The sequence below is a fragment of the Myodes glareolus genome, chromosome 15, assembly GCF_982192425.1.
Source record: "Myodes glareolus chromosome 15, mMyoGla1.1, whole genome shotgun sequence".
NCBI classification, from domain to species: domain Eukaryota; kingdom Metazoa; phylum Chordata; class Mammalia; order Rodentia; family Cricetidae; genus Myodes; species Myodes glareolus.
This window is the reverse complement of record NC_142040.1, coordinates 10,715,657-10,859,835: the sequence shown is the minus strand read 5'-3', so window position 1 is coordinate 10,859,835 and position 144,179 is coordinate 10,715,657.

The window sequence follows — 144,179 nt, the reverse complement described above, 5'->3', positions numbered from 1 at the left end:
TCAATGCTAGGGTTTATGATGACATCAACTTTTCCTAGACACTAAAGTAAGGCATTGCTCCTCGTTCTACCATCTGCTGCAGATATTTTAAATTTCTAAAGCACTAACAATGATGCAATTTGCTACATTTTGAGCTGCATTTTACAACTCTCTCTTTGCTGAATTACTATTGATGACATTAAAACCCTTTACAAATCAAGACAACACATTTGCTTGCTGTTCCCACCCAAGAGCCGCTGACAAGTCCTGCTGTGCTGGCGTGTACCTGCGCTTCAGTCTTGGTCAGTGAGGCTCAGATGCTTTGAGGAAATAAGGATTAGAACACAGTCTCACTGTCCATGTTAGTCATTGTTTACACACAAAAAGTCCAGGGAGAAACTGACCACTGACTATAGAGAAAGAAATCAGGGGCACAGTGAGCAAGGATTACAATTATTTTCCATGATAAAACCATACTTTCCAGGTTGTTGGAAACAAAATATTAAGACTAATTAGTGTGATTTATACAAAAGACCAGGATTGGGAACTTAAAACTATGTACTATTAAGTACAAGTGCAAAAATCGAGATAATTGTCCTGAATGTCACCTCTCTGAAGGATTTGCAATAATCAAGATAAACTAATAGCAGCAATTAAAAAATTTATTTTTCCTTAAATTTGAGGAAGTAGTACTTTTACTAATGGGTAATTTCAAGTGGCTTTTTGGATGTATTTTTAGTGAGTGGCAGTGGTTCTGAAATAGTGCTTGCATCAATGGAGAGAGCATGAACACCTCCAACAGTTGTAATGTGTTAGCTTAGCTCAACACCTGTGGGATTGCGAGCAATAGTTTTAAATTTCAGAAGCTCTTAGTATCTGGTACTTTCTAAACTTGACGACATCTTGAAACGTTTGCCTTTGAAATTGCTACCTGTCCAAAAAAAATTAGTAAAATTAAAAAAAAATTACTGTGTGTGTAATAAAAAATTTTTCTGCAAAGGAAAGCTAATCACTTAGGACCCTTTTAGCTCTTTCTTTCTTTAAATAGTTCTTTTAAAATAGATTTTTTTCTTATGCTCATATTCTCATATTAACTTGTATTATGCTTATTCATTGCTGAAATACATCTGTTGCTGTATGTGCTGGGAAATGTATACCTAAAATTGTCTTTGATTCAAAGACTTTTTCCTTATTCACTGGACACAAAATATATTTCAATTTTCATATTAAAATAATTTGCATATACATAGATATACTTGCTTCTCTTGAGTTTTAATACTAGGACAAAAGAAACGGTGTGTTACATAATGCTTTTATTCCCCAATCTGCTGTACAAAACTAGAGAAGACTAAGTGACTTCATAAACAGTAGCGAGGCTGAGTCACCATGCCTGGAAGTGGCACTGTTTGCCATGTTATTTTTATTACTGCGCAGTTAGCTAAAGTGAAAGGGTAGCGAGGTTAGAAGCAGGTGGCCAGGCAAGATGGGAATGAATCACTGGGAGGAAAATCACTGACATTGCTTGTCATAGAAGAAGATAATTGAAAAAGGCCACCCACAACATGATCCCCTCTGTTATCACCAAGGAAAGGATCCACCTTTGGAGACCTTTTGTCCCACCTCATAACCATAGAAATAATACTAGCCATGCCAAACCTAGGTATCTACTTTATCTTCATCTGTAAGGTAGGAACTAAAGATAATATGATGTCGCCCTGTTGACTCACTCGGAAAAAAATGGGTATCCAAAATTTTACTTCTAACTAAAGGGGATAAAGTTGACAGAAGTTTGTGCCTAGATCTCGGTTATTTGTCTTACCTGTGCTTGCCAAGACCAGCACCAACCCCACATAATGACATTTCATTGCTACATGTTACTGTGATTGCATACAAAGTTATTTCTGGGGAGAATCTGAAGTACCAGAACTGAAACTTAAATGAACTTATTTCATTGTTTTGGAGCATAGTTTAGTCTGTCAATTTCTTGCATACAAGCATGAAGACCTGAGTTCAATCTCCAGAACCCAGGTAGCAAAACTAGATGCACTGGCTGAACATTCAGTCACACTGCTACGAAAGTAGAAACAAGACTTGTCGGACTTGGTGGTAAACTAACCTAACTGACTCTATGAGGTCTTGGTAAATGACAGACTCTATCTCAAAAACAAGATGGGTTGTTTCTGAAGCTTTATATCCAAGGTTGTATATAAAGGCTGTACAAACATGTGCATGCACAACTCTCTCTATATATAAACATGCACAACAAGAAAATAAAAATAAACTATTATTTTGTCATCTCAGAAAAGTTGAGGACAAGCATAAGGATGTATAAAATATAAATCTTCAAAAATATTTTTGAAATTAAAATATAATTATATAGTTTGTTTCTCATTTAACGCCTTTTTCCATAGATAGCAATTTTTCTCCACTTCTCAAATTAATGACTTCTGGGCTTCCAAAAAATCTGATGCACACATTTATACATATATACATACATATGTGTATACACCCATAATAAATATATGGACATATACATATATATGTATAGAAACATGCACACATATATACATATATACATGCATGCATATACGTGTGTTCGTACATATATACACAAATATTCACACATATACGAATTATTACTTTGACATATATGTATATAGGTGTATGTTTATATATACATGCAAACATCTTCTCAGTTCATAAACGTATAAAATAGCTATGAGATTGGATTACACAATGTGTTGACAAGCATGTAAAAAAATAAAAATTCTTACACAGTGGTGAGAACATAAAATAAGGCAACCTTTGGAAACGATTTGTCAGCCTTGGGCATGCTGCATGCTAGGTAAGCATTCTACTACTTTGCTATATCTATCAGCAATGTTTATTTAAATGATAGGCTAAATTGCTCTCAGCAATTCTGCCACTGAAGATACTAGATGGTCTCTGAAGATGTTAGATGGTCTCTATGAAACAGACGGACACTGCTCTTCCCCATCATGTTCTTTCTTTCTTCGCTTTGTAAATGTTCAATCATACATGGGTTTTCTTATTCTTGTTGTTTGATTGGTGCTGTGTTTAGGTATGAAACACAAACTCCAGAGAGCGAAAGCAAAGTCTGTTAACAGGATGGTGTAACACAGAGCAGATCTTTCCATCTTTTGAAAAACTTGTCACTAGATTTACCTTTCTTGCAATTTCCTGGCCAAAGAGGAGACACCTGGGGCCCCACTTCTTTAATTCAGTTACTCAAAAGGAAATATTTTTAGTTTCTCTATCTCAAGTTATGTGGGATGTATTATTAATAGTAACACTCACAACTGGGTGGTGGTGCACACCTTTAATCCCAACACTGGAAAGGCAGAGGCAGGCAAAATATCTCTGAGTACAAAACCAGCCTGGTCTATAGATCAAGTTCCAGCACAACCAGGGACACAAAGAAACCGTGTCTCAAAGAACCAAAACTAAACAAAAAAATAAAAACGATAAAAACAAAAATAACACTCACGCAATTACTATTCATTTAAAATATGATCACAGAAAATTTTATCACTATGTAACCATCAATTTTACTGATTCTGAATTTTTTAAAAAATAAAGTTTCTAGTTTATGATCAAACATGAATTTGGTCTTCAAAGATATTCCAATTGCATGAAAATTCATGAGCTCCCTAGAAATATTTCCATAGGGTGACAATCTGAAGAAATACCCTAAGGCTTAATGCACTAAAGAGTCCAAAATTATAAACAGAAAGACCCCCTGTAAGTTATATATGCTGAATTAGAGAAAGACCACTTACTCTAAAAATTAATGTCAAAAATTCAAGAAAGGAATTCTTTAAGTAGGACAATGTTTTGCTTTTTGTCTTTCTTGACTTGACTTTATTTTTTTTGTAATTGTGCTGTAAATAGTTCATCAAGAAAATTTGTTAATGTGATGCAGATGGTGCAAGGTTTGCATAATGTCTTATTGCTCAACTTCTTGTTCACTCAACTCGTGCTAAAGTGGGTCTCAACATTATGTATAGAAAGAGGTATTTTTTCTATCTAATTATTGTTCACAAAAGAAAACAAAATGTTTCAAATAAGCCAGACACCAGTCTTAGCTTGACATCGTATTGGCCTACATTAATGCTAAGTGCATTTTCAATATTTAAAAAGGAAGAAAAGGCACAGGGACCTCTTAATTTGCAAAATATTCTAAAATTCTTCAAGTCTATAGCACTTCTTATTACCATTGCTTCAAAATCTACTTTTTAATTAGATATAGTGAAAATTAATGTCCCCCGGCCCATAAGTAAAAAGATAGAAAGAGGAAAAATTGAGAAAAAAAAAATCTGAGTTACAGAAAAAAAAAGCTAAGTAACAGAATTCAGCTTTGTGAGTAAAGCAGTTTTCTTTGCCTTGCCAATATCTTTGTAGGTCTCCTTGTTAATCATTTTACTTTATTATTTATTCCATATATATTTCCATGAAGAGTTCTTAACTTGATGAAAATCTGATTTCTTGATCCACAATCAAATCTCACTATGGCCAGCTGCTATGTCTTCATAACTGTGAAAATATTACATTTCTTTGCAAGTTGGCTTTAATACAAGAAAGGTTACTAAACTAACCCAATTAAATTGAGCATATCTGCAAGTTTAGATGATTATTGCTGTTGTCTGTGAGGGCTGAGATCTAACGTGATGGATTGCTGGCTACCCTAGTGAATTCTAAAGGGGAAAAATATCTCATTGCAGATTAGCTTGAATTGGCTTACAAAAAGTTTTTATAATGCAAATTGGAGATATTGAACTCAGGAACAACCTACACTATCTGTTATGTCCTCCTGTCTCACAGACACAGGATGCTTCCTGGAGTATGACGCTCCATCCTCATTAATAAGCTCTGTGTTGTACATGTTTGTCTGATATGAAGCTGCCATACCTTGTCACCAATTACAGAGTCTGAGAAGACCTGCCTCATTATAATACTTAAATTGCTTATTCTTAAAGGCAGTGCTTGGTGTGTCTCTTCTTGCCAACAGGAAAATTACCCTTGAAGTGAATAGATGTCAGTCAAAACCTACAAAGGAAAAGCGAAAAAGTTAATAACAATTCCTAGATAAAATATTTATCAGTTTATTGCCCATAAAAGAATACAGATCAGACAAATAAATTGTAAGGATAAGGGGGCTATTTTGGACATTTTAATCACACAAAATATATCTGTTCATGATATTGTGACCCCCATTCTCAACATGGATCACATGTGGGAGGCAAAGTGAGTTAGTTACCATCCTGTCATGATAACACTAAGTGAGGAGTGCAGCATTTGAAAACACATCTGTCTCTCTTCCCATCACTTCTATTCGTGAAAGAAACTAAACATCATGGGTGTTATAACTCTGTATTATAAGACTAGATCATGTATATGTTTTGATAAATTATAATTTATCAGTAAAATATAGATAATAGTAAATCACTAAATCAACAAGACACGTAACAATCAAGGGAAAGGCAGGCATGCCAAAGGGCACCTCAGTGGCATATAAGGGAAGATTTAAAGTATATACAATATTTGAAATTTATTCAAAGACAAATCACTCAGGACTGGTGAAGAAGCACTATTTATTCTCTTTCATTACAAAAGAGAAAAATTCTTCATATGTCACTGAAGAATAAGTCAGAATAAACACATATAAGGGGGATATTTGCCTTTTCCTTATTGCCTCTTTGTTTCTGAGATGTATGATTTTATTCACAGGCTAAATCAATAGATGCCATTTTAATGATGAAAACTTTTCAAATCATTGTGGTTAAATATCTCCCCCCTCCACATTTGAGTCAGTCAAGGGCATGAAGAGGGTGAACAGAATTCCTCAGAAATTAACACAAGTGTAGCCCAGCCCTTTATATCAGGCTAATCAATAATAAAAAGTTTAACACAAAGCTTTTTCTTTTAATAGTTCATACTATCCAGTTAGCTAAATCTTTACTTTTCATGAAAATTCTTAATGTTATATACTAGTCATCAGTTTGTATAATCAAGCGATCCAAAAACATAATACATAAATAACTGTTAGTCAAAAATTGCATATGGTAGGAAATATATGTATAAAATACTTGCACAAGTTGCAGCACAAAATTCTAGTGTAAATGTTGTTACTACTATCACCATGATATCCATGGCTATTTGTTGACTGTAGTGACATGTTCTGATTCTGGCGAAGAGAGAAAAAAGTTCTTACTTCTATTGTGACCAAAGCAGTAATAACATTGTGGTATTCCCATTTGATTGGAAGAGAAATCCATTGATTGTTTTGGACTGAGAACAATATTATTATTATCACTATATTGATGCTGTCACTATAACACTACACAGGTCCAAGGAAGTGATAAAGAACCAAACACATACACATAAATAACCTTGATCCACAAAGACATGTTAATATGCCTATAATACATTTGTCATTTAATTAAACACCTGATATTATTATGATATTTATGTATATGCATATGTATATGTATATATATGTGTGTGTATGTATGTATTTGTAAAATATATGTGTGTGTACATGCAGTTTTATCTAGTTTGTATATGTACATGTCGTGTGTGGGGGTTGATGTTATATGCACTTAGCTGTGAGATATCCAAGTTGAGGCTAGAAAACAAATTCTGATCTTCCTGAAGAGAAGTAAGTTCTCTTAACTGCTAAGTCAACTCTCCAGACCATGCTTACGAAAATTTGTAAATATAATTAAATATTATATCTATAATGGAAAATATAACATATTATCATGAAAATAAAATTTAAAAAGTTTATATTGTTATTATCTGATTTTTTAACTTAAATAATATGTTTTATCTATTTTTTTGAGTTTCTATAGTCAACAATTATATTAAATTACTCAGGGCCATAACCAGTTAAAGACATTTCAATCAAATTTATAATGAGATATCATACCACTACAGTAATAATGTCAGTTGTTTAAAAAGAAAAAATGTTGGTAGAAATCAAAAAAAAATGATCTCTCATAGTTGAATTGTTTTTACCATGTCCATTATGAAAATTACTATGGAAACTACTCAAAAGTTAAAAGTACATTGAACATGTGGTCAGATCAAGTGTTCTGCTTCTATGTGTATATGAAAAGAAATGAAATCAGCAAAGAGAAACTGGCATGCCATTATATAGTGTTGCTACCCAGAGCAACCAAGACGTGAAATAAGCCTAGGAGCCAATCAACAGTGAATGGAAAATAAAACCCAGATGTATTCATCAATAAAGATGAATGGGATAAGTTTATTTGCACCAAAAAAGGATAGAGATGAGAGATGGTTGATAAATTTTGTTAATGGAAATTATATAGCTGCAGAAATACAAACTTTACAATAGTGATCACTTAGTGCGAAGAAGGATATCAAATATGGAGACTGGTAAAGGGCAATTGGATTTGATCTTGAATATGTGTATGAAAATACCAAATTGAACAATTTGTTCTAGTTTTAAGACTATTCAGTTACTTATTTTTTCGAAAATTTTAATAATTATATTTGTGAGTATTATCATCTAGGTTTTATAATCCCTGACATGACATAATCATATCATTAGGGACAATTACAAAGTAGCTGGTTGGACGGAATTGATCAGCATTTTCAAGGAAAAATTCCACCTACAAATGGTACCCAACATGAGGCATCTTTATCTACATAAGACCTGAGAAAGCATTAAAAAGTTTCTAAATGCATAAAAATGAAGTCAAATGTGTTTTCTTATTCTTGTGTCTCTTATGGTGGCTGCAGTACATTGAGGCATCTCTCAGCATCTGCCTGCAGGATGGAACAAGCCACCAGCTGCCATACTCTAACACCATTCCCTAAGATGAACAGTGCCAGAAACTGACATAACAATTTAAAATTCATCTCCTATGATCAAAAAACAATTCAGATGTTTAGTAAAGACAGATCCAGATGGAAAAATCTCTAAATGGGTTACAGTGTGTTTAAAAATATACATAGACATTGGAGAGAAAGAAAAAGATATATACAATCATAGATTTAAAAAATAGTTTAAAATAATCGTCAAACCCTTAAAAAATGAAGTGAAGTTAAAAAAAATCCATCAGCCACATAAACAATGGAAATATGCAGAGAGTCAGGATTCCTCTGTTGTTATTTTGTCTTTGAATTTTTTGAATGATGATGAAAGAGTAATTATTCCTTAGAATAATTACTGATGGAATTAGGTAAACTGCTAGATTAAACTGACCTATATATTTTAAAATTTAAAAATATCTTGACTTCAAAATGATAGTTAAAATGTATTTTGCTTTGGGGGAAAGGTGATGCTTTTATTTCCACAGGAAATGAGAGGCTTTGGATTTGTTCTGGGTTTGTATGAATCAGGTTTGATCAGGGTCGACTAGTTTAAAACCCTGTATAAAAACATAAAGACATCTAGAAAAACTACAAAATATGTAATGTATGCTTTTCCTGCTCAAACATAAAGCAAAAAAAAAATCTTTGCCTAACTTGTGTACAACTTATAGTCTATATTTGCATGTCACCTTTAAACGTTTTTGCAATTTCAGAGCAATGGAACCTGACACCAATGAAAATGGATGGCCAAGGGAATCCAGCATCTCAAAAGCCTCTGTTACAGTTTCCTCAGTATTCTGCATCCAAACAAAACTCTAAGGCTGCTACTAAGACAATCCAGCCTCACAAAATATTTCAGCCAAGACTTAACCATTACACTAAATATTTGAGACTCCCTCAATGGAACCTGACACCAATGGTAACTGTTTTTGTTATATATAATTGTACTATATTAAAGTTAAAATCTTTCATTTTAATTAGACAAAAAGGGGAAATGCTGTGGAACAATCTTTGTACACTGTCAATATGTATCAGTCTCATTGGTTTATTAAGAGCTGATTGGTTTATATGTTTTGGGGCTTTCTGAAAATTCGTGTTGCTATTAAATTCTAACTTTAAGCCATAGTGACCCAATAAGATACATGGGGTTATTCGATTTTTTTTAATCTGTTGAAATTTGTTTTCTTACCAAGTAAGTGCTTAGTTTTTGAGAAGGTCCCTTGAGGTACTGAGAAGAAAGTATATTCTTTTAGGTTTGGATGGAATAGTCTATAGATGGCTGTTAAGGCCATTTCAGTCATGACATTCATTAATGGCCTTATTTTTTGTTAAATTTCTGTCTGGTTTACCTGTCCAGTGGTAAGTGTGGGGTACTGAAGTCTTTCACTATTAGTGTATGGGGTTTAATGTGCGATTTAAGCTTTAGGAATGTTTGTTTTACATATGAGGGTGCCCTTGTATTTTGGGTATAGATGTTCAGTATTGAAATTTCCTTTTAACAGAATTTCTGTGACAAATATGAAATGTCCTTTTTTATTTCTTTTGAAGTCTATTTTGTTAGATATTAGGATAGCTACACCAGCTTGTGTTTTAGGTTCATTTTATTGGAAACGTTTTTCCTCAACTTTTACTCTGAGGTGATGTCTGTCTTTGTGTAGCAGCAAAGCCACTTGTTCATCTCGGCTGCACAGCCCTGAAATAATCACACAGAAACTATATTATTCAAATCACTGCTTGTCCCATTAGCTCTAGCTTATTATTGGCTAACTCTTATATCTCAATCTAACTCATTTCTATTAATCGATGTATCCATGTGACTGTGGCTTACTGGCTAAATTTCTGGCATCTGTCTCCAGTAAGGCTACATGGCTTCTCTTTGACTCTGTCTCCTTTCTCCCAGCATTCTGTCTAGTTTTCCCTGCCTAGCTAAGTTCTGCCCTGATACAGGTCCAAAGCAGTTTCTTTATTCATTAATGGTAATCACAGCACACAGAGGGAAATCCAACATTACCTCCCCTTTTCTGTTTAAATAAAAGAGGAAGGTTTTAACTTTAACATAGTAAAATTACATGTAACAAAGCAAGTATCAAGCAAGAATTAAAATTGCAATATTTATATCTACTATATTGTTTATCATAACTAAAGAAAACTGTATGATTGGTATCTATTATTTAATTCTATCAAAGATTCCAGAAGGATATAATATTACCTAAGTAAACAGGAAGTGCATTGTAAGCAACTTCTAAAACTCTAGAAATGACAGAGACATCTTGCTGCCTGGATGCAGACGGTAGGAAATCCCACATCATCTTTGAGAATGAGGTATGTTTCATGTATGCAGCAGAAGGATGGACTCTGGTATTGTATGTGTCTTTTTATAGGTGAGTTGAATCCATTTATATTAAGGGATATTAATGACCAGTGATTGATATTTATGGTTATTTTAGTTTTTGTTTTTGGTGATGTTATTGTGTGTGCTGTTTCCTTCTTTGGGATTTGCTGCTGTGAGATCACCAATTGTCTGTGTTTTTGTGAGTATGGCTGATGTCCTTGGGTTGGAATTTTCCTTCTAGTACATTGAGTAGGGCTTAATTTGTGACTAGGTACTACTTAAATCTTGTTTTGAAATGGAATATCTTGTTTTCTCTGTCTACAGTAATTGAAAGTTTTGCTGTGTATAGAAGTCTGGGCTGGCATCTATGGTCTCTTAATGTCTGCATAGTGCTTGATGAGGACCTTCTGGCATTCACTGTTTCTACTGAGAAGTGAGGTACATCGCTAGATAGACACAAAGATATTGGGTGGGGAAGCCAGACTAGGATCCTTGGAAGAAGGGCAGGGAGAGTGTCAGGAGTTACCAGGCAGAGGCAGAAGAAGCAGCATGGCAGTACATATATTAGAGAAATGAGCCTCCGGGAAGCAAATAGGTTAAAAAGACATGGGTTAATTTAAATTGTAAGAGTTTGTAAAAACAAGTATAAGCTATTGCCAATTTTTATATTTAATAAGAAGTCTCACCATGTTCATTTGGGCATGAGTTGCTGGAGAGAGATGACTGGTGGTACTGATGAAAAACTCTGCTTACATTTCTTCATGTAAATAACATGGGAATATTGATTTATGTGTTTGTTTATTTTTCTAGAAATTGAACCTAGGTTCTAGCATGTGTTATACAAGGATGCTCCTACTAAACTGTATTTGGAGTCACTTTGCAAATACCAGTCATTTTTTAATTACTGGGATTTTTTGTCGTAGTCTTGCTTGTTGTACAATGGACAATCATAGAAACTATGATTTCCTACAGTGTGTGTTAGTATGGGTGATAGTCAGGATATAACATGTCAAAATTTAATATGAAGACACTCTTAATAGCATGTATTATTTGAGTAATAAAATTTGATCTTATCATTGTCTGGATGACTATAATTTAATATCTACAAGAACTATAAACATGAGCATATAAGAATTACCCCAAAGGTTAAACTTTCTTGCAGGCTCCAGGAGCACCCCTCCCCCATCTAGATAGTCTTAATCTTTTTTAGGCATTAGATTTTAGGCATTAAAGAAAACTAGGAAGAGCTATCTAGCCTGGTCCCATTTGAAGATGTTTACCACTTTGTTCACCCCCCAAGGTCTACAATATGATCACAGTTTTAGCTTCTGGGTTGTTGAGAACTGGCATTGACAAAAACACTTCTTACCAGGGTACTGGTGTGCTAATTGAAGAAATATAAGTAAAAATATGAATACACATAAAATATTAAAACAGAAGGTCCCATTTATTAATTGTTTCTCTAAGTGTCTGTGCTAGGACGGACTCAAAATATACAAAGAACTCAAGAAATTGATCATCAAAAGAAGAAATAATCCAATAAAAATCTGGAGTGCAGACCTAAGCAAAGAACTCTCAACAGAGGAATCTAAAATTGCTGAAGACACTTAAGGAAATGCTCAAAATCCTTAACTATCAGAGAAATGCAAATCAAAACAACTCTGACATTCTACCTTGTACCTTTAAGAATGGCCAAGATCAAAAACACTGATGACAACTTACATTGGGGATGTTGTGGGGTAAAGGGAATACTCCTGCATTGCTAGTGGGAGTGCAAGTTGGTACAGCCCCTTTGGATATCAGTATGGCAATTTCTTCGAAAATTAGGAAACAACCTTCCTCAAGACCAGTAATACCACTTTTGGGTATATATCCAAAAGATGCTCAATCATACCACGAGGACATGCACTCAATTATGTTCATAGCAACATTGTTTGTCCTAGCCAGAACCTGGAAATGACATAAATGCCCCTCTATTGAAGATGAATAAGGAAAATGTGATACATTTACACAATGGAGTACTACATAGCAGAAAAAAATAATGACACGTTGAAATTTGCAGGAAATGGATGGATCTAGAAAACATCATATTGAGTGAAGTAATTCAGACCCAGAAAGGCAATTATCATATGTATTCACTTATAAGCGGCTTTTTCAAGACATAAAACAAAGAAATCCAGCCTACAATTCACAATCCCAAAAAACCTAGACAAACAAAGGGGACCCTAAGAGAGACATAGATGGATGTAATCTACATGGGAAGTAAAAAAAAAAAAAAGACAAGATATCTTGAGTAAATTGAGAGACTTGGGACCATGGGAGAGGATTAAAGGGGAGGGGAGAGGAAGAGAGGGGAGCAGAGAAAAATGTATAACTGAATCCATATTCAGTTTCTTTTTTAATCGATACAATGACTCCTCACCAGGAATTTAAAGACATCTTGTTTTTTTTTAAAGGGAGAAAAACCTTTTTTAAAGAGAGAGGTCCTTCTGTGGGCTTTCATGATGCTGTGTAAACTTCTTTTCATTTGTTTCAAGTTTTCTTACACAACAATCAATAGAAACAAATTGCTTACTTTTATTACCTGAAAAAATATACAGGAAAAAAAAAGTTGACTGCAACATACAATGTAACCTTTATTAAGCCAAGATCTTCTGAGTACTGTGGAGTAGTCTAGAGATTGTATTTGTCTATATCCTTTCTTGATAAGCAGATATTATTTCAAAGTCATTTTCTAGTCACAGAGCATTCAGCTAAATACTTGTGGACTAATTAAAATTATTTAGTTGATGAGGTAAATACTGTGCAGAAAAGTATTAACATGAGGAAAATGAAAAGGCAACAACTCAGGTAAGAATGAAGTTCTCATTTTTTGATTTTACAGAAACAATAGCCTCTGGTTTTTCTTTTTAAAATCCTTTATAAAACGTGCTTTGTCCTTCTTTGTATTTATCTGCGTCTCTTGTTCTTCACCAAAATAAGTAGGAAAACACTAACAATTTTCTTTAAAGAATGACAATTCATTTAGCAACTTAATTACGTCCAGACTCTGAGTACAGCCAATAAGTAAATACGACTCTTAAATAACAACAACAACAAAAAGTTATTGTAAAACTCAGGATGAGCTGATCGGTGGTGGTGCACGTCTTTAATCCCAGCACTCAGGAGGCAGAGGCAGGTGGATCTCAGTGAGTTTGAGGCCAGCCTGGTTTATAAGAGCTAGTTCCAGGACAGGCTCCAAGGCTACAAAGAAACTCTGGTAATTTTTGTAAAGAAACCCCTATGGTAGTGAGAAACTTAACTACATAGTTTCTCTCAACACCTCAATTTCATGTCCAGTGATAGAGCCATTTGATCAGATGGACTGGAAAAAGTGTCATAGTTGACCTGCTATAGGATGACCGTTATTGTGGAAATAAGCATACTTTACTTGTAGACATTGCATTTAAAAGCAAATTTGGCTCCAGTTCCAGGAATGGGTTACATTTGACTGAGTTCCTGACCAAAGGTGCCCCATGGGAATCCTCAAATAATCCAGGTTGTTGTCAAAGTTATCAGTTGCTCTCCATAAACTGATAAGACCCTGCTGCTGAAGACAACACCCAAACAAACAGCTAGTGCTCATGGTTCTGGAAGGTATTCTGCACACAGCAGAGAAGAAAAGTGAATACCAACCCGGCAAAAAAATCCTTGCATGTTAATGGTTAGCTGACAGTAAGATTCGTTATTGTAATAGTTGCACAAAGCTCGTGGGAACAGCCAATCCCTGTCTGATTAGGGTTAAAGTTCACTGCCTGAGTTGGAAGCCATGGGTAACAGTGCTCCTAGTGATCAAGAACCGAGGATAAAACCAAACACTACTGTTCTGTTAATGGAATGTAGCAATAAAGTGTCTCCTATAACCTTCTGCTATATTTAAAGATCAGTGCCTTGCTCAGTTATCATCAGAGAGCCTATAGCAAAACCAGCAGAGAGTTAGAGACCTAGGAACAATCAATCATAAAAGGTATGTCTTCATTAAATACCTCTCCAAAGAGCTCAAGAAACCCTATGATCCAGAAACTTGGAAGACACCAAGGAAACATGACCTTCTAAACACAGTGTGACTGATACACATATGAACTCATCAAAACTGTGGGAACATGCACAGGGCCTACATGTCTGGAAGAATTAAACACAGGCTCCCATGCCTAATTCAGACACTCTCTCCAACATATAACTTCCGGAAAGAAAAACAAAACAAGTTTTCTCCAACAAAGTCTCTCTGGGTATACAAACCGCCAAGGCCATTATGCTCAAAATTAGATGGCCAACATAAAATGAACTTATTAGCATATTTTTGAAGATTTTTGTCTCATAATGCTTTGTCAGGGTTATTTAAAATTTTTATTTATTTATTTATTTAATTTGCTGGTTTGGTTGATATTTTTGTTTGTTTGTTTTTTGCATTTTTCCCAGCCACTTTGTGTATATATTATGGTTTCTGCTTTTGTGATTTTATGGAATTTCTGTGTGTGAGAATGTGTGTGCCCTGCATCTATGTCTGTTTCTTGAGGTTTTTCTCATGGACTTCTCTTCTTCTGTTTGTTTGTCTGTTTTGTCCTATTCAGGTTTGTTTTTAGTCTGTCATTTTTCCCCATTTTAAAAAATTTATTAGATTTTTTTAAAAAAAATACCAATCCAAATTTCCACTTCTTCCCCTTCTCCCATTCCCTCCACAACCCTCCCAATCCACCCTCTTTAATCCTAAGACTATTTTTAATTATTTTAATTATTATTTTTAGTTATTATTTTAACTGTTTGTTCTCAGAAGAAATAAAAAAGGGGTGTGGATTTAAGTGTGTAAGGAATTGAGGAAGATATGGGAGAAGTTAGGGAGAGTAAACCATAATCATAATATATTGTATGAGAAATATCTATTTTCAATTAAAAATAAAAATGTTAATGTGACCCTTAGAGCCTTCACAGTATTGGTAATACTGGACTTAGGTAAAACCAATGATTAATTGAATCTAACATGTCAATAAATTAATCATTCCTAATCTACTTGACAAGGCAAAGGTCATTTATTTCTATGAGAAAAATAAAGAATTTGAAAATTTAACCATAAATGTCTATTTTAGGGGTTAGAAATGCTATTTTATTAATCTATAATCTTCTTCAGATTCTAGGTACAGTTTATTGTGAACAAAAGCATTGAATGAAGCTAATTATACCACAGTGAAGTCATGAATAAGATAGTCATTTTTTACTTTTGATTTTAAAATTAGCTACTAGTATTTTGAATACCTCAGGCAACAAAGCTTTGTCTGAAAGAATATGTATGTATGTATTTGCTGTCTATTGGCAGATGATATCAGTGCATAAAATATATTTCTCCTTTTTTGCATTAAATTTAATCATGAAATAATGCCTTAAGTACAGTTCCTAAGCCCAATGTTCTTTTCTAGATCTGTGAGTAGTTGATCTCTCGATGACACTCCATAAGGTAATGTATGTGTTTGAGGAAAGGCTGCCTGTTTGTTTCCCAGTCACTCAGACTTCTGAAATAATCACACAGAAACTGTGTTATTTAAACCACTGCTTGGCCCATTGGTTCTAGCTTCTTATTGGCTAACTCTTACATATTAATTTAACCCATTTCTTTTAATCTGTGTATCAGCACATGGCTGTGGCTGTGGCTTACCAGCTAAAGTTCCAGCGTCAGTCTCTGGCAAGGCTACATGGCATCTCTGACTCTGCCCTTCTTTCTCCCAGCATTTAGTTCCATCTTCCCCATCTACCTAAGTTCTTCCCTGCTATAGGTCCAAAGGTAGGCCCCGTATCCTGATAGTCGGTAGATCTCTCCACTCGTGTACACCTATATTCTCCTTGCAAAATACAATGCAGCAGCTTTGAGCCATGTGTGACTATGGAACATTTGCAACATGGCTAATGAGGCTGAAAAATTGACTTTAAATATTAACTGCCTTAAATTATGCAAATTTAAATAACCTTATGTGTGTACCAAGTCCCATGTTGCACAGGATACTTATTTTATTGTTAGAAGAGATGGCTAATTTAATGTGACTTCAGGATCTTTAAAATTCATTATAGAATAAGTTAAATAAAAGACACATGTACTTACACATGAAATTTATATATATTAAAAATATATATTAAAAATCATATATTTATATATGATATATATATTATAATTGAAATTATTTAAAGTGATTCATAGTCAGTCTTAATAGTTGTAGCCTTCCCAAACTCTTCTTGAACTGCTGATATTCTTGTCTCCCCTTTCATGCAGAGGATTGTGATCTGTAAGTCTACCCCTAAATAAATAACTCTTTATTATACTCAAAAAAAATTGGTATAATTTTGTCAGACTTATCACCACACACCATTACATCAAGCTTTACAAAGGAAGTATCAGCATAACATATCAAATTATTTTGAAGTACATCCCTGATACTTACTTTTATAAACCAAATTTTTATCTTCTACACTTTGCTGAAGGAAAAAAAAAGAATTATTAAGTATTCAAACTTAGTTTTTTTTAAAAAAGAATATGGTTCTTCAAGGGTGACAAAAAAAATTGGAACAAAACTAAGAGTTTTCATTGTCTCAGAGTAAACAAATACATAGATTCTGAATCAGAGGTAGATTGCATAGTTTTGTGCCATATAAGTAAATAAGTTTTTTATAAACAAGAAATTATTCTCTTGAAAAACCTAGCAAAATGTCACAAATATTGGAGATTGCATTGTGAAAACATGAAGACAATTGAAGTCTGTTTCTGAGCTCACGTTCCCTTCAGCTTTTGTCAGCTGAAGCCTCTCCAGAATCAGGGCTGTTTCCCTGAATAGAATGCCTGCTTCCCTTTTGAACACTAGCAGGGACTCTCTGACATTGAATGCAGGCTGGAGGAGGATGTCTGGGAAGGAGTTTGTCAAGGTCTTTGACACCTTACTGTCTTCAGCAGCCTTCCTCAATGTCCTCAACAACCTTATTTTCAAAGATTTACTTCATAGCACATCTTTTTCTCTCAACCCTTGACTATCTACTTGTGTATTAATTTAACTTTGTGAATTTCTTTAGGTGACATTTAAAGTCCTGAATTTCTCTTTCTTTGTTTTTCTCTGTCTCACCAGTTAGATTTCTTAACAAAGTAAAATATAGTAAGATAAGATAAAACCAACCACATTAGAGTTGGACAAGGCAAACTAAAAGACAGGAAGGAACCCAAGAGAAGGCACAAGAAACAGAGACTCATTTGCTCATAAACTTGAGAGACCCCCCAACAAAACCCCAATAACCTGAAAGCCCATCTTCCTCATTTTGTTAAACTATTTTGAAATCAGAAGCACATGTGATCAATAAATTTATTTATTATGACTCTATCCCAAACTTTAGGATGAAACAAAAAGTCCACAAAAGCAAAGTATGTCTTTTGTAACATGAAAAGGCCTACTTGTTTGTGTTTTCTGTGCCTCCCAGTACCCCACAGCTGTTTAGTCCCAGAGAAAATCAACCACAGAGGACTCAGTAAGTTATAATGCTGATTGGCCCATTAGGTCCAGCCTCTTATTAGCTAACGCTTACATCTTGATTAACCCATTTTTCTTATCTATGTTAGCCATGTGGCTCAGTACCTTTTTCAGTGGGGCAGCTCACATCCTGCTGCTTTGGTGATCTGAGCAGGAGTGGGAGGAATCAACTTCCTCCTCCCCAGAAGTCTCCTTCTCTCCTTGCATCGTTTCCACTTCCTGTCTGGTTTTCCCACCTACACCTCTTGCCTGACCAATCAGCGTTTATTTAAAACATGATTGACAGAATACAGACAATTCTCCCGCACCACTTCCCCCTCTTTTTTTAAAAAACAAAGGAAAATATACATAGTCCATTTTTTGGGAATATGGGCATAGTATTCCAAGCTACTTCCAGCTGGTTGGGGGTGCTGATAATCTTATGGGGGCCTAAAGAAAATTTAGAGTTATGATCAAGTCCTGACTGAAGTATCCTATGAGTCTTGATCATCTCAGGCAGCAGTCTTGAACCTATTCTGGATGAAGAACTCAGACATCTGGGCCATCTGTTCCTACCGGAAATTGCTCAGGTGGTCTCCCTTGGTCAAAGATGATTTTTCTTAACTCTGAATAAATCCAGAGCCTCTCATTTTCTGAAGAAACAAAAGCAAAATCTCTTCTCCAAAGTAACATACCTTTTGACTTCAATTTTGAAGCCAAGGTATTTTCAAAATACCTTTCTTGGATTGATTCTGCAACATTTATAAGCAAGTACCTTTTAGCAGCTGTTGCTCCTTCCTCAGCAAACAATTTAAAGAGAGCATAATAGCATGCAGTATCAAGATTCTCTGTATATTTTCCATCTTTATGTAGCTTTATTTTACCCTCTATTTCTTTTATTTTTATTTTTAACTTTTGGCTTTTTGAGACAGGTTCTCTGCATATCTTTGTCCTGGAACTCCCTCTGTAGACCAGGCTATCCTTGAACTCCCAGAGATCTGTCTGTCTCTGCCTCCACAGTGCTGGGATTAAAGGTGTGTACCACCACACCCAACTACTCTCTTTCTTTCTTTTTTTATTTTAAGGCTTTAAATCTTTTTTTTTTCAAGCCTGCATATATTTTTAACACATTGAAAACCATTTAGAGGTTTTTTTTTTTTTACTCTTTGAGTCTCTCTTTACTGTATATCTCTCTTTTTCTGACCACATGGGTCCTTAATTAGCTAAGGAATATGGAGAAGACAACACTTAAAAACTCTTAAGGCGTTTCAAGGTCCTTCCCAGGAAGCAAGCTGCAACAGTGTTTCCATAGTCTGGACTGCCTGCTTGAAAGAGTCAGAGTTTTCCCTGGCAGGACAGCCCAGAAAGCCAGCATTTTAAAAACAGCGCAGCTTTTTTCTGCTACAACTGAAAACTGAAATGCTTGATTCTAGTCTTTCCCAAGCTTTCTCAGGCTTTCTGTGGATGAAGTTATCCACGTGGGCGCCATTCTGTAACATGAGGGGCCTGCTTGTTGGGTTTTCTGTCCTGTCCGGTCCCCCACAGCTAGCTGTTTAGTCCCAGAGAAAAATCACACTGAAATCTCTGTAAGTTATAATGCTGATTGGCCCATTAGGTCAGGCTTCTTACTGGCTAACTCTCACATCTTGATTAACCCATTTTTCTTATCTATGTTAGCCATGTGGCTCAGTACCTTTTTCAGTGGGGCAGCTCACATCCTGCTGCTTTCATGATCTGGGCAGGAGTGGGAGGAATCAACTTCCTCCTCCCCAGAATTCTCCTGCTCTCCTTGCATCATTTCTACTTCCTGTCTGGTTTTCCCACCTATACCTCCTGCCTGGCCAATCAGCGTTTATTTAAAACATGATTGACAGAATACAGACAATTCTCCCGCACCAGTCTTTAAAGTTACTAAAGACATTTCTGGGTTTCTGTTATTGCTACATACTAGTGTTTTAGGTCCTGTAGGTTTGGAATGATGTTTGCCTGAAAATACTTAACAACAAACTTTCTAACAACTGTTATGAATGAAACAGTAGCCAGTGTATCCAAAGAGATCTATTTTTCTCTTAAATCCATTTATCTGTGTGTCATAATACAAAAAGAGAAAGACATAATGGTTGATTCATGACATATTCATGCAATCATCTTTTGCAATGAATCAAATGGAGGACTGGATGGGGTTTTGTTCGGAAGATCTGTCAGCATCCAGAACATCCAAATACCCAAGGAAAATAATACAGCATTTATTATGCCACATATGCATATATATAAAGTAAAAATTCACAAAATGCTATATATATGTTATAGACATAATGTCACATATAATACAAGTACATATATGTTACATATAAAACCATGAATCAATTAATAGCAAGAATATGTTCAGAGACTTAATAATTGTGAAAACCTCATAGTGAACTTTCTTATGTAATTGGAGTATAGCCACTATGTCCCTGGTATATCAGACTATATTAAATAGTCTACTACTTCTAGGATACAAACATGTACAATACGGTATTTATAAGACATTATATGACAATGTAAAATAATAGTAAATTTTTGTATTTGAAAATCTATACATAGAATGGATACATTTACAATACTAGGCAATGAAAGGGTTCTTAGTTTCAAATGAACTACTGTGGTATATGCAGTCTGTATGCAGTAATTTATCTGTATTTTCCTATGTAGTATGTGACTGTATAAATAATTTGTGTATATATATATGTGTGTGTGTTCATAATATGTACATATCTGACATGCATACTTCATACTTCATACATACCCATAATGTTTTAAGATATACAAAATAAATGGGACAAATACTTTCAAATTTTGTATCTGATATATGACTGATATTTAGAAATCATAAGGCACATTTATAATTCAGTATTGAAAAATAGCAGTTTTAAAGTAGAGGTAATAGATTTGAATAAACATATATACTAATGTGAAAGAGCCAAGAATGTCTTCTCAGCAGCATTAGTCACTAGAAAATGCAAATGAGAGGACAATGAAGTAGCTCTTCATACCCAAAAAGATGCTGAGAAATTTAAAGACTCAGACCTTCTTGATCTGACTAAAAAATGATACACTATTTCATTTCCATTCTAATATCACCTGTTGCCCACTCTTCCTCTACCAATACTATCCCATCTGTGATCCTGGTTATACTTTCCTGGTTTCTATGGATACTTCACGTTATACACTTAAATTTGACGATTTTGAAGCTAGAAACCACATATGAGAAGAAATATAGAGTGCTTGTCTTTCTGGGCTACCACACACAGATAATCTTTATTAGGCCATTCATTTATCTGAAAACTTTATGATCCTATTATTCATTATAGCTGAATAATATTTTGTTGAGTATTCATACCACATTTTCATTATCCATGTCTGGTACTGGTAACATAGCCAACTTCCTGGTTCTAGTGAGATCTGGATCTTACAAAACAATGTACTACCTTTACTCTACTACCTTTACTTTGCTAGTCCAGCATAATTACTTACTACATTCTAAAATGTATCCTTATACACAGAGATAAACACACCTACAAGCCCTCACCACAGAAGCCTCTCTTTCTGTTTCTTGCGAGCTAATCTGTAAGGCTTTGTTACACCCATGTGTTCTCTTTGGGAAGCCACTGAGACACCTTCAGTAATCACCTGAAGCAGAATAGTATTCCACTACTATTCTGTGTTTGTGTGTGTCTGTGGGTGTCTGTGTGTACTATGTCTGTTTTTATCATATATGTATATACATACACACATATATGTATGTATGCTAGTTCATTTAGTGTTGCTTCTGTATACATGTGTTTATGGTTTACCTCTTGGGATAGGATAATTTTTCAAAGACTTGTCCTTGTAGAAGACTCATTCTTTCTTCTCAGATGACATTAAATATTATTTTTGTAGCCATTTTACTAGTATTAGGACCTTAAGAAATTTCACTCATCCATGCTGGCATGTCAGTTGGTATTGTCATTGTTCAGGTCTTGTTTAGGCACCATATTGTTGAGATTTAATGGCATAGCTCAATGTCACATAGAGAAGAGACAGTATCTCAGCAGATGTCCCAGTGTAGTTCTGTAGATGTTTCCATCACTCTGCCTCTCTTCCACCATGCTCTTTGAGCCTTACATGAAAAAGTTGTGCTGTAGATTCATCAAATGAATATGCCTCACTCCCAGTCTGTTTTTCTCTGAATTTTAAGCATTTGCTACTTTCTGTAATGTTCTTCTATCTACTGTAAAGAGGAGCTTCGTCAAAGAACAGTGAGAGCTATGCTTACATAAGAATATATGGATTTAGAATGCAATTAATGCTGGAGAGGATGCAGAGTAAGGGGAACACCCCTCCATTGCTGATGGAAATGCAAATTTGTACAACCACTTCGGCAATTAGTATGGCAGTTTCTCAAAAAACTGGGAATCAACCTATCACAACACCCAGCAATGGGGATGGGAGAGAGGAGAGGGCTGGGGGAGGGAGTAAAACAAGTGGGAACAGGATGGTAGTGATGAGGGAAGGACAGAGATGGAGAACAAGAAAAAATCTGTCTTGATTGATACAGCCATTATGGGGCTAACAAGAAATCTAGCACTAGAGAAATTCCCAGGAATCCACAGGGATGACCCGAGCTAAGACCCTAAGCAATAATGGAGAGGGTACCTGAACAGGCCTTGCCCTGTAGTCATATTGATGACTATCTTAAACGTCACCATAGAACCCACATCCAGCAACTGATGGAAGCAATTGCAGAGAATCATAGTGGAGCATTAAGTTTAGCTCCCAAAGTCTAGTTGAAGAAAGCAAAGAGTGAGAATACAAGCAAAATGGTCAAGACTATGATGGGGATGCCCACTAAACCTTACCTGAGCTAATGGAAGCCTTCCAATTTAGGACTAACAGTGAGGGAAACAGTATAGGACCAAACTAGGCTCTCTGAATGTGGGTGACAGTTGTATGGCTGGAGAAGACTGTGCGGTCACTGGGTGTGAGACCAAGATTTATCCCTACTGTTTGTTCTGGCTTTTTAGAACCCATTCTCTCTGGAGGGATACCTTGTTCATCCTAAATATAGCAGGGAAGGCCTTGGTCCTGCCTCAAAGCAATGTGTTAGACTTTGTTGAATCCCCATGGAAATCCTTACCCTCCCTGAGCAGTAGATGAGAGTGGGATGGGGGTGGAAGTGAAGGGAACAGTAGGAAGTGAGGGAATGGAAAATGAATTTGGCATGTGAAATGAGAAAAGATAGTTTTTAAAAATAAATAAATAAAGTAGAATGCAATTAAAACTATACTAGTTTAGAAAACCAGCAGTAGCAGATTTTCATCTTGTTTCCATGATTGCACATACCATGGTTAGTACCAGTACTGATTCCCTTCTACTGAGTAGGCATTTAATCCAATTAGGTGGCTGCTGTTTATTCACAGGCCATAAATTCCACTACAGAATCTTTGAGGATTTCTTTCTCGGATGGCACTCACATATCAGTTTTAGAGCCGAGGAGAAAGATGTGGTGCTTTCTTCTTTGGCAGCTTGCATAGAAACCTTCGGATACTGTAAAGGCCTGATGTCATAGATGAGACTTCTGACTCACTAGCATCTTGTTTCATCCAAGTCCTGTATCACAAGTATGTATTGTCTTAGAAATAAGGTCTTAATTTCAAGTTGTGAGCCAAGCAAGGGCTAAAACAATAGTGTGCAGAGAAATCTGTGATTTTCTCTTCCAATACACTAAATTGTTTATAACTGACACAACCCTTTTTAACTTCTCATAGTTTTAAATTTCTTGATGATATGCTGGTTTTATAGTTCTCTATTTCCCTCTTTCTCTTTCTTGCGAATTGAGAATTAAATTAAAAGGCTCATTTACAATCATTCGCTCTCTTTAGGAAGCCCCTAAGGTACCTTTGGAGTTCACTCAAAACAGCATGGAGTCCCACTCTCTGTGAGTGATCATCCATGGCTACTGAATAGCTCCTCTCCAAGACAGGAGGCAGGGGATAGAGGATGTTCTGTGTATAAATTTTTCGTCTGTCTTCCTAACAGAGTCTCATGTAGTTCAGACTGGTCTTGAAATCACTGCATAGCCAGAACTAGTTTCAATTCTTGATCCTTCTGCCTCTAATCTTCAAAGCACTATCATTTCAGTCCAATCTGCATAGTAGAAAATATCACAATGTCTAGGAAATTAAAACATTTCCTCTTAATTTAAACAATTCAAAAATAAAATGTATCATAATTTCTACTTCATGAAAATATTTTTAGATTTTATTTTTCTGCTTTGTGATGCCTATGCATTCATTTTCTCATTCAAAGCTTAGATAACACACACTGGACCATCTTAGTCTATCATCAATCTCACTTGCTTTCGAGTCCTTTTTATTTTGTTCATTACTTCTTTTCAAATTTTTAAAATACAGAATTGCATTTAAAATTGAAATAGAATTACATCATTTCACCCATTTATTTCCTTCCCCTAGCCTCTCCAAGGTACTCTTACTTCAATTGTTCCCATGTCCCTTCTCTAGGACATAGCTACCTTTCCTGGCTTTATATATGAATGTACACGTGTGCGTAAACACAAATATATGAATACCACCTGTGGGTGTATTTTTATTTTTATTATGTATATGATTTCCAGGTTGAAAACTCTGTATTGGACAATAATAGGAGCTTCAGCCCTGGGAGACTAATTCCCATTCTCCCAGTGGTTACTAATTTCTTACAGGTTTTGCCTAGTGATTGAATCTCACAAAAATTTTTTCCTTCCTTGTTAACTTCTCCATTGGTGTTACTATTGCTCAGGTCTTACAGCAGCCATTTGTAGGACCATTTCACAACAGGCATCCTGGTATTTTGACTCTTTAAAGTCTTTCCAGCTTCTCTTGTACATTGTGTTCTGAGCTACAATGTAAATGTATCCAATGAGGCTTGGCTCCCTGAAATCCTCTGTGTTTCATCCAGTTGAGCATTTCTGTGTTGTACTTCACTGTTGTAAAGCGTGTTTTGATGATGGATGGTAGCTATGCTTATTAGTGGGTATAAAGATAAGCTTTATAAAATAGTATGAATTTAGATTAGTTCTTAATATCCATGACTTCACTGGGAAGCTGGCTAAGTTTCCAGTACTAGGCATAGTTCCCTTCCTGTCAAGTGGTCCATAAGTCCAATTAGACAGTTATTGATTACCATCAACATATAAGTACTGTTTATTTGGTAATTGTATAAAATAGCAATATAAGTAAAATAGGAATTAAAATATACATACTTGACAACAGGTGAGAACATTTATGGGTATCTTGCCATGCTGGTCTTTGCTATTCTTCATGGGCTCCGTAGCCGATTAAGAGTGGGAACTGCTTCCTTCCTTCGGCATCTTGGATACCATCTTCTGATATCACAGAAGCCAGACTTGGAAAGGAAGCTTTCGTGTCTGACCCAGCTTAAATCTTCTGCGTCACGTGTTCTAAGTGTGAAGAACTTTCTATAAGGGCCCACTCAAGACCTCTGAGAGGCCACGAGGGACCACACAGTCTACTTTGTTTGTTACATTAGATTAGTGTAGCATCTCATTTTAAGTGATTTTCCCTCCCAGGCAAGATAATTGGAATTGTGACTGTATTTCTCCCAGCATCTACTTTTCTCCAAATGTTACCGAAAAATAAAAACTTCCAATCTATGTTTGTCTTCTCTAGGACTTTCTCATCTATTATTTCTATTATTTCTCATCTAAGTAGAGGCTATTCTGTTTCTGACAGCTTAGAGAAATCAGCATCCCTTTGCCATCAGCATGAACCCTCACACCTGGTCAGTCTGGGTATTTAGTAAAGTAGGTGCACATTGATATTTATTTTTCTGATCATTTGGTACTGCCAGCCTCTGTGTGAAGACTGCCAAGGCTAGCAGGTTCCACGGTGTATAAGCACTATGCAGTTTATACTGTTTTACTCACAATCATATCATTTTTTAATTTACTTCTATTCTGTAAAAGTAAAGTCACTGCTTCAAAGTTGCATATGATTGCTATTGCTGCAGATCAAAAGTATCTTTGCTCTTACAAAGCGTGATGGCTAGAGAGGAAGCTGGAGGGAAGGCAGCTGTGGTTTCCAGGAAAGCTGCTGGATGTACTGCCCTCTGTATTTCCACAATCTGTTAAACCCTGCTTCCACACAGCTCATATGCCACTGATAAATCTTCATCTGCAAATGTGCACAACAAACACAGTCGCCTTCTCTTCATAGATATATTTTATTTCATAAATAAATAAATAATAAAAATGTTTTTTTTTATTTACAGTTTGTCAGTGAACTTTCTTGTAACAGGCTTTTTTTTTTAGGCCACCATCCAGTTCCCAAATCTTGACAGAGACTTATTATTAGTTTTGAATGCTCAACCTAGCTTACGCACATTTCTGGCTATCTCTTTTAACTTAAATATACTTGTTTCTCTTTATCTACCTTTTGCCTCAGTGCTTAGTATCTTTCTTACTTCTGCATATCCCATTTCCACTGCTTCTCTATATCTGGTTGATTGGTTGGCATCTGCCTGTCTTCTTGCCCTGGTGTATCTCTCTCTCATTCTTTCCTGCATCTTCTCTCATTCTTTCTTGCTTTCTTTACGAACCTAGATTTCTGCTCCTCCTATTTATTTTCTCTGCCTGCTAGCACCACCTATCCTTTCTCTGCCTAGCTACTGGCTGTTCAACTTTTTATTAGACCAAACAGGTACCTTAGGCAGGCAAGATAAAACAGATGCAACATATCTTTACATAATTAAACACACATGCATACATCGTTAAACAAATGCAGCATAAACAAATGTAACACATCTTTGGTGGTTAAAATAATATTGCTCAACACTTCCTGCTCAATAGTCCATAGCTTTTCACAAAGATTTTGTGTCATTAAATACAGGTTTCTTCCAATATATGGAGGTATAGGTGTCCTATAACAATGCTTATAGGGCAAACACAGGTGAATTCTCTCATGTTTTATGAAACAAGACAGAAAATCCTTTTAGCTTTATAAATCCTCTTAATAGGAGTATCTTTCACTTTCATGATGACTGATTAATTAGGTCAGATATCAAGCTGAATAGGGACATGGTTCAAATCAAACCAGGTATTGAATCTGTAGCTCTCATTACATGACTGAATTCATAATATACAGATCATGTATGGATAAAATAAATTTACTGAACATACCTTTTCTCTTTCATAATCACAAAGATCCAGATTCTCCACACTGCACTTAGTTTTATGAAAACCCTGCTCTGACCTTGCCATAGCCAACCCAAGAACAGACTGTACCCTATTAGTGCACATGGACCTCATTGTTATCACTGAGTTCAACCCACTCGAATTCTAATAAAGACTCACAGGCAGTTGTTAGGAAACGGATTCCATAATGACACAAAGAAAGGCTGTGGATCTATTTTTAGACAGATGATGTGTGGTCCATGCCTCAGGCCCACCAAATGATAATAATAGTAACATTTTTCAGTAAGCAAAGGGAAATTTTTACATAAAAACTGCATAAATTATAAAATGTTTCCTGGCATCCTTCCTCATCTTGCCCACCTTTTTTCCTCTGGTCCTCCTGCCTATGAACACCAGCAACAGTTGCAGGATCAGTATTGATTATGTTGCCGAACCCCAGGAACATCCAAGAGAACAATGAAGCCTTTGTGTCAAATATTCTTCAGAGAATAATGAGAATTGACAGTACACATGTACAGCTAAAGCTGCGGAGCTTTACATGGCTGATAACTCACACACACATGAATGTCTTTTTAAAATAAAGCTATGGATGAATATTATAGTATTTGTGTCTTACATATGCATAGATGCATATGTGGTGGTGGTGGTGGTGGTGGTGGTGGTGTGTGTGTGTGTGTGTGTGTGTATGTGTGTATGTGTTTGTGTATGTATTAGTAGTACCACCAGCACAGAAACTACATTAATACTTTATGGAAAAAACTATGAGTCAAGAGAAAAATCTTAGATAGGACATTTCTCAGAAAATTAAGAAATATGACTCTCATCAATAGAATAAAGAAACCTTTTGGCAGGGTATCATGTTAGGTTATTGACAAATTTAGATTGCCAACATTGCATTCAGATCTTAGAAGTCAAATAACCCATATTCCGGTTTCTTCTAGAAGTTTGAAAAGTTATTTTTTCATAATCTCCAATTTGCTCCTGTGTGGACTGTTAAGAACTGCCAAGATTGGCTAAATATGGAAACCATTTAAAGGAATCTTATTAAAAATCCAACTTCTTAAAATTGGACCTTTTGTGAACTCCAACATCAGAGGAATCCAGAAAAAAAATGAAATAAATATTTAGTGCAAGGCAAATTAAAGAAGTTACAGTACAACTACTTGAGATTAAAACATTTTAAGGTTTATGTGTAATTTCCTGTATTTCCTCAAAATTTAAAAAAAATGTATAAAACTCAGAGAACACAATTGCAGGGCTAACTAGGGTACACTATCATCAAAGCCCTTCATAAGATGATCATCATGGGCAACTTTTGTATCTCTCTCTACAAAAATCCCCAGGTATGATGAAGATGGACACTTAAAAGAAATCCCACGCTAGCTCAGAATTGAGTATAATAAAGGGTAATTTATTTAGGGGTAGACTCAAAGACTACAGTTCTCTGCACAAATGGGGAACAAGAACCGAATCACGCCGCCAGAAGAGAACCCTGACGCATGCTTTACCTTGGCATATACAGTACAAGAGGCCATGCCCAAGTGGACAGGTAACCTAAAAGCTACTGGCAGTAGCAATTTCTACAGCACCTTCCCCTTTTGTTTAAATAAGAAAGTTCTAAGCCTAATACAATGTTATATACAATAAGAACAAATATTAGGTATAAAAATTAGAATTACAACCAACATGAACAATATCAAGCAAGAAACATTCAATAAATGTTTAAATAATTATCCTATCCTAATGAGTTTATGTCTTATATAATAAATAACTTGCCCAAGTCCTGAAAGGAAAGTAACTACAACTATCTCATCTTCAACCCCAATGAAGACCCAAGAAGGGAAATAATATTACTTGAGTAAGCAGAAAGTGCAATCAAGCAACTTCCAAAATGTGCAACAAATGACAGAGACAACTGGCTACCTGGGCAATCACTCAAAGTCTCATTTGCAAGGTTGGAGCAACAAATAGTCGCTGAGTATTCAGTAGGTTTTTTTCTGATGTTCCTATTTGGAGTTCTGGCCAGAATGCTGTAAAAATGTACACCATTTCAGCTAACCAAGTTGGAACCATTTTGTGCAGTTGGTACAATCATGATGTCATATTAACCAGGTGGAGTTGTTGTTATTGGGTCCCATCTTTTTCAAAACTTCAAAGATTACTGCAAGAAAACTCACTGTTCATTGTGGAAAACTTGAATATATATATATATATATATATATATATATATATACTAGGGACAAAAATAGGTATGAAGAAAAGTATATTTTTTTCTAAATTCTTTCTTCTTTCTGTCCCATACAAGGCAGCTGTTGACATGAGATAGAAACTCTGAATTTTTTCTAACATGCTAGGATTTAGAGAAGGACAGAGCCATTGTCCAACTCCAAAACCAGATCTATATTTCATATATACATATAAATATACATGTGTATGTATATATATGTATATATATTTAAAAGTATAAGTTTTGATAACCTGTCCTTACAAGTCATATCCCTTTTTCTTGATGATTTTTATTGGATAGTTATTTTTCCTTCTGTCAGCATCCAAACCTCCAAACATCCAGGGTCTCTTGAATTTTTTATGATATGTATTTTCCTGTAAAGACAAGAACAGAACCCTGCTGCAACCCTATATACTTTCCTTACCACCTGTATGGTTGTCATCATTGTGGATGAGCTGTCATTTCTCTTTCTCAAGAGATTTCTGTTTTACAAAGCAAATCTTTATTGGTTCTGATGGTATCCATAGCTTTCTTCTCCTGTGGGAACAAGAGCAAAACCCCTTCCATAATGTAGCACATCTCTTGGTTTACATTCTGAGGTCAACACATCCTTGAAATACACTGGTTGATTTAATTCAGAAAATGTTTCTATTATCCAATGTCTCTCTGCTGCTCTTGTCCCTTTCTCAGTAACATAAAGAAAATTAAAGGTTAATAAAGCATTATGTAATCTATTTCTGGGAGTATTTTCCACCTTTTCTCCTTATTTAACATATTCTTTATAGTTCAATTTGATCTTTCTACAACTGCCTGACCTGTAGGATTATGTGGTATAACTAATATGTTTTATATTATAATAAGAAAAAAATGATTAATTTTCTTTTTTTAACTTTCATTTCTTTTTGTTCCTTTTATTGTTTATTTTTCCAATCAAAAATTTGCACTTCCTCCCCTCCTCCCAGGTGTCCATGGGGATGTCCCCAGCTAGGTTTTTGGGCAGCAGAGGAGAGGGTGCCTGAACTGGCCTTGTCCCACTATTACACTGATGATTATTTCGAATATCACCACAGAGTCTTCATCCGGCAACAGATGGAAATAGAGACAAAGTCCCTCATCAGAGCAACGGACCATTTCATTTTCTTAGAGACATGCTGGACCATTATCTGTTTTTATATGTGCAAGTGTTGTTCCCATGATGGCCATAGCTTCTAATGAAAGTGTGATTACTAAATCAGCCTTTTCTGAGCTTAAAGCAGTTGCCCACTGAAAACCTGAATAAGGGTCAATGGTGTGGTATACATATTTTAATTTTCCAAATTTTGTAAAGTTGAACACATTCATCTTCCAGATTTCATCTGTTAGAGTTTCTTTGGGTTAGTCCTTGGAGGCAATGGTGCTTGGTTATATAGAAAGAGCAAGTAGGACATCTCTTCATAATCTCCTTAGCTTGTTGCCATGTAATAGGAAACTCTTTCTTTAAACCTTTGCTATTGACATGATGTTTGTTATGGAATTCGGAGGGTTTAACACACTTCCAATCAGTAATCGATCAATTTCTACATTACCTTTTGCTAGAGGGAGTGACAGACCTGTATGGGATCGGATTTGTGTTATGTATATAGTTCAAAGCCAATTCCTGATTATGTCCACACAATACAATGAAGATAAAGCCAGGCAAAGGGGTTCTCTGGGTTGGATGACCAGAGGGTTCATGGTAGGGAAATTTCAAGAAACAGCATTCGCCTTGCCTGTAAGTGGGAGGATGCGCCTGTGTTTACAGACCCACCAGTTAAGACAAAATTTGGATATTATATTATTATGGTTGAAGGACGAAAATAAAAACACATGAAGGACTGAAAAAAATTAACTAAAAGCAATATCAAATTTGCCTTCCCTACATAAGCTAGAAGCTTATATCATATTCTAATTCTCTCTTTAAACACATAGACAAAGGATATACTGAGGAACTTATTAAGTTTAAATTTTTATCTCTATCATTATGATAAATATGACATATATAAAAGCTGTATCTACTTCCTAGCTCCAGCTGCTGATGCCAACTCCTGGCAACATCAAGGCTTCTTACACTGTGTTTTGACCCAAACAAATTTACTCCTGACTTAGAAACGGAATTCTTTGCAAAATTTCTCCAATGTGTTTCATGAGCTTTACATAAACACTAAATGAGTAAATGTATTAAACTTTGAATTTGTGGGGATGTACTTTATTATTAGAGGGTTGATCTCTAAACATATGAAATTCACTTTTAAAAAAGCTACACTAAAGAGAAGAAAGGCTTCTTTGATGGTGTCTTCACTTGCCTGTGAGTAAACACATAAACGTTCAAATATAGTAAGAGTTATGCTGGTCTCACAAAGTGGTGGTAACCGATTCTTTTCTGATACCCATGGCCTTAGGAGACCTGGGAAGCTTGGCTAGGCTGTGAGTACCACACATAAATTCTAGTCTGCTGAGTGGTCCTTAGGTCCTATTAGACAACAGTTGACTGCGATCACCATGCTAGTGTCACTTATGCGTGCATTTCATGCATGTCTTGCCCCGCAAGTAATTGCACTGGTTCACAGGTGTTGCAGCTGGTTGAGACTGTTTAATTGCTTCCCTCCCCTGGAAGGTTGCACAGTTCCTTCTGGATTATGTAGGCTAGATCACAGGCCAGACCCAACTCAAATCATTTGCATCCTGTCTTAGCTGTGAGCTGTCTTCACCAACAAGGGCCCTCTCTCAACCCTTGAGAGGCAAACAAGGTCTATATAGTTTACGTTTGGGGGCGTCTCTTGGACTACCTAGACCTACTGTCCAAAATGAGTTTTGTCATGTCTGGTACTGGAGTTTTCTTTAGTCTATTGTTTTTGTGGGGAATATACCAGTGGCTTAACTTCCATTGATATATAACTTCCATTCATGCATGTGTATTATATTTGTGTTACATATCCTATTAAAACATTTCTTTATGCATATATAGACATATATCTATATATATACACACATATTATATGTAGTCACATGTAATAGTCTGTAATTTTAGACAAAAATAAAATAAGATTCTTTGAAGCTTTACCAAACTAGCTGAGTGTTATTTGTTTTCCTTCTCTCCTTCACCATCTGTATTGAATTTCCTTTCTCATCCCCAGCTGGAGCCCCCTCCCCATTTTTCCATTTCTCACATCATATCACTTTTATCCTGCTCTTCCCCTCTCAATCCCACCTAGATTCCCCCATCCATGTTGTCTTTTTATGCTCCTGTTTCTGTGGATACATCGCATTAGAGATTTGGAGATAGGAAATTCCCATGAGCAAGAGCATGTGGTGAATCTGGGTTACATCACTCAAAATAACTTTTTCTAGGTCCATCTATTTTACTTGCAAATTTCATTTTATTTTCTTTTAAAGCTGAATAGTAATACATTGTGGGTGTAAACCATATTTTCATTATTCATTTGTTGAAGAACTTGTAGGTTGTTTCTATTTCTTGGCTATTATAAATAGAGTGGCAATAAGCATTGCTAAAATTGCTGAAGAAAGAGATTGTGAAAGACAATAGAAAGTGGAAATATAATGTGTTTTTATTGTTTGGTAGAATTAATATTGTGAAAATGATCTTCCTATAAAAAAATTTACATTTTAAACCAATACCAATCAAAATACCCACAATATTCTTTACAGAAATAGAAAAAAAAATCCTAAAATTCACAACCAATGATCCCAGATATCCAAAGCATTCTTGAAGAAAAAGAATAATTATGGAAGGGCTTTTAGTCTAGATATCAAGATATACTATAAAAGTAAACTAATAATTATATGATTCTAACACAAAGAAATGTAAACCAAGTAGCAGAATAGAAGATGCAAACATATCCTAATAGCTGTAGTCATTTGATATTTGATGAGGCAAAAATAATACACCAGAGAAAAGATAGCATCTTTAACAAATGTGCTAAGAAAATTGAATGTCCACATGCAGAAAAATGAAAACTAGACCTGAGAGTGTGAGTATCACTTTGACGAGCTCCAAGTAGAGCAGTGACCTCAGTTTGAAATCTGAAATACTGAAATTTGTAGAAGTGATGAAGGTGTCGGAAAGTACTTTAAGAAGAAGTGCCCAGGTTTAAGGCCTACATTTGATGACTAGGATCTCAGAAAGAGACCATGTCTGCTACTAGAAACCAAAGTAATTACTTAGTGTTAATGAAGTCCTTGTTCCTGGAGCAGAATATACAATCACTAATTACCTAAATGAGCATAATCCCTAATATTAATCTATAAGCCTCTGCCCCTCCATCTACAGATAAGTGTAATTATCACTGCTCATCAACGAAACTTCTCTTTGCAACCGACAGAGACCACTTCAGAAAACTACAACCAATCAAAACGTAGGGTTCTGGAACTCAGTCTCAACAGATACATCTTCAAAACACTCCTGCACAGAAGTATATGGGAATATTGTGGAAGAGGGGTGGAAGTATTTTAAAAGCCAGAGTGTCAGGAAGTTTTCTGTGAGATTGTGTCTCCTAGATATATCATAAATTACACTGACCAAGTCTCATCAAGTGACTGTCCAAATGTGAGCTGTACAATGATGAAAGCAGGGAACACGGAAAACTGTAGGACATCAGCCTACGAAGTTTTCAGCTCTACACAAGAAACTACAGACAGACGAAGAAAGCTGGGAAAGTGAGATGGGCTTCCCAAGGGAAGAGTACACCAATCAGTTCTCTTATGTCACTCAGCTCGAAGAATATACACACAGAGAGAATTATGTGGATTCAATAAGCTATATTTAGAAATACACACACATATATGAAATAAATAAAATAACAATTAGTAAATTCAAGAGGCCATTAAGTCACAGGACATTGGGAAGGGCTATATGAGATTATCTGAAGGGAGGAAAAGGAAGGAAGAAATGCTATAATTAAGTTATAAACTCAAAAACAATCTGACATATTTCCTTACAGCTAAGGAAATATTTGGTAGACTAAAGAAGTCCACAGAATGGAGAGAATCTTTGCCAGATATGTTTCTGAAAAACAGTTAGTATCAACTATATACAAAGAACCAAGAAACCAATGATCTAATTGAAACATAGACTGGAGATCTAAGCAGAGTTCTCAAAAGAAGTTAAATGCTTAAGAAAGAGTTCAGTGTTTATCACCTTAGCAATTAGAGAAATAAAAATGAGATCAACTGAGATTTTGTCTCACCCCAGGCCGAATGGCAAAGTTCAATTAACCAACTAAAGGAAACACTGATGAGGTTGTGAAAAGAGGAACCCTCATTTACTGTTAGTGGGAATGCAACTTTGTAAACCACTCTGCTAATCTGTATGGAAAAGTTTGAAAAAGCTAAAAATAAATCTACCATGTAACTCAGTTACAGCACTACCTGGAATATGCCCAAAGAATTCCAAATCTTTCTTGTGATTCTAAAATGAGATACCATTTGCAAAGTTAATAATGATCTCTGTGTTTTGAACATTCAAGTCCAAAGACAGAAAATTTTCATTCTTTTAGCCATAAAACCATATATAGGTTCTATCAAGAAGAAAAATATTAAACAAAACAAATTCCACCCTCCAAAGCAAACAAAGAAGCAAACAAACAAAAGCATTCATAGCTAAGCAATCAAAACAGTGAGCACATGAGAAGCAAGTTCTATCCAGAACAGAGGAACCTACATAACTAAGTTCAGCTATCAATGTACATTTTTAACCATGGTCAGCATCTTCCTGTTTCAATATTCTTGACTTGAGGTCTCCTTACCTATCAGTTCAAGTTTTCAACAACTTCTTTTATATACATATAGGTAACGTTATTTTCAGTTCTCTTCTATTGACTTTGAGGGTCTTGGGAGTTATGTTTTCTTTAATTATGTATCTCTAAAAAATGTTTCTATTGATGCAAGGGGAATTGGTATGGTGGAGCAATAATTATTAATAAATGCTACCATGGATTGGCCCCTCCAATACTCCATGAGTTTTTTTCTAATATTTTATAAATTATATCAATGGATCCTTATCACAACCCTATTTTAGTATTTTAATCCTATAAAAAATAGCAATTCACCAGGTAACCTGAACTGCACATGTCCTCATAGCTTATGTGGAAGTATTTATAGCAGGTTTGTTTCCAGTGTTCAATTCTGTCACTACCTAAGTTTTAAATTCTTTAAATAAATGAATAGGAAACATAAAAAACACAAATACATTAATATTATATACATGTAAATAAACTTTCATATGTATTGTTATACAATTTACAAATTAATTATTCATCCTTAAATATGTTTTTGCATTTTTATGTACACATATACATACACACATACACACACATATATACATACATGCATATATCAATAATTTATTTTGGAGGTCCAGAACTTTCTATTTTGCAGTGTTTGTTTTAATGTGAAAACCACAGGATTATGAATAATCATAGTTGTTTACAAAAGAATAAAAAGCCTATTGGTAAGTCATAATCAATCAGTAAAGTGAAAGACAAGATAACCAGTAGTGGTCCACCATTAATTCAGGTGTTCAAACTCCTGTAAGGAGAGGACGTTAATTGGCATGGGGAATGAATCAGCAGACAAACCTTCTCCTGCTACATTAAAACCTGAGTGTGAGTTTTGCAGAGGCTTTGACTCCTAGGACATGGAGCAAGCTGTACTGACGTATCATACTCCAGTCTCTCTTTTGAGCACAAGTGACAGCATTGCAGGAGCCAACTGCAATCTGTCCCCTCCCGTCCTGGACACTTTTATACAAGAAAACATTTGTTGAATCACTGTTCCATATCTTATGTTTATACAGAAAAAAATTACATATTAGATTGGGGAAACGCTCTGTGCTTTGCGCCTGTACTCCTTCTTGTTAGACAAATGCCAAAGCTACAGATCCATATTAGAAAAATAAACAAATACAAAGAATAACAAGTGTACTCCTCACTGAACTTACTGAAGTGCCAGCTCAAAGAAGGAAGCAAACTCTCCCTTCTCTCATAGTGTCAGCATCCTAAGCAGTTTCAATTTTCTCAAGTTAAAAATAAAAATCCAAGAAAGCTGACTAAAGTTGAAGGGGAACGTCTAATTGACAACTTCAAACTTAAAAGCCAGTTGAGCTTTTAAACTTGCTGGTACATTGTATAACAGCAGGTACTTGAGAAATTTGAGAAGGAAGATCATTAATTCAAGTAAAACCTGGGCAGCATATTGAGGCACCTTCTCTAAACAAAACAAATGAAAAATAATAATGAATTGAACAAAATACATTTGACTGATGGGAATAAGCAAAGACACACTCAATCATGAGCCAAGATGCAGACTTCAGGCAGTCGTCTACCTTAATCTGTGTGTAATTGACTGTGAAAACTCACTTCAAATTATTTTTATATTAAATTATAGTTATTTCATTCTTCCTTTTACCTTACCTACCTCCATCCTCCATCCACACCACCTTCAACCTTTCTCAAATTCATGGCTTCTGTGTTCAAAATTGTTGATGTGTGTATATATAGTTCCTTATAATATATAAGATTTCAGGACTGACCACTTTGTATTAACTCAGGAAACATTGCACAAGGGGAGGTAGAAAGATTGTTAGAGTAAGATCAGGACATCTGTTGGGAAGTTGCATCTTTTAAAATATAACCCATTTTTCCTCATTTTTCCTAATGTCCCTTTAGCTCGTCCAGTTAATCAAGGGAAATGTTAATCAAGGGTTCTGTATCCCTACATCTTTCTGTATTCACCAAATGTATTGAACAATGAACTATTCTATAACATAAATTCTACAGAAAGCAAAGTTCAGAAGATAAATATTCTTCACTGGTAGGTGAATGGAAAGGAATAGAAAATTGTGGCATACAAGAGAAACAACAAATTGAAACCAATGTCTTATTTATTTGTTTTTTAATAAGCTATTGTTTAGAAGCACCACAAGCATAACAGTTTGTAAAAGTTGCCATTATTTCTGGGATAGTTCTACAGGGACATAATTTAATCATTTCCACTTGAAGTATCAGGCATGTTAAGGTATTAGATAAAAGCAAATGACATTTTAATATGAGATATGAGACAAGTTTTTCAGTAGCAATAAAATAGATAAAAATTAAAATGAATAATTTTGCAGTTTTAAATATCCATATCTTTTTGTGTTTTAGTTTTAGTTAAAATGACCTTTCAAAATGTGTTACAATGTTTATGTCTAGGTTAAATTATTAAACTTAAGTTTTAGAACAAGATAAGCCAAAGACCATGACAAATATTTTAAAATGAGTATTACAAATAAATTTTAGAAAGAATATTAAAAATATCAGCAAATTAATAATAGTAAATTATCAAAAATCATTAAATATGAGCAGTAAAGAAATTTCTAAGTTCTAATTCTTTCTCCCCAGGATCTATGGATTTATATATTTGAGTTATTTATGCAAATATATTATACAAAACTGCTAAATATGCGCTCACTTTATATGAGTACTAATTTTCAAGACTTATACATGTGAAATTTACTGAAGTAATTAAAGTTTGAGAAGGATATAAGGGTGATATCTTATCTAAAAGAAAGATAAATATTTTTTCTGTAAGCAAATAATAGAGATTAATCCTATACTTCAAACATGTCTGTAGATTTTAAAGTTTGAAATGGAATAACTAAAGGTTCATATTTAAAAATGTTCCAGGAACATGAAGAGAAAGAAGAACCAAAAAACAAATGTAAATTACCTGAGAAAGCATTTACTCATATTCACTGGAATGTTGTCTTGAAATCTTTCTGGCTAGACTTTCTGACTAGTGTGTGTTCATACAAGATGCTAGGATCTGGGTTGGAAAATCAGGAAATTATCAAAAAGAGAGAATAAGGAAGAGGGGGATGTGGAAAGAAATGGGGAATGGCCAAAACCAAGGATTATTTGAAAAACTCAATATAGTAGAAGCTTCTTAAAATATACACATACAGGAGATCTAAATAACATTGCCGAATAACATGGGAGATAAAGCCCTAACTGGAAAGCCCTCATCACTAATGAAACCTCTAGTTACAGGAATGGTTCATCAAATCTGGTAATCAGTCAAAGGGGCCCCATGAGAACCCAGAGAAAAAAGGGCTTTTGCCAAGGCTTTGGTTTCTCACCACAAACTGATGCTAAGACACTATTGTTGAAAACAACTCTTAAACATTTTATTGAACATAGAGAAGTCAAGCTGCTGCTTACCTAGCACTTTTACCCATTGTCTCAGTTATGGTTTCTGTTGTTGTAAAGAGACATCATGATCACAACTCTTAAAAGGAAAAACATTTCATTGAATCTGGCTGACATGTTAGAGGTTTATTCCACTGTCACCATGGTGGTAAGCATGGCAAGATGCAGGCAAATATTGTGCTGGAGAGGCAGCTGAGAGTTCTACATCCAGATTAGAAGACAACAGGAAGAGAGAATGTCACACTGGGTGTGGCTTGAGTATCTAAGACTTCAAAGCATGCCCCCAGTGACGCACTTCGTCTAACAAGGTTGCCCTCCTAAGAGTGCTACTCCCTGTGAACCTATGGGAGTGATTTTCAAACCACCATACCCCTAATGACTAATGTTCATGGTACTGGAAGGTATTCTATGCATTTCAAAAGAAGAAAGATAAACACCAACCCAGAAACAAACCATTCCTTCTTAATGGTGAACTGCCTGCAAGAGATGCAGGTGCAATAATGGCACCAAGTTTGTGAAAATATCCAACTAGTATGTGATTGGATTTAAGGTCCACTTCATGAGATGAAACTCATCCTTGACAGTGCTTGGGTGGTCAAGAATCTGAGAGTAGAAAGGCCAGGGACATAGTGTAAACAAAATACTAAGGTTATGCTAAAGGAATGTAGTAATGAAATGATTCCGAACGAAATTCTGCTATACTCATAAATCAGTTCCTTAGTCAGTCATTATCAGTGAAACTTACCCTTGCTGTAGATGGGAGTAGATCTACAGATCCATGCCTGAGCAATGTGCATACAAAAAGAGACCTTGGAAAACATGGTGATAATTGTAATATCTCAATCAAATGCCTCGACTCAGAGATAAAAGAACACATGGGAAGAGACAGAAAGATTGTGAGATCCAAAAGGGATGAAGGACATAAAGGAAAAATGTGAACAAATGTCCCTGTAGCATGGTTGAGCATCCTTTGGGTATATGCCTTAGAGTGGTATTGCTAGGTCTTGTGATTGGTTGGCTCCCAATTTTCTGAGACCACCATACTGATTTTGACTGGTTGTACAAGTTTGTACTCCCATCAGCAATGGAGGAGTATTCCCCTTACTCCACATCCTCTCCAGTGCAAGCTATTACAGGTGTTTTTGATCTTAGCCATTTTGACAGTTAAGATGGTATCTCAGAGTCATTTTGGTTTTCATTTCCCTGATGGCCAAGGATGTTGAATATTTCCTTAAGTATCTTTCAGCTGTTTGAAATTTTTCTGTTGAAAATTCTCTCTTTATGTCTGGATCTCATTTTATAAATTGGATCATTTGATATTTTTATGTCTAATTTCTTGAGTTCTTTAATATTTTGGAAATCAGTCCTCTGTCTGATGTGAGGTTGGTGAAGATCCTAACCCATTCAGTAGACTACCTTTATTGTCGTATTGACTGTGTCCTTTGCTTTAAGAAGCTTTTCGATTTCAGGAGGTCCCATTTATTTATTGTTGCTCTCAGTGTCTTGTGGTACTGGGGTTATATTTAGTAATTGGTCTCCTGTGCCCATGCATTGAAAGTTACTTTCCACTTTCTCTTCTATCAGGTTCAGTGTGGTTGGATTTATATTGAGGTCTTTAATCCATTTGGACTTGAGCTTTGCATAGGGATAGGTATGCATCTATTTATGTTTTTCTACAAGCTACCTTACAGTTATACCAGCACTAATTTGCTGAAGATGCTTTTATATTGTAAAATTTTATCTTCTTTGTCAAAAATCAGATGTTCATAGGTGTGTGGATTAATATCTGGTCTTTGATCAATTGATCCACCTGACTGCTTTTATGCCAATACCAAGTTGTTTTCATTAATGTGGCTCTATAAGAGCACTTGAGGTTAGGGATGGTAATTCTCCAGGAGTTCCTTTATTGTACAGGATTATTTTAGGTATATTGGGTTGTTGTTTTTCCATATGACACTGAGTATTATTATTTCAAGGTCTATGAAGAATTATGTTGGGATTTTTATAGAGATTGCATTGAATCTCTAGATTGCTTTTGGTAGGATTGTTATTTTTGTTATGTTGATCTTAAATATCCAAGAACATGAGAGACATCTCTATATTCTAATATCTTCTTCAATTTTTTTCTTCAAAGCCTCAGAGTTCATGTCTTTCAGTTCGTTGGTTATAAAATATTATAAAATAATATTTTATATTATTTGTGGCTATTGTGAAGGCTGATGTTTCTCTGATATCTTTCTCAGATTCTTTATCATTTGTATGTAAGACGACTACTGATTTTTTTTGAGTTGATCTTTTACCCTACCATATTACTGAAGGTGTTTATCAGTTGTTGGAGTTCCCTGGTGGAATTCTTGGGATCACATATATATACATACATATATATATATATATATATATATATATATATATATACACTACCATATCATTTGCAAATAGAGAAAGTTTGACTTCTTTCCAATTTACATCTCCTTGATTTCCTTTTTCTGTCTTATTACTGTAGCTAGAACTTCATGAACTATGAATAGAATAGATATGGAGAGCGAGGACAACCTTGTCTCATTGCTGACTTTAGTGGAATCGCGATGGATTTCTTTCCATTTAATTTGATATTGGCCGTCAGCTTTCTATATATTGTTTTTATTATGTTTAGATACCATAATATACTTTAGATATGTTCCTTGTATCCTTGATCTCTCCTATTTGTTTAAATATGTTTATAATAGCATTATTTGTAATTATTTGTAAAACTTGGAAACAACCTAGATACCCCTCAACTCAAGAATAGATAAAGAAAATGAGATACATTTACAAAATAGAATACTACTCAGTGGTTAAAAACAATGGCATCCTGAAATTTGAATGCAAATAGATGGAAGTAGAAGAAACCATCCTGAGTGAAGTCACCCAGAGCATAAAGATGAGCACAGTTTATTCCCACTCATAGGTGAATAGTAGCTGTAAAGCAAAGGATAAGGAGCCTATATTCCAAAACCGCAGAGAAGTTGAGTAACAAGCAGAACCCTAAGAAAAACATACATAGAGGAGCATGGGGTTGGGGGGAGAAAGAAAGAAAGAAAGAAAGAAAGAAAGGAAGGAAGGAAGGAAGGAAGGAAGGAAGGAAGGAAGGGAGGGAGGGAATAGGATTTGGATGGGGATGGGATGGATCTGAGAGGAGTTGGAGAGGGAAAACCATAATCAGAATATATTTTATGAAAAAAATCTATTTTCAATAAAGAAAAAAATTACCATATTCCAATGGTGCTTAAAGATCTAATTAACTTCACTGTAATAGATGATGGTCTTAACTGATTATTTAAGATAGATTTTATTCTTTAACAGATTTGGAATTACAGGTACTTTGAAACTTCTGCTATAATTCACATCTGTCTTATTTAAATTATTTTATGGGTACTTATATTTTTTTCTTACCATAGTTCCCAATATATAAAGGCAGGTATATGTAAATAAAGTTTAATACTATATTTCTTCTTTTTTGCATATGCAATAGTACATACTGACAAAAATGTTGAGGAATAAAAGGAAGATAAAGACAAATAGAATCCCTAATAATGAATTTGAGTTTGAAGCTAGACTATACAAAATTGTGAAGGTTGTGTGAGAGTTGGCTCAGTGGTTGAGTGCTCAGTGTTCTTGTTGGGTATCCAGGTTCAGTTCCCAGCACCCACATCAAATGGTTCACCACCACCCGTAACTCCAGTTCTAGGAAATCTATAGCTCTTTGGTCTTTGCAGGCACTTGTACAATCAACATACACTTAAGTTCATTCCGATACATATATACTCACATAAATAAAATAAGTAAATAAATTATTTAAAAGTGAAGTGTCATTAGTATGTAAAATAAGATGATCAAAACAGTAAATCTGTAATATGTACATTTTAAAATTCAAATGGACTAGTTAAAGAAGGTTTTCAATTGGAAATTGATTATTTTATAAAAAAGTATGAATTTAAAATGCTTGGACACTGAACTTAGTCACAAACTGAACACAGAAGTAGAAATAATACTAACTATTCAAATAAATCAAATTATAAAAATTTAAATGCATTTTTAAAACTCTGGACAAAAATCTAAGGACACCTTGTAAGGGACAGTAAGGAAGATATATTTGTAACAAGAGTCTCAAAAGAAAGGAGAAATAAATTTTAAAAGCTAGATTGTACAATTATTCTAAATGTTTAGAGAACTTAAAAGATAAGACAACTATATTTAGACAAATAACAGTAGAATTACTGAATAAGGTTTAGGGAAAATTCATCCTTAAGTCAGACATAAAGAACATTTTACATACAGGAGAACAACAACAACACAAAGATGGTTGACATCTCATCAGAAACAATACAGCCCAGGGATAATGAAATGCCATTGTCACAGTGATGAGTGAAGATAAAAGAATAGCTGTCAGCTAGATTTCTATACCTAGTGAAAGTATCATTCAGAATTAAAGACAAAAGGGAGACATTTTCAAACAAAAGCTTAGAGAATTTGTTGTCAGCAAACTCAAAATTCAATAAACACCAAAAGAAATTCTAAAGAAAAAATTTTTAATGAAAGGATATTATCAAAGATGGAAGCACAAATCCTCAAGAAATAATGATGGGCATCCACAAGGTAAATATGTCATGAAAATCATATGTAAAACTACTAATGATTATTAAAAGCTGCAACAATGAGTGTAGTGTATGATTCATAAGATATCTGGAAATGAAATAAATGATGTTTAGAAAAGAGAGCAGAAGAGGAAGCAAACGATATTACTGATTGAAGGGTCTTATATTCAGGATAGTCCTTTATGAGACAAGAAGGAAAATTATAAGGAATGTTGACTAAAATTAACCAAAAGCACATCTTAAAGCAATAGCAAGAATATTGTAAAAATCAAAGCAAAAAAAATGACAAATCACAGAATGACACTGATCGAGAAAGCCATAACAAATAAAATGAGATTTATGAACAGATACCATTCACTAAAACCTAACTCTAGAAGCTAAATAATATAATGAAATAATAGATTCAGTGAAGACAAATATATGCATATTAAATGAACACCTGCAAGGCCCACAGGCCCACACGCACATACATACACATATATACACAACATATATATGTAGACTATATAGATATGTGTATACACACACACATATAGTCTAGTGTTGACAATATTTAAAGTATATGTGTTTGAAAAACAAAAGATTTGAAAAATACTATTTAAGTGTTGGTTAAAGAAAAGCTAGCATTCATTATTAATGCAAAAAATATAAACCTCAATACCAACTGTTACTAGAACTGAAAAGATTACAAAATAATAAAAGTTCACTCAATCAACTATTAGTTAATCCATTTTATTTAGTCTGTTGGTCAATCTAAAACAGTTTATATTTCTGTATCATATCATTAACCAATTAACAAAATTCATAAATTTCTGTTCATAATAGTAGATTAAAGAACTAGAAATAAATTTAATAAAGAAAGACTGTGGAAAATCATTAAAAAATTAAAGTATAAAATCAACAGATTTATTCATTTTGTATCTTTTCTATCTCCCAAAATAATATTATTATTAACTGTTTGAGAATTTCATGCAATACAACTTGATCACACATGTGTCCCATTTCTCTTGCACCTTTGTCCTACCATCTTCCCCCCCAAAACCCCACGAAATCCAATTTGTGTTGCCTATACTCATTAGAGCATGGTCAAACTCCCAAGGGCCAGCCTCTTTAAGGGTAGTATCTCTCTGTGTCATTTTCTCATCAGTCTCTGTCCTCCATCCCCACCCACCCACCAGAAGCGATCAGTTGTGAAGAGCTACACTCCAGCATCACAATTTTTAAGTACTCTCTTCAATAGCTTCCTGTCTAGACTGTTTCTATTCTTTTCCCTACGTTTGGGGCGGGGAGTGTCAAGAGGGGGTGGGAGTTTCACACAGAAACCCTCAATGTCTCTCATTCTCACTAGTGAGTGTATAATCATCTATACCACTGGTGGGGGGTGGACTTTCATTGCCCAGAGTACTGGGCAGCCTCACAGATCACAGACATCCTTGATGCCTCCAGCAGCGGGATGGAATACGGGCCTCAACATGGCCTCCAGCATCAGCACAGACCATAGACATCAACATGGCCTCTGCCCTCCACCAGACTATAGAGATTATTCAAGAAAGCTCAACTCAGAAAACAAACTGTTCTTCATCTTGGATATTTTTTTGTTGCCCTGAGTCAGAGTGGTCAGGAGGTTGAGCAGAGAGTTGCTATAAACCTCCCTGTCCTTAGTCCTGCCATAGTGCTTGTTCCTCTTGGGTAAGCAGCCCAGGCAGGAGCAGAGGGGGCTCTCTAAGCAAGGGGTCCCCATAGTGGCCTGAGAACCTACTTGGCAGCTCCATGCACCCTGGTCCCGCCAGGCCATGCTCTCATACTTGTCGCATCTCTAGCTCTGCTTCTCGCAGTTGTGCAATCTGCTCTATTCTGACATCACATTTTAAAAGTGTCTTCCCACAAGACCTGTCTTTTGTTAGATATCCCAGAGATACTACTGCACGCTCTGTACCTCATCCTCCACTGCGGATTCTCCCCTCGAGGCCTTTATGTGTCTCTCAAGCTACTCCGTGTGACCTCTCAGGTGGCCGCCGACAGGAAGACTTCAAGTGGGATTCAAGATGTATGTGCCCAATTTAGCCTCAATTAAATTAACATTAAATTCATATATTTAAGATATTAAAAAGTAAATCAACATTTTGTATGTACTACAAAAACAAATATAATTATGAGTATTTAATGCTACTTAGATTTAATACAAGTATATTTTGTTATTATTCCTTTCCCACCACCCTCCCTCAGTCCTTCCTCTTCCTTTCTTTTTGGTTCCATTGATCCTCCCAGGTAACTCTTTCACACACACACACAACCACACACACACTTTATCTCTTCATGTATAAACTCCTTTTAGACATCTTACTCTTTCATTATAATATTTTTTCTCTCAAAGACTATACAAACATCTGCATATATACATGCATACATACATTTATATGTGTAGCTGTATATATGTAAATCTCAGATACACATATGAAAAATGTCATTTATCTTTCTTAATCTGAGTTATTTCATTTTCCATAAAGTTTTCCATTTTCCATAAAGTTTTCCATTTTCCATAAAGTTCTACACTCCCATCATTTCTCTGCATATGACCCTCAAACTTATTATAAATATCTCTAAAAATAGTAGCCAATTAGCTGTGTGCTTTAAAAGAATAAACTGTATTGAACCAGAATTCTATCATATTAAGAGCATTTGTGGCCAAGAGAGAGCATAGTTTTCCATGGTGCTGAAACCTAAGCCTTCACTTATTCTCAACATCTTTGGCAGCTATGTCTCAGAATACATCGTTGTCATTGTAAAGTGAGACTTCTTTGATTTAGGATGACAGTGGCTTTTGCTTATGAATAAAAACAAACAAATTTTGGTGGCAGTTTGATGCTACATCCATTTAGTTACCCCATTTAAGCATCTGACCCTCTGATCAGCTTGAACTGTGAGTTGATCTGATAGAACCAGACATGGATTCCATCCTGTGGAACAGAGGGCAGTTGGTTAGGTCTACAACTCTTATACCACTATTTTACAGAGCACAGCTGATAAATTGGTTGCATTACTTAGCGTTACATGGCTGGATAAAAACAATGATGCTTGACCGCCTTCTTTACCGTTATCCCCCACATTTGGATGGAAAAATCTGATTACTCCACTGCTTCTCATGAGTGGCATTATCTGCTCAGACAGAGCAATTACATTAAAAAAAGAGAGCTTTTTCCATTATTTATTCAGATTGTGAGATTGTCCTATGCCTTTTAATTTTTAAATATTTTACTAGTGTTTTTAGAATTTCATATGTATTTTGATTAAATTCACTTTCATCTTAACTCATCCAGGTCTAACTACCTTCTCTATACTTACAGCATTGTCCTTAAAGAAAAAAACAAGACTTATTTTTTGGTGCCCTAATATCTTTGGATGTGTGGTCTATCTTTGAATATGGTTAACTTAACCTGGGGCTATATATTACTAAAATTTGACTTTGCTCCCCAGCAGTTAACAATTGCCAATAATTCTTTGATAAGAGAAGGAACTTTATGCTCAATTCCCCTCTTTGTGCTGATATTTTGTCTGGCCCTTTGATCTGTCTATTCATAGGTTTTTGGCCTCTGAATGGTCCCAAATAATTGGAGCAAAACTTGAGTATATTCAGAAAATAATTGGTTATTCCGATGTTTGTGCCATTATTGTAGCAGTGGACTTGCATTTCCAGGCAATCTTCATTGTTCCTCACAGGATTCATGGATGGGTAAGTCAGCTGATTGCTTTTCTACTCCTGATAAGTACATAGTATCTCTCAGCATATGGGAGCTAGCCAATGGGGGTGGAAATTCTAGGTCAGTTAAGTACATAGTATCTTCCAGCATATGAGAGCTACCCAATAAGGATGGAACTTCCATGTCAGTAGCATCTTGCATTTTCCATGTTCACTGACTCAACTAGGTGGTGTTTTCAGCAATGTAGTTGTAATGTCTATTTCTGGATTACCAAAAGCAATGACAGTAGCCTACTATGAATTGAGGGAGAAGGGCTCTTATGGAAACTCATTAACCAGCAAAAAGGATTAAACTGTTCCTAAAACTGCACTTCGTATTTGCTACCCGATTCTGTGTAGTAGCTGATTTGTTGTCCTAGTCTAGGGTAACACCATTATTCATATATGCATGTGTAATATGTATGTAAAACTTCTACAATAATAGGTTTCCCTGTGACTTCATCCAAAAACTTTTAGTGTTACCTATCATTTCCCATATTTTCTTCTTATTTTACCTACTTCTTCCCAATTTAACCCTTCCTACTTCATTAAGTTCTTTAACACTTTCTAGCACTATCTCCTAATTCCCATCATAAAAACTCCTTTTTTTGGTCCCTCAGTAATTTCTAACCTCTATGATTATATTCCAAATGAAACACACATATCTAAAGATTCAAAGCTCGTATCACAAATGAAAGAAAACATGGCATTTGTCTTTGTGTATCTCACTTACCTCACACAGCATGTAATGTATCAATTTATCTGTGAATTTCATAATTTCATTATAGCTATGTAAATGTACCACATTTTCATTATCAGTGCTTCAGTGGGTGGATATCTAAAGTTTGTTTCCCTTGGCTGGCTCTTGCAAATAGGGCAGAAATGAATGAACATGGATGAGAAGCTATCCCCATAGTGCACTCTAGAGTCTTTTGAGTATATGCTGAAGACTGCTGTACCTGGAATATGTGGTAGATCTGTTTGTAGCTTTTTGCACAGGTTTCACCCTGATTTCACAGTGGCTACACCAGTTAGAAATCCCAGTAGCAGTGAATAAGAGTTCTCCTTTCCTTAGATTCATGCCAACATTTGTCACTGGGGTTGGTTCTTTCTGTTTTGTTTTCTTTAGCCATTCTGACTGAGGTAAGATGAAATATCAAAGTATTTTTAATTAGCATTTCCTTGATGGCTAAAATAAGTTGAATATTTTTTAAAATTTCTCAGCCATTTGTATTTCATCTTTTGAGAATTCCCTGAAAATACCTGCAAACCATATATCTTTTTTTCATTTTTATCACTATTTTTTAAATGAAAACAAACTATCTCTTTTTATTATACATACCAATCCAAGTTACCACGCCCACTTCTCCTCCCGTTTTCTCCACTTACCCTCCCCACCCCATTCCCTATACACTCCTCTGGGAAAGAAAGGAACACTACTTTGGGAAAGGTCCAAGACCCTCCCTACTATATCTAGACTGAGCAAACATATCCAAAGAGAATAGGTTTCCAAAAAGCCAGTACAAGCAGTTGGGATAAATCCTGGTGCCACTGCCAGTGGTCCCTCAGTCTGCCCCAGCCATGCAACTGTCAACCACATTCAGAGAGTCCAGTTTGATCCTATGCTTGTTCCTTCCCAGTCCAGCTCAGTCCAGTATTCTGATGTGGGTCTCTGCCTCTGTTTCCATCAGTTGCTGGATGTAATTTCTGTGGTGCTATTTATTTAAGACATTCATCAGTTTGACTACAGGGCCAGTTCGGGCACCCTTTCGTCTATTACTTAGGGTCTTAGTTGGGTTCATCCTTGTGAATTCCTGGAAATTTCTATAGAGCCAGGTTTCTTGCTAGCCTCATAATGGCTCCCTCAATCAAGATATCTCTTTCCTTGCTCTCATCTCTGCCCTTTCTCCATCTCAATTATCCCATTAATCAAGTTCTCCTCATTCCTCCCTTTTTCTCCTCCTCTTGCCCTTCCACCTTCCATTTTTCTCCCACCCTATGATCCCAATTTTGTCAGGCTATCTTGTCTATTTTGACTTTCCAGGTGGATCTTTACATGTTTTCCTGGGGGTACACCTTGTTACTTAACTTCTCTAGGATTATGCTATAATTTGTGGTTAGAAAATCAGGAACTATGTTATCTCCAGCTTTTACCTTTTCACTTAAGTTTACTTTGACTATATTGAGGAAATTATCACTTAAATATTAATTTTAAGATTGAGTATAATATTTCTATGAAGAATATATTTGAAATTTTGAGGGGAAGTGACTGAATCTGTATGTGACTGCTGTGACTGATATTTTTTACTATACTTTCTGCTAATATGTAGAGTTCTTTCACCACCTTTATTAGGTATATTTATAGATATTTTATTTTATTGAGATAGCTGTGAATAGTGTCTTTTACTTTATGTCTTTCTCAGCAAACTTATTATTCATATGTGAGAAGGATATTGTTACATTAAATTTTTGTCATACTATTTGTTGAAAGCATATGACAATTCTAGGAGATTTTCAGAGATTCTTTAAAGGTTATTAGTATAGTCTCAAGTCATTTATAAATGACTTATATCTATAAATGACATTTTGATGGTCTATTTCAATTTTTTTAAATATTTCTCTTGCTTTCTTGCTTTAACAAGGACTTCAACCTACATTATATACAAGTTGAGTGAGCACGTGGACTATTTTATTTTTGAGGAAATGTGATTTTACTCATTTAGTATATTTGGCATATGTCTGTCATAATCAGCCTTTTAATATTGATATATTATCATATATCATCCTGCAACTAATTTTAAATTACTTAAAATACTAAATTTAATTTTAAATTATGTATGCTTGTTCCATTGCCCATATGTGTGTATAAACATATGAGTACAGGGTTATTGTGGATGCCAGAAGGGGACATCTGATCTCAGGGAGCTAGAATGTTCAGATTGAGTTGCTGAATATATTATTGGGAACAAAACTCAGGGCTTCTAAGAACTGTATGTGCTCTTGATTACTGAGTGCCTCTCCAGCATGTAAAGGGTTTTTATGGAGAAGTGTTAAACTTTACCAAAGAGCCTTTAGTGTCTACCACACTGATCAGGTGACTTGTGCCACTAACTTGATGTGTTGCATTGTTTTTATTGATATACATGTGCTTAAACAATCTTGAATCTCAGGAATAAAAACAAATTGATTATGGCATATGATTTTCTTAATGTGATCCTTGATCCAAAGTGAAAAATATTTTGCTGAGAACATGTATGTCCACGTTTTTCAGAATTCATGAGTAGATGGTTTTCTTGCTATATCTTTAATCAGTTTGGGTATTGGAATGTCTCCTTCCTTTATAAAATATGAAGTTATTCAAGGAGGATTGATGTTATTTATTCCTGTTTTGTAGAATGTGGCAGTATATCCATCCAGTCCAGAGCTTTTCTTTGTGGAGATACTTTCAATTGCCACTCAAATCTTATTGATTAATGATAGATCTTACAATTTTCTACCTTGTTTATTTCTTTCACATAGGTTATATATACCAATGAATTCACCCTTTTCTTCTATATAATTCAATATTGTTTAGAATATAAGTTTTTGAAGTACTATCTTATGGTAATCTATATTTTATTGAAATTTGATATAGCATTCCAGTTCTCATATTTAATACTATTTATATGGGCATTTTCAACTTTCTTTGTGTTAGTTTCTTTGTGTTAGTTAATATTGTTAATCTTATTTCTTTTGAAAGAACCTACTCCTTGTTGAATCAGTTTCACATATTGTCATTTTAGTCACTGTTGTATTAATTAATGCCCTAATCGTCATTATCTTTTGCTACATACTGATTGGGTCTTATTGTCCTTGTTTTATTAATAATTTGAGATACATCATTAAGATATTTATTTGAGATTTCTCTTGTTGGATGAAGTTTCTGTCCTGCCCAGTTCCTCAGTAGCTCAGTTCCAAAGAAACACACAGAGGCCTACGTTAATTGTAAACTGGTAGGCCTTATTAGCTCAGGCTTCTTATTTACTCTTTCTCCTATCTTAAATTAGCCCATAATTCTTGTCTGTGTTAGTCATGTGGCTTGGTACCTTTGGTCAGCGATGCATTCTCATCTTGCTTCCTCTCCATCTGGGTCATTACTGCAAATTGAACCTTACCTCTTCCCAGAATTCTCCTGTCTTCATCCCCCTGCCTATACTTCCTCCCTCTCCCTGGCTACTGGCCAATAAGCATTTTATTAAAGAAATATAACTGACAAATCTTATAGAATACAAGATCATTGTTCCACAGCCCCCCCCCCCCGTTTTTTTGTTTGTTTGTTTGTTTTGCTTTGTTTTTGTTTTTTGTTTTTTGGAGAGGGGGTTGGATTTTCAAGACACTGTTTCTCTGTCATTTTGGAGCCTTTCCTGGAACTAGATCTTGTAGACCAGACTGGCCTTAAACTCACAGTGATCTGTCCTGTCTGCCTCTGCCTCCTGAATGCTAGAATTAAAGACATGCCCCCATCCTGTTTTTTTAAACAAATAATCTGAATCTAATCTCCTTTGTTTAGCTTTCTTTCCCAGATCATTATCCATACCAACTTGTAACTAACACTCTAAATAAAGATAAATAACCATAATCCATTTTGGGGGGAATGTGGAAATAGTTTTCCAGGCTATTTCCTGCTGATTGTAAGCACTGATAATCTTACGGGGACCTAAGGAAAATTTATAATTATGATCAAGTCTGACTGGAGTATTTTGTGAGGCTTGATCATCTCAGCCAGCAGTCTTGAGGATGTTCTGGATGTATAACTCAGACATCTGGGCCATCTGCTCCTACAGTAGATTTCTCAGGGTATCTTTCTTGATCAAACATGACTTTTCTTACCCAGAATGAATCTACAACCTATCATTTTCTGTGGAAAGTAATGTACTTCTCCAAAGTAATGTATCTTTTGACTTAAATTTTGAAGTAAGTGCATTTTTAAAATATATACGTTGAATTAATCCAGCAGCATTTATAATCAAATATCTTTTATCAGCTATTGCTCTTTCCTTAGCATTCAAACAACTCAAAGACAACACAATAACATACAATATCCAAACTTTCTGTGTATTTTTAATCCTTACATGACTTTATTTCAAACTCTGTTTCTTTTATTCTTATTTTTAATTTTTGGTTATTTGAGACTAGGTTTCCCTGTGTATCTTTGGTTGTCCTGGCACTCCTTAGAGAACCAAGTTGTCCTTGAACTCACAGAAATCCACCTGTATCTGTCTCCCAAGTGTTGGGATTAAAGGTTTATGCCACCACACCCACTACTCTCGTTCTTTTTTATTTTAAAGACTTCATCTTTTTATTTTCTCTCCCAAGCTTGCATATATTTTTTAAAACACTGTAAACTATTTAGAAGTTTTCTTCATCTGAATCTATCTTTACTGTTTATCTCTCTTTTTCTGATCTCATGAGTCTTTAATTTGCTAAGCAATATAGCTAGGATTAAAGCCATGGTTTTAGCAACTAGTTCCTTACCTTTCTGAGAGTCTAACTTTATGACAAGATACTGATAGGAGTCATGTTTATTGAGAGAACTCAGTGGAGTTTCAAGGACCATGCCGCCACCAAGAAGCATGTTCATAAACACCATTTAAGTGTTTGCGGGCATGTCTTCTTAAAACAGCGGCAAGGAATTTGCAACTAAAGGTAAATCAGGAAGCCTTTCTTAAATGAGGCACACTTACCTCTAGCAACAGAGCCCACCCGAGAAAATGCTGCTACCAAGAAGCCATGCTTAACTCTTCTTTTGTGTCTAGAATTACTTCCTAAACTCTTTCAGGTTTTATGTGGATGTAGTTGTTCATGTTGTCACCATTTGTTGACAGTGGTTTCTGTCTTGCCTAGTCCTGCAACTGTTCATCCTAAAGAAATACACAAAGCCTTACATTAATACAATGTGGCTAACTAAATCCACTTAAAACCTAAGAGAGCTTGAAAAGAAATTCTTTAAAAAATAGAGTTTAGCACAGTTTCTTGGTAGCTACAATTTTTTTTTCTAGATGGGCTTGTGGCAAGCAAGGGCACTGCAGCTGCATTAAGAGAGATGCAGTAAAAACTGCATGGCTTCTTTACAAATCAGTGGCTATCTGGTTCACCAGCACAAACAACTCTGACTCTTTTGGGAGATCTGGCTACAAAGGATTGAAATGGGGTTTGTGAGCAGAGAGCTACAACTTGCTTAATGGCAACATAGACACTCTATGTGCCTGAAATTGGGGCAATGTATATGGTTCTCAGAGGTAGTGAACATGTCTCCACAAGCAGGCAGGACTGTGGAGTTGGTCTTGTCCACACCCACTTAGCATTAAGAAAAAGTGATCCTGGTCAAAAGATAATAATAGATACACAATAAAGAAAAAGTCAAATGGAAAAGACCTCTAAACGAGTTACAGTGTATTTAAAAATATACATAGGCTTGTGAGAGAGTGGAAAAGATTGTAGAGAGTTATAAAAGGAAGTAAATGGTTTTTAAAAATAAAACAAAGTCTTAAAAGAGACAGAATAAATAATAGAAAAAGTAATAGAAAATTGAAATTAAGCCACATAAAGATGGAAAATACACAGAGAGTCTGGATTATGTATACCATGTTTTATTTGACTTTTTTGACTGCAGAGAGACATTTGATTCTGGGAAATGCTAGGCTAAACCAACATATATGTTTTTAAGTTTTCTTGACTTTGAAATTTGAATCTAAGAATATGTTGCTTTAGAAAAGAGGTTCTGCTTTTATTACCACAGAGAATAAGAACATGCAGATTTCCTCCAGACTAATGGGGTTTAAAGATCCCTGAAAGATCACCGTAAACACCCCAAAATATTATTTTACCCAACAAAAAGCAGGAAGCAGTTTGGAGAGAACTAGAACCAAATTCTCAAATATTGCTTGCAAATGTTTGTTTATATTTAAAGGGGAATATGCTTTAGAGATTTGCATTGGTATGGATCTTGGTTTATTGATACAAATTCTAGGTCAGTTTTGGTTTTTTTTGTTTTTTTGTTTTTTAATTTTTTTTTCTTTTTTTTTAAATTTTTTTTAAAGTAAATCTTACTAAATTATAAAACTTTCCATTTCCGCCGCTCTTCCCAACACCCTCCCACTCCCCCCACTCCCTCTCCTCCTCCCTCTTTGTCCCTTAGGGCAGTCAGGGTTTCCTGCCCTGTGGGAAGTTCCAGTTCCTTCCCCCTCCCTCCAGGTCCAGGAAGGTGAGTGTCCAAACAGACTGGATCCCCAAAATCCAGTATATGCAGAGGAAACAGGTCCCAGTATCATAGTCAATGGCTTTTCAGAAAGACTTCGGGCCAGCCACAGTCAGAGAATCCGGCCAAATACCGAGAATCTGGTTAGATCACGTCCTCGTTCAGTCCCAGTCCAACTGGCCTTGGTAAACTCTCATTAGATCCGTTCCCTTGTATCAGTGGGTGATAGCATCCCTCGCAGTACTGATTTCGTTTTTCATGTTCTTCCTCCTTCTGCTCCTCATTTGGACCTCGGGGGCTCAGTCCGATGCTCCAATGTGGGTCTCCGACTGTAACGCCGTCCTTCGCCAGATGAAGGATCTATGGTGATAAGCAAAATATACATCAGTATGGTTATGGGCCACGGCCGATTCAGGCACCCTCTCCTCTGTCCAGAGAACAATCTGGGGGATCTCTCCTTGGACCTGGGATCCCATATATAATCAAGTCTCCTGTAAACCCTAAAATGACTCCCTTAGTTGAAATATATTCTTCCCTGATCCCATATTCATCCTTCCTCCCTCCCCCCCCATCCCAGGCCACCGAGCTTTCCCCGTTCCTCCCCTACTCCCTTCTCTCTAACCCTCTCCCCTTCCATCAACCCTCCCACCCCCTCATGCACCCGAGGTTACCTGGGACTCTTGTCTATTTTCTAGGTCAGTTTTGTTATATCTATATTTCTGCTCTTGATTAAGGTATTGTTTTGTGCAGCTCATTTAAAATTGTAATGAATAATTAAGAAATACAAGATAATAGATAGTAATCTACAATAGTCAAGCTTGTAGTCATGTTAGTTAGGTTTTCTAGATATATAGAGATATATTTTAATTAGATAGGAGTTTTTCAAATCTTTCAAAGACCTTCAGAATATGGCATTTAAAATGTTTTAAGTACTTAAGACTTTTCATGATAATGAGACATATCAGCTCCTAGAAGCACTAACATACTGCATGAGGATGCTCTTGTTGCCATTTGCTCTTTTGGTGAATGAGCCGGTCTCCTGTGTTTGTGTGTTTCAACCCGTTAGGATATTAATCCGTTCTCGTGGGCTCGGTTTGGGAAAGCGTGCGCCTGTTTCGAGGTTCGGGTGTTCACAGAAAAGTGCAGGCAACATGCTAGATATTCTGCAGGACATAGAAGAAAGTGACTGACAAACTGCAAATATAGGTGGCGCTATCTTTGAAATTTTCTGCTTCATGGAAAATCTCGATGGATACTAACTTCCTGTAGGCTGAAAGTGGATGCTCTAATGATGCAGAAGAACCTTGGGTGACTGTCAAGGCAGAAAGAGGTTTCTGTCAATTCTAGTGTTTTAGAAGTTGTTTACAACACATTTCCTGTTTACTTAGGTAGTATTATATCCTTCTAGGGTCTTTGATGAAGTTGAATAATAGATAGTTATAGTTTTACTTAGTTGAGATAAAAAATAAAGTAGATATAAACATTGTAACTGTAATCTTGCTTAAATACCTATTTTGTTATATATAATTTTACTATATTAAGGCATAAACGTTCCTTTTTGTCTAAACAGAATGTATATGTATGTATGCATATGTGTATTATGTTTGTATGTATATTTTTGTGCATTAGTATACAGAATCCCACACACATACACACACATACACACACACACAGGTACCCAGGATAGTCAAAACAATAAAAGAACTTCTGGAGGCATCACAATCCCTGACTTCAAACTCTATTACAGAGCTACAGTAATGAAAACAGCTTGGTATTGGCATAAGAACAGAGAAGTCGACCTATGGAATTGAATAGAAGACCCGGATATTAACCCACAAACCTATGAACACGTAATTTTCGACAAGGGAGCTAAAGGTATACAATGGAAGAAGGAAAGCATCTTTAACAAATGGTTCTGGCATAACTGGATGTCAACCTGTAGAAGAATGAAAGTAGATCCGTATCTATCACCATGCACAAAACTCAAGTCCAAATGGATTAAAGACATCAACATTAATCTGACCACTTTGAACCTGATAGAAGAGAAAGTGGAAAGTAGTCTACAAGATATAGGCACAGGAGGCCACTTCTTAAGTAGAACCCCAGTAGCACAGACAATTAGAGAAACAATGGGTAAATGGGACCTCCTGAAACTGAGAAGCTTCTATAAAGCAAAGAACACTGTCTGTAAGACAAAAAGGTTACCTTCTGACTGAAAGAAGATCTTCACCAACCCCTCATCAGACAAAGGTCTGATCTCCAAAATATACAAAGAACTCAAGAAACTAGACACTAAAACTCTAATTAACCCAATTAAAAAATGGGGTACTGAACTGAACAGAGAATTCAAAACAGATGAACTTCGAATGGTCAAAAGACACTTCAGGTCATGCTCAACCTCCTTAGCGATCAGGGAAATGCAAATCAAAACCACTTTGAGATACCATCTTACACCTGTCAGAATAGCTAAACTCAAAAACACCAATGATAGCCTATGCTGGAGGGGATGTGGAGTGAGGGGAACACTCATCCATTGTTGGTGGGAATGCAAACTTATGCAGCCACTGTGCAAATCAGTGTGGCGGTTTCTCGGGAAACCGGGAGTCAACCTCCCTCAGGACCCAGCAATTCCACTCTTGGGAATATACCCAAAAGATGCCCTATCACACTACAAAAGTATTTGTTCAACTATGTTCATAGCTGCACAATTTGTAATAGCCAGAACATGGAAACAACCTAGGTGCCCCTCAATAGAAGAATGGTTAAAAAAGGTGTGGAACATATACACATCAGAGTTTTACTCATCGATAAAAAACAATGACATCTTGAATTTTTCATACAAATGGATGGAAATAGAAAATGCTTTACTGAGTGTGATAACCCAGACCCAAAAAGAGGAATATGGTATGTACTCACTCATAAGTGGATTCTAGCCATAGTTAAAGGTCTTTGAGTCTATAATTCGTGATCCTAGAGAAGCTAAATAAGAAGGTGAACCTGAAGAAAATCATACAGTTATCCTCCTGGATATTAGAAGTAGACAAGATTGCCAGGCAAACTTGGGTGCACGGGAGAGTGGGGGAGTGGAAGTAAGGGGACATGGTTAGGGAGAGGGGAAAGGGGGAGGATTTGGGATGGCTTGGGGGAATGGGAGGGAGGAGGGAGGAAGGATGGTTATGGGAGCAGGGAAGTTTATATCTCAACTAAGGGAGCCATTTTAGCGTTTGCAAGAGACTTGATTCTGGAGGGGTTCCCAGGTCCAAGGAGAGGTCCCCAGATTGTTCCCTGGGCAGCAGAGGAGAGTGTGCCTGAACTGGCCTTGGCCCAAAACCATACTGATAAATATTTCGCATGTCACTATAGAACCTTCATCTGGCGAAGGATGGAGATAGAGACAGAGACACATATTGGAACACTGGACTTAACTCCCTAGGTCCAAATGAGAAGCAGAGGGAGGGGGATCGTGAGCAAGGAAAGCAGAACCAGAGGGAACCTTCATCCGACAATGGATGGAGATAGAGACAGAGACCCACATTGGAGTACTGGACTGAACCCCCAAGGTCCAAATAAAGAGCAGAAGGAAGAAGAACATGAAAAAGGAAGTCAGGACCACGAAGGGTGCGTTCACTCACTGATACAAGGGGACTGATCGAATGAGAGCTCACCAAGGCCAGCTGGACTGGGACTGAATGAGCATGTGATCAAATCGGAGTCTCTAAATGTGGCTGACATGGGGGCTGACTGAGAAGCCATTGACAATGGCACTGGGTCTTGTTTCGTCTGCATGGACTGGCTCTTTGGGATCCTAGTCTGTTTGCATGCTCACCTTCATGGACCTGGAGGGAGGGGGGAGGAACTTGGATTTCCTACAGGGTTGGAAACCCCTACTGCTCTTGGGAATGGTGAGGGAGGAGGAGAGGGAGTGGGGGGAGTGGGAGGGTATTGGGAGGAGGGGAGGAAGTGGAAATTCTTTAAATAAATAAATAAGGGAAAAAATTTTTAAAAAAAACCTAGCTAAAAAAAAAAGAACAAGTAATCCAATAAAAAAAAAATCGAGTACAGACCTAAACAGAGAACTCTCAACAGATTAATTTTAAGTAACTGAAAGACACTTAAGAAATTATTCAACATCCTTAGTCATCAGAGAAATGCAAATCAAAACAACTCTGAGATTCCATCTTATGCCTGTAAGAATCAAAATCACCTGTCAAAATCATAAACACTGATGACAACTTAAGGAGAGGTTGTGGGGAAAAGGGAACACTCCTGCATTACTCGTGGGAATGCAAGATGGTACAGCCCCTTTGGATGTCAGTATGACAATTTCTAAGAAAATTAGGAAACAACCTTCCTCAGGACCCAGTAATACCACTTTTGGGTATATATCCAAAAGATGCTCAATCGTGCCACAAGGACATGTGATTAGCTGTGTTCAAAGCATCATTATTTCATAGCCCGAACCTGGAAACAACATAAATGCCCCTCAACTGAAAAAAGGATAAAGAAAATGTGGTACATTTATACAATGGAGTACTATACAGCAGAAAAAATTAACAACATCTTGAATTTTGCAATCAAGTGGATGGATCTAGAAAACATCACATTCAGTAAGGTTATCCAGACCCAAAAAGACAAATATATTACTCACTCATAAATGGTTTTTATACTTAAAACAAAGAAAACCGTTTACAATTCACAATTCCAGAGAACCTAGACAACAATGAGGACCCTAAGAGAGACATAGGTGGATCTAATCTACATGTGAAGTAGAAAAAGACAAGATCTCCTGAGTAAATTGGGAGCATGTGGACCATGGGAAAGTGTTGAGAAAGGGAGGGGAGAGAAAGAGAGGGGAAGCCAAGAAAAATGTATAACTCAATAAAATCAATTTTAAAAGTCTGCATGTTTTTCATCTTATTGCTTTCATATTAATCCTAAAATTTTATCAATTAATGTAAAAAATGAGGGAAGTTGATGTTTAATTATTAGCATATAATATCTTTTTGATAAACTTCAAATCTTTAAAGTGAGCAGTATGTGAGTCTGTGTTTCTGTCAGTATTTAAGTAAGAATAGGTCTAATCTCTATTAACTCTCAGGGTGTTATGGTTATAATAGGTATGTCCCTCATAGACTCATGAGTTTGAATGCACTTAGGGAGTGGCACTATTAGATAGTATGGTCCTGTTGGAGTAAGTGTGATCTTGTTGGAGGATGTATGCCATTTTAAGGTGGGCTTTGTGGTCTCATATATGCTCAAGTGACGAACAGTGTCACAGGTCACTTCCTGTTGCCTGTGGATTAAGATGTAGAACTTTCTGCTTCTTCTCCAGAATCATATCTACCTGTCCATCATCATATCCCACAATGATAATAGATTAGATGTGCGAAACTGTAAGCCAGTCCCAGTTAAACGCTTGTCTCTATAAGAGTTGCCATAGTCATGGTGTCTCTTCACAGCAATAGAAACTTTAAAACATGGATACTTTATTGTTTCAAACTGCATACATTGTACTTAAAGCAAAACAGACAACTTCTTTTCAATTTAAACATCTTTAATTTGCATTCAATTTAATTGTCCCATTTGTTAGTAAGTTTCTTCCTGCTATAGGCTTGAAACAGCTTCATTCTTAGCTTTCTCTTTTGGTTTTTTTTTTGTAGATATAAGCAATGATTACACCCTTGAAAACACAGCTCCTTTGTCACTTCAAAGGTGGTATTTTGTTCGTTAATTAGAATATAAACTTCCTGATCACTGAGCAATGAAATGTATTGTACCTCAATTTCTTTACTAATGATTCTTTATGTTTTACAAGGATGGACTTCAAAATCAGACATTCAGGTAATAATCAGAAAATATCATTTTATTGGAATTATTCTCAAATTTAAAAGTATAAACTTAGCATTCATTCTTTCTTTTAGGCATGGTCCATTGCAAGATGTGTTATAACAGTTTTTCATTTGTATATTAAATCATTAGGTAATATATTCCATTTCTGATGTAATACCATGATTGGAGGTCAGTAAACAGTTGTTTACTGTTCTCTAGGTTTTTCAATCCTAATTCTTCAGAGCACAGATTAATCAGTCAACAATGAATACCCAACAAATATATCAATACATAATTGTAACACTGGTTGAAACACCTACTAACTTTGGTAGACAGTCCTTTGAGGCTCTAAGTTTCTCATTTGTAGAATTAAAATAGCATTATCTCCTCTACAACCATATTGTATGATAAAGGGAAGCGGAGCATTGTGTTATTGACAAAAATGACCACGTTTTAGATGTAAAATTAGTCTAAGGCAATGATCCTAATATAAACATTACTACTGAAGCTCGACCTTTTACGTGTAAAGATTCTGTCTGCAATGTGTTAGGCAGCTTGCATTCCCCCCCATAGCTTCCTCCAACCCTACTAATATACTATAATTTTAAATCTTCTAAATAAAACCAGAGGCTCACCTATAATAGTAAGTGACAATTGATCCTTTCTTTATCACACTGTGATATTCACCAGTATGCATTATCTAGTTCATATTTACAGTGTCTTCATTCAATACAATCTGAAAAGCTGAGCCTAATATGGTGGCAAACCTATCGTGGTTGAATAATATGATTTTTGAGTGAAAAATTTAAATAAAAAATTCAGGATAGGAATTTTCAATTTTTTAATGTTTTCTTTCAAAATATGGAATAAATCTTGACATACAACTTAGAATTAGAAACAGTATGAAAATTAGTCAACATATGTTAGAATATTAAATCTAGCTCCACCAGCTTTCTGGGTTCTGTTTTTCTAGTCTTTGTCCTGAAACTGAACCTTGGCAGGTAGGAAATATGCTTTCCTTATTCGCTTCTATCTTTTAAAAGAAAGACTGTGGATTTCAAAATTAATTTCGACAGATATGACAAATGGGGGTTGCCACTTCACACCTAGCGCGTGAATATTTCAATGGCAAAGAGTCAGCAACTGTTAATTAGAAATGAGTATTGTTAATTGGGCCCAGTGTTGTGGCTTTGTCAGCAGCTTCAGACCCTTTCAGATCTACTTCATTGAGTCCTTTTGGCCTGATTGAATATATATATATATATATATATATATATATATATATATATATATATATATATATGCCTTTTCTTTTTAACACATTGATAGCAATTTGATGCCTTCCCCCTTTTCTCTTGCCTCTATCATATGTATTTATAGGTGTGCAGTGCATGTTGACAATACATTTGTAAAGCAGGTCTCCTTTTATCTCAATTCAAAGCATCCTCCTAACATAGCAATAATACAACTTATTTACTTTTCTATCTGTACAACCAAGATTAGGTTGTGAACTGATTATGATGCAACTTAGAAGTTTCATCTCAGGCTAAAAATATGCTTATATTATAGAACTATTTGAGTTATAAATAATTTTCTTTTATGCTACTCTCATCTATAACTACTCAGCCATTCAACATATGATGTTAACAAAAGTGATATCTGACAAAGAGTGATACTATAATGTGTAAGTAGTAATTCTTGAGATGAAGGAATAGTAGAAGTTCTTTACTGAAATACAATATTGAATAGGCCAACATGAATCCAATTTTTCCTTAACATTGATTTTACAAAAACAAAATAAAGGACTGAAGTATACATTTAAGCATAAATTTCTTTTTAAAAATTATTCCCCAATATAAGTATGTGTGCTATATAATTATATCACAGTACCTCCACCTACCTAGCGAGTATGAGGAAACGAATCAGATTGTGTTGATATAAATGCCTGAGGACTGGGGAAATGTGAGATGCAAGGCAGTATATTGGACTAGTTATTGTGGATCACTTCTCTACCCTCAGATATTCTCTTTGCTATATTCAGAACAAAAAGGTTTAAAATGGTTCTAGAAGGAATCTAGTTTGCTCCCCAGCATCTAAGTTTGTTGGCTCACAATAGCTTGTAGCTAACATACATGGAATCTGACATTCTATTCTGAATTAGGCAGATGTCCATATGCACATGGACATAACACCCCAACAAAGACACATGAGTAAAAACAAATTATTTCAAACCGCAAAGTGAAAATTACTCTGAGTTTAAGCATCTCAAATGAAACATTCCTTCCTATTATTTTGTTCTGGTATTTGTAGCATGAATTCTAATTGGTCTTAATAATAAAAGCCCAGAACCAGATATTAGAGGGTGGAAGCTGAAAGATCATAGAAGCAGAGCAGCCAGTTGCTAGTTCTTATCTCTACGAAATTCTCAGAACCAAGGGGGCAAGATTCAGTCTCTATGACTCCTCAGACTGAATGCTGTGACCTCCTGTCTCCTCCTGCCATATATTCCTCTCTCTGCCCAGCTATTTCCCTTCCTCTCTCCACTTCCCTAGTGCTGGGATTAAAGGCATATGACTCTCAAGTACTAGGATTTAAGGTACATGCCACCACTACTTGCTCTCTATGACTAACTAGTGGCTGGTTCTGCACTCTGATCATCAGGCAGACTTTTATTTGTTAAACCCCAAAGAAAATATCGCCGCAGGTATTCATTAGACCAAGCAAATTACATCAACAGAATGAAGTAACCAACTTCAGAAGCAGAAATGCTCAAATGAATTTTACCCAGTCTTTAATAAAATTAATATTTTTATATAAAATTTTAAATAAAAGTTTTATTTATTCTAATAATCACTTTTAATTTTATCATAAAGTTTTTCATAATTTTAAATTATACACAATTCATAGTTAAGAAAAACATATTGTTTGTGCTAACTGTATATATCAAATGATATCTGGTATGAAGTCAGTGTACAGAATGATTTTGTTGAATGAATAAGTGAACTTGTAACAATAAAGAGAATTATGTGATTCTTGTGCTGGGCTGGGAAATTTCAAAAGATTAAATTGATGCTGCTATAGACATTGTTTGCCTGTAATTATTACTTCAGCAATTATAAACATCATATAGGATGACGGAAACTATGAAAGAGACTATTTTCTTGAGATATTTCATAGGTTTCATCAAAGTGAATTAGATATCTTTAAGATTCTTAAATTTTTTATTTGCATACCTATTACAAAATAGATGAAATAAAGCAGTAGCATAATGAGGCAAAATATAGATAATTCAATTATTTTTGGAACAAATAGATATATACTTATAATAAATATTAAATTTATATGCCAAATATACTAATAATTAAGATCCCTTTACCTCCTCTCCCTTCTTTCTCTCTGTCTCCCTTGTGCTACCTTTCATACATACCCAACACTTATAATACTTTTATTCATTTTCATTTTACTATTCAAATTCTAATTAATAAACATCAAACACAAACTAGGCCAATCCCATAGGAATCCCGGGATGCCACTGAGATAATGCTACAAATATCTTGAAATGTTGACTTCTAAATAGCCCCTAAGTGTTGCTAACTGAAAGCTTAACCTATGAACTTCTGGACTGGCTGGCAGTGCTGCCATTTGAAATGATGCAAGGAACATGGATTTTGAATCTTAATATTTATTTTCTAGATAATCACCAATTCATTTTATATTCAATTCTGATACCTATCCAGTAATAATAACCATAACTGAAGGTCTACCTCAAACTGTTACATATTCAACCTTTTTATATACAAGGGAAAGAATCTATTATTAAGTCCTTCAAGAATATGCCTCATAACAGACTTATTTGTAACTGAGCCTTGGTGACCAGTAATAGGTCAATAAATGTTGAACTGAAAAGCTAAGATTTCATGATGCTTTTGTCTTTAATCTTCCAAGGAGGGTAGTTAGTTCTTCTGCAGAGTTAATTAGCATACACGTGGAAGTATTTTATTGATGCAGTTTAATCCCAAACAAATGTGAAAAGAAGCTCACATTGTTTTGTAGAATGATTTACATTCATTATCATCTACTTAAAAAAAACACATGCTTTGGAAAAAAATTATTCTTTGCAGAAAATGCTCAAGAAAGTATTTCCATATTTGTACTTTTGAAAATTATGAATTTTCATACAAGGTCATATTTCTTCAAACTAAAATAAAGTGTAAGCTTTTGTTTAGAACTACAGTTTCCAAACTTTGTCCAGATACATTGCTAAAATGATTTAAGATTTATCCAATGAGCCTGCATACTTAATTGACTATACAGCATTAAGAATCCAAAGTTGGTACATACTCTTTCTCCCCAGACCTCATTCTTGGTGGTGACGATAAAACTCAGGGACTCTTTCATGGTGTGTAAGCACTCTGCCAATGAGCTATACCCCATCCTTGTTTTATATTACCAATAAAAGTTATTTTATATCATTATTCATTGAGAAAACTATAAAAGGTTAATGTTAAAAATAACTCTATTCTAATCTCTCAAATAATTCAATAATGAGTCTAATATTTAATATAGATCTTTGTACATTCAGATTACCTGTTTGCATTCTTCATTTTCAGTATATACATATTGACCAGAGAAATCGCTATACCTCATACCTATAATCATAAAAAAATTGTAATGAAGTTTGAATAGTATATGGAATAAAACAAAAAAATCCTACACAAACTGAATGGCTACTTTCTGATATTCTGAAATTCATTTAGGTGATTCTTAGGAAAGAAAATAGAATGTCTTCCTTTTTAGTCTTCTTTGTAAATCTATGATTTCTTCAGATTTCATACATGAGTATACCATATTTATATCATTTAAAGTTCTCCCTCTACCCCTGGCAACTCCTCCCATGTCTGTCTCAAATTCAGACCAACTTTTCAATATTAATTACTATCATTATTACGTACAGGATTAGGAAAGCTATCAGGGACTTTTCTCTGAAGAAAACTGATTTTTCCCTCCAACACCAGTTATAGCTGGTATTGATTACAAGAGTTCTTCATCTAGAGATGGAGATTCATGACATTGTCTCCATCCATGTGATGACTGCTGGCCCCATTCATCTCCTCTGTGGGAAATGATATTACGGATATTTTCTGTGTTTAGTATCCCTGTCATGTCTAGAAGATGCTATCTTGCAGCAATTGACCTTGTCCTGTGTCTCTTAGAACTTTTCTGCCCCTTCTTCTGTGGTGTTGTCGGAGTGGTGTTATAGAAACAGATTGACGCTGGGTTCCTAATAGTATGCATTTTGACCAAATGTGGACTTCTGTTAGAGATTCTATATTTTTCAAAAAGAAGTTTCTGTTATGAAGGGGGAAAGGTGTATTTAATTGCAGATATAAGTATTTAGAATACAGTTAGAAACTTCACTAATTAAGCAAAATGGCAGTAGTATGTTCTCCTCTAGAGTCTGTGATCTCTCCAGCTATAGGTAGATGGCTTGGTTTACAGTACGTGGAATGAGTTCTCTTCTACTGATGGGACCTGAAGTTGAATTGACAACAAAAGTTTGTTACCCCAAAGATAAAAGTACCACAATTTGGGATGTGCTACCAGACTGATCACTACAAGATTAATAGGCTTTATATGTAGGCAAAGATAGTTGTGAATTAGTATTCTCTTTTGGCAACTTTCATAGCAACTTATGGTACTATGAGAGCTATCCTCAGGAAGAAGGCTTCTGAGTCAGTACTGATTTAGTTCCATCAAGTCCTGTGATTAAGTATATAGTGTCTTCAGTGATAATGCCTAGCCTTATAATCCTAGGAGTCAATCAAGACCCCCCTTAAAAAAAGTCCAAATGGCAGTGTCTCTTCTCTGGCACTACTTATTTTTTAAGACAGTCTGTGGATCCTGGGGGGCATTATCATTTTTAGTCTTCTTGAAATTTTAGTTAAAATTCAAGAAACGAGTAAAATCGTATGTTCAGCACTTGTTGAAGGGGGTTGTGTTACTTGGAAAGCACTTGACCAGCTTACAGGTTCTTCAAGCATACATCTTTTTTCATTTAGCAAATGTTTAGGCTCATTCTCTTGTCCCAGGAGCAGAAACAAGCCTTAAACTTAATGGTAAATAAATAAGTTATTGTTGTAATTCTTCAGAAGATTAGAGACTCTAGGGAGAAACATCTGTGGTATATGGAAATTATTAACAGCGGGGTAAATTTATAGTAGGCAACATACCTGGAAGTTATATTCTACTTGAGAACCATCTAATTATTAGAGACAAAGACAGTAAGTTCAGCAAGGTTATGTGTTAATGTAAACTGAGAATGATAGAATGATTGAGAAAACAGCACGTGGTAAAAGAGAAAGGATGGTGTAAAGAAGTGTTTTTTAAGTAGAGAGGACTAGTTAGAATGTCAATGTCAAATTTGAAGGTAGGTTAGTGATATAAGAAGCAAGAGGGATGATGAGTAGGGACATATTCTGGAGGCTCACTGAGGACTTTAAGTTATTCAACAACTACTTGTCTAGGTAATGTCTCTTTCATGCGATGTGTATTAAATGGTAAATTATGATGAATAGTGAAATTAGCCATATCTGAATATTGAAATCACACAGCTTCTCAATTTGAGTTCTAGAAATAATGGACCTCTTGTATATTCTCCACACAGGTATGGCAGATTCACATCTGTCTCCTCTTAAATTACCTCTGTAGATGGAGACTGATCATTTGTTCCCAGCTGTCCAGACCCAAAATAATTACACAGAAACCATATTAATTGTAATACTGTCTGGCCAATAGCTTAAGCATATTTCTAGGTAGCTCTTTCTTCTTAAATTAACCCATTTCTATTATTTTGTATTTCTATTATTTTACCACAAGGCTCATGGCTTACCAGTATTGTTTGGGAATCTATCTTCTCTGGTGTCTACATGGTGTCTCTTTGACTCCATCTACTGTCTCTATATATCTTTTCCAGTCTGGCTATATTCTGTTAAACCATTTGCCAAAAGTAACTTGTTTATTAACCAATGGCAATAAAACATTTACAGCATACAGAGGGGAATACCACATCACCCCCCTTTTCTCTCTAAATAAAAAGAAAGGTTTTAACTTTAACATAGTAAAATTACATATAACAAAACAGTTATCAACCAAGTACTACAGTTACAATATTTAGTCCATTTACATTTGCCAATTTAAGGAAAATATTATATCATTTATCCTATTACTCTGAGTCTAAAGTTTTATAACTAACCTATCTTTGATCATAACTAAGGAAAACTATAACTATCTGTTCTTCAAATCCCTCAAAGACCCCAGAAGAATATTGTATAATATTACCTACGTTAACAGGAAGTACATTGTAAGCAACTTCCAAATCTCTAGAGTTGACAGAGGCATCTCGCTGCCTGGACAGTCATTAAAGTTCTTCTGTAATGTTTCGGTATCCATCTTTAGCCTACAGGTCCATAGTATCTGGCAAGCTTTTCCAAAAAGCAGAAAATTTCAAAGACATCCTATATTGGCAGTCTGTCAGCCACTTTCTTCTGTGTCCTGCAGAATGTCTGGCAGATTCTTTCATGAAGCAGGAAACCAGAAAGACTGTTTCACCTTCAGGCAAGTTCAGCAGTTATTTCTCTGTGGGTCCTGAATGTCAAGTTCATACAGCATAACATCAAACAGTCCAGGCAAGAGCAGTTTCTTGCCCAAATGGCTAACCAACTCCATAAGGAGACTTTTTTATGCACATCTTTCTCTTAAAGCAGATTGGTGCTACCAGGAGGAGATGTGTCTCATTGTCATGAAAAGTTCTAAACCCTTAAAATATTTTATATGCCAAATTCCATAGTTTTTGAAAGGTCTAAAGAATAACTATTCATCTGAAATATATCTCTGTACACTTAGAAAACTTAACTAACATGACTACAAACTTGACTAGTATAGATGACTATCTAATAACCTGAATCTCTTAATTATATGTTACATTTTTAAATAAGCTGCACAAACACAATACCTTAATCAAGAACAGAATTATACATATAAGAAAATTGAGCTTAAATTTTGTATCAATAAACCAAGATCCATACCAATGCAAATTATTCATTTCTATAGCATATCCCCCTTTAAATATAAACATAGATTTGAAAACAATATTTGGAAATTTGGACATAGTTCCCACCAAACCGCTTCCTGCTTCTTGTTGTTCACTGTCTGGAACAGTTCTCTTTTTCTTCTTTCTCTCAAGCTTATGTGCATTTATGCAACACTGTGACCAATTTAGAGGTCATTTTCATCTGAATCTGTCTTTATTGCATATCTATAATTATTTTCTGTACAGGAGAGCTTTAAAATGGTGAGCACCTTGGTTGAAGTGGCCCTGGAGGCTGACTCTGCCTGTCATGACTTTTTAATATAGGGGAAGAACTACTGGGTAGGAGTTGCACTCACCAATTTAACTCTGGGAAGGAGTGTGCAGCATGTAACCCTTTCTATGAGAGTAAAATCTAAGTCTGCACGGCAGTGCACTGTGTAGACTGGAAATATGAGCATTGCTGTGGGAATCTGCCATGGTCTCCTGGCTGTGCACTCCATCTGGCTGCTTTTTGTGCTGTCAACAGGTATGCTACCAGCTATTTTCCTCCTAACCCTGAAAGAGCATACAATGACCTGGATCTGAAGTGTGTGGCTGGCCATGTGGGTAAGCCCCAGTCACTCAGGGCCATTATGTAGATGGAGACTGCTCGATTGTTTCTGGCTGCCCAGACCAGAAATAATTACACAGAAACTATATTAGTTGTGATACTGTCTGGCAAATAGCTTATGTATATTTCAAGATAGCTCTTACATCTTAAATTAACCTATTTCTATTATTTTGTATTTTACCACAAGGCTTGTAGTATACCAGTGAGATTCTAGGTATCAGTCTCCTCTGGTGTCTACATGGTATCTCTCTGACTATACCCACTGTCTTTATATATCTTTTTCCAGTCTGGCTATATTCTGTTAAGCCTTTGGACAAAAGTAGCTTCTTTATTAACCAATAGCACCAACATATATTTAAAGATACAGAAGGGAATCGCGCATCGCACCTTTTTTCCTTATTATATAGATACATGGTATTCTACTAGTATGTTACCAGAATATAGAGGCATAATATCTACCTTAACCTTGTTGTTTTCAATATTAAAAAGTGACAAATTAATAGTACATTATTTCCACTTGCATTTCATTTTCTTTGGGAAGAAAAAGCTAAGTTGTGGTGGCTTTCTGTTAGGAAAGACACAAAGAGCTCTTAAATGAGAAACACTGGGTCACAAATTTTCAATTGATTTGATTTGAAAACTAGCATCTTTGGGTGCAAGATAGTGTGGTGACCTGGATCATAACCCCATTGAAGTTCTGTACAACACTTTCCTCATATGGCTCCTCTCCATGTCTTCATGAGATCATGGGAGTCACCACACAACATCCTGCTGCAAGGTAGAACATTTCAGAGCAGTAAAAAAGTCCCATTCTAGTAATCTAGTAACATTTTTGTAAGGAAGTACATTTCCAATTGTAAGTGGCTAGTGTGAGATTATTAAGAATCTTTTTTTTTTCTTTTAGTAATTTTATTAAATTATAAAAAGTTTCCATTTACGCCCCTCCTCCCAACGCCCTCCCACTCCCCCCCTCCCTCTCCTCCTCCCTCTTTGTCCCCAAGGGAAGTCAGGGTCTCCTGCCCTGTGGGAAGTCCAAGTTCCTCCCCCCTCACTCCAGGTCCAGGAAGGTGAGCATCCAAACAGACTGGATCCCAAAAATCCAGTATATGCAGAGGAAACCAGTCCCAGTGTCATTGTCAATGGCTTCTCGGAAAGACTGCAGGCCAGCCACATTCAGAAAATCCAACCACATTCAGAGAATCTGGTTGGATCACATGCTCGTTCAGTCACGGTCCATCTGGCCTTGGTAAACTCTCATTAGATCCGACCCCTTGTATCAGTGGGTGATAGTATCCCTCGCAGTCCTTCGTCATTTTCTTCCTCCTTTTGCTCCTCGTTTGGAACTTGTGGGGCTCAGTTCGGTGCTCCAACGCGGGCCTCCATCTGTATCGTCATCCAACGCCAGGTGAGGGATCTATGGTGATAAGCAAAATATTCATCAGTATGGTCACGGGCCAAGGCTGGTTCAGGCACCCCCTCCTCTGTCCAGAGAACAATCTGGGGATCTCTCCTTGGACCTGGGATCCCATATATAATCAAGTTTCCTGTAAACTCTAATATGACTCCCTTAGTTGAAATATATTCTTCCCTGATCCCACATTCATCCTTCCTCCCTTCCCCCCATCCCGGTCAACCGAGCTTTCTCCATTCCTCCCCTACTCCCTTCTCTCTAACCCTCTCCCCTTCCAACAACCCTCCCACCACCCCCCCCCCCCCCCATGCACCCAAGGTTACCTGGGACTCTTGACTATTTCCTACCTCCTGGCGGATAGGTAAATAATCTTCATCAGGTTCGTCTTCTTATTTAGCTTCTCTAGGATCACGAATAATAGGCTCAAAGACCTTTAATTATGGTTAGAATCCACTTATGAGTGAATACATACCGTGTTCCTCTTTTTGGGTCTGGCTTACCTCACTCAGTAAAGCGTTTTCTATGTCCATCCATTTGCATGCAAAATTCAAGATGTCATTATTTTTTACCGCTGAGTAAAACTCTAATGTGTATATGTTCCACACCTTTTTTAACCATTCTTCTATTGAGGGGCACCTAGGCTGTTTCCAGGTTCTGGCTATTACAAATAGTGCTGCTATGAACATAGTTGAACAAACGCTTTTGTAGTATGTTTGGGCATCTCTAGGGTATATTCCCAAGAGAGGAATTGCTGGGTCCTGAGGGAGGTTGACTCCCAGTTTCCTGAGAAACCGCCACACTGATTTCCAAAGTGGCTGCACAAGTTTGCATTCCCACCAACAATGGATGAGTGTTCCCCTCATTCCACATCCCCTCCAGCATAGGCTATCATTGGTGTTTTTAACTTTAGCTATTCTGACAGGTGTAAGATGGTATCTCAAAGTGGTTTTGATTTGCATTTCCCTGATCGCTAAGGAGGTTGAGCATGACCTTAAGTGTCTTCTGGCCATTCGAAGTTCATCTGTTGTGAATTCTCTGTTCAGATCAGTACCCCCATTTTTTAATTGGGTTAATTAGAGTTTTAGTGCCTAGTTTCTTGAGTTCTTTGTATATTCTGGAGATCAGACCTTTGTCTGATGAGGGGTTGAGGAAAGTTCATAGCAATAGGTGCCCAAATAAAGAAAACGGAGAAAGCACACATTGGAGACCTAACAGCACACTTGGAAGCTCTAGAAAAAAAAGAAGCTGATTCACCCAGGAGGAGTAGAAGACTGGAAATAATCAAACTGAGGGCTGAAATCAACAAAATAGAAACAGAGAAAACAGTCCAAAGAATCAATGAATCAAAAAGCTGGTTCTTGGAGAAAATCAACAAGATTGACAAACCCCTATCCAAACTAATCAAACGGCAGAGAGAGAATGTGCAAATTAATAGGATCAGAAATGAAAAGGGGGACATAACCACAGACACAGAGGAAATTCAGAGAATCATTAGATCTTACTACGAAAGTTTATATGCCACAAAGTTGGAAAATGTAAAAGAAATGGACATTTTTTTAGATAAGTACCATATACCAAAGTTGAACCAAGAACAGGTGAACAATCTAAATAGACCTGTTAGTCGCGAAGAATTAGAAGCTGTTATCAAAAATCTCCCTACCAAAAAAAGCCCAGGACCAGATGGTTTCAATGCAGAATTCTACCAGAACTTCCAGGAAGAGCTAATACCTATACTCCTTGACGTATTCCACAATATAGAAACAGAAGAGTCATTGCCTAACTCCTTTTATGAAGCTACAGTTACTCTAATACCAAAACCACACAAAGACACAACCAAGAAAGAGAATTACAGGCCAATCTCACTCATGAACATTGACGCGAAAATTCTCAATAAAATACTGGCAAACCGTATCCAAGAGCACATTAGAAAAATTATTAAGAATCTTTAAATCTCTTCTGAGTAAGGTCAGTGTAAAAGAGTAATGCCTGCTTTTATGCAGAACTCATGGTGTTTTAGTGGAGAAAAACAACTGAGTTTTACAAAACCTGATTTCTAAAAACAAATTAATATGCAAATTTTTTTCTTTCTCTTCTCCTCCTGGCTTTCCATTTCCACCATACTTAGCATTTTAAAGGCTGGATAGATTCTTTACCCTATTGGTGGAGGACTGGAGCCAAGACAACATTCTTTTTAATGAGTATCACCTCAATGTTTTAATTACTCAGCCAAGCATTTTGGTCATTCAAATATTATTAATAGTAATTTGTTTCTTAATTCCTTCTCTTTTGGAAGTCTTATAAATTCTCTTTACTAAAGATGTTTTTAGATAAATCTTTGAAATATAACATTAAAAATTAACTTTCCTGACTTTAAACAGTTACAACCATGTGGCATTTTCCTAATTTCTCAGTTCTTACTTTTCTAAGAAGAGAACACCTGTCTCAAATTCAACAATAATTTGTATAATGAATTTTCATTTAATTTTGACTACATTAGTTGATTTCCCTTTTGCCCCTGAATGTCAAAACCCCTTGGAACGTCCAAAGTTAGTTTTATTGGTAAAAATGGATGGGAGCGGGTGTTTCCTGAAAAGTTATATGTAGTAATTTTTATAGATTTTCTTTTTCTTCATTTTTAATAACTGTGATTCAATTAAACTCATCTGAGTTCAACTATCCTACCACACATAAACTCAGAGAAGTAAAATGCAATTTTATGTATACATTTATCACATTAATCCCCAAGTTGCTTTTTATTTTTAATTTTAACTTATTTTTTAATGTATGCAGTATACATGTTTATATGTATGTACATGTTTGTGCACATGTATGTATGCTATGCCTGTAAAGGCTAGATGATGTCTTATTTAATCACTTTCTACCATATATAGCAACAGAAGATGTATCATAGAAGACAGAGCTTGCCAATTCTAGTCAATGTAGCTAGGTTATTTCAAGGATCTCTTGTCTCTGTCTCCTCAGTGCTGGAATTATAGCCGGGCTGCTGCACACAACTGGAATTTTATTTACGTGATGGTGTTCGGAACTCTGGTCCTCAAGTCTATGTATCTAATGCTTAATCCACTAAGCAATCTGCCAAGTTTCCATACTGCCTTTTCTGATGTCCTATGTAGGTGGATCTTTAACTGATAAATTTACCTTTGTAGATAATCTCCACTTTCTTCACAGAAAAAAAATGATTTCTCCTTATTATTATATTGGAAAAGTAAGACTCAATCCAGCCTAATAATATATCGGTGGAATGTAGGCAATTGTAAACATTTATGAAAGCTTTACTCCAGGTACATAGGATGAATCAAGGACACACTTTCCTATATTTTTGATAATATGACACATACCATTAGAACTCATATTAAGCTGACTTCAATCAATTAAATAGTGTGAACCTTTTAACCATTCTTCTGAAAGTCAGAAAGCCAATGATCAATGCTCACACTGTGCTTGCAACCGTGAGGAAATCATCAAAGGTACAGCATAGCAATCATTCACTCAGAGTCCACAAGTCTTTCTTAAAACACTAGTTTCTGAAATTTTGCTAATTTCTGGATCCATATTTCTAATATGTATTCTTGGGGAGGCTATATTTTATAAGAACTGATGTCTTTCCTTACTAACAATGACTTTAGCATTTTTGTTTTAGTTACTGTTTGGGGTCTCTTATTTTATAGGTCCTAGGTATTTAATCTTTATTATAATGTTTAGTCATTCATAAGTCTTATCATTTTCTGCATTGCTAATTTATATTAATTTTCTGAATTATTTCATTAGTGGTACTAATAGAATGAAATTTCTATCAATATGGTACTTTGTGGTAGCTGTTTTAGCTTCTATTGGTTTTGTGTATTTAAGTTAACAAAGCTTTGGAATTCAGCATTAGTAAAATAAAACAGTAACATGTGTGTTACATGAGCTATATGTGAGAAGAAATAACTCAGGCAATAGTCTTTAAATATGAAATAAACCAATCTTATCTCAGTTTATTCTATGATTCTTCAGATTATCCTTTCGAGTGTGAAATTTGGGTTGCTTGGTTTCCTCATGAACTTTGAGAGATTAGTCAATTTGCAAACTATGTGATTCAAGTTCGTCACCTGAGCACTTGTCCTTTGGCCAATCATCTTCATGTTCTGGTCTATTTTTTCCATCAGTTGGTCACTATCACAAACTTGATGTATTTATTCACTTTTCCTCATGGAGGTGCCCCTTTGTCTACTTGCTTTCCCACTCCAGGATACTTGGACAATCATTAAAAATCATTAAAGCTATTTCTGTTGGTATACTATAACCAAAAAGTATCAGTCAGAGTTTAGCAAAGCTATAAGAAACCTGATCAGAACTCAAAATGATGTTTTTCACTAGTGTGAAAATAGTGTCAAATTGTATAGCAGCTTAAATATGTGATTAATACCAATTGGACTATAAATTAGTTGTCCTTGAAATGTATGTTTTTTATACACTCCATCAACTCAATGCTGAGTATTTCAAGCACTGCTGATGCTAGGTAATTTTTGTCTGGTTAACTTGTTTTTTGCAATTGAAAATTAAACTAGTAGTCTAGTGATCATCTGAACCATATATTTATAGTTGTGGTTATTTTAAGATAGATTGAAATATTTTTAAATGTATAACCTTATTATTAACTAAAGATGCAAATAAGCACTCTGAACATAAACATACAGTAACATATATACTTACATTTTAAAAACTGGTATCATAATTAAAATAATAAAATTTCATTGCACATTTTTTTCTTTTTTAATGATTACAATAAAATAATAAAAACAAGGCTTAATTTTGAAAATTATGTTTAGGAATCAAAATCATATTAATGAGTACCTGTAATGAATCCTTAACACTATTTAATTCATAGTAAGTTCTCAGTAAAAATCTTTAAAAAAAATTAAGTTAATTAACTAAATGGGCTTGATGATATTCAAAGTATATACTTTGAAAATATTTATAATTTCAGAATTATCTTTTATTACAAATGCTATGTTTCTGATTTGTTTTTTTAGTTTTTTTAATTATATGACTAATTATATTTTGAATTTTTTTCTTATTAAAACAGTCTGAAGTGTTCCATAGAAAGCATGACTAAATCCAAACACTGACATTAAAATCTGCCCCTGAAACTAACAGTAAAATCTAATTGATATTATTAGATTTTTATGGCCATAAATTTTGTCACCATCCATAGGATTACAAATTGCTCTGTACTTTAACAGAATCTGGAAATTAGAAAGTGTAACAAAAATATATGACTCTCAAGGAACAACTACTTTTGTAAAAAGAATGTAAATTGGAGATCCTAGAAACAAATTTAGTGATGAAGTGAGCTTCTAATTATTTTCAAAGTCTAGCATATATTTATCATCGATCTATCCATCTCTCTAATGTGTTTCCATATATATTTATGTACATCATCAGTCTTTCTGTATGAGCATATGTACAATTTCCCCTGAGTGTATATGTTTGCAGGATTAATTATAAGACTATTATGAATAGCAAAATCTAAGATATTCTATTCCTTATTTAAAATGTTATCTTATTCATCCATTTTGCATGCCTTTTCTGTATATTTAAATATTATATCTAGATCATTAATATTGTCAATACACAATGTGAATGGCAAATAGTAATTGTTTCACATGTTCAGGACATCTTTAAATTTTCGCAAATGTATTGGGTTGAATTCAGAGATGTATAATTTATGAATTTAAAAGACCTAGCAGTACACAGTATATGGTATATCCTTTCTTTTTCTCTCTTCCTTTCTTTCTGAAGTAAAATAATTCTGTCATTGTTTTTCAAAACCCACACACTGATAATCTTGGCCAAGATTTAATTAATACAGCTTAATCATATACACTTCCTTAACAAAAATATACTCCATTAGACATCCTTCATGGAATGCAGAATACCATTTTATACCTGTTTCATTCTTCAAAACAGTTCTCTCCTTGGGCCTTTTGATAAAATGATAATAGAACACGATATTTGAAGATCCAGTCTGTGATCACTTTGTGCTCACTGTGAATGTGTGCAGAAGATGCAGACGCAGCTCAGGGTGATGAAGATGTCTTAACTGGGTCCATTGCCTTCACTACTAGCCAAGCTACGTATCACTCGCTAAGTTCCTGGCTTCCCCTCTAGACCCAGTTCTCACTGCAGTTCCCTCTAGGGCACATCGTTATGCAGCTGTCTTCCACGCCCTATGGAAGTTTTCTGCCTCTGTGTTTCATGTTGTTTCAATCAATGAACATTTTTATTTTTCCCTTACCACAAAATATTTTTCAATAAAACATTTTCTATACATATATCAGCTTTTATTGACTGTTGTATAGAGAAGTACCCTTTATAGTATATCTACCCAAAGATACTTAGCCATTATTTTAAGAATCTATCAGTGTTAGTTGTCAAGAGCGATTCTGGACAGGAGTTCCTTTTCAATGAATTTGTTGACTCTCACTTCTATGAGACTAAGACAAGACAGTTATTTCATTTTATTCTAATGTTTGTATTCCTTTTCTACTTCCCAATTTAGTTGCTTTTGAGAGAGGTGAATCCTATAAGAGGAGAAAACATGACATGTTCTATTTTCACACTTTTTCCCTATCTCCTCCATAATCTACTACCTTCATTTTTTTCAGTCCTTACTACATATTCAGAGCTACTTAACTTTCTGGGTTTAGTTTAGTTTAAGTTTAGTTTAGTTTTGAACTTCATGATATTTCTTTAAGGTTAGACTTAAAATTTCCAAGACACTATCGCTTTTGGTATTTGTCAATGAATGACCCCAGACCTCTACAACCAAACCAAGATAAAACAACACAGTGTGTCTTTATAAAATAAGTTTTGTGGCAGTTGCAAGTATTTCGTTACATTTGGCTAAAGGTGAAATCTCTGAAGTTACCTCAGGCCACTCTGGACCCGTGTTCCATGGAGATGTTTTCTGCAATCTATAAATTGAGTTGTAGCCTGACATGCCCACTGGATGTCAAGCAGCCGGTGGTGTCTTTACTTTAGCATCCTTCTCTCACTGACAGAAACGTGTTCCATTCACTGAGTTCTTATCTTGACATTTTAAGATCACAATACTTTCATTTTTTGTAGATGCCCAATTTTAATTTTTACTGAGGTCCCTATCACCTGTATTTTTGAACAAATCCCCAGCTTGAGCCTTTTCAAATCAGGAAAGAATTACTCAATTGAGAGAGCATAGCTCAATTGGGATGAGACAAACAGATTACTTCACGAAAACAAAAGGCTGTTTCCTTTGCCTGCTTTGTCTATCAGCACTGGGAGATTCTTACTTTTTAAAAGCAGCAAATGCTTGTTCTCGGTACACGCTATTTCTGAGTCCATGAGCTCTCAGCAGCCTTCCATGGTGTCAAACCATTATATACCTTTAAAAAAATCTATTGCTTCCATTAAACTTTAAGCTGTCAAGGATTACAACGAAAAGATGCAATTTTTTTCACTGCAGGAAAGGTCTGATTTAGTAACAAGCTATAAGCTAACAGAGCAGCAGAATCCACGTATAATGTTCCATTGACATGGAAAAAAGGCTGCTTTTTGTATGTTTCAACCTTGTTTGTCTTTAAAAAATATATAAAGTCCACTTTGCTTTCAAACACAGAAGAGTCTAAGAATTGTATTATTCTTACATTTGCAGATACAATTCTCAGCATTCAAGCATACATGAAAATGCAATTGGTGCATATATCTTCTGCATTGGAAACCTTTGGGAAAAAATTTAGTTCACATTGCCGTCTAGCTTACATGTTTAATATTGATTTAATTAGTCATTTAATTCCAAACACCCTTATTATCTGCTTGTTTGAAAAGGCTATTTACTTTCACCACAATGCATATATTAAAACAAGTGACTGAGTAGGAAGCCAGGCTTGTGGCCTGGAGCTTTCTTGGTGTGGGGATGATATCCTCCTCCCCCACTCTAACTTGAGCATCACAATGTCAAACATTCTGCACACATTCCCAAAGGAATCTGCAAGGCTAATTAGGGTGAGCTTCGCCATAAAGAATACAGTTGTTAAAACAGCTCCTGTACACACGAGAGTAATGAGCATTCTTTCCACACGCTGTGATTTGTTACTGCAATTTGCAGTCATATATCTCTTAGGAAATAACTCACATGTTGTTATTTATTGCATGTATGATTATTAATGATATATTAACAACTGCTGAAAGCAACTTATTTCACCTCAATAACTCATATACTTAGCTCAACATTTAAAGAGCCAGGGAGGAGTCACTACTTCTAGAAGTCAGTGCTTCTTTTGTTTTACATTTGTTCTCCAGGATAATTTTTTAAAATGTTCAAAATAGTATAAGATTTAATTTTATTTAATTTTATTAGAAACAATTTTATTGTCATGATTATAAGATAGTGTCTTTAAAATTTAGAGCAATTACCATTTTTTGCTTCTCTACAAATGCAGATGGTGTCTAAAATCCAATGCCTAATTTCAAAAAAATAATCAAATTTTATGCGTTACATATTATTAATGACTTAAGCAGGACAGTATTACATTCAGTGCTAATTTTCAATTAATATTACTAGCAGAAATATGTTGTTGCTCATCAGACTCAATCCAAATGCAGAGTAATATAAATACTTCAGCTGCTGTGATGGTAATTTATCTTGCATTAAATATACAGGGGAGGTTAAGCTACTGACTAAAACATTATGTGAGAGGCACAGTACTGCTCGGCGCTGATGAAAACTGAGCCCTGTGCTGCTTCCCTTCAGCACTGACAGATTGTTACCAATTAACCACTACCCAAATGTCCTCTGAAATCCGAACAGAGAAGCAAGAGAGCTTTTGTCTCAGGAATTAGAAATACGGTGTCAATTTTTAAAGTTTCATGAACCTTTGAGGCACTAGCAGGATTGAACATATTTTAGGGTTTACAAACCTATTTTGGTTACCTCAAATTGTGGGTGCTATGTTGATTGCATAGCAGCAGGAATCTTTTCTGAATATATAAATTGCATTGTATGCCGTGTTATATTTCCAGAAGACAAAAGATTCTGCCTTTTAAAACATTCCAAGATCTGATGAAAGTACAGATTTGTGTCAGGAGTTCACACAGACAATGTATATTAGTGGAAAACAAACAATTAATGCAACTTTACTCATCAGGAGCAATGATGGTTGACACAAAGTGAAACAATATGATGAGACAGAACGTGGCTGTTAATTACTTGGGTTTATAAAATCATTTCTGGCAGATATCATCTCATGGTACATTTTGAACTCTTGTGAAACACAGTTTTGTAATGAATGTAGAAAATGGTGATTTTAAGCAGTGCCTTCTTTGAAATATAGGACTTTACTCAGTTTTGTTGTTGTGTTTATTTTGAAGTGCGTTGAACCTGAAACAGTTAACTGAAGGCATTCAGTCTAACACAGGAGTGGTGTGATATCATATTTATACATGCTAATGTCTAAGACAATTTCTGTGTGTGTGTGTGTGTGTGTGTGTGTGTGTGTGTACACGCACTCATGCGCATGTGTGCGGGCACGCGTGCATGCACGTGTGTGCGTGTATATGTATGTGTTTGTAAATTCAATAAAAGAAACAAGCAAATAAGCAAACAATGTGGTTATGTCTTTGGAACAGATTTTCTAGAAGATTGTAGGGACAGGACTCTAGGGAAGCAAAATATCTGCATATCTAAGGAGAATGATAACAACATCAGATGAAACAAGTGCATATCAGGATTGAAAAGGCTGCAGGAGTTTGCAAGCAGATGTCAGAAAGCATACAGGGAAATGTCAAGAAACGTGTAACAAGCAGCTAAACTGGATGCAGAGATTAGGGTGCTAAATGTATGCATGATGAGCACAGCATCACTCTGCTTCACAAGCAAGGAGGGGAAAAAGAGCTTTGTAAATAATTTTTGCAGATATGGGGTTAAATATTAGCAGGCATAAGAGCAAATGCATTTTTACTTCTTGCCTCTAAAGTATCTGGGTGCTACTAAGCACAGCCTTATAATAAATAGAAATAGTAAAATATGCTAATTTTAGAAAAGAAAAATAGGTAGATGTCGAGAAAGAATTATGAAAATCTTTAATTTTCAGAACCATGCTTCAGAAATTAATACAAATAGAAAATTCATTCTCAAATTATAGAAATAGATAAATCTGTATTACATAAACCTTTTCATTGAATAAATATTTCTGGACGCAGCTTAAAGAATCCTTCAGACAATTTTTGAAATATCAAAATTATTATTCCAATAAAAATTATCAAACATGCACAGATTTATGATAGGTCACATGATGTAACAGGTAATAATCAATGAAATTTTAAGGCAAGCATTATTGGGACAGTTATTATTAGTTCAAATCTTACCTTAAGTTTATCCTGTTGGGAAAAAAACGATCCCAACTTCCACCTTGTTTTAGAATGTACATAGAATTGTTCATTAGAACAATTGGTCATTTGCTATTCTCCTAATATTCATAGTTGTCTACTAAAATATGAATTTTCCTTCCATATTAATAGAAGTTGATTTTATTTCAAAATGATGTGTAACCAAGTATAGGTGGAATTCTTTTTCTGGATATGCCACATAGATAGTAGTGACCACCTAAGTTTCAGAGTTCAATAGAGACACTTGACCCAGATGCTCAATTTGACTGCTTTTAATTTCTCTTTCTTTCTTATTTAGAACATAGACACTACTATAAGAAATTCAGTAGTCATCCAAATCACAGAATGACTTAATGAAAATCATGTACTAAACATGTCCTGAACCTGTTCCTATGAAATCTTTACAGCAATACCTGAGGAATATCTATGCGCTTGATGAAGAGAAATAAAACAGTCATTAGTTTTATCCACTGGGATTTCTAGGATGCGAAAAGAATTTCTTTTCCCTTACCAAAGTATAATTCCTAACATAATCATTTTTACTTAACTTTAAATATGGCCATTAACAAACAGTTCTGATTCACAGGGTATTTATTTTGTGACAGCCCCTGCTGTATTGGTGATGAAGCAAAGATAAATGATAAATGGTCGTAAAAACAAAGAAGCAAAAGGCAACATCTGAACCTAGCATCATGGTAGTGGCAGTCTGTGGATGCTATATGACAACATCTGAACCCAGCATCATTGTAGTGACAGTCTGTGGATGCTATATGACAATATCTGAACCTATCATAACGGTAGTGGCAGTCCGTTGATGCTATATGACAACATCTGAACCCAGCAACATAGTAGTGGCAGTCTGTGGATGCTATATGACATCTTGGAAGGCTCTCAGTGCAAACAGCTCAGATAAAGTGACTCCTGTGCTAAAACATCCAAGTGTCCAGAGAGAGCTCATAAAATGTTTAATGTAGAGATGTGGCTCAGGAGTCAAAAAGACTGTAGTTAGTGCCCAGTGCCATGTTTAGCATTTCATAGCCACTGACAATACCTATAACTCCATTGCTGTAGTACCTCATGCCATCTTCTGGCACATGCACACATTTGCATATACAGTAATGTACACACACACAAACAAATAAAAACAAAGTTCATTTTTTAAAGTTAATGTAAGTATAACTATGGGATACGATAGATATGTAGGAATACATAAAATGGTGAGCTAGTTTTAATGCAATGTCCTGGAATTTGGGCTTTTTTAAAAAATAATTTGGGCTTTTTGTTATTAGATACTGAATAGTTTTAAGACAAATGCTAAAATGCTGTTCAATTTAAGACCATACCAATTATGAGTTACATAGAATTTTGAAAAGAATATAACATAGAAAATTCTTGGAAAACCAATGACAAAATAACAAGTCCAGATCAAGAAAACATCTAATGGAAGTTACTTAGAAATTGCAGTTCAAATTATCTATTGGAGATTCATTGTGGGGTGCTCTTAGGGTAGAACGTAGAATCAGAAACAACTTCTGAAAGAAAGAGAACATCAAATAAGGGATGACAGGAAGAAGAAGTTTATTGAAGGTTTTGATAAAGGAAAATAAAATATTTGCTTAGTAGGGTTTTGAAGTGATATTGGAGAGTAAGTTGGCATTAGTTAATAGGTCATTATATGTAACCATTTAAGTTTAGAATAGAAGTCTATAGAGAAATTTCAAAGGCATTGGTATGGCTGTGATAGTGAAACCAAGGAAAGGCAAAACCTTCTTGTGTTAATCAGTTCTTAGGTAGGCATATACTTCTTCCCCAAACCATAAAAATACATAACTAGAAAGTATAATATATATGCAAGGAAACTGTGAGATTAAAAGCAAAAGAACCTAACAAAGCATTATGAAACAAAAACATTCAAGAGTGCCATTGAGTTTGTTTTGTCAAAACCATCAATTTTAACACAAATTGTGTTAAAATCAAAGGACAGAAACATTACAAGCAGTATGAAGGAAACTAAGAAGGCCCAGAGTGATAAAGGAAATCAGGGAAAATAGTGAAATGAATGTGAAGAAATAATAAGAATTCATAATGTGGAGAGAAGTGAGTGTTAAATGTTTAAGAACCATGCAACATTGTAATATTTAAAGATAATGAGAATTTTAAGATATATTTGGGGCTATAAATCCAAATAGAACTCTTTAAGTGATTGTAGAGAATCACTCAAATGGGTGTGAGTAAAACAGCAAAGGGAAGATTAATGTAAAATGTTTCAGTTATTACATCACTTCTTACACACTCAATTCAACTACAAATTTGAGCATGCTACTTTTATGTTTTATATTTTATGGTCTATCTCATTTAGGGAAGGTATGCATATAAATTTGTATATATGATGAACATTTTTGGATTGTGTATACCCCTCATTAGATGTTATATATTGCTGATGTACATTATACATTTTATAAACATAATAGCAGCTTTCAAAATAAGCATGTCTAACGTTGGCTGTATGAATATACAATGTAGTCAGTTTCCTGAGCCTTTAAGTCTATTTTGGCAGGAGGCGGAGTGACACTTCCATCATTGATGTTCTTTTCCCCTGCCTTCTGTGAAATAGTCTTCTTCTTTTGACATAGTCCATTACGCAAACCAAATGTGCACACTGATATGTTTTTTAACTTCTGAACATATTATCCTTTTTACATCTACATTTCTTTTTCTCCTGAGAAGCCTGCCTCCAAAAACAGCTGGCATCCGTAGAGCTGTGAGTTCCCATAACTTCTGCAGGAGCAGTGTGCCTGCGTATGCCAAATTAAGCCCTCAAGCGATTCTGAGAATAATTTCTTCAGTAAATTTCATTTGTAATGACCTCAGGTTGAGTTGGATTCTGTTAGCAAGAGCTATATCTTCTCCTTGAGCTCACAGGTCTTCTCCTTGCAATACTAAATGCAAATTTCCTTCATGTAATTATTATACATATGGAACCTATGGCACAGAGAGTGTAACTGATTAAAACAAACTGAATCACATTAAGTAGCACTAAAGCACAAGCATATTTCTGTTTAAAAACCCTAATTTTTCCTGTGTCTTTGAGCTTAGGGTTCTCTCTAACCACTATATGGTGTGTTTGGGGTTTCTATTCTCTGTTTTGGCATTTCACATACAGAACACCTGCATAAGGTAGGTTACTTGACTTCACAAACAGTTTGCAGGATGAGGATTTATCATTGAGTGAGTCTTACTCATGCTGTTTAAATGAAAGGAAAAACGCAGCTAATGGTTTCTTCAGTTTAGTAACTAGAATATTTTATGGCTTAATCCTACTTTTATTTTTTCCCGTCTGTTTAAGTGGCTTTCTTCCTCTCTAGTTGGGCTTTACAAGTCTATTTACAAATACTATACTAAAAAAACTAGGAATAATTTTTCTATTCTTTTTGCTCTAATATTTGATCTAGTTTTATTACATGTCTTCAATAAACACTCCTTTTCCTCTGATAGCTTTCCATCTACTACAGTTAAAAAGAGTAATAAGTGAAGTGAAGGGAAGCATGAGGACGAGGGTGAGGAGTAAAGAAACAATAATCGAAGGGTGTAGAAACAGCCCACCTGTGCTCCACCTACACCTAGCTCACATACTTTCATTTGAACAGGATGCTGAATCAATAATACGTCTCATAGCTTTAAACTTCTAGACCTTCCTTTACGAGAAACCCACGTCAATATTATTTCTTCTACATAAAACATTTTTTAAAATATGTGCATCCCAGTTTCCATAATATCTTGCATTCTTGAAAAGGAAATGTTAAACTAGGCAATTTGTCTTTTAAATGGACTCCAAGGAATAATGAGATAATGATGTGTTATATACTTCTACCTTCTACAGCAAGAAGGCTCCTTCATGCAAAGGCCATGACGTGCTAGCTCAACCTTATATTCAAACCCTTTTCTCCTTTAGCGTAGCATCTCCTGGTGCTGCTAGTGGTATGTAAGTGGGTTTGAGAGACATAAAAATACGATGTGTAACATTTACCAAGCTCCATGGTGTACATACTTTTTACCATAAAAAACATTAAATGATAATGAGTTTGTTAAGAGGTTTTTAAAACTAAGCAATTGACATTCGGTAACTGTCAGGTAGTCCCAGTGAACATTGTGGCTTTCTCTTTTTCAACACAAACTACACAAAATTGGCAGGCTTTCCCCACTGCCTTTCAATTCCTGTACCCTTCATTACTGTTCTTCCTTTTCCCAACTAGTCACTAACTTGATCCAGGAATTGTGCAAATATACTCTCATTTCGGTTAATGTATTTTTTTTTACTTTACTTTACAAAAGAGACCTATAATTTTTGAGAATCCACAAATCCATGAGAAGTTAATAAGGAATGGTATCAATGAAAACAGTAGCTTCCATCTGCATTCTTCTTACTGAGCTGAAAAGAGTGTCCTAATTCTGGAAGGTGATACTAAAACATCTGTCAGATACAGAGCATTTGCGTCTTCCACATCAGCATCCAAGTGTTAACTGAATGTTTATCGGGGTATCTACAACAATCAAGTAAAACCATATTAGGTGGATACATTGTCCTTGTCTGCCTGGACATTCTTTCTAAGGCCTCGCATGCAGGACTCCACTGATGTCTCTTCTCTGACCATACGCAAGCTCCTGTACTATACTCTCACTGTTCATATCGCAACTATCTTCTTGTTTTGTATAAAATGGAGCCTTTCAAGAATATTCTAATAACTGCTATGTCACTGACTTCGTTATGATTACATATACAGTTTGCTCTAGTAGCCGAATGATAAGCATCAGTTTCTTTGATCAGTTTGTACCTTCACTTCTTTATCTTTAAAATGGGAATGACAGCAATATGTACTAGTAGAATATTTTCAAAATTAGGCGAGCCAGCATGTGAAATACTTGTAAGTAGGTGTATTTACAATTACTTTTAAATAAATATCAATTTTTATTAGCAAAACCCACATATTTTATGAAACTTTTAGTTCACCAACAAGCAATTAACAGTATATAGACTGAGCCACTTGTGCTTATTTCTTTAGGAATGTATATATACATTCCTAAATATATACATATATTTATACACACATATATATACATATATACATATATATACACACACATATATAAGTGAGTGTGTGTGTGTGTAAGGAAGCCATAAATTTGAAAAAGAAAATGGAATAAATGGGAGGGTGTGGAGTGGAATAGTTTTAAAAATTGAAAGGACTAATGATCTCTACATCCCAAGCTTCGCTTTGAAAATTTAGAAGGGGTTTAATATGTATTTGTTATTTAAAAGCATAATATTAGATCTCTATATATTTATCTATGTATTTCATTCATATATTTTTTCTTCCAAAGTAAATTTTAAGCTTTTCCAGGATAGAAATTTACTCTTTGGAAAGTTAGTTTTTCGAACTATGATTTTACATTTTCTATAAAATAAGTGTTTGTTATGACATAAGTGTTTATTATGCCATCTTTGCACTGACCATTAAGCTAAATGAATTTGTCACAAACACCTCAAGACATATGCTTAGCTGCTATGTAGTAGTTGAGAGTGACAAGATTAAACCCCTTTGATATATGTCCAATTCTGATGTAGCTGTGAGCATTTACTGTATGCTAGATACTGTGCTCTGCTCCCTCCCAAACATTAGAACATGCATGTGACCGAGATCCTCTTTGGCACTAGAATTAACTGACGATAAGATAAGTTAATTTTCACAGTTTTCACCCAGCTACTAAGAAGAACAATTTGAGCTTCAGCACAGCACACCCAGAGTGTAGGATCCTCATTGCTGAAGTGCAATGTGTTACATGGAACTCCTAGGGTGATATGAATAAAAGTCTGTTCATCCGAGACAGGTACCAATGACAAAGCAAAAATCAGATCCTGCCCAAATCAAGCATGGTGAACCAATGTGTTTATTTTAAGTTACTTAGAGAAACACAGGTAAGGAGCTACATACAAACATATAGGCGACTCATGTAGCCCCGTAATCAAGAAGTCACCATGGGTGACAAGTTACAAAAGTTATGTTGCTAGGTTTCCAGAACAACTTGACAGGAGTGTTTAAAAAAGAACTGTTCACAGCATGATCTTGGGGTCCTAAATCTCTGTGACCTTACTGGTTTTTCTGAGCCTTCCTTCAGGAATAAATGTTTCAAATCAGAGGAAATAACTAATCAATTACAACCTCTCAGTCTTAGATAAATCTAATTATTAAAAAATTATCATATACAGAGTGTTCTAAGCCTCTAATTATTGTTCACCAAAAAGGTAGAAACTAAAAAAAATGTCATTTCTTTATCCACATACTCCAGACAAAGTTTAGCTTTAACATAAGAAGAATGATTACATCAGTGTTTGATCCTGTGACCATCACAATGCACTGCCTGCACAATAATCACATCCATTCTTAAAGGAATAGGCAAATCAAAATATAAATGTTCTGTGCCTCTTATGACTGGGATGAATGTTCACATGTGATCCAACACAGACAAGAAAAAGACTGGATTTTCTGTGGGTGTATTTAAGTAGCACTCAAGAAACATCAAACATGAGAAAATTATTCAAATTAAAGTCACATTGAGGCCCGGGCAGAGGCAGGCGGATCTCTGTGAGTTCGAGGCCAGCCTGGTCTACAAGAGCTAGTTCCAGGACAGGCTCCAAAGCTACAGAAAAACCCTGTCTCAAAAAACCAAAAAAAAAAAAAAAAACCCAAAAAGTCACATTGACCTGGTTTACTAAATGTTCTTTGTATTTATACATAAGTCACAGTTAAAATACTGAACACAATAATGCCATTTAACAGAAAGCAATATAATATTTGGAGGTCAATGCAGCTTAGGTCTTAAAATGCACTCCTATAAATGGTTGGGAGGCAGGGGTTGAACAAGCCCATCTCCATAACTGCTTAAAGATACATGCTTTTATATACTGTGTAAGATAAGCAAAGTGCGACAGCACACATCTGTAGTCCAAGCACAATTTATATATACACACACACACGTGTGTGTGTGTGTGTGTGTGTCTGTATGATTGCTTAGGTAGTGATAGATGATAATATGGGCACATTTGACCCCAATTGTATCTTTTCTAATAAATTATATTTTATTAACACAGTTATCTAAAGACATTTTCTAAATTTCAAAATACTTTACTTTGGAATACTAATTATAATGTCCAAATAGATAAGAGATGAATCAAAATAAAACTGAGCCTTAAAAGTATTTAGAATATAATGGCAGTAAGCAGCATCTCAATGTACTTCAGTAATCAAAAACAAATAAAGCAAGATTTATTATTACTTGTCTGTTATATTGTTGCTTAAAACAGAGACAAAGAGTAGAAGAAAGAAGTTGAACTAAATAAATTTATGATCATATTCTTGGTAATGAAGAACCAACCTGTCTTCACTTTAGGCTTAAAAGTCATCTAAGAGTGAAAATGATTCATTCCTATTTATGATTAAACCTCTGCTTCTCAAGTACTTGGCTGTGCACAAGCTGTAACCTTAACTACCAATATTTCTGTTTTGCCTTTTCCAGGAATGGTAATTCTGTCTTATTTTCTAAAAGTCATTCATCGCCATCTTGTAACTCTACCTTTGTTTCAATAGGTCATATGACTACTTTATTCTGATTACCTGTTGATATGACTACCTTGTTATGTTCATCTTGCAAGCATGTCTTTGTTTCAAAGGTCATTAAGACAATCATTACACTTATGATTTTATTTCTTGAACTCTACCTATTTTGTCCACCAAATTCCCCAGCTGGAAACCCTAAGTTATAAGAGCCTTATCTTCCTCATACCCAATGCTGACCTCTCAAACCCCACCTCAGTGGGAGGCAGCCCATGCACACAAATTTAAGAAAACAACAACAAAAAGATAATTGCTTTAACTAATTGCTTGTTTCTGCTAATTTGGCCAAGATAATTTGGGTCAGTGATATTTCTCCTCCTATCTTTAAAATTAACACTAAAAACTCATCAGATCCTGTCTAATTTCTCCAACTCAATCTTAGAGAAAAATTTATAAGTAAACATAACATAAACTAACACAAGTACTAGTAAAGTATATATTGAGAAATTGAGACAAAAATCCTAATAACTAATCAAGTTTATGGTTAATATAGTAAAATTCAATTTTAATATTTTGATTTAATATATATATATATATAAGGTTATACATACAAAAATTTCAAACAGAATTGAGTAGTATGTAAATTATCTTGGAAAATCATAAAGAGCCAACTCACAAACACCACAGAGGACATTGAAACCTAAATAGCCACACATACACACAAACACACACACACATGAACAGGGATGCATCTGAACTTAAACAGTTTCAAAACTGCAAATAGAGTGGTATTGAAGTCAAGAAAGAATTTAGTATTAAGTGAGCTAAAATATTCACTTTAATTTTTCTAATAATGAAAATTTTAACAGCAAGATATGCCAAACTCAAATCGTATCTACTGATAACAGCAATTGAAGATATGTAACAGTTGTAAGAATGAAAAAATAAGGAGGATAGCCAAAGAGAAAAAGATCTGTGATATGTGATATGATTGAAAGTTGCAAGATAATATTAGAGTTCTTAATTCATGTCTTAGTTTTGTGGGTCAAATAGACCAAAAACTGCAAATGATGTAGCAAAAAATATGCAAACTCCACACGCAAATCTTCGTAAGTATTAAGTTATGAGACATTTCAAAGTATATTTTAAAAATAGCATAATTTAGAGAAGTTTTTGTTTTAAATACTGTATGATTTGAGTGCTGTGAAAGAGAAACCCAAAGTGCCTATTACTTAAAACTTAGACATTCTATGCTCATAGACTCCTGAACTTAAAAATTCAACAGAGGGCAGACTATATGGACAGAGGATCTAGATATTGTCAAAGGCCACTGCATATCAGAACCTGCAGAGACAAGGACCGTGCTAAACAGAAGCTCTATCAGCATTTGATTGTTGTTTCCTTTCTAAAAGACAGAATGAACTGAGCATTTCCACTATTTGGAAAATCAGGAAAGTGATCATACAGTCAAGCGAGGGAAACTGAAGGAAAGAATTTCCTGAAGTTATTTTAAAAAATTGAAAAATGAAAACAATACAAACAGAAATTCACTAACACTGATTGATGTGTTAAAAAATGGTGTTGATAATCCAATTTTCTGAGTTCTAATAAACATAATGAAAACATACAGAAAGACATGCAAATATTTGTAACCAGTATTAAATAAAAAATATAATGGAAGAAACATAAAAGGAAAAATTAGCTACAAAATTATATAAAGAAATTATAGTACATATACATTTACATTATTTGTAACTATAAATATAAATCTAAATGTGTATGTGCATTTGTGTAGAATTATGTAAAAACTGAACTTGAAAAGAAAGAAGAAGGAAACACATATAAGGAGCATAAAAGGAAAAAATAGAACCTGTTAGTACGCAAGGAAGCAGCGAAAATGAGAAAAGTCTTACACTTTGGAAAGAAATTTGAAAGTCTAAATAAAATGCTTTCTTATTATAAAGAGAGAAAAATCAGTCACAGAGAACAGAAGTTAAATGCATTAAGATGAAAATGTTCCATTTTCATGGGCTAAAAGTTAAGAAAAATGTTGATACCCATTGCCAAATGAGGCAAACACAATCCAAAACAAAAGGGTTTAGCAGTGAATTCTGACCAACACCTCAGGAGCATATAATTCTAGATTTAGGTGTAATACTACCTATTTCAAGAAGGCATGGAAGCATATATCTTCCATACACATTATCTCCAGAGCAAATATGTAGTAAATATTAGGAACCTGGAAATTTATTATTTTTAAAAGAATGAGGAAATTTCAGTTAGATTCCATTTTCATATTTAAAACAGAACAAAAAGAACAGTAAAATATTCAGCATGTGGTTAAGTAGGTTTCATCACAGAAAATGAAGCAAGGCCCATAGAAAGATAGAGAGGTAGATAGATGATAGATAGATAGGTAGACAGTCAGACAGACAGACAGACAGATTGATAGATTAGATAGACAGATAGATAGATGAAAGATAGGTAGATCAATCATAGATACATAGACAGAGATAGAGATAGATGATAGTAGAAACATCGTAGATAAAAACGCAGATAGAATATATATACACATTAAAGTATAAAGCAATAGTATATAACCTACAAAGAAAGCAGAATATTGTTTTAAATTTATTATAATAAACTTGACTTTTCAAATCTGATTAAAATGATAATTTGGGTTTAGTTTATTATGGAAATAAAAACCAATAATAATGGTAAAACATCAAGAACGCCATTAAATTTAGTAATATTAAAAATGAATAATTACTATTATCACTACTCATTTATTAAATGATGAGCTTTAATATTATTCTATAAATACCATTATGATATATTTAATAAAATTTTAACAGGAAAATAAAAAGACTTGAACATTAGAAAGTACATAATTTCATTTTATGTGATTATGTAACAGGAAAGTCCTAAATACATAAGAAGTTATGAATCAGTAAATGTTCAAACCAAAATAAAGGGGTTCATGAAAACTCATAATTTTGCAGGACATAATTAAACTCACTTTTATAATGCTGAGGAACAAAAATCTCATGTTAAAATTGAAAGAATAAATTAATAAACATGAAGTTATAATCAATTTGAAAAATCACATTAAAAATATAAAAGGCTAATCATCTACCTACATATTATAATGACTTCAAAAGTAAAATTCTCAGAGATGTAGTATTGTAAGAATGTAAGTTCAAACTAAATCTACAGATTTTTGTGCTCCAAATAAAATACCAACACTTATTTTTGGAACTTGAACAAGCTGATTCTAAATTTCTTATGTAAAAATAAACATGAAAAATTTGGCAGTTAAGCTCTGAAGAAATTAAAAGTAGTAACTGGGACTATGTTGATAAGATAGATATGTTAATATTACTGCATTGTATGGTACAGCTGTCTGATAAAGTAGTCAATGAAACGAAAAAGTTAAAACAAAAAGAAAACGTGAGAATTTATTATATTGTAAAGATCATACTTTAAAACATATCAAGAATAATTTTCTTTACAAAAAGTCATACTGGGAAAAAATCAAATTTATTAACAAAAATGTATATTATTGCCACAAGAATGTACTCAAAAACTCTGGGTGCCTCAAAGACATAAAATATAAAAATAAACTTTAAAATCAATAAAATATTAAATATATTTAAAATTTTTTGCTATCATGATACACTTTCTAAATAAAAGGAATCATTCAGAGTTTTTAAAGATGAAGGACAATGACCACAAACAATAGTCTCTGTCTTATCCATTCAGAAATAGCATACTTACTAAAGAGCATTGCTTCTATTGAATATAATGAATTCATACATGAAATACTAAATTATTCTGAAATTGGAATATTGGCAGATATGGAGGCAAACAGCTTTACATGTTTAATTGTGGAATTAAGATATGTTTTAACTTGAATTGCATTTAGAGACCCTGTCGAACATTTACATAAATTTCCACAAACAATGAAACTGGAGTGATGGTATTTACTGTAGCCTTCGTTGAGACAACAAAAGCCTCTAAAATCTCTACATACTACATGGTGATGAATAAGTGGAAGAAAACAAACCTGCAAAACAAACACTCTGAAGATTTGGGAAGTGAGGAACACCACCGCTGATGAATGCATCCCTAAAACACAGGTTCAAAAAAGGGAAAAAAATCATCTATCAGTATATTTATATGAAATGTTTCAGAATACATGCTAAATAGCATAACTCACAAACAAATTTAGAAACCAAAGATATGAGGATAGTTTCTATTTTCTATTGCTATATTTTAATACACATTTAATTCTTAAAGAACAAAAGAACAACAGTTAAATCTAATAAAGTAAGCATCCCCTAGTCTTGTTATAAACTTCTCTTGTATAATTATACAATAACCATTAAAATTCTTTTAAAAGCTTGATAATTTTGTCCTAATGCCTCATCTTCATGTTAATTCTCTCAAGAAAAATAATCAATATTAAAGCCCAGAAGGAGACAAAAAGATATTCTACAAAACTGAGTAGTTTTGATTCCCAATGGTATATATGAAAATATTATTGCACTTTAATTGAAACTGTAGGAACAGCACCAAGATATGCCAAAACAGACAGGAAAAAGTCTTGGGAGCCCTGTCCCTACAAAAAGAACTGTAGGCAGCTAAGGACACCTGGGAGCAGGAAATATGCTCTCTCCAGGCAAGAGCACATCAATTTGTAGTCCAGTACCAAATTGTCTGTCCTAAAAATCAAACAAACAACAAATTCAGACTGAGCAGACTATATTAAGGAATATATACATATATATTTATTATATATGCATACAATAACAATAAATGAAAAACAGATCATCAATTTGAAACAGAGTAGGGAGGGCTATAAGGGATAGCATAAGGGAAAGAAGGGAAGGAATAGGTGTAATTATGTTATAATCTCTCTTTTTTATTGAGCTCTATGTTTTTCTCTGCTTCCCTCCCAACAACCCTTCCCCAATATCCCTATGTTCCCAATTTACTCAGGAGATCTTGTCTTTTTTTACTTCCCATGTAGATTAGATCTATGTATGTCTCTCTTAGTGTCCTCATTGTTGTCTAAGTTCTCTGGAATTGTGATTTCTGGGCTGGTTTTCTTTGCTTTATGTTTGAAAACAACTTATGAGTGACTACATGTAATACTTGTTTTTCTGTATCTGGGTTACCTCACTTAAAATGATGTTATCTAACTCATTTTTCAAACTCATTTTTAATATTTTCCTGCAAAATTCAAAATGTTATTTTTTTCTGCAGAGTAGTACTCCATTGTGTAAATGAACCACATTTTTCTTAATCATTCTTCGGTCGAGGGGCATTTAGGTTGTTTTCAGGTTCTGACTATGACAAACAATGCTGCTATGAACATAGTTGAGCATATGTCCTTGTGGCATGATTGAGCAGCCTTTGGATATATACCCCAAAGTGGTATTACTGGGTCTTGAAGAAGGTTGTTTCCTAATTTTCTGAGAAATCGCCACACTGACATCCAAAGGGGCTTTACCAGCTTGCATTCTCACCAGCAATGCAGAAGTGTTCCCTTTACCCCACAACCTCTCCAGCATAAGTTATCATCAGTGTTTTTGATCTTGCTCATTCTTACAGGTGTATGATGGAATCTCAGAGTTGTTTTGATTTGCATTTCTCTGATGACTTAAGGATGTTGAACATTTCCTTAAGTGTCTTTCAGCCATTTTAGATTCCTCTGTTGAAAGTTATCTGTTTAGGTCTCTACTCCATTTTCTATTGGATTATTTGCTCTTTTGATGACCAATTTCTTGAGTTTTTTGTATTATTTGGAGACCAGACCTCTGTCTGATGTGGGGTTAATGAAAATCTTTTGCCATTCTGTAGGCTGTTGTTTTGTCTTGTTGACTGTTTGTCTTTGCTTTACGGAAGCTTTTTAGTATCAGGAGGTCCCATTTATTAATTATTTCTTTCAGTGTCTTGCTGCTGGGGTAATATTTAGGAAGTGGTCTCCTCTGCCAATGCGTTCAAGTGTATTATCCACTTTATCTTCTATAAATAAGGTTCAGTGTGGTTGGTTTTATGGTGAGGTCTTTGATCCATTTGACCTTGAGTTTTTTGCATGGTGATAGATATAGGTCTATTTTTATTCTTCTACATGTTGATATTCAGTTATGCCAGCATCAATTTTTAAATATGCTTTCTTTTTTCCATTTGATATTTACTGCTTCTTTGTCAAAAATCAGATGGTCAAAGGTGTGTGGATTAATATTCAGGTCTTTGATTCGATTACCTTTGTCCTCCTCTCTGTTCTTATGCCCATACCAGTCTGTTTTCAGTACTGTAGCTTTGTAGTCGAGTTTGAAGTCAAGGATTGTGATGCCTCCAGAACTTCTTTTGTTGTACAGCATTGTTTTGGCTATCCTGGGCTTTTTGATTTCCATATGAAGTTGAGTAGCATTCTTTTGAGATCTGTGAAGCATTTTGCTGGGATTTTGATGGGCATTGCATTGAATCTGTATATTGCGTTTGGTAAGATTGCCATCTTTACTATCAAGAATTAAGGGGAACAACCCTTAGGCGTATACACATAATTCAGAAGAAACAATGCTAAGAGTAGAACCAAATCACCTTCTTTGGAGCTCGATATGCTACCTTCTTAAGCAAGTAATTCAGTCTGTTAAAGGCCCAGGATCTTGATGACAACATACAGTTATGAACAGCAATTTTTCCAGTGCAGTTGTAAAGAGTACACCCCGATATAATAATGGTGAGTACAAGTTTCAAGACATTTGGAGTTTTGGAGGGATTGTCCAAAAGAGATTATCTTTGCAGCATTGTCTAAAACAGCATCTTTGGGCCAGAGAATGGTTAGGGCTCCCAACAGATCCAACGTAAATTCCAAAAGCTATAAAATCCCCCCAAAAAAATAGAAACCACATGCAACTTAACAGAGTCTCAACTCACTGAGCAGCTCCTGACCATCATGGGAAGCTTAGAAAAGCATGTGGGTTATATTCAGCTGGATGCATCTTGAATGGTTTTTAAATACTCTTTAATTTGTTGTTGTTGTTAATGACTCTATTGAGAATTTGTAGGGTCTACTAAAGAACCATTATATTTGTTACTTAGCACTATATCTTTTCTTCCAATTTTCTTTTCTCTCTGTATTCTGCCTCTTATTCCATTACATAAATAGAGAGCCTTGCCATATGTGTAATTTGCTTCAATTTTTCTCTTTATCCCCTTATAGAAAGTTGTTTTAAGTGGACTATACCAACAGAATTAGAGGTGCTAACTAGATCAAACGGTTAATTTTTAAAAACCTGAAGCCATGACACTTGTTTACGTTGGCTTTTAAAATTTCGTTTCTAGGAACACGATATCACTGTGACAGTTAATTCAAACATTAGCAAGATGTGGTAAGCAAATAACTTTCCAAGTTTTACCTAGTACTACTCCTTAGTCTTTACCCCAAGAATGACCAGTCTGAGGTGTATTTCTATAATGGATGAGCCTTCTGTCTGAGTATTCCATTACCTCATTTATTTTAAAGTCAATTTAGAACTTGTGGACAGTGCCAAATTTACAGCCCTGAGTCCAGACTCCTTTTTTAGTCTAGAGAAGAGCCATTGCGTAAGTTGTCATGTTGCAAGCCTTCTGAGCCAACTCCACTCCATCACATTCTTTTCTCCTGATGGGCATAAAGGTTTCAGACATGTAGGCTAGTCAATAATGTTAGTGCCATTAAAAACCAGCAAATGGATCTGAAACCTTGACTTTCCATCACATTGCTTATATCACTGACAGAATCATATAATTTGGTAAAGGAAATCAAGTTCTATAATTACCAAGATTTAAGTCACTTAAATTTCTGTTCACTCCATGATAAAAAAAATAGTAATCAGGAAATTTATAAAACATGTTTTTAAGGGCAATCCCATGAAGTGTGGATAATAAAGGTCCAGGGAATAACATATTAGATCATCTTCTATAAGAAGGAAAGATATCATTTGTGTGCCTACTCCATCTATAAATAGTGTTCTCTGAGACATTGGCTAAACTCTGGAATGGCAAAGCTATGGCTGCTGCTTCCCGGTATCACTGCTGTATGAGGCTGGTTCAATCATTCTGGCAAATGCCCAGTGAATGAGGAAGCTGACAGCTCAGGTTTAGTCATGCCTACCTGATATCCAATGTTCTTTTCCCCTTGGCATTCTCAGCTCAAAATATAGAAGAGTCCTCTGTGTGGCCAATGTAGGCTTTTCGGAAACATCAGATGGAGTATTATTGACCCTGGAGCCATGATAAATGGGATAAAAGAGAATTATAGTCCAAAGGAGCTTATTGGTAAGAAAGATACAGACCCACTGTAGAAACAAGGTCAAGGGTCCCTGGATTTGAAAGAGGAGTGAAATAAACATGTTTAAGAAGTTTCTTTTTTAAGTATGAGAGATGTCTAGGCATATTGTTTGTATTTGAGGACAAATATCTCAAGTAAGTGATTATGTGCTTCAAAGGGTAGGGTCAGGATAACAGAAGGATGCCTCTATCCTGTCCTCTTCTAAAGCAGCTTCAACTTTCTCAGACTGACGTGAATATCATCATTCTCTTAGACACTTCTTCCTACTTCTCCTCTGAGCTCTCAAGACTTGCTCAAATTGCCTAATAAGGAACTTATCACTTTAATATATTTAGGTATAGATTTATCTTCTTGAGATGAAGTCAGGTGTGATATTTGATTTATCCTTATAACCCTAAAACCTAAGCAATTCATAAGGTGGATGCATAATTTAAATGAGATGAATTGAGTTCAAATACGACTTGCATCTTCTGTGAGATGAAATTATGCATGTAAGACATCCAAGAGATTAAATAAATCACTTCATTAACTCCATAGCCCATAAAGATGTTGTAGTGTACTTTTTTAAGATAAGAAATTTATGTACAAATTAAATAAAAGAAAAGCAAAAATATACTGTAATTCTCAGGCTATATGAAAGGAATAATGAAAACTTCAGATATAAGACAAATTTTCCCTTTGTCCTGACTCAAGGACAATATCGAAGTATGTTGGAGGAAAATGTATAATTCTGCTGAGCTGCCTACTGTGGAAGCATATTAAATATCTGTTAGTATTGTGGTACCAGTACTATTTATATAGCAATGAATGGTTACTTATTTAACAGTAATGATGTCTTTGGGTCAGTTGAATAATTTTCGTTCAAGGTTTAAGTCCTTCCAATTTTCAGGGCTTTTATGGGAGTAATGCCCTATCATCTTAGGAAATAAGTGCTTATCCATAAACTATATCTTCATGCTTTAGTTATTAGGAAAAATGGGTCATAGATCATGTTATCTGTAATCTAGTTATAATTCTGTCAGATTGGTAGTTTCAAATCAAGAATTCTTATAGAAACCTTTAAAATCTCATTAGCTTCTGATAATTATACTAATATCTAAAGCTTTAAAATACAGAGATATTTTCAGCAGCAGATCAGCTGTGAAAATGTTCTGAGAAGTTTTTATCTCTCAACTTCCTGGAAACAAAAGAGAAGGCAGCGTAGGGCTCTACTGTGATACCCCATTTCAGAGGCAGAAGTTCAGGGAAGCATCATGTCATGAGTGAGCGGATTCAGAAGTGGAAAACAGGGATATTAGAACCACATCTCTAAATGTAACTCAGACTGGAGAAGCCTCTCCACTTGTGATCGATTTGCATCTCTGCCTGTGTCTGAATTCATATTCCACAAGCACAGATGGAGGTGTGATAGATTTTTTTTGAGCACATCTATTTATTCAGATACCGGATTCAGTCTCTGAGTAGGGAGATGGTAAAGGCTGCTGTGAGCAGATGGCACATAGGCACTATGACTTTAGAAACAACATTCTTTAAAGATAAGTGGCACAGTAATAATAATAATACTTAGCACATATATTGCACCTTTGGTCTGCCAACATTAACTAATTAATCTTCAGTAGACCCCTGTGAGATAAGTAAGTGCTTATAATTATCTCTATTATGCAGTCAAGTCAACTAAGAATGTGTCGGCACATACTGTAGAAGAATTGGCCCAAGTTAAAGACCGGGTGGATCCAATTTACATGGCTCCTTAAGATTTCTGCTCTAGTAGCAGAGACTAGTATTTCTAGACACCCTGCTGTTTGAAGCACCCAGTAGATTGGAAGCAAGATATCATCCATCAGACACACTTCATTCAGAAGGTTTCTGCTACAAAATTCTAAATTAGGCAACAGGACAGTTGAGTCACTTTTTCTAGAGCCCAAGAGGTCATGGTTGGCCAGAGGCAGGGGTGGAATTTTAAAGCCATTGACTGCACTTCTATTTGAAGAAAACAATATGACTGTCATCCACATCTTTTTAAGGATATACTTTAAATTATTGTACAAAATAAGGAACTGAGTGAAGTTTAAGGATTCTGTTGTCATTTGCCATGCAGGAGATGAGATTTTTTTTGTAGGTTATTTTAGTCTAAACAATACCCTTGGCCAGAAAGATTAGTACCCCCTGGAACAACGAAAGGCTGCCGATTTAATTAAGGATGACAAAGAATTGCTCAGTTTCTAAAGTTTTTGTGTTGACATGCAAAGATGTCCACCTTACACTTCTGAAGCTTGGTGTTCTGGAACTGTGTCATGATATAAAGAGACTTTAACCTGAACTTGAAAAGACAGAAGAAAAATAAAACCCCAAAAGAAAACACAGTGAAATGTCTCTTGATATTTGATATGTAATAAACAAGCAATATTTTAATATTTGTCCTATCTCTTAGCAGTCTGATTTGGGGACAAGACACGAATTTTCAGGCTGAGTTTGCTCAGCTATAGGATGGATTTAATTTCATGAACCATATGTAACTCAAAAACCCAAGACTACCCATTTTTTATCAATAGTGTAAATCAATTTAAAATGCCGATAACCATACTAATGAATATTTTGCATATCACCATAGAACCTTCATCTGGTGATGGATGGAGATAGAGGCAGAGACACACATTGGAACACAGGACTTAACTCCCTAGGTCCAAATGAGAAGCAGAAGGAGGGAGAACGTGAACAAGAAAGTCAGAATCAGAGGGAACCTTCATCCGACGATGGATGGAGATAGAGACAGAGACCCACATTGGAGCACTGGACTTAGCTCCCAAGGTCCAAATGATAAGCAGAAGGAGGGAGAACATGAACAAGGAAGTCAGGACCGTGAGGGGTGCAGTCACCCACTGATACTAATGAGAGCAGATCTAATGAGAGCTCATCAAGGTCAGCTGGACTGGGAATGAACGAGCATGTGATCAAACCGGATTCTCTCAATGTGGCTGACATGTGGGCTGTCTGAGAAGTCATTGATAATGACACTGGGATTTGTTTTGTCTGCATGTACTGGCTTTTTGGGATCCTAGTCTGTTTGGATGCTCACCTTCCTAGACCTGGAGGGAGAGGGGAGGAACTTGAACTTCCCACAGGGCAGGAAACCCTGACTGCTCTTAGGACTGGAGAGGAAGGAGGAGAGGGAGCAGGGGGGTGGGGAGTGGGTGGGTATTGGGAGGAGGGGCTGAAGTGGAAATTTTTATAAATTAATTAAAAAAATTTTAAATATTTTAATTTTATTTACCATATACTTTACTTTTAATCTTGGGATATAATCATCATTTGCCTCTGACTTTTTTCCTTTTCCTCATTAAACTACATTTTTATACAAAGGATCTCAAAATTAAATCTCTCTGAGAATAAGGGGATTAATGTAGGTGGTTTGAAATTACATAGCCCAAACTATAGACTGCATGTAGGGACTATGAGCACATGGATTCAAAGTCTTCTGAACATAAGTCACATCTCAGTGCTCTTTTTCAAAAGGTTTGCATTCCCTAGGAAATGCTTTGCATTTCAGTGCATCCTCTGCCTTCTTCTTGACTAACTTTTATCTTTATATTTTTTATATTAAGGTTAAGATTATATCTAAACACTACCATGAAGTTACTTTTGATTTTCAGAGTTCATAGTACTCTGTGTTTAGAATTTAGAAGCTTCATCTCTGCCCATCTCATTTAGGTCAATGAATGAGCGACTTGTGGAATCGTAATCTAATTTCTTAAGCTCCTGTAAGTATTCGCATTGTTATCTTTTAGAGACCACATACACAGCTCAAAGATGAAATGATAATTAAATTCACAAACATACACTATATCTGGAATACAAATGCACTGAAATAAATATAATATGTGTGATTATCATAATAATCATGAAGATTTTTTATACCATGCCCACAAAAAAGAAATACTTATAAAGATGTCTTGCATATTTATAAAGTTCACTAAGCAATGAGTTAACTATTAACTATTTCTTCATAAACTATTTTTAGGTAGGTAATATATACATTGTCTGATACAGGAAGAAATTAAGGTTGAAATAGATCAGAAAATTATCTGTGTTTAAATCATTAGGTAATTGAAGGGTCCTAGTTCTAAGTTTATCCATGGGAAAGATTTATCAGCGACACACAGTTACCTAGAGGCAGGACTCCAAACTCATGATCCAAAAGGCCTCTTTTCTTTACTGAAACACATGAACAACACTCTATCTGAATTGATCTGTAAACTCTTTGCAAGTCATATGCAATTGATTGAAGGAGAATCTTACACCTGGTATTTTTAACTCATAGTGCAACATTTGAACTCTTTCAATGTTTACTGTGTACTTAATAATCCATATCATAATAGATGGCTAAAGGAAAGAAAGAGCATTGGCCAATAACCAAAACTGATGATCCCTAGGGCTTTACCTAAACATTTTACATTTCATTATTCTCCATAGATTGATAATCCTTAAAATTCAAAGTACTTTGGATGACTGGCTTCAGACTTCCTCTCACAGAATGACTCTCAAAAACCATGGTAGTCTTCAAGAAAGTCCAAAAGATCATAATAGCTTAATTTCATCCACAATAAACCATCATTCATCACCGTTTATGTGTAGTGTTCGAAATTTTGCTTTCATTATTAATGTCAAATATAGATTAAATTATTCATAATATAAAGTAATAACCAGAAGTAGCATTGTCAAGGACTAGCTAGTATTGATGACAGACACTGATGTATTTTTACTGCAATATTCTGATTCATTTAATACTAGGTATCAACTCTCAAAAAATAACCAGTATGTTAAAAATGAGGAAAACTATACACATCAGTTTACTTCTATTCCTGAAACCATCATAATATAGTGACTATTGACACTGATAATGATCCAAGTGAATGTCAGTCTCAGTGTACAACACTGGAAACACCACAGTAATGAAAACAGATCTGAAATGTTCTTAAGATTGGTCTGTCTCAAAAATAATCACCTTGCCTATTTATATATTTTCCCATATTATTTTTTTCTAAAATTTGAAATGACACACACACTCGTGCGCATGCGCGTGTGCACACACACACACTCACACACACACACACACATCTATAGGGAGTAATTCTTTGAGATGCTTTTTTTCCTAGTTAAAAGTCCTGCCATCGAGTCTGTAACGACTTTGGAAACCATGTCAGCTGTATGACAGCCAGAGTTCATCAAGTTTTTTGTTAAAGTTGCCATGGTTGAATATAAAGCTTCCTTGTTTGCTGGGCATTGAAAATAGATATCAGTAAAAGACAAATAATAAAAAGAAAGCATTATATGATGTGAGCATACATTTTCATTCCAATTCCTAATTCACAGAGGAAGCCTGGGAAAGATTATAGTTGTGAAGCAAAGGGAAAGGGGGAGGGGTCAAAAGAACATTTTTCTTGTCAGCATTAGTGAAATTGTGAACACATCATCTCTATTCTGATGGGGGTGGAAAGAGGACTGGAGAATGTGCAATCTTTATACAAGTAAAGAAGAAAATTCAGTTTTTCCTTGTGGTTTTCCCATCCATTGTCTCCATTAGTTCTAGGAGAGCTCTATTCAGAGTATTTGTTCTCAGATCCACAGAGTGGTACAGGTGGTGCTGCCTCAGCAGGAATCATCTTCTTGCTGAGGGAGCGCCAATTATTTGTAGTGAAACTAAAAAAGAGGAATAAATATTACATGTTGACGGATGCTTGTCAGGAGAGAGACTATGGTGCTTTCAATGGGGCTTGTCAGACACAAAAACCTTCAGCAAATCTGCATTTTCAATGGCAAAGTGGCTAGAGCTCTCCAGCTGCTTCACTGGTGAACCTCAAGATTCATCTCATAAATTTAAATTATAGATGACATAGCACTGGGAGGGAAATAGATGACACCTTTAAAAATAAATCTAGTGCAACATTTGGGGAAAGGAATCACACATTTAAAAGGGAAAAAGAGAACGTTCCAATGTGCCAAAACAGGGCCTTTATTTGTTGTCCTATTTACTATTCTGTCTAAAATTAGCATCTCTTTTACTTTTTTCTCTTTAGTCTCCTGTATCAGACACGCTGTGGAGGAGCTATGGAAGTTTTGTGAAACTCAAGGAGTAAGCTGGGTTGCAACTATAACAAAAAGCTTGCCAAGGTTGGGAGCCAAACTGGCGAGGTTTTCTGTTGTGTCAGCGTTTGAGTATTATCTCAGTGTTATCACATCACTGAAGAAGGAGCCTAGAAACAGCAGACAGAAACACGAGGAACGTTTGAAGGAAAGTGCACCTAACTTCAGTAGAAATGTGGGCTATATTGGGCAAGGCTAACTTTAGTACTTTAAACTTTAATCCAATCATGTAATGTTTTCCTTTTTTAACTTACTCCAGAAGATTTTGATTCCAGCAATTTTCCTAATCCAATATTGGCCAAAGAATAATAAAGAATTTAAGTTTCAAAAACTGATTCTTGCTATATCAATTAGAGACTCACTCGAGTTATAAGGAAATTTCTAGTGGGCAGAGCACAGAGAAGTTTGGAGAAGAAATTGAAAGCAATGAATCTAAGATTATTTTGCAACTTTATATGTTTATTTAAAAGCCTATGAAAATCTGGAATATGTGTTTGAAGAAGCTATGGTAGAAATCATCATGTGAGCAAATCACTGTCCCTAAATCCATTCTGTGAATTGAGAAAAGCAAGTCAATGAAACAACAGCCAGAAATAAATCACATTTAAGCATCATATCTTACCACTGACATAAAATTGGTAAAGGGAAGGAATACCAATATTTAGATCACTCTGTGGAGTGCTGTGCCACACTAGCTCAGAAGTAGCTAAAACCAAACAACAGCAGTACACACTAAGAAGATACAAGGCACAGAGACAAAACCAAGACCCTCCCGGGGAAACCTTCTCCCTACATGGTGGACTTGGTCTCTCCAGTTCATGCTGACAGAGGGTACAGGGACTCAAACATCAATAGAGTGATGTGGTGAGGGTTAGAGTTTTGCCATTTTCTTTGCTTACTCTCCAATGTCCTGTGATTAGAAAGAGTCAAATAGATTCTCGCCCAAGCATCAGGTTTGCTTTCAAGTGACACTCCACACAAAGACCTCAGAAAAACCAAACACCTAAAGAATGTTGAGAAAGCCCAATATCAAGGCTTCCAAATGACCCACTCTGTTTCCACTCCTCAGGGTTTATCAACTTTGTTAATGGGGCATATGAGCTGAGAATTGTATAACATTACACAGGAAGAATATTTCTCAGAAAATATTTTCCATTATTTCTCAAAGTCAATTCATAAAGGCCCAGTGCCTTGATAAAGCATTCCCCTCTTTATAATATTATTGAGATCCTAAATAATGAAGGTTTATCTGTGTCTTTCATAAGGCAGCAAACATAAAGTCAAAATAGAGAAATAATATACAGCTCCATGACAGGGTCACAATATCTTTCAATTTTTCACCCCAAATTGCACAAACTGTAGATTAGATGAAAGAATACACCACTGACTTGAAATACAACATAGTTCAATAATTTTACAAAAATGGATTATCTAGTAAAGGATAAATACTCTTGAGTTACACAACCAGAGTGTCAACAACATAAACTTAGCATACCAGTAACTCTATGACAAAATGTAAAATATTAGTTCTTTGGAAACATAACATAAAATACTGGACTCAGTGACATTCAACTAGCTAGCAAAGTACCAAAATGGTGTCAACAGAAGCATTGAAATCTTTCTAAAGATTCCTCCAAAACAGTTCCAAGCAAAGTACAAACTCTCATAGCCTTCCTTTCTTTTCTACATAAGAAAAACGCCTGTGTGTGCTGCGTGGTGAGACCCCTTGTTTGGCTGTGCAGTCGAGCCTGTATGACTCAAAGGGGTGTGTGAAGCACTGCTGCATTGTGACCTCTACCACGACGTTGATGGGAAAGGCTGTGAACCCATTTTGACATTGCTCTTTCTTACCCAGAGTTCAGTGTTGGATGAAATGTGCAACCCCTTTCCATATATTTCAAATTTATAAAGAAATCTTATTTTCCTTAGCCACATCTGGCCTAAACTGCTACGTGTGGAAATTTGGAGCACTTTTGAAGAGTAAACATTCTGCACACAAGACACAGAATTTGTCAGATTCTTGCATCTTCTCAAATAATAGCCTCACAACAGCACATTGAGGTACTTCCATTATCTTCCCATGGAATCAAAGAATGCCTGAGAAATTGTTGCTCATTTGGGTAATCTTTCAGCTATCAGCAAGTTGTTTAGACTTTTGCTAAAAGCAAACATTTTCTTATATTCTCACAACTGTGATATAATTGACTCTAACCTTTTTTTGGAAGCACTTGGAATTTAATTTAATAACCATACACATATGCATGTAAATATTCAACCAAGTTTTTGTGTATATTGGACAAGTGGATCAGATAAGAAATATTCCCTCCTAAGAATGAGAGAATTGACTACTCCCCACTTATGCTTCTGACAGAAACTGGGAGAGACAGCCCTGCACCTTGCCTGGGCAAAAACTAGAACTGGCCCTGGTGAGAGAAGTGAGGAGGATCAGGATCTGAGGGCTGGAGAGCAGCAGAAATGACCCAGCTCCTTGCTACAGGTGGCACTGAGTGAGCTAGCTAGACCGGAGAACTCACCCAGGTAGTAAACAAGGAGGGAAAGCTAGCAAGCTGACTAACCCAGCTATCACCCAGGATCAGAACAAGGGCAATGACTTGGTCCACCACAACATCCACAAAATTTATGAACTGTAAATAAAATTTAAAAAATACAACAGAAACCAACTCCACTTTATACTGCTAAACAGACTGTTTCAAAGAAAATTGCTTTTAAACACCATATCAAATGATTGATGGCCTTTAATCACATCTTCTTAATTCACTTCATCATCCATATGAAGAATATCTGACCAGCACTCTAGTTTAGGTTGTGGAAGACAATATAATTGTACCATCACATCAATAAGCTAAAACTAGCTATCAAGAATGGAAAATGAAGGGGCAAGAGGGCTCTCCAAGTAAATATGGCTAAAGAATATTATAAATGTATAAACATATGATAAATAAGCCTGTTATTCAGAACAATTAATATGTGTTACTAAAACTAGAAAAGAATAGGTAATATGTTGTAAGTTTAGTAGGAGACCATGGCTATACTAGGAAGGCATCCTCTTTCCATGTATTTCCAAAAGCACATCACTTAGAATGCAAATGCGATAGTCCAATAATTGTCCACCACCACATATACAAGGGTGAAAGAGGTAAGGAAGGCACATTTGAACTGCAGTGAACATAGCAATATACCACAGGAAAACTGTATTATTTAGTTAATCCAACAATATGGTTTGACAGGTTCCTTAAAAATAAACAAGCCAGCACATTCAGAAATTTATCAAGTGATTTTTTTTCAAATAAATACCCATGCTGTGTTTCAATGTTCTGTTCGCCTTGACATTTATGCTGAATTCGAAGCTTGCTATGAAAATGGGAACTTGGATTTCTCCAAATGAAAGCCTTTTGGAGTTGATAAACAATTCTCGCTGTAGCTTAATAGATTCTCTCTAAATTTCAAGTCCAAATGTCATAGCTAGAGACTATGAAGACTGAAAAAGTAGACGCTTTGTTGATGTTTTCTCTCCTATTACTGTTTTATAAAGGTTTTTGTTCCAACTAAACACAACACATCATATGGTCTCTAGTTAGCACTGGCAGAAAAAAATTGAATTTGCAGAGTTCAAAGAGACTAAACAGATAGAGATTACAGGGCCTGAGTATATCAGCTTTTGTATATCTGTCTTATATTTAGTAGTGTGCATAAGACTAAGTGGGCTCTAAGTAGAGAGCATTATATTAAAAGAGTGTAAATACTCCCTGAAACAGATTTCATATTTTGAGAACTCTGACAAAAACAAGGAACTGGGGCCAAACTGACATTTACTTAGCAATCAACGAAAGTTGTCCGTGAACTCATTTCTAGTACAGGGCACACTCAGCACAATAGATCAGGCTAACTTTGAGAAGGATCATAAGCAAATAAAGACTCCTTCAAAGCAGTAGGATAAAGAAGAGCTGAAACGAGAAAATTGTACCACACATCTCCTTGTCCTATTACTGTTAACGCCAGCAGTCACAATCAGGACTTTATTGTATAGGGCAATCTTGTTGATTAGAAACTGGATTCAAGTTCATCATAATGGAATGAAAAAACTCACCCCTACTACTCCTACAGAAATAGCTTATGCATCCTTATAGACATTTTTATTTGAAGAACTATATTATGTCACAAAGTTGGCTCTGGAAATATACATAATATCAGTATCTTGTGGAATGCTTCTTGCATTCATTTCTTAAAGAAATCAGGAAAAATGGGGAAAGTAGTCTCATGTTTTGTGACAATAAAAACAATTTCATGTTGCTTTTATTAAGAAGGTTCAAAATATTTGGCTTGAGGTGTACTTGCTTTGTCATATTATTTAGACTATGTTTATTTCAGGGGTAAGCCTTTTGCTAAAATCCCTTATATGTAATTGTAAATTTAATGATCTAAAAGAAACAACCCCAAAGTAATAGAATAAAATACTCAGAATTAGCAAGGAGGTCACTAAATGGGAAAAAAGTATCATAAAACCACAAAGCTCAAAGTTACAGTGAACCACTGACTCTGTTCTATGACATACAACATCAACTCGTTACCCCAATTCTGACCCAAAAGAGAATAAACAGTTAGTTGCTAGGCAACAGGACTGCAGATAAAAGAGGTAAAATTTGCTTTAATGTAGTTTTTTTTCAGATCATGCAACTTCTAAAACAGGCACCTTTTTACAAATTCTGCCTTGGGCTACAACAGCATTGGCTTTCAAATATTAAATAGAATGTCATTTAAGTAGCATGCTGTTTAACATTTATTAAAAAGTCTATCTTAGTTTATTTTCCCTTTTTCCTCCTCCTCTTTTTTCTTCTTCTTTCTTTGCCTCCCCTTGCTTCATTTGTGTGTGTATGTGATATGAGCATGCATATTTTCTTGAATGTGGTGCAGGTCCAAGAACATGTGTGTATGCACGACTGTGGAGATCTAAGACTGATGTCAGTATCTTCCTCCACCACTCTTCAATTTATATATTGAGGTAAAGTCTCCTCATCCTGACAGTTCTGGTTAGCCCACTTCTCCAGATATTTTCTCTCTGCCCACCGGGAGCTGGGATCACAGACAGCCTGCTGTGATCGTCAGTTCTGGGGATTCCAGCTCCAGAGTCCAGGCTTGCACAGCAGCTCCTCCCTTACAAAGCCCTCTCTCCAGTCCCACTTTAGATAATTTTAGAAAATTCCATTCATGCCAACTTGTTTAAAGCAAAGAATATGTGAACACTATGTATTGTACATCTATGGGCGATATATTCAAGAAAAATTATATCATACATATCTATCAAGATTGGTATATGTTTTTAAAATCAAATATTTATCATTTAAAAATGATTCTGAGGTATATATGTGAAATTTCAGCATCATGTCTCAAATAATACACAAGAAAATACAACTTTCTAGAAAAGTTGCACAGCAGGAAAACTGTTGACAAGTATACTTGCTAGTGAAGGCCTGCATACGCCATTAGTTTCTTAAACCTTGCAGGGAAGACATTGGTTACTTTGTCTTAGAAGAAAAGGAGAAAGAACGGGGCTTCTCAAAGAAGCACAGCTTAGGAACAGAGTACTGAAGAAATTCCAAGAAAAGTAACAGATTCCAGAGAAACAAAACTGTGACCTTTATGGTATTGATTTAATATAAGTGTACTTGTTTTGAAAGTGAAATTTACTGCAGGGTGGATAGAAGGGCCATTGCCCCTAATTTATCGTTTATAACTTGATTAAATCAACTTCAGCGATGTACTAAAGGAGGTGGCCTTTTCAATTCTGATTACACTGGAGAAAAAGAAAGAAGTTCACAGGAAGAACAATAGTTCCAGACACCACAGATGGGAATTGAAATGTGGTGTGATACTGCACCTCAGGAGCCAGCTAAGGTAACTGTGCCTCAATCTGTGAGCCACTCTTGTGAAAAGATCCCTTGGCATTTTCTTAACAAGAGCGGAGTGTGACTGCCAGTGTTTTGACTTGCTCCCAGTCTTCCAGTGTGTGAGCTCCAACCACCAACTCAACATTCCACATCTTAAATGATTTTAAAGTTAAGGAATTCATGTTAACAATTTTTCATAAGCATGCACATCAGTGAATACAACAGCAACTCTAATGTTCTGCTTAAGATCCCCAAGAAAGATACAGAGTACTCCTGAGCCACAGGGACAGCAATCTGGTCTTCTCTTACTTTGGAAAAAAAAAAGAAAAAGAAAAGAAAAAAAAACAGTTTTGACTGTATTTTCTCACATTATCCACAGCTAAAACTAGCTAAGTGCTTCTATGAGGGTGAACCAACCTCAGCATATGAATGTACACGAAATAGAGATTTGAACTTACAGTTACTATATAACCTATGTCCTCTGGAAGCACTTCAGAGATTTCTCTCACAAATACTCTTACATTTGAGAAAATGAAATGCATTTGTAAAATGCAGATATATACTTTAAATTATAATTAATTTTTACATTTATCAACACTTGTAATGGTTTTAATCTAATGATAGTTAAACAACTGATAATAATTTAAACAGTCATTGACTAATTGTTAATATGTCCTAGGATTAAATCTTCCTAACATCGTATTTTCAAATTTATTTGAATATTTATAATGAAATGTCACAATCATTTATGTAAATTTAGTTTCAAGCTTGCTTTTCAAATTTTACTTTTTGTTCAGCTACTCTCACAGTTATATTGTCTAATCTCTTCAAACCACGTAAGTCACTGAAATGTCTCTCCATTTTCTTGCTACAATTTATTTACTAACTATTCTCTTGGTACTAGTACTTACGACACATCCCACATTCACATTCAGACTAAGAACTAAAAATTAGCACTGCTGTTTCGGAGAGTGAAACAATCTTAAGTTTAAAAATTTTAGTTAACTTGTAAAGTCACATACTTAAGTTGCGACAAACTCAGGGTTGGAATGCAAAATTAATGATCTATATTCAGAGTTGTTAGCACTGATGAACTATATTATAACAAATGTTATTACTATCTTAACCCATTTGGGAGATTTATCTATTAATTTTTCTATTTTTTGAGAAAAAATACAAAGTTAAGAGTGCAAGTAATTGAAGGGAAACATGATCAAATATAATGTATGAAGAAAAATTTTAATTAAAATATACAAGAAATAAACTGTCTTCTTTAGAACTTCTGAATAAAATTTAAAAAAAGACTCTTAGACCTCAGAAGTGAGGAAGACAAGTCAAAAGCTGGTTACTAATTTAAAACAGCTCCTCTATTTAGAAATGATGTATTTAATTTTATAATTTGAGTGAACATGTCTTATCTGATATCTATATGTACATGCACACGTATGTCTAGCACCCACAGAGGCAAAAAGAGGGTTTTGATGCCCATGGAACTGAAGCTAATTACTGATGGTGTGAGCCAACATGTTGGTATTAGGAACGTAGCCTGGCTCCTCTATGAGAGCACCAACTCCTTAGAGAGGCTGAGCCATGTTTTCAAAAGTCTTCCATATTTTATTTACCTTGCTGTCACTTAATACTTTGCCAAAGTTTTGGAATAAATAAGAAACAGTCTTCAGTATAAAAGATAGGCAAACAGCTGGTAACAGGAAGTAAATGTTTCTAAACAAAATAATTGGTTTTAAATGATAGTAAGGGACAATGATTTACCAAATTGGTACAGTATCACATTCAATAGATGGAGTAAAATTAAAGGAAGTAAATTAAGCCAGCCATTCAGATCGCTCAGCATGTTAGGACACTTGCTATCAAGCTTCGCAACCTAAGCGCAATACCCAGAACCTGCAAGTTGTTCTCTGACCTTCAGACACATACTCCCAAGTGTGTTCTTCCTCTTGTGAATGGACACATATACATATTTGTACATATATGCATGCCTGGATGTGCATAAATAAACAAATACAAAAAGTGTTTTGTATGGTAATACAGAAAATAATAGATAAATATGGAGGACATCAAACAGACATACAAAAACACAGTTTTAGGCATAAAACGCTACATTTGTTAAATGTATTGTAATTTTTGAAAAGCATTTCAACATTAAAAACCTGAAGATTCCGAGTCCAAACAAGCTAAACACACAGACCAAGCCCCTTAGCTCTGACAAGTATAATTTACAAGAGCTTAAGAAAACAGATGTAGAGCAGAAAATAAAGAAACATGTTTTATAAAGGAGAGAAGAAGGAGCACGGTGCAAATTTGGGACTATAACATGTCCAGATACAGACTGGCCTCAACTTCTGGAGTGTTTTCAATTTTCCAGACACAGTCAAGTATGCTGAAAACTGAAAGGCATGCAGAGGCATGCTTGACACCAGCGCCCACAGCACAGAAGTGGGGGTACATTCAAGAAGAGGCAAAAGAGTCTCATTTAAAGTCACAGGCACCTTGAGCTTAGCCTTATTAACGGGCTCAAACTTTCTCTGGGGAATAGAAAAGGGTTGGAGAAGAGTCAAGAAATCCAAAATAGACGTTTTCAGAATATGGCTATGAAAAGAGAGGTTGCTGCAATTCAACCCCTGAGCTGAAAACTGAAATCTTTAAAGTATGTTTTTAGACTGCTGATTCTGACCTCCTACAGACCAATTAGAGCTAAATAATTGTTGTTGGTATGACAACCTCAGGGAAAAACAAAAGACTTCACTTTCTTTAAGTGAAGCCACAGAGTATTCTAGAGAACAGAAAATAAGGAATGGCAGCAATAAGGCATGGCAGTTTATGATATCTCTATGAATAATGACATTTCGCTCCAGACATTGTTAAGATCACAATAGGTCATGGAGGAATGGCACTGGGACATCACTGATTTGTTCATTTCCATTGTCTTAAATCAAAGCAAGATTGATCACTGAGTTCACGTGAACAGTAAGGTACCCTAGTGCCAGTTCCAAGCTGTAAGTCTTTGGTCCAAATTAGTGTCACATTTCAATCACAGATTTATTACTGGCTCTTATGGTCAAAGAATTTGAGGATATGTTTAAGGATATGAATGATTGTTTTGCAAATATGTAAAAGCACAATTAAACTGAAGCATTAGTCTTTGTTGCTTAGTATTAATATGTTCTTCTGTATTTTTAGTATTATTGAGGTATACTGGTGCATGTGAAGCTACTCACACTGGGATAAAATTTGATGTTCTTGTATCTCAGTATCATCTGCTCTTTTGTTCTCTTCCACCTGACACTCCTGAATATCACTTTATTTTCTTCCACTATAGATGAGTTTGCATGTTCTAAAAGTTTTTGTAAATAAAATTATGAAATATTTCTAGTTAATTTTTCCAGTTAATTTAGCCTTTGTCATAAGCCCATTTAATCACGTTTCTTTTATTATTTAATATGAATATAATTCTACCACATAGTTTGAGTTACTTGTTAATTAGTGATTATAGAAATCATTTTATTTTCCACTATTATAAATATATTTGGTACCAAATTTTGTAGAAATATGTGGACTATGAGAACATGTCTTTGACTAAATTTAAGTGGAATGGCTGCATTTTATGGTTACTCCATATTCTACTTTTCAGTAGCCAAGATGTATTCCAAAATAGTTATAAATTCTCATTCCCATTCCCAGTACCTAAATCTAAGCATTATATGCTTTCATTGTTAATAAGTTTACAAAGTTAACTTAATTTTTACCATCTTAGTCTGCTGGAATTGAAGAAAACCATCCTGAGTGAGGTAACCCAGACCTAAAAAGACAGCTATGATATGTATTCTCTATTATGTAGATGTTAGCTTTAAAGTTTTCATAGGTGTTTCCCAATACATCTAACTACAGAGGTTACGAAATGAGGAAGTGACTGGCGGGAAAGAAAAGATCATCCATGGGAGCAGAAATATGGAGTTATGGTGGGACAGGAGTCAGAACAGACTGGAATAGAAAGATTAAAGAAGGCAAAGGCAAGAGGGGATAAAGAAGAGGACAATGGGAGGGACACATAACACTAAGGGACATTTGAGCTATCTTATAGAAAACCATTCCTGTAGACTATTCTTAAATTATAAACACATATGAAATAAATCTAAATAGAGTCACCAAACAATATGGCATATTATGCCCCAATTAGACTTTTTTTTTCACTACCAAATGAAATGTACAGTGCCAGCAATAGTTTAGATCCAATTCATTTGTGGTCTTAAGCCCCCCTCCACAACCCCCCCCCAAAAAAAGACTATTGCCAATGCTATCTTGTGTTCTCCATAAATGAAGAACAGTACGACCCCACTTCTCAATACAATACCTAAACAACACATTGAACACAAAGAAGTCAAACTGGTGCTAACCTGGGTTTTTCACCCTTACTGATTAGTGTTCATGGGACTGAAAGGTAGGCTGCATGCTACCAGCAAAGAAAGGCTACATATCCTGCGATCTACAAAGGTGACCTGCCCGCATGATACACTTGAGCAAAAGTGGCACAAACGTTTTTTGAGAGTAACAAAAGCACTATCTAATTGGATTAAGGCTCACTTCATGAGATGGGACCTATGTCTAGTATTCTTTTGGTGACCAAGAATCTAGAACAGATTAACATTGGTCGACAGAAAAGAACCTCAAAGGAGAGGAGAGGACACTTGGTATGAAAGCTAAAGGGAACTGATGAAACAGGAAGGATGCCTTTGTATCTATCCAGTTCTTCCAACATCTATTGCTAAAGACTGATTGTATTGGAACATTTATGAATCAACTGTATTTATTTCTGTAAGGCTTATGGTTCCTTTAGCCAGTATCACATTCTCTTTAGAACTGGAGATTTATATTAAGATTTTGAAATTAGGTGGAACTAATACTTCAGATTTTGATATTGAAGAAATGGGAAAGTCACAATCTAATCTGTTTTCTTATCATGGGGTATATATTCTTCGCAAGCTGGATAATGTTTTTGAAGACAGATAGTTTTGTTTTCTTACAGCTTTTTTCCTTATACTCTTAAACTTTGGCTTATGATACAAGTAACTTTGTAATAATCTTGTCCTTTTAAAGTTTGCAATGAATTTTTGTCAGTTCTAGGCACACTGAGTCTAAGGGGTGATTTTGCCCTCGTAGTTATACAATATTCATTAGCAACATTCTACAGAATGCCATAATATCTAAGGATGGTTTCCCTAGTGTAGACTATGTTAATGCAAGCCCTTCTTTCTACTTTTTGATCATTCTCCCAACCTTGCAATTCTTTCCCTGGCCTTGAACATATTTCTCATGCATATTTACATGTACTCACATGCAAAGTTCCAAAGAACGCTGCTCATATTGCCAGAGTCTTTCCGCCTTTGTCATTCAGAGAGCTGTTCTGTACTGGCTGCTTTCTAATGCTCAGTGCTTTACATATGCACCCGTTCCTTTGTTCTTTAAAGAGAGGAGGGATTTTATTTTACAACACCATCAACATCTATATGTATCCATCACTATCTATCTATCTATCTATCTATCTATCTATCTATCTATCTATCATCTATCTATCTATCTATCTATCTCTCTGTCAATCTATCATATCTATCTATAACTATCTACCATCTATTATCTATCGACCTTCTATGTTACTTTTAATAAGATAATTAATTACACTATGAGTATTTTCTTTCTAACTATCATATATCTATCTAAGATTTTTAGATACATTAAAAGATAATTATCCTTAAAGGTACACTTTTGTGTATGTTTTATTTGGCTTGTGTTATCATCTTATGAGTAAGGAGGTTTAAAAGGAAGTTATTACCTTTCGTTGGAAAATAAGAGGCATTGAGATCCATTATATTGCTACTCTGCTTCCCAGTCTTATAATACTAAGCAAAGACTTCATTGACAGTCATGTATTCTGATTATAGATTAGCTGATTTAATCTGTTTGTTAATAAAGATTTTTCAATTAGAAACTTTAAATACAATGCTTCAGCATGATAATTATAATTACTCAGTATAATTCACAATGTTTTCATGTATATTATTTGATTTAAATGTCACAACAATCCCATTAGACAGGAGACAGAGGATTTTGATTTCTTTTACACATCAAGTATGGAATAAAAATCTAAAAGGTATCAACAAATCCTCTCAGTAAAGACCAGCACAATGCAGAGAAAAGAGTTGCATAGTTTTCTCACATCATATCTTGAGCGTTGTTCACTTGCTTACATGTTATGATGTTTGTGTATATGTAGACCTACTCAATCAGAAGTTGAAGTACTGTACCAGATTGTAGGCCACACAGTGTTTCTGGAATTCAGGCAGATCATAGAACCATTTATCAACTAAATTCCTGAAATAAAAAAAAGTTTAGAGTAAAATTCAGCTGCTTAAAATACTATAGAAATAATCTGATTCCATTTTCATATACCCATTCTTGTTTCGTACTTACACATAATACAACTCTTCTAGTTTCTCTGGTTACTCGTGTTTAAAATCGTTGGCTACTCTTTCAGAGATGCAAATTCTATTCTCAGTACCCACTGGGACACATAAGGTGCACAGACATACACACAGTCAAAACACTATACACATAAAGTCATATTCCAAGTTTGAAAGAACTGCATAACCATTTCAGGTAAAGATTGTGTAGTTATTAATGGGAACACAATAATAACATGGTTCTGGTTTGGGATGTGAGGGGTTGGTGTCCCCATACATAGAAACAGTCAGTAAATTGCATCTATACCCTACATGCTTATTGGAAGGCTTCTGCGCATTCACAATGGTACACATGCTCCATTTGATATGGGCTTTGAAAGAAGAGAATTCTGTTAACTCCATAAATGTTATAAAGTATATACTGTCTTTTTTTAAAGTAGCCTGTAGTAATAATTTGAAAGCTTATACTTTAAATTGTGTGACCACACAAATGAAATTTTCACTATAGGGTCTTTTCTGGGATCTTTTAGCCTCTCAGCATGGCAAAGATAAATGATTAGTATAATAACAAAGTATCTATGGTTTTCTCAGTAATGTAAACATAAATTCTATGCAATTTCTGGAATTTCTCAATAATCTTCTTAGATCAAATATAAAAGTCACATTCTGTAAGGATAGAGCTAGCTAGCCAGAAACTCATCCACAAAGTACTTTTATACCCTTGTAAATGGGAACTAAACATGCCCAGGATAATTGTGTTTCAAATATTGTTCTTACAACTTCTGTTGGATAAAATTAATAGCCTTTCACTATTGAAGATGAGTCTTTTGCTGGTGAGTGAAATGAACCTACCATGCAGATCACTTAGAGAAAAGTGGAGATAGAAATGACAGTGCCAATCAACGCCAAGGGATCTGTCTCTGTCTGCTTTCATTTTCCATCTCTTTCTCACGTTCTCTGCTCCCACTCTCCTGATTTCTTCTGTTGCTCAGTGTCTCTGACATTGTGCTATTTATTTTATTTGAACATGCTCTTATAAACAATGTCTCAGATTTTTCTCCCATACCATTACACTAAAGTAATATGTAAAAAATGGCAGAATATATACCAAAGAGTGTAAAAATGACTGTTAATATAAGTCTGCATTACTCTCTGAGAGATTATTTGGGTCATTTCTTGACTACTGGTATATGCAGTGTTTAGAAGAAAAATAAAATGTAAAGTTCAAAACAATCACTATGTCACTATTGTCACTGAAATATGTGGTATTCAATATGATGCCATTAAATTCTTTAATGGGATATTTTATAAGAGTTGATTAAATTTTTTATTTATGTATAAAATGTATTTATTCTTGAAAATAAAATTTCTAGTGAGATGTAGTTTTTCTAGCACAATGATTTTGATTGTAGAATATAATTTCCTTGCATAGTGTGTATTCCAAATACATGAACATGTTTTCTATATTAATGTGATTTAAAAATATAAAAATGGTGTATGTCTCACCAAGAAGAATTGTTTTTATCTCTGGAAATTTAAGAGAAAAGACTATTCTTACTTTCCAGATATTTTATCCATTCAAATTGTCCTTTTGTACAAATAAAATTTGTAGTCTAGCCAGCTTCATCTACTCAAGTTTATTTATTAAAGTTTACAAACAAAAACAAATGTTCTCCTTTCAACAGTCTGAACTAGAAAGAAGAAGCACTACAATAGCCTCCAAGTGTAATTATGAAGTCATAGTTATGACATTAAGAATAAAATAAGTCTTAAGTAGAAGTAAGGATTACTAATACTCATGGTCATGAATGGTACTCAATTATTAAGATATGCTGGAAATGAAAATAAAGCTTGATCATATGTCTTCTATTTTAAATTTGTTTATTTAAAAAGTGACTATTCTCAATAGTTAGTAACATTATACTTCATATTGGTAAGGCCAATTTTCAAATTTTCAATTTTCAGATTCTTCCTCAAGACACAAGGTATAACAATTTATTTCTTCAACATTCTATGAGTAAAGTGATATTATCTGCCTTGACTTTAGCTAAAGAAATATGAAAGGAATTGATGTATGCTTCCCCTACATAAGACTCTTGGGTACTATGAAACTATTCGTCAGTTCAGTGCCCTAATCAAAAAAAAATGTGTGTTGAAATTAAATCATTAAACACTATGCCAGTTAGCTATGGTAACAATATCACCAGTTTACCTGAAATGATCACTAATATCTCTCTCTCTCTCTTTCTCTCTCTCTCTCTCTCTCTCTCTCTCTCTCTCTCTCTCTCTCTCTCTCAATGTAGTGTGTGTGTGTGTGTGTGTGTGTGTGTCTGGGTGTGTCTGTGTCTGGGTGTGTGTGTTTGTGTGTCTGGATGTCTGGATGTGTGTGTGTGGGAGTGCACACGTATAAGACTATAGAAGGACATATTCCTGCTCTATCTCTCTTCACCTAATTTCCTTGGGATATTGTCTCTCACACTGACAGGAAGCTTCTGTTTTTGGATAGACTGGTTGACAAGTATGTTCCTGGCACCTGCCTGACTCCAATGCTCAGCACTGAGAAGACATGCATTTATGGTTAAGACTTCTGGTGCGGGAGAATTGTCTGTATTCTGTCAATCATGTTTTAAATAAACACTGATTGGCCAGGCAGGAGGTATTGGTGGGAAAACCAGACAGGGAGTGGAAATGATGCAAGGAGAGAAGGAGAATTCTGGGGAGGAGGAAGATGGTTCCTCCCACTCCTGCCCAGACCACCGAAGCAGCAGGATGTAAGCTGCCCCACTGAAAAAGGTACTGTGCCACATGGCTAACATAGATCAGAAAAATGGGTTAGTCAAGATGTAAGAGTTAGCCAGTAAGAGGCTAGACCTAATGGACCAATCAGCTTTATAACTTATAGAGATCTCTTGTGTGATTTTACTTTGGAACTAAATAGCTGGGGGGCCGAGAGGATCAGAAAATACAAGCAAGCAGGCTCCCCTCATGTTACAGACTTCTTTTTTGGTTGTACTTCTTACACAGGTACTCGGGATTTGAACTTGGTTCTCATGCTTATACAAAGCATGCTCTTAATGGCTGAGCTGTCTCTCCAGCACCTAAATGGTATTCCTAAATTTTCAAAAATAGACTGTGTTTTTCTTCCCCGTATTTCATCATTTATGAGCTTCTGCTTCTTTCTTAGACATTTAAGTTTTTATACTGAACATTGGAATGCTTCCTGCCTCTGACAGTTAGATACTATTACATTTAATTTGAATCAAGAATCATACTTTAAAACAAATTAGTAATTCAATAAATGTGTAAACAAACAGAAAGATTATAAAGTACCATTCAGGGATTTCTCCCCTCTGATTATTAGCACGTTAAATTCTCATGTACTATCCTACTTTGTACTGTTTTGTCAACCTAATGACACCCTGGAGGATGCCTACACAATATGTGAGAGTCCATATCCCGCTAACCAAATAGTTGTATATCCGTGTTGCAAGACCTTAGCCTTCCACTTCATTATACCTTAAGAATGTTGACCATTCCATAGATGCTGAAACTAGTGATGTTGCATGTTTTAATAAGTGAATACAGGTTTCAAAGCATTGTAGCCAATTTTGTAAGAAAATTAGCCATTTGTGTTATATTAGAATTCTTGAACATAAAATTAGAGTGGACTAAAAGAATAAGTTAGGAGTAGTAGATTTATAGTGAAAAAATAATAATAAATAATAAATTCTTTTGATTGCATCATCTTCGGAATAGATAGGAATTAAACCATCTCCTTTGATTCATATCAAGGAAAAGTAAAATATTTTATATATCTGTATGTAGATGCAATTGTCTGATCTTTGCCAATGGAGCACTTACATCTCTCAGAATGTATCCACTGAGGCTTAGTGTCAAAGTGATAACTGTGAATGCGATGCTGTGGGATTAGGATAAGCCTAAATGAAGAGAACAGACTCATAAATGAGGCGGTTTTCCTACCAAAAAGGACCTCAGCATTCCTCCATCCCTTCAGCAAGTAGGTGGAGGCTCACCAGAAACAGATTCTCTTGGTATTTTGGTCTTAAATTTTGCAGTCTTCATAGGAACAAACCTCAGTGACTTATAAGATATTCAAATTTTAAAAACTTTTAATAGACCAAAGTCATACTGGCTATAAGTCCTAATCATCACAGACATGTGGGATTCAAACTGGATGGCCATCTACTCCCCTTCATTGTTTCATTTGTACATCAGAGGGTCACCAAAGTCATTGCAACTCTTAGGCTTTCTTTCCACAGGGCTTTCTGGGCTCATTGAATAAGGAAATAATGATATTTATTTTTGAGCTACTTGAAGTAATTTTCCTTTAAAAATTGCTATCTATAAACAGGCTTTTCTTCTATATTATTAAAGCTAAAACTAGAACAAGAGTATTTCTACTATAGACTTGTTATTTGCCATGTAATCAGTAAATTTAATTAGTAGCAGCATGAAATCACTGAAGAAGTCTATTACTAAGAGAATTTTGAATTCTCCAGAATGAGTTAATTTCTTATGTCAAAAGAAACAATAAAATCACGATTTTGTAAGTAATTTTTATAAGTACTATACTTAACTCTAAAGAGATTGTTACTTTTAATGAAATGCAAAGAAATCATGGTATAGAATATAGTTATAAAACTCTGAGAACTAAAAGTCTTATTTGTAAATCAAGAGTTGAATTTGATTATTATATCTTTGCCAAATATCCTAGATTTGGTAAAAAGCCCTATCTTATTATAATTTCCTTTAATGTGATTTCTAATAATTTAAACAGTGTAACATCATACATAATACATGTCAATGCACTGTGCCAATATAGGATGTGCTGCAGCTATACTCCTCTTTTATATTTAAGATGTATGAACTCAATACATCCTGTTATCTAAGGCAGCCAGGAAGATATTTGTGAAGAAAGTTAGTTTTCTACTCCCTCTCTAAATTAGCAGTTTTCCTTAGATTTTGAGACTATTTCTAAACTCTAATTAAGTTACTTTAATATATATACCTAAGGAGCAGAATCTCATTAATTAACAGATATCAGAGTTTTATAGTAACAAATGTATTAGATGAAAAACTGCAAATAAAAAAGGGTAAGAAGTGACAAGGAAAGCAAGCAGAAAATAATTTAGATATACCTACATAAAGGAACACTACATCTTTGCCCACTCTGAAGTCAAACAACAATAAGTATATGTTAATGATACTGATTGAAGGATGTATGTGAGCTAACAGACAGTTTATATTGCCTTTGGGAGAGAACCTCAAAATATAATAAAAACTTTAATGATACTTCACGGTTCAACATGCTTTCAGAGGTTATCCTTTTCTTCCATTATTTAAAAAGCATTGGAGGAATTTGAAAGCGCTGGGGAAAGAAAATACAGGCTGGCAGGAAGAAATCCCATCTTGTTGGGGCTCTGAAAGAGCGGAGGACTGAACACTTGTAAACACAGTACCTTGAGCAATAGTTGCCTTATGGCTCGTAGTTTGAGGCCAAGAATAGCATGATAAACTTAGAACGTGTTTATCTCTTGGCAGCTTCATTTTACTTGCAAGCTGGAAGGGACAAAGACCAACAATTTTCCACCTACAAAGTGCATCTAAGCTGGCAGCAAGCTCAGCCACTAAGTCAACTTGAGTCTTCAGATCACAGGCACTCTCAAAGACAGATGGACAACTTTAGAATGTAGTGATTCAGCCAATATCTCAAGGCATTTGTGGTTGTAATGTCCTGGATTGGGAAGGGGGAAGAGAGGAAGCTTTAGTTTGGATGCTTCACACACGTCTAGTGCTATTTTAAGAGACAGGCAGTATGTGTGCGAATTTCTATAATGCCTTGTTCCTTGTGAGTTGAGAACAGGTATGAAGGCTTGTATCATTCTGGAAAACTTGTGCTTTTACTCAAAGATAGATATACCTGAGTATGTTTTATTTTTCAATACTGTTTGTTGTGCTTGGGGTTTTTTTCATCATTTTGTATAATAGTAGAAGCATTGTATCTGTTTCATTCAGTGACAAAAAAGTCAGTTATTTAATGATGAAAAGCCAAGGTAGACGTCTAAGTTTTATTTTAAAAGTACTTAATTTAGGAGCAGAATTAATTATATGAGGTGTAGTTGAGAAAATAGAAGCTTGGATGTTGTAATTTTCAAGACTGAGTAAAGGAACTTCTTGTTACAAGGTTTGCAACATCTGCCAGAGCTGGGTTATTTGTGTTTTAGGGGTGCTATGTTTCAAATTACAGAGATATTTTGAGTTCATAAAACAAAATTCTTATTTTAACCAGCTAGTTACATTTTTTTCTTTTGATACAATTCTCTTCTTCTTCAAAACAAAACTAATTACCCAAAGTTATTCCAGAATAGTGATATTTAGAAAGTGAACATAAAGCCTTTTGGTGTAGTGACAGGGAATTTTATGGATACAGTGGGATACTTTTGTGAAAACAAATTGAAAAGTGGTTATTTATTACCAAAAGAAAAGAATTTTGTGTAATTCAAGAAGATAATTAAAGAGAATATATATAAATGATAATTTCAAACTGAAAATTAAAATTGATGTTTATCAAACACAAAACCTCTGTTTATTGTATTGTCTTGTGGAACAAGACAAATTGACCTTCATAGCCTAAAAATGAACCTTACAAGTTTTACAAATTGTGAAAACTTAATTTGTGAAAAGAAAAATAAATTCTCATAGCAAAATACACATAGAAATAGATTTTAAGTAACCCTGTAAGTGACTCATCTTGATTCTTGCATTCACTGGCAATTTAGCATATAAAACATATTTTAACACATAAGAATACTCCAAGCAAATGTAAGCAAAGGGACTTATCAAGATCTAACTCATTTGCCTTCGCTACATGTCCAGAATAATATTTGCTTTCTCAAAAATTTATTCCCATGGACTTCCAACAAACCATATGTTGGAGTTTGCATCCTCACACAGGTGAAGAGCAATTTGTAACTCGACTTCCTGCATTTCTAATTTGCTTCAAAGCTTCATGCTCTTCCAGGACAGCGCTGCTCTCTTGTTTCGGGCTGCCGTGAACTCTGCCTGGGCCCATCGGCCTACTCTGGTTCAGTCACAGCACTCTCTAGAAGAGTTTCCTAAGTTCTAGTTTGGGTTAATAAATGGTCACATGATGGAAAACATGGATTTTGTCACTCTCCTTCCAATTATTATGAACCAAAATTGGCAAAGAACTTTGTTACTTACTGTTGAAGGTGAATCAGCTCTACTCAAAAGGAAACCGTTTCATTAAAATGTGTCATTATTGTCATCAAGTCACAGTTCTGTAGGACCCTTCAGTGTCCATGCTTAAATAGCTTAAAATCTGATGCAGTTGATGAAAACAAAATTGAAACATTTTTTAAAATATTATTAAGGCATTTATGTCCTGTTTGATTCACAATGTTCTCTTTGTCTGGTATCATACTAATTTCCTTATCTAAATACAAGAGAAATGACAGCTTTAATATAAATAGTAGTGCAACTCCCAAAGAGAAGACTGCTCAAAATGAGTCAAAACCCAGGGCAAGACCAAGGCAACCAAAATGCTTAAAATAATTCTCAAAATATTTGTAAACAATAACAGCAACAAATTTGCCAGAAACGGGAGAAGAGATTCAGACACCAGTAATTGACTTCCCATGTAGACGCTTTGAATGCTGGGAAAGTACTTCCAAGAAGGAAGGAATGTTGGTGATGATTTTTCTTAAACAGTTCATGGGAAAATATACTAGAGGACAGAAAGATTTAAGATCAAGTACAGAAACAAAATTGACTGTAACAGGACTCAGTAATTCCATGCATGGAGAAGAAGATGAGTCAGCGTATGCTATCCCAGTCACTGTACACTGGCAAGGAGGAGGACATTCTGCCTGTGTTCACAGAGCATGCTGTCCTAGCCAGAGGAAAATCACAGAAAGTAAAATGTCAAAATACATTATGGTGGCGATTAAGAGTTCTTGAAAAGAGTAGATTTTTCTGTTTACTTGAAGTATTTTGTTGAGTTGCTTTTATGTTCATACACTGATAAAAATACAGAAGCTTTAAGAGACAGACTTGATGAAAAGTAACTGCTCTCTCTGAGACCAAGGAAGTGCACCTAACAGCAACCTTTAATTTAAGACGGAGGAACCCAGTACAACGAGATGGAAGAAGGTGTCCGGAATGTCACCCATGGCTGCCCATTGCAGGCAGCCGGCAAACACTTTCCATTTAAAGCTTCTTGCTCCTGAACAAACAGCACTAAGTATTACCCCAGATTATTTCCCCCTCATTGCCTTTGCACAGGTTCCCCAGATCACCTTAACATAGCCCTTTGGTTACACTGAGAACAGGTCATCGCTAGCTACTGCGTGTGATGAGAAACTGAACTCATCAATGTAGATTGGTAACTTGGCCTTAGAGCATGACTCCGAAGGAGGTTCACACATTTACGAATGCTTCTCCCTGGTAGTGTTTTTTTTTTTTTTTTTTTTTTTTTTTTGGTTGTTGTTGTTGCTTTGATTTTTTTCCTTTGATTTTTTGTTTTTGTTTTTCAAGACAGGGTTTCTCGGTAGCTTTGGGAACCTGCCCTGGAACTAGCTCTTTTAGACCTGGCTGTCCTCGAATTCACAGAGATCTGCCTGCCTCTGCTTCCTGATTGCTGGGATTAAAGGCATGCATCACAATTGCCTGGCTCTTCGGTAGTGTTTTATGCTAAGAAAATATTTCTTTGCTTAAATTCAAAGCACAGAAGCATAGAAGACAAATCTCAAACTCTGTTAAGGACCTGATTTTTAATTTCAACCCAATTTCATATTCTTCCTTATTTTTCCTTATTGACTCCCTACCCCAACCTGTTTTAGTGTTTTACCTTATTTGATATCCATTGGAATAGTCCATGGGAAAAGAAACACAGAAGCTTAGGTAGAAAACACTAAAGCATTAAATTTATTGGAATTTAATTCTAATTATATTCAATACATTTGTGCAGGCTTAAAATACATTAAACCAGGACCAGACAGTCCAATAAGTACAGACAAAAATCATTGAGTGTCAATTTGTTGAAGGCAAACCTACTTTTACTTGCTAATCTTGAAAAAAAACCCAGTATTTTACAGTGAATAAGTGGTACCACAACCTTTGTACTATTTCTGAAAAATTATAATGTATCTATCATATTTTCTTTAGAGAATTATTTTATTGTGTAGGATTGTTTTGGCTATCCTGGGTTTTTTGTTTTGCCATATAAACTTTATTATTGTTCTCTAAAGGTGTGTGAAGAATTTAACTGGGATTTTGATGGGGATTGCATTGAATCTATAGATTCAATTCTTTTGGTAGAATTGTCATTTTTACTATGTTGATCCTCCCAATCAAAGAGCAAGGGAGATTCTTCCATTTTCTGGTATCCTCTTCAATTTCTTTCTTCAAAACCTTAAAGTTTTTCTCAAATAGAACTTTCTCTTCCTTGATTAGAGTTACCCCAAGATACTTTATGCTATTTGTGACTATCGTGAAAGGTGATGTTTCTCTGATTTCCCTCTCTGTATCTTTGTTCTTTGTGTATAGGAGGGCAACTGATTTTTTTGAGTTGATCTTGTATCCTGCTACAGTACTAAAGGTGTTGATCAGCTGTAGGAGTTCTCTGGTAGAGTTTTTGGGGTTGCTTATGTACACTATCATATCATCTGCAAATAGTGAAAGTTTGACTTTCCTTTCCAATTCGAATCCCCTTGATCTCTTTCTGTTGTCTTATTGCTATTGCTAGAACTTCAAGCACTATGTTGAAGAGGTATGGAGAGAGTGGACAGCCTTGTCTTGTTCCGGATTTTAGTGGTATGGCTTTGAGTTTCTCTCCATTTAATTTAATGTTAGCTGTCGGCTTGCTGCATATTGCCTTTATTATATTTAGGAATGAACCTTGTATTCCTAATCTCTCCAAGACCTTTATCATAAAGGGGTGTTGAATTTTGTCAAATGTTTTTTTCAGCATCTAATGAAATGATCATATGGTTTTTTCCTTCAGTTTACTTATATGATGATTGCATTGATAGATTTGCATATGTTGAAGCAGCCCTGCATCTCTGGGATGAAGCCTACTTGATCATAATGGATAAATTTTTAGATGTGTCCTTGGATTCTGTTTACCATTATTTTATTGAGATTTTTGCATCAATGTTCATGATTGAGATTGGTCTGTAATTCTCTTTCTTGGTTAAGTCTTTGTGTGGTTTTGGTATCAGGGTGACTGTAGCTTCATAAAAGGAGTTAGGCAATGACTCTTCTGTTTCTATTTTGTGAAACACATTAAGGAGTATAGGTATTAAATCTTCTTGGAAGTTCTGATAGAATTCTAAATTAAAACCATCTGGTCCAGGGCTTTTTTTGGTAGGGAGGTTTCTGATGACAGCTTCTATTTCCTCGTGACTTACAGGTCTATTTAAACTGCTCACATGGTCGTGGCTTAATTTTGATATGGTATTTATCTAAAAAAGTGTTCATTTCTTCCACAATCCTATACAATAAAAGTACTTTCAGAGGCCTTACCATCCATGACTTCAAACTCTATTACAGAGCTACAGTAATGAAAACTGCTTGGTACTGGCACAAAAACAGAGATGTTGACCAATGGAATCGAATGGAAGACCCAGATCTTAATCCACAAACCTATGAACACACTTGATTTTCGATAAAGGAGCTAAAACTATACAATGGAAGAAAGGAAGCATCTTTAATAAATGGTGCTGGCATAACTGGAAGTCAACCTGTAGAACAATGAAAGTAGATCCATATCTGTCTCCACGCACAAAACTCAAGTCCAAATGGATTAAAGACCTCAATATTAATCTGACCACACTGAAGCTGAGAGAAGAGAAAGTGGGAAGTAGTCTACAAGACATGGGCACAGGAGACCACTTCCTAGGTAGAACCCTAGTAGCACAGACAATAAGGGAAACAATGAATAAATGGGACCTCCTGAAACTGAGAAGCTTCTGTAAAGCAAAGGACACTGTCAGTAAGACAAAAAGGCAATCTACTGATTGGGAGAAGATCTTCACCAACCCCTCATCAGACAAAGGTCTGATCTCCAAAATATACAAAGAACTCAAGAAACTAGGCACTAAAACTCTAATTAACCCAATTAAAAAATGGGGTACTGAACTGAACAGAGAATTCTCAACAGAAGAACTTCAAATGGCCAAAAGACATTTCAGGTCATGCTCAATCTCCTTAGCGATCAGGGAAATGCAAATCAAAACCACTTTGAGATACCATCTTACACCTGTCAGAATAGCTAAAATCAAAACCACCAATGATAGCCTATGCTGGAGCGGATGTGGAGTGAGGGGAACACTCATCCATTGTTGGTGGGAATGCAAACTTGTGCAGCCACTGTGGAAATCAGTGTGGCGGTTTCTCAGGAAACTGGGAGTCAACCTCCCTCAGGACCCAGCAATTCCACTCTTGGGAATATACCCAAGAGATGCCATATCTTGCTACAAAAGCATTTGTTTAACTATGTTCATAGCTGCACTATTTGTAATAGTCAGAACCTGGAAACAACCTAGGTGCCTCTCAATAGAAGAATAATTAAAAAAGGTGTGGAACATATACACATTAGAGTTTTACTCAGCAGTAAAAAACAATGACATCCTGAATTTTGTATGCAAAATGGATGGAAATAGAAAATGCTTTACTGAGTGAGGTAACCCAGACCCAAAAAAAGGAATATGGTATGTACTCACTCATAAGTGGACTCTACCCATATTTAAAGGACATTGAGGCTATAATTCATGATCCTAGCGAAGCTAATAAGAAGGTGAACCCAAAGAAAATCATATAGTTATCCTCCTGGATAATGGAAGTAGGGGAGGATTCAGGAGAGCTTGGGGGAGTAGGATGGGTGGGATGGAGGAAGGGTGAATCCTCCCCTTCTCCCGTCTCTCTACCCATCTCCCCTTACATCTACCCGACACACCCCTGTTCACCCAAGTTTTGCCTGGCAATCTTGTCTCAAGAAGGGACAAGTAAAGTCACTAAAATTATTTTGAAAAAAAAAGAGTACTGATTAACTAACACTTTGCAGGAAGCTCTATAATTCCTATGCTTTGCATGCAGTGGAAGTGAAGCACAGGTTTTACAAAAGGACATATTTGTATTGTGGAAATTTTTATCCATTAATCATTGTAAAATGAACTCTCATAAATTAATCTAGAGCCTGATAACAAGAAAAAGGACAATAAACCAGGGTGACCTCACCATTCTCTATGTGTATCAGTAAGCGCCACATCAATGGTGGACCACCGTTAAGAGCTCTGTGTTATGTGTGTGTAGAAGAAATTTGCGTAAAGTATGCAACCTGAGAAATCCTTTGCACCATTTGGTGAATTCTTATTATGCTTGGAATTGTGCTGTGCACAATTAATTAAATCTTATTTAATCCTAAAGTAATGTTCTAAATTCTATATTGAACATTTGTGGAGAAATTGATGTTTAGAGTCGTGTGACTTGTAAAAGGGAAAAACTGTATCTAATTTATGTTGAAGCAACAACAACAACAAAAAACTAAGTAGAACTGGATGGTGTCACTAAACTTAATTCAAAAATAATTCTGCAGAACATGAAGTAAAACAAGATGGCTTCTAGATCACATGAACACGAGGAATAAAGAACAAAGAGTTTGGTGTGTGACCTTTAATATGCAACGACCATTCAGAGAAATGTTTGGTGTGGAGCTTTATGGAAGAAAAGGGAATTATTTCTAGAAGGTTGACTTTTTGGTACTAGGTTTGATGAAAAGAAGAACATTTCTTCATGGCAGAGAGGCAAATTAAATTACTTCAGGCTCTTTCCACAGTGATGAGTATATTTAGAACACTAAATTATATAATTATTTAAATGATGTTATATATTACTAATGCTTAATACTACTATATGCTATTAATTATGTTTATCGATGAAATATTTTATTGCTCTTTGACACAGGCATATCAATGTAATGGCATGTTCCTGCCTGCTAAGAAACATAAATAAATTAGCTGGAATTTCCAAAATAAAGGTAGCTTCACAGAGCTCTGTCAGTATAGTTTTGATGAGCTCTACTTCTTTATTTACACAGGCATGGAACTGGCTGAATAATGCTCAGCTCTTCCAGATGTGAAGAGGTGTATGTTGATGGAAAGTGTTGTGACAAATATTTCCCTGTGTGATTCACATGTTTTCACACTCATACAGCACATAATGTGTTTGTAGCTGCACGTTCATGGAGTGTTAGAAACACAGTATAGCCTCCTTCCCTGGTGTTCTGCTTACCTGGTGACTAATGGAAGGTATTCATTACTTTTGTTTCATCATCACACTGCAGAGGAAGTGTGATGCAGAGGAGGAGAGAAATAAACAGATGGCAAGAGAGATGGAAAGGAAGGAGGAAAGGAAAAAAGGGAAAGGGGCAGTAGAAGAAGGGGAGCAGGAAGAGAGAGGAACAGGGGAGGGGTAAAAGGGAGGGAGAGACTAATTCAGCAAGAACATTTAAACAAATGAGAAAAACTTAAATGTTATATTTAGATAATAAACTGTAAAGATGTGTTTTCACATTTATTATGTGATGTGTGCAAAATGGGAAAGTATTTAGTAATATTTTAAAAAGAATCTTTAAAAATGTAACTATGAGCTAGTGTTTTAAAAGTAGAAATATAGTAAGTATTTTGTTGCCTTTTATTGAAAATAGATTTTTTTCTCATATAATATATCCTGACTACAATGTCCCCTCCCTCTAATCATCCCAGATCCTCCCACAACACCTTCCATTTGGATCTTCATTCGAAAATAATAGCTAACAATAAAATAAGGTAAAACAAAAGCTAACGCAGCTTACAAGAAGCAAAAGCAGTAGAGTGGAAGAAAAAGCACAGGAAACAGACACATACCCATGCACTCACACACTAAAGCATCCCACAACACAAACGCTAAACTGGAAGCCTTGTTAAAATGCAAAGTGCCAATCTGTGGGGGACCAGCCTGCAGCAGGACAGGGCTTTGACAGGAATCCAGAGTTGGCAACTAAACTTTTCTAAGGGTGGTTAGGGAAAAAGCACTCGCAAACTCTCTTGATGCTTTCCTTCTTCATTCCTATTCTTGTTTTTTTTTTCTCTTTTTGTTCTCTCTTTTATCTCATGTTGTATTACAGCTTTTATACCACAACAGAATCTTCTGGGCAGTACAGGAGTCAAAGCAGTGGCATTCCATTTTTCAAGTAAATGTTTACGGGTAAAAACATGTTTTTCATCTCCCTCACATGATTAAACATATTATATATTACAAGTGAAAAACAAATTATTCCAAGGACCCACATACATTCATTCCCAAGCAACTTGATATAGATTAACTGTGTGGGCAGGGAAGGGTTTTTGTCAGATCTTTTACTGGCAGGCAGCATTTTGCAGTTACTAAAAAAATGACAAATTATTTATCTTGAAAGGTAATCTTATAAGAAATCTTAAAGAAATTACAAACCTAAATGTTTATGTATGAAAAAGAATCAGTCAGTCATGTCAGTTATTCTTCGATCTTTAGGGTACATATCCATTCATAAATGGTTTTTTACATCAGGAGATTGAGAACAAAAATGGGTATAAGGAATTAATCACCACTTTTGGTCATCAACCAAGCCTAGCAAGGAGAGTATGTCAGCCAGTAATAATTGGGCTGCTTTGTTCTTGTTCCCTTGAAGGCGTAAGTCACAGACAATACCACACCAGTTTGGAATTATGATTAATAGAATGGTTATTTATTCAAAGGGGAAAAACTTACAGATTACTGTCCCAGACAACAGCCCCTCCGCGCGAACAGGAAAGGAGTCTAGAAGCCGAAAGCGGAGCTGGAAGCCAGAGAGCAAGTGGAGGAGAGCTGCTGCTTTTTTAAAGAGAGAGACCATGCCCCAATGGGCTGGTAACTTAGCGGCAATTGGCTGAAGGAGCAGAAGGAGCTCCCGCAGCATTCCCTGATCTTGAAGAGTTCCTCATTGCATTAACACAGGAGACCACCTTCTAAATATAACCCCAGTAGCACAGACACTGAGAGAAACTATTAATAAATGGGACCTCCTGAAACTGAAAAGCTCCTGTAAAGCAAAGGACACAGTCAACAAGACAAAATGACAGCCTACAGAATGGGAAAAGATCTTCACTAACCCCACATCAGACAGAGGTCTGATTTCCAAAACATATAAAGAACTCAAGAAATGGGTCATCAAAAGAACAAATAATCCAATAGAAAATGGAGTACAGACCTAAACAGAGAACTCTCAACAGAAGAATCTAAAATGGCTAAAAGACACTTAAGAAAATGTTCAACATCCTTAGTCATCAGAGAAATGCAAATCAAAACAACTCTGAGATTCCATCTTACATCTGTAAGAATGGCCAAGATCAAAAACACTGATGACAACTTATGCTGGAGAGGTTGTGGGGAAAAGGAAACATTTCTGCATTGCTGGTGGGAATGCAAGCTGGTACAGCCCCTTTGGATGTCAGTGTGGCGATTTCTCAGAAAATTAGGAAGCAACCTTCCTCAAGACCCAATCAGACTTTTGGGTCTATATTCCAAAGTATTCTTAATCATGCCACAAGGATATGTGCTCAACTATGTTCATAGCAGCATTGTTTGTCATAGCCAGAACCTGGAATGTCCTTCGACCAAAGAATGGATAAGGAAAAAAAGTTATACATTTGCATAACTGAGTACTACACAGCAGAAAAGAAAATGATATCTTGAATTTTGCAGGAAAATGTACGGAACTAGAAGACATCATTTTGAGTGTGGTAATCCAGACCCAGAAAGACAATTATCACATGTACTCACTCATAAATGTTTTTTAAACATAAAGCAAGGAAAACCAGGCCACAAATCACAATCCCAGAGAACCTAGACAACAAAGAGGACCCTAAGAGAGACATACAGGGATCTAATCTTTCTGGGTAGTAGAAAAAAAATAAGATCTCTTGAATAAATTGGGAGCATGGGGACCTTGGCAGAGGGTTGAAGGATAGGGGAGAGGCAGAAAGGGGATCAGAGAAAAATGTTGAACTCAACAAAAATCAATTTTTAAAAAAAAGAGTACTACTTTCAACTATGTCCCTTTCTAAAACTTTAGACAGTCTTCGTGGGTTTTTCTTCTCATAGTTAACAAAAATATCTTAGTCTAACTTTGTTATTTTCAAAGCTTTGTTTCAGCTGTGATGCACTCTGAGATCTGTGAACACATCTCTCAATATTAAGGTTAAAACAATTTAAACTAGCTGGGTTATTGGGTGTCAACTGTTAGTCATTAACTTGAGCTACAAGCCATACAATTCTGTAGGTGAGAATCACAGACCCTGACTGTGAAACATATACTTGTGTTTATTTTTATTCATCAAAACTCTGTAAAGCTATCATTATTATTATCAAATTAGACAGTACAGCTTAGGGGGGATCATCTTCTTGACAATCTACAGGTAATAATGCTCAGTAAAATGGGATGTTTCCAAGAGATAAATACACTATATTAACAGGCAGTGGAGATCTCCCCACATCCACTCACACCATGCTAAATACCAGAGAAAGAGAGTGGTAGCAACATTGTAAAGGTGCAGCAGATGCGAAAGACAGTCCAGGGCCTGCAGTCCTGTGGCCTTGCCTAACCAAGATTGGCCCATCAGGGGATTCTCTGCTGGAACTTCAACTGCAACTCGTTGCTCCTCTGACATGGTCTATGGCAGCAATGGTCCTGTGGGATAAAATGAAAGTAAACATACATACACACACACACACACACACACACACACACACACACACACACACAAGTAGTTTTTAAAAATCTCTGACAAGACATTTTCCAAAGATGCTATTTAGTTTGTTTTTTGTTGGTCATCTATTACGGAACATGCAATTTACCCTAGGAGTAGTTCATTTCCCCAGGATTACTACCTCTGAAAATGGGGGAGGGGGAATCTAAAGGGACCCCATATGGTATAGACCCTTGCAGGCCCTATGCAATCTATCTCAGTCTCTGTGAGTTCATATGATCATGGATCCTGTTGCTGTGGAGGGCTCTGTTTCTTTGCTGTCCTCTACCCCTTCTGGTTCTTAGAACATTTCCATCTACTCCTGATCTCTGAGAGGGTGAGATTGATGAAAACATCCTGCTTAGGGGTGAGTTTTCCAAAGTCTTTCATTCTGTTTTTTCCAGTTGTGTGTTTTCTGTATTTGTTTCCACTGTTGCAGAAGGAAGCGTCTCTGATAATGTACAAACAAAGCACTGATCTAAGAACATAGCAAAATCTCATTAGGAAACATGTTATTGGTACATACTTTTATATGTTTTTTCCCTATATCCCTGAACTATCTTGACTAAAATTCATAGTTATCAAAGGGTTGGGTATGAGTTACATCTCATGCGATGAGCAGTGAGTCAAAGCAGACGTTGGCTAGCTTTTCTTCCTAGCTGTCTGCCCCATTGCAGTAGCTTTTCTTTCAGGCAGGACCCTATTTTATAGCAAAACATTTGTAGTTCAGTTGATGTCTGTTTATCCTTTGGTAGTCCATTAAAGAAAAGACTCTAGCAGTTAGGAGTAAAGGCTCTATGTAGGCACCAGCTCAACTTCATTCATGTTCAGTGAGTTGTATTGATGTTGTCTTCAGCAATATGGTCTTGATGTTGGTTTGTGGATAACAACTATAGCCTTGGCAATATTCTAGTTGTAAGAGGGACTCCTTTGACTAAAAACTTAATTATATGCAACCTATTTCTGATACTGGAAACTTCACTTGGTGACAAGGCATGTCCAGCTGGTGCACTGTCTCCCACATTTGGTGATTTCATTTAAATTACAGGCACATATATGGATGCTCTTATTCTGTAGATGGTTTGCTAACGCCAAAATGGACCAAATTCCCTTCATTATGCCCCTCTTTCATATCCTGCCCATGTGATACTTCCTATACAGATCCCCTATCCCTTTCACCATAATTATCTATTCCATTTCCCTTTTCTAAGGATATATATCCATATTCCAAGTCCTTTACTCTACACTTAACCTCTGTGTTTGGATTGTAGTTTGGTTATCATTGACATAATATCTATTATCCATATATAACCAAATATATATCATATTTGTATTTCTGGATCTGGATTACCTCATGCAGGATGATTTGTGTGTGTGTGTGTGTGTGTGTGTGTGTTTATCAATTCACCTGTGTCTTAGTTAGGGTTTCTATTGCTATGAAAAGACACCATGATCACAGCAAAGGAAAAACATTTAATTGCATTTTCGGAGGTTTATTCCATTATCACCATGGTGGGACATTGAGGTGTTCAGGCAGACATGGTGCCAGAGAAGTAGTTGAGAGTTCTACAACTTGCGGGGAACAGGAATTAAACTGAGACAATCTGTGTGACTTGAGTACATATAAGACCTCAAAACTCACCTCCACAGTGACACACTTTCTTCAATGAGGTCACATACACTCTAAAGAAGCTATACCTCCAAATATTGCTACTCTTTTTGGGGACCATTCTCTTTCAAACCACCAAAACCTCTAAACTTTATGATTTCATTATTTTAATAGCTAGATAATACTCCATTTTGTAAATATGCTACATTTCTTTATTCATTCTTCTGTTAAGAAACATCAAGTCTGTTTTCTACTTCTGGTTATAATGAATAGAGAAGCAATGCACATGACCAAACAAGTGTCTCTGCACATATATGGATGCTCTTGGGTATTTTCCCAAGAGTAGCATAGCTGCATCTTGAGGGAGATGAATTCCAATCTTCCTGAAGAATATCAACAATAGAATCCATAATATCTGTTCAAGTTTGCACTTCCAGTAGAATTAAATGAGTATTTATTCTCTTTATCCTAAATCCCTGCCGGAATGAGCCGTCATTTGTTTAATTGTTCTTAGCCATTCTGATGGGTATAAATTGAAATCTCAAAATAGATTTTGATTCGCACTTCTTTAAAGGTTAAGGATGTTGAAGATTTAAGTATTTCTCAGCCATTTGACTTTCTTCTTTTGAGAATTCTTTGTTTAGATCCATATACCATTTGTCAGTTTTGTTATTTGTTTTCTTCATATCTAGTTTCTATAGTTCTTTAAATATTTCAGATGATATACCTCTAACAAATTTGTAGTTGGTAAAAGTATTTTATCATTCTGTAGACTGCCATTTTTTTCAAGTGGCAGTGTCTTTTTCCATGCAGAAGCTTCTCAATAACAGTAAGTTTCATTCATAAATTGTTTATCTTAGTGTCTGTGCTAGCGATGTTCTGTTCAGAAAGTCTCTTCCTGTACCAGTGAGTTCAAGGCTATTGCTCAATTTCTCTTCTATGAAGTTTGACATATTTGAATTTGTGTTGAGGTTTTTGATCCATTTGGGTTTGTGTTTTGTGCAGGATAATGAGTACAAAACTACTAGGATATTTCTACATGCTAACTTCGAGTTTGACCTGAACAATTTGTTGAAGATACTGGATTTTTCCCAAGTGTATTTTTTTGTCTTCTTTATAAAAATCGGGTATCCACAGTTGTGTGGATTTATGTCTGAGTCTTCAATTAAGCTTCATTGATCAATGTGGCTGTTTTTGTGCCAATACAATGGTATTTTATTATTATAGCTCAGGAATACAATTTGAGTTTGAGGATGGTGATACCTCTGACAGTTATTTATTATTGAGATTTGTAGAATTGCTTTACCTATCAGATATTTTGAGTTTCGTTTATTTGTTTGTTTGTTGATGTTTATGTTGGTTTTTATTTTTGTTTGTGTTTGTATGTGTGTTTTCATAACATGTTGAAAATTAAAATTTCTTTCCAAAAGCAATCTACAGATTCAACACAATGTCCAGCAAAATTCGTCACGGATCTTGAAAGAATAGTACTCAATTTCATATGGAAAAGCTAAAAACCCAGGATAGACAAAACAATCCTGTACAATAAAAGAACTTCTGGAGGCATCACAATCCCTGACCTCAAACTTTACTACAGAGCTACAGTATTGAAAACAGCCTTTTATTGGGTATTTACATAAGAAAAGACAGGAGGAACAATGGAACTGAACTGAAGACCAGGATATTAATCCACACACCTTCGAATACTCGATTTTTGACAAAGAAGCAAAAAATATCAAATGGAAAAAAGAAAGCATATTTAACAAGTGGTGCTGTCATAACTGGATATCAACATGTAGAAGAACAAAAATAAACCCATATCTATCACCATGCACAAATCTCAAGTGAAAATGGATCAAAGACCTCAACATAAAGCCAGCCACACTGAACCTTATAGAAGAGAGAGTGGTAAGTACACTTGAATGCACTGGCACAGGAGACCACTTCCTAAATATAACCCCAGCAGCATAGACACTGAGAGAAACAATTAATAAATGGGACCTCCTAAAACTGTAAAGCAAAGGGTGTGGTCAACAAAACAACATGACAGCCTAAAGAATTGAAAAAGATCTTCACTAACCCCTCATCAGACAGAGGTCTGATTTCCAAAACATATAAAGAACTCAAGAAATTGGTCAGCAAAAGAACAAATAATCCAATAGAAAATGGAGTATAGACTTAAACAGAGAAAACTCAACAGAGGAATCTAAAATGGCTAAAAGACACTTAAGAAAATGTTCAATATCCTTAGTCATCAGAGAAATGCAAATCAAAACAACTCTGAGATTCCATCTTACATCTGTAAGAATGGCCAAGATCAATAACATTGATGACAACTTATGCTGGAGAGGTTGTGGGGAAAAGGAAACATTTCTGCATTGCTGGTGGGAATGCAAGCTGGTACAGCCCCTTTGGATGTCAGTGTGGCGATTTCTCAGAAAATTAAGAAACAACTTTCCTCAAGACCCAGTAATACCACTTTTGGGTATATATCCAAAGTGTAACATGGAGAGAGCCTGCTTGTTTGGGCTTCTTGGTTCTGCCCGACCCCCTCCCCCCCAGCTTTTTAGTCCCAGAGAAAAACCACACAAAAATCTCTATAAGTTATAATGCTGATTGGCCCCTTAGGTCAGGCTTCTTACTGGCTAACTCTCACACCTTGATTAACCCATTTTTCTGATCTATGTTAGCCATGTGGCTCAGTACCTTTTTCAGTGGGGCAGCTCACATTCTGCTGCTTCGGTGATCTGGGCAGGAGTGGGAGGAATTAACTTCCTCCTCCCCAGAAGTCTCCTGCTCTCCTTGCATCATTTCCACTTCCTGTCTGGTTTTCCCACTTACATCTCCTGCCTGGCCAATCAGCATTTATTTAAACACTGATTTAAATCATTGTTATTTATGATTGACAGAATATAAACAATTTTCCCGTACCACTTCCCCCTCTTTTTTAAAAAAAACAAAGGAAAATATCCATAGTCCATTTTTTGGGGGAATGTGGGCATAGTATTCCAGGCTACTTCCAGCTGGCTGGGGGCACTGATAATCTTATGGGGACCTAAAGAAAATTTAGAATTATAATCAAGTCCTGACGTATCCTGTGAGTCTTGATCATCTCAGGCTGCAGTCTTGAACCTGTTCTGGATGAAGAACTCTGATATCGGGCCATCTATTCCTACCAGAGATTGGTCAGGTGGTCTCCCTTGGTCAAAGATGATTTTTCTTAACTCTGAATAAATCTACAGCCTCTCATTTTCTGTGGAAACAAAAGGAAAATCTCTTCTCCAAAGTAACATACCTTTTGATTTCAATTTTGAAGCCAAGGTATCTTCAAAATACCTATCTTGGATTGATTCTGCAGCATTTATAAGCAAATACCTTTTAGAAGCTGTTGTTCCTTCCTCAGCATTCAAACAATTCAAAGAGAGCATAATAGCATACAGTATCAAGATTCTCTGTGTATTTTCCATCTTTACGTGGCTTTATTTTAACCTCTATTTCTTTTATTTTTACTTTTAACTTTTGGGTTTTTGAGACAGGTTCTCTGTATATCTTTGTCCTGGAACTCTCTGTAGACCAGGCTATCTTTGAACTCCCAGAGATCCGTCTGTCTTCTGCCTCCCAGGCTACTCGTTCTTTTTTTTTTTTTACTTTGAGAACTTTAACCTTTAGCCTGTATATATTTTTAACAGAAAGTAAACCATTTAGAGGTTTTCTTACTCTTTGAAACTCTCTTTACTGTGTATCTCTCTTTTTCTGACCACATAGGTCTTTAATTTGCTAAGGAATATGGAGAAAACAACAGTCAAAAGCTCTTAAGGCATTTGAAGGTCCTTGCCAGGAAGCAAGCTGCAACCGTGTTTCCATAGTCTGGACTGCCTGCTTGAAAGAGTCAAGAGTTTTCCCTGGCAGGATGGCCCAGAAAGCCAGCATTTTAAAACAGCGCAGCTTTTTTCCTGCTACGGCTGAAAACTGAAATGCTTTACTCTAGTCTTTCCCAAGCTTTCTCAGGCTTTCTGTGGATTCAGTTATCCACATGGGCACCATTCTGTAACATGAAGGACTGGCTTGTTTGTGTTTTCTGTCCTGCCCAGCACTCAACTGTTTAGCCCCAAAGAAAATGACACAGACGACTCCGTAAGTTATAATGCTGATTGGCCCCTTCAGTCAGGCTTCTTACTAGCTAATTCTCACATCTTGATTAATCCATTTTTCTAATCTATGTTAGCCATATGGCTCAGTACCTTTTTCAGTGGGGCAGCTAACATCCTGCTGCTTCGGTGATCTGGGCAGGAGTGGGAGGAATCAACTTCCTCCTCCCCAGAAGTTTCCTGCTCTCCTTGCATCATTTTCACATCCTGTCTGGTTTTCCCACCTACACCTCCTGCCTGGCCAATCAGCATTTATTTAAAACATGATTGACAGAATATACACAATTCTGCCGCACCACAAAGGATGCTCAATCATGCCACAAGAACATATGCTCATCTATGATCATAGCAGCATGGTTTGTCATACCCAGAACCTGGAAACAACCTAATTGCCCTTCAACTGAAGAATGGATAGGTAAAATGTGGTACATTTACACAATGGAGTACTATGCAGCAGAAAAAAATTAATGACATCTTGAATTTTTAAGGCAAATGAATGGCGCTAGAAAACATCATGTTGAGTGAGGCACCCCAGACCCAGTGAGGTAACCCAGACACAGAAGTACAGTTATCATATGTGCTCACTCAAAGGTGTTTTTTTAAACATAAAACAAAGAAAACCAGCCTACAAACCACAATCCCAGAGAATTTAGACAACAATGAGGACACTAAGAGATACTTATGTAGATCTAATCTACTTGGGAAGTGGAAAAAGACAACTTCTCCTGAGTAAATTGGGGAAGGTTGAAGGGTGTAAGGGAGAGCCAGGGAGGGGAACAGAGAAAACTGTAGAGCTCAATAAAAATCAATTAAAAAAGGAAAATTAATATTTCAAGATCTGTGAAGAATTGTGTTTAGAATTTTGATGGGATTCCATTGAATATGCAGATTATTTTTGGTAGGACAGTCATTTTCATTATATTAATTACTCCAATCCATGAGTATGGGTATGATAATTTTTCCATCTTTTGATACTGTCTTCAATTTAGTTGCTAAATGTTTAAAAGATTGTTACCTTATAAGTTATGCACTTGCGTAGTTAAAGCTACTTCCAAGGTCTTTCACAGTATTTGAAGCTATTGTAAAAGTGTTGATTCCATGATTGCTTTTGTTCTCAGTCCATTTGTTATTTGTATATAGGAGGACTACTGATATTCATGAGTCAATCTTCTATTCAGCTACTTTGATGAATGTGTTTATCAGCTGTAGGACTTTCTCCATGGAATTATGAGGGTTGTGTATCATTATTATCACATCATCTGCAAATAAAGATACTTTGACTTCTTTCTTTCCATTTTGTATTCCCTTTAGCTGTCTTATTGCTCTAGCTAAAACTTAAAGTACTATATTGAAAAGATTTGGGGTGAGGATAGGACCATGTCTTGTTCCTGATTTCAGTTGAATTACTTTGAATTTCTCTCAATTTAATTTGATGGACTTGTATTTACTTGGTTTAAGTATATCCCTTGTATCTCAAACATCCCAAGGACTATTATCATGAAGGGGTATTGTATTTTGTCCAGGCATTTTCTGTAGCTAATGAGATGATCATATGGATTCTGTCTTTCAGTTTGTTTATATGGTGGTTTATATCTATTCATTTATTTAGAGTGAACCAACCCTGCATTTCTGGGATGAAGTGTTGGAATCAATCAGTCTCAAGATCTAGCATTGCCACTCTTGGGTATATACTCAAAGGATGCTTAATCATACCATAAGAACACTTGGTCAACTATGTTTATAGAAGCATTATTCATAATAACCAGGACCTAAAAACACCTAGATGTATCTCAAACAAGGAATGTATAAAGAAAACTCAGTGGTTTAAAAAAACATGACATCATGAAATTCTCAGGCAAATGGATGAAACTAGAAAAAAAGATATCCTGAGTAAAGCAAACCAGACCCAGAAAGACAAACATACTATGTACTTTACATAAGTAGATAGTAGATGTAAAGCAAGGGATATCCAGAATACAGTCCACAGCCCCAGATAAACTAGATAACAAGGAGAACCCTAAGATGCATGTATGCATCACCCTTGAAAGAAGAAATAGACAAGATCTCCTGGGTAAACTGGGGAGTGATGGAACAGTTGAGTGGAGAATATGGGACATGAAAACATGAGGAACAGGGTGGTCTAATTTGTGGTAGTATGGAGTAGAAGAGATTTGAAAGGGAAACGATAGAGGGAGTTATTATGTTGTTATAGAAAACCTGGTGCTAGGGAAATTCCCAGGAATCTACATTGATGAACCTAGTTAAGACTTCTAGCAACAGTGGACAGAGTGCCTGAACTGTTCTTTTTCCATAATCATATTGTTGACTACCCTAATTGCCATCCTAGAACCTTCATTCAGTAACTGATGGATGCAGATGCAGAGATCTACAGCCAAGCACCAAGCTCAGCTTCAGGAGTCCAGCAGAAGAAAGTGAGGAGGGATTTTATGAGCAATGGGGTCGAAATCATTATGGGGAAACCTACAGAGAGAGATGACTCGAGCTTCTGGGAGCTCATGTACTCTAGACAGACATCTGGGGAGCCTGCATGTGACCAGACTAGGCCCTCTGCATTTAAGTAACAGGCATGTGGCTTGGTCTATTTGTGAGGCCACTGGCAGTGAGAATAGAATCTATCCCTGGAGCATGAGCTAACATTTTGTAGCCCATTCCCTATCGTGGGATGCCTTGCTCAGCCTTAATGTAGAGGGGAGGAGTCTAGTACTGCCTCAACATAATTCTTAGGCTTTGTTGATTCTCCATTAGAGGCCTTATACTTTCTAAGGAGGGGATTTGAGCTAGAATTGGGGGTGTGGGAAGAGTGTGAAGACAGGATGGATTGGGTACTGTGACTGGTATGCAAAACAAAGAAAAATTCAAAATAAAAAGATCAAGCATCCAAAAAAAAAAAAAAAAAGAATTGCAATGCCTTCTTGATGGGTTTTCACTTTGTTTACTATTAAGGGTCTTTCCCTATCCTTTTTGAATATCTGTGGTTTGGTGTCTTTATTGTTACATATTAAAATAGCCATTTTAATGCCAGTTTGATTCTTAGGACCATTGCCTTGGCCTTCTCCAGTTTTTTACTCTAAAGTGATTTTCATCCTTGTAACATGTAGGGCCGGCTTGTTGGGGTTTCTGTCCCGCCCAGTACCCCACAACCGGCATACCCCAAGGAAAAATCATACACAGGACTCCATAAAGTTATAAACTGATTGGCCCATTAGGTCAGGCTTCTTGTTAACTCTTATAACTTATGTTACCCCATTATCCTTATCTACATTAGCCACATGGCTCCGTACCTTTCTCAGCTGGGCAAGTGACATGCTGCCTCTTCGGTGGTCTGCACAGGAATGGCTGAGGAAGTTTCCTCCTCCCTAGCCTTCTCCTATTCTCATTGCCCTGCCTCCACTTCCTGTCTGGTTGACCCACCTATACTTCCTGCCTGGCCAATCAGTGTTTTATTAAAATACATGATTGACAGAATACAGACAATTCTCCCACACCACATCCTGATGTTAAGGTATGTTTCTTGGATCCAAGAGAAGGATAGATTCTGTTTTCACATCTATTCTATTAATATGTGTCATTTTATTAGAGAGTTGAGTACTTTGAGGCTGAGAGTTACAATAAGCAGTATTTGTTGTTCCCTAATATTTTATTGTTTGCGTATGTGTGTGTGTGTTTCCCCTTTTTGGCTTTGTCAAGTTATTACTTGTGTTTTTTCAGTGTGGGTAACCTCTTTTGGCTTGAATTTTCCTTCTTTGTACCATCTTCTTGACTAGATTCATAGATAAATATTGTTAAATTTGGTTTGATCACAGAATATCTTATTTTTCCTATTTATTGTGATTTAATGTTTTCTGGATACAGTAACTGGTCTTGCATCTCTAGTCTCTTAGGGTCTATAAACTTCAGTGTAGCATGACTAATAAAAACTCAGAGACAGATATTAGGGTTCAAATTGAAGATCAGAGTTGCAGAGAAGCTATGCCACTAGGGAACTCTTATCTCTCTGAAATCTTCAGACTGAAGAAGAATGAGTTTCTCTCTCATCTACCTTTATATTCCTCTCTAGTGCTAAGATTAAAGGTGTTCACCATCACTGCTTGGCCTCTATGGCTAACTAGTGAGACTGCTGCAATTAAAGGTGTGTGGCACCACTGCCTGGTCTCTATGGTTGAGTAAGGTAGCTGCTTTGCATTCTGGTCCTCAAGTAAGCATTATTTATTAAAATAAAACTGAAACATCACTACATTTTACCTTTTTGTCTAAAATAAAAAGAAGGCTATAACTAATATAAGAAAAACTATATACAATATAGATAGGCAATAAATTTATTAACAATGTCTAGTCCATTTGTATTTACAAATTCAGAGAAAATACTCCATATGTATATTCTATCTTGGTGAGTCCACAATGTTGTACCTCATTTACTTTCTATTACAAATTGCTTTCTGTGTCAGGCAAACAAGAAAAACTATAACAACTTGATTTCTACATCTGATAAACAAGAAATCTATAACTATCTAATCTTCAACTTTTTCAAACACCCAAGAAGAAATTAGTATTAAGTGAGTTAGCAGAAACTGCAAGCAAGCAACTTCCAAGAAAATGTGAGAAATCACAGAAAGAGCTGTTTGTCTGGATAGTCACCCAAGGTTACTCTGAAAGACTGGGACATCAATCTTTAGCCCAAAGGCCTAGCATATCCGACAGATATTTCTGTTAAGTAGAATAAACTGAATGGTTGTTCTTCCTTGTCTTAGCAATGTTTGGCAGTCATTTTCTTTTGTGTCCTACTTGTCCAATTAGAACAAAATACTGTCAGCAGTTGAGGCAAGGGCATTTTCCTGCCCAGTTGATTACTTTTACCATCAAGAAGGTAAATTCCATGTGGAGTTTCTTTGATGTCCATTATCTTCTCTGCAGCAGATTGGTGCTGCCAAGAGCAGACATGTCTCATTGTCATAAAAAAAGAAACTTTGTTATTAAAACATCTTAAAAGCCTTGTTCTGTAGATCTCAGAAGTGTTTGAAGACAATCTATTAAAATATTTCTCTGTTTGAACTTGAAAATATACCTAATGTGACTTCAAGTTCAACTATAGTAGCTGAATAATTGCTAACCTGCATTTCCTTATTATCCTAAACAGTTGGGGCAATAATAGATTTCAAAGACTGGAAAATTTGCGTTACACTGTTAAATGAGTTAAATAAGTACAATAAATTGAACAAGAGTAGAAATGTATGTACAGTATAGTTTAATGAAATTAATCTCAAATTTGTATTAAAATGCAAATTTTGTATACAATATACAGAATCCAATTCAATGTAAAACATTTAAAAGTAGTAGTTGTTTTGTAAATGTAGACTCAATAATTTCTCTTTTTATCTTGTATCTATGTCATCCCTTTTTACTTTACAGCATAGATTCAATAATCTATCCTTTTATTCTATCATACCTATGTCCTCTTCTTTTTTCTTTTCAAAATAAGAACTTTGAATCTAATCTCTTTGGTTAAACTTTCCTCCTGTCTGTAACCAATGACAACTTGTAATCACCCCCCCCTTAAAAAATGGCAAATACTCATAATTCATTTTACAACAAAAACCACCTCTCTACCTCCTGGGAATATGGGCATTGTGTTCTTAAATTTACTTCCAGCTGTCTGGGGGTAATGGTATCTTTAGGGAATCCTGAAAAGAAAGCATGAGTTAATTGTCAAGTCCTGGAAGATGTAGTTGTAGCATTTGTTATCCAGTCTCTGCATAATGGGAAAGTGCAGGGCTTGTCTTAAGTCCAGACTAGAGTAGTCTGTTAGGCTGGATCATCTCAGTAAGACACCTCAAAATTATTCTGGGCAGTTTGTAGTTCAAAGGCTGATCTTTAGGTGGTATTTTTCAGATTACTAGTGTTAACACAGTCCTGGTGAAATCATTGTTGTAGGTCCCCATCCTTCTCTTGGAGACTTCAAAGGTTGCTGTGAGGTGTACTCATACTTCACTGTAGAAAACTGATAGAGATTTAAACCTGAAATCATGTACAGAAAAGTAGACAAAACCTTTTTCTAGAATTAGTACTCAATATGACCATTAACATGATAACAAACTGTCTGGAACACACACACACACACACACACACACACACACATATATATGTATATATATTTATATATATGCATGTATGTATCAATCTTATAAAATTTATACCTTAAGGAAAGTTGTTAAAGTGTCAATATAAAGCCAAAGTATTGTGAGATTAGTGGCAATAAAACTGTCATTTAATTTTTGTTTTTCTTCTGTCTCATGTCAGGTGCTTTTTCTGACTTCACTTTAACAAGCATGCTTGGTTGTAGAGAAGGAGAGAGCTATACTCTAACTCCAAAGCCAGCTTTAACTTTTTATTGAACTGGGACTACAAAAAGACAATTTGCATTATATATCTGTAGAGAACAGCAGAAACAAATATTTGGGAAGATTTATGAAATTTTATTTTGTTGGAAAAGTGATATATCAATAGATCAGTTTACTCTTCTTCTTGAGACATTTTGTCCATGGATAATTTGTCCTTTTTCTTCAAATGTTTCATTTGTCCAGTGGTCTTCAGATTCCTTAGCTGGATACATTTTTTTGTCCTGAAAAGACAGAAACAAAACCCTTTCTCAACCTTAATATTGGAAAGATTCTGTTTTGACAAGTTATATCTGATCAAATGAAAATAATTTATTAGTTTCATAGATTAGTTTAGATTAAAGGGCCA